Genomic DNA, 127,872 nt, shown 5'->3' on the forward strand with positions numbered 1-127,872 from the left:
GGAACAAAAATCAGGAAAAAGCATTCTAATTGGAACAATCAGCATAAACTCAAGGCAGCCGCCATTGATTTCATCATCAAAATCACAAAAATCCAAAACCATCTTACAGTTCTCCCAGTTTACAACCATATACTTTCATAAAAGTACGTTATTCACACACCCAGTCCACATAGGCATCTCAAATGTTCAGATTTTCTAGTAAAGTAGTCTTGTGCATATTGTTGACAGTGTTACCTTCAGAAGTTTCAAAATAAACTCAACAGCTTCTCTGGGGCTCTTCTTGTCTGAAGATCTGACCATAGCTATTGCATGTGGTATTGCCTGAAAAATAAGTAGGAGTTTTATTGGATATTGAAATGTAGTCAGCATTATTTGTATTGGAATATAAGGCGATCTTGGTTTTCTTCATTTATTGATTAGTTGGAGATTTTCTTCAATTCAATAGAAATATGAGTTCAATAGTTCTTCGGCAAGATAAAATCAGACTCGGATATATAACCCTGAGAAGAAACAATATTGCTCCACTGAGGAGTCAGCATCAAGTTAATATGCAAGCAGAAAACACATGAAAGATTTACAGAAGTGAGAAAAAAAAAAGAAGGGCTTAAATATATTTTCCAAAAAGAAGAGGTGGATAGATTGGCCTCAACAGGCACCCCTAGGTATTATAGATAATTCTTCATCTGATAGAGACATTTACAGAACCGTGATTGAAATATAGACATAATTAAGGGGCAACAACAAAACCCTCAATTACTGATACTTATAAATTGTCCCATACAATGGAACCATATAAGTAACAGAGGGTGGGTAAATAGGTAAGCCCTAAATTTATTTTTGTAACCATGCCTAATGTATTTGAAACTTGATCAGGATGCAAAAAAATATACGAAGATCAAGTGATCAACAATGATATGGAGGACTGGAATAGACCGATCTTGAAAGTTTAACATAAGCAGGCTAGATGTTAGATTGTAAGAGTACTCTGTGCAAGTTAACTTGCAAGAATCATACAGAGAAGCAAAGAACATGGATATAAAGGTAGTGTAAAATGGACTATAAGAGTTCATCATAGAGGCAAAATATATATTTAAAATGGAGACTTAAATAAATTCTCACTTTAGTTGCACAAAAGACTAATCTACTATAAAATTCAGTGCTACAGTCTTCATCTGAATAACATCACAGCCTACCTCAGTGCATTACCTCAAGTACAAAGTACTCCTGAAAATCATGAAAGTCATTTGGCCTATTAAAAAAGAAGAGCATGCAATTAACAATTTGATCAGGTAATTGAATAATTTACTTGAATTCCTGATATAACCTAAAGAATATACCTGGGAAGATTGATCTTAGGATCAAATCTACGACTTTTATAGAAGTTTATCAGATGAAGCAAGCCAGTCCAGTCAGTGTCCTGATTAGACAATAAAGCAAAAAATAATAAAAGAAAACCAATTATCAGAATGGCAATGTGACAAGTTACATTACTTGACAGAGAATAACAGTGACAAGAATGATCAATGTTATTTTAATTCAATGTCACAAAATAATTACTTAGAGCAAGAGCACCGCATTTATCATGTTCTCCATTACAAATGGAACAATAGAAGTTGACACGGAGCATATGAGAAAATAGCTTATTCCAACAAGCACAGATTGAAAATAAGGACACTGGAAAAAAATTTGATAGGAGTCCACTAATGTTATATGCACAACCATAAGACATGCAAAAGCAAATTGACAGTCATTGATCTCAAAAGTTTAGACATATACATGTTCAATACATAGAAATGGTCCATAAATTCAATGTTTTCACAGAGTAGAAATGGCATTAATAATACCTCACTTGTAGTAGCAGCCAATGCAAATGCAGCCTGTATGCGAACTCTCCAGAAAGCCTAAATGAGAAATAAAACGACCGTTGAGCAGACATAGATAAGGATTAGACTAAAATAGAGATGGAAGTGGGGTACAAGGATAAAGACCTTGGAGTCACAGAGAAAATTATATAGAGCATTAACAACAGAAAAGGAAAGTTGTGGTAATGCTTCTAATACTTCTATAGCTTGTGCCTGAGCGACAACATCCTTATCCCTCTCCAATTGATTTATCTGCAGCAAATAAAACAGCATTAAGGTCCTGCAACAGAGAAATATCACAGAATGATTACAGGCTTATTCCAATTTTCTTTCAACTGATTTACATTTCTTATAATTGATACCTTGTCATTTCTCAATATTAAATGATGATCTAGTCTCCATCGTGTTCATACAAAGTGACACAAGTACTAATTATGGCAAGGGATGTCAACCGAACCGACCCACTAGAGTTTAGGGTCAACCCTACTCGGATTGCGGGCTATTCGGGTTGAAATTTTATCAGGTTACAACTTACAACTTTCCAACCCTGGCCCTAAACAGTCCGGTTTCAGGTTAACTCACCCTATAGGGCAAAAAGTTACAGATGAAAATTATCACCATAAGTTGTATTTTTAAGGATGATATATTTATAATGTATATACATGCACAATAATTAAATATATACTAAATCATATGACATCATAAAATTCAACGTCTATACATTTTAAAAAGAAGTTCAAACGGGATGCATGATGAGAAAAATCACCCATAATTATAAAATGTTTAATTGGGAGAATTTTGGAATATACAAACTCAAACACGATTAAATACTACTAGTAGTATAAAAATTGCTAAAAATAACTATGACACTGGATAAGAATGACATTTGGTAAACTTGTAAAATTTTAACATAAACCATTTTTTATTTATGTTTTAGAATTCATAATATTTCTTATACTACCTCCGTCCCCCAAAATTTGTCCCACTTTGACCCGGCACGGGTTTTAAGAAATGTAATGGAAAGTGAGATGAAAAAGTTAGTAGATCGTGGGTCCTACTTTTATATATTAGTTTTTTAATAAAATGTGAGTAGGAATGAGTTAGTGGAATATGGGGTCACTGCCAAAAATGGTAAAAGTGAAATGGGACAAATTTTGGGGGACGGACGGAAATGGAAAAATGGGACAAATTTTCAGGGGCGGAGGTAGTAGTAAACTTGAATTTCCAATTCGTTTAACTAATATTGTCTTCGTTCCAACTAAGTTGAGTCGTATTCCTTTCCGCTATGTCCCAACTAAGTTAAGACGTATTCCATTCTGCGATGACCCAACTAAGTTGAGTCATTTCCTTTTTTTGCAAAAAACAAAACTTATAATAACTCTTACTTTATTCATTCTCCTACTTCACTCTATGTTCTCTCCTACTTTCCCTCTCCTATTTTATTTTATCCTCATTTAACCTTAAAACAATTTCTTAATCACCGTACCCAAAAGAAATGTCTCAACTTAGTTGGGCCAGAAGGAGAGTACTAAACTGCCTCTGTCCCATTCAAAGCGAAGCATTTCCTTTTCGGTACGTGCTCCGGTTATTTGGGTGATTCTAGTCGAGCCACGTGCGCCGAGCGCCCTGGCGTGCTTTTGATGACATTGCGAACAAGTCATTAGAGTAAGCAATAGTTGCCCTTTGCTCGTAGGGCCAACCCATTGGGTGCCAGGTCGGCCCTACTCGGGTTGCAGGCTAATCAAGTTGGAATTTCATATGGTTAAAAATTTGCAGCACTAGAAATTTAGTGGTATATATAGATATATACGAATGGAATGTATATTGATTTTATCATACATTGATTCAGGTCTACTTTAAGTATTTAATCTCCCTTTACACTCTTATGTATAGAGCATATGAATATAGAAGTAAACCATTTTCATTGAAAGACCTTTAATGTTATCAATGTTTTTCCATTAATAAAAACTCTATTAATATTGATTTCCATAAAAGAAGAATGCCTTTAGAAGTATTAGACTTGGAATCAATTGCTTTACAAAGAACTTTTGTATAAATTTATTGACTTTTCTTTGTTTTACTACGAAGTAAGAGTTTTGATCTGAGTTTTACACTCACCCACATTTGCACAGGTTGATTGAAATGTACTTCAGCAAGATATTCCATTTCTGGATCAGCGCGTAGCCATAATAGGGGAGACTCGGAACTGTTGAATCCATAAAAAGACAATCTTAGAAAGAGGCTATATCACACAGTAGGATTGGGTTAAAAAAGGATTGCATAAAGGCATAAGATACCAATACACGTACTTTGGTCGCACGTCAGTTATGGGCATAGCATCACCATTGTCATCAGAACCATCAGCCTTAGTGCCCTTCTTGGTTTTTTGGAAGCGCTTTGAAGCAAGTTTAGAGTGACACTGAATCTCCAGCAACTGCCACGGTTCACCAGCCATGGGCAGGAAAGGATGGTCATACATGCCATCCAGCTCATGCACCCGTATACTCATCATCCCTGGCCACCCAACTACGCCATCTCGATTTTCAGAATCATGGTTGATATTATCAACGCCTACCCAAGAATCAGGTCTAGAAGTACATCCCCGCAGAACAGCTAATTCAATCATATTCTTTCTTTTGTTATAGGAAAATCCCATCCTAAGTGGAATGAAGGGAAGTTAAGAGAAAAGCTATTAGTAACACACAAAATACAATCAACACAGAATATATACAGCAAGAATCATACTTCAGCACTGGACAACCACAAGATCCAACCCAGCGAGGAAAGAACTCTTTAAGAAATGGCCGCTCAAGATTTCCAATTTTATTAGCAAAGTGACGGAACTGCCATCAAACAATGTAAAAAAATAAAACGTTATCAACAATAGCACAATAAGATCCCAAGAAGTTAATCATATATACAAGTGACGTTAAGAAACATGAAAGAGAGATGCGTGACATTGATGAAAGCTAGCCACAGACTTCCACCATAATATAATATGCATTAGTAACAATGAGTTGTAGTCGGCAAATCACAAGTATTCTGCTACAAGTGCTATTATGCAGTACAAACAGTAACTAAAAACACACTCCCTCTGTCTAGCAATAAATGTCCCATTTTTTACCGTCTCAGGTTTTTAAGAAATTATTTGACTTTGTAAAGAAAGTGGGCAAAAAAGTTAGTGGATGGGGATCCTACTTCACATATTGGTTTTATGATAAAATGTGAGTGGAATGTGGGATCCATTTGCAAAAAATAGTAAAAGTGAAATGGGATATTTATTGGCGGGGGGACGAAAAAGGAAAACTGAGACATTTGATCGCAGACGGAGGGAGTTCATGCAAAGAAAAAGACAGATGTTCAAGATGAAGGAGAGGAAATAAGTCTTGCAAAAGCAAATATTGTTTTGCCTCCATTCTTAAATCAAAAGAATAAATATTTGGTTCTAAATTTTTTACTGCAGATGCCATGAAAGGATATCTGGAGCTTTCATATACTAACTAATATGATAGATGTTTGCTAGGAAAGAAAAACAGAAGCTGAGTATTCAAATAAGAGTAGACATCCTGAAAAGTACACTGGATGGGAAACCTTTTAAGCTAGAGAACAAACAGCTTGCTAGAAATTATTCTCCAGCTTCATAACATCTATCCACTGGAAGATGCACAAACATTTTGTTACTCTAAGACTGGGTATTTAGGTCAGCATTGAGGATAGGAGGAAAACTAAACCTTGAAGTCATGTGCTCCAGGGTAAGAATTATATTACGCTAGATAAATTACTTACACCATCCGATGACTGAATGCAATGATCATGAAAATAAATAAAGCGATAACATAAGAATTAAAAACCTACAAAGTTACCTCTTTAGTGCTCAGTGTTCTCAAAGAACGGTTACCATCTCGAGCCCTCAAAACAATATTCTGCAGAATCTGTGGATGGAGAAGACTATCATAAACTCACGAACATAAAGAAAGGCTATATGCTCAAGAAGAAGACCAGATCTTGGGGTTTATAGAACTGGTTAAGATGTAGTTATCTGAGAGTAACCAATGACCCTAGCATCTAAATTCACAAGCAAAACTTGTGGCTTTGAGAAGATAGATAGTATCAATGCCCTATCATAAGAGATGGTACTATGCTACAATGAAGGAATGTTTGTCTCTGTAAGTGTGTCAGTGTGCGTATTGAAAGCATTGCTGAACAGAACTAAATCTAAAGAGCACAAACATGAAATTACTGGGACAGAGCTTCATATATCTAATTTCAAGATTCCAGGTTCTTACTTTACGGAAGGACTCTGGACCCATCTGCTTCTCCAACATTTGAAGGATAGCTATCTACAATAAAGAAAGAGAGTTAAGCCAAAAGCATGACATGTTAAATGGAAAATCTCTCTTAACTGATCAAATAGGACTTACAGATTTCCATGATCTTATTTTTCCATAAAAACCAATGCTCTGGGTGCCATACAAATCCTTGGAAGCAGCACTGGAACTTAAGGAAGTAGCGCCACTATCATCTGCTTGGCAAACAGCACAATTGGCCTGCAATATTATATTGTTAATTGGCCAATTTAATACACAGTGTATACATTCTGTGGTAGTTTGACAGTGGAATTTATATTTATATAAAGAGAAATATATTATCTCCAAAGTTAATGAAGCTGTCAATCACTCCCTTCATCGTATAAATTGTTGGGTAATGATTGGATAATGAGTAATGATTAACACAAGACAGAGCAAATCTAGTCTTTACTTTTTTCGCAAGCAATATGCTAAAAGAACAATCACCGGCCTTGTCTTACGCATGCATCACAATATCTTAGAAGTATGACCACAGCCAGGAGTAAAGAAAGATTTGGCAAAAGTTATCTGTGAAATAAGTCATGTGGGTTCAATGAAGTAATTTTCAGGAATCAAATATTTTGAAATGAATTAATCTCAGAATGATGCTAATTTCAAGTCCAAATAAATTACCAGCATGGGTAACATATGGCTCAAATATTCAAAATCACCATCAGATATTTAGGAATATAAAACATATGGAAATTGCGTGTTCATTAGATAGTTACCATGTAATCACTTGTATTTCAACAATTAGTTATGGGTACAGATACCCTTTCATGTAAACGTCATTAGCCTGTCGGGGGAGTTCAGGTGTCAATAGGCATTCTCTTGGTCAATTTATAAAATCAGCACTTTTAAAACAAAAGAAGCATTCCGAGTTCCAGTGCTTCATTACTTCTAAAGTAAGTGGTTCCCCATCATAGCAACACATAATCAGCCATTTTGAAATCATATTAAGAATAAGGGGTATTGAAGAATCATTGAACCTTGTATCTTCTAAAGCGCGCTTCATTGTTTCCCAAAAACCTCTTAATAAAAGAATCAGTGAGAAACCCAGCAAGACCATCCACCAACCACTCTGACAGAAATATTACAGCAACCATATCAGATTGAGATTTTTCCATAGTTGTTGGTACAAATATCTGAATTAGTATATCACCGTCATTTGGAGCTTCAGGGGTGATATATACTCCAAACCACTGTCTGGCAAGAGCATAAGCAAGTTTAATCCTTGTCTCTATAGTCTGCGGAGAAGACCCATCACCGGAAACAGAAATAATAAGGGAAAAATTGATCAGAGTGGCTTTGCTTTGATTTCATTAGCTAGAAAAGGTCTAATAACAAAATGACGGGATGGTCAAAATTATATAAATTACTTGCAGCTTACAAGGAAACCATTTCATAAGCATACCTGATCAATGAGTTTCTCATCAAACAGAAGATGAGAACTGAAGATGCTCGTGGAAGCTCCTGAACTCCATAAGGATACTGTCATCTCAGGAGCAATGAAAACTTGTGTGTATGATCCTAATGGAAATGATGCAGATAGGTAATCCTCATAGTGGCTGGTGAAAAGTACCAAGAAAATTAATATTGGATGAGATAACATTGACTGAAAATACAAGTGCCTAATACACTAACATTATTTTAAATTGGCCAATCAAACTCTGGCGAGATAAATGAATTTCAAATACTGGTTATATGATTGAGGGGCCGCAATCAATACAACGAAGACCAGTATAGGACAATACCTGAAAGCATTGTGGAAAAACACCATTGTATTCCGCAGCTTTGACAAGTTAGAAGGTAAACAAAAGTATGAGAGCAACCCACGATGTCGGTCAGGAAGAACTTCAAATGGTGCAACTGTCAGAGAAATCCACTGAGCAGCTACAGGAACATCTAGTTTATAAATATATGTCTTCTGTGGTGGATCATCCTTGGTCAACACCTACAAGAGAAGATTCATCAGTGACTAATCAAACAAAAGCAAATATTGTGTCTCTGTGAAAGCATAAAGCATTTCAAGGATTATAAGCGAGTGGCGAAAGAAGTTTTTTCACTCAAACAAGGAGGAAGAACTACTAGATCATCGAGATTATATCTCTATTCTCTATAATCTACATCTCAATATGAAATGCACTTCCATAAACTAAGCAATGCCATATAAATAAAAACAGAGTTCAAACACAATCTCAGAGTTTACAAGTTAAATGTAGGGTCAAATGCTAAAGGCAGACACTTTTTCTATGTCATAATTCCCAAAGATCCCAAGACAACCATTCCTGTTCCGGCAGTCTTCATCAAGCAAGATCTTAAAATTTTCATGTTGAACAACTAAATTAAACATCTAATATGCCAGTCCATATAGCAGAACAGCTATGATCACCAGTAATAAGAAGCTCAATGGTAGGATTGTCACATCTCGCATATAAAGAGATAGACAGAAATCTTAGCAGGTACGTATAAAGATCCTTCATTTGGGACGTAGAGATGTCTCCGGCTTACCCATTTTGCCATATGTTAACACACGACAGCTGAAGCTCAACAGCAAGATAAATGAAAAGAACAATTCAATTTAAAATTATCCAGCAACAAATTAGTAGCAGTAATTAACATCCTTTTATATATCTAGCTTCAAATGGAAGTAGGAAATATGAGTAGTTCTTTGAATTTTTTGCCTCAATATTTATAGTTTTATCCTTTACCTGATGAAGTAACGTTCCGGAGCTAACTGCAACAAGATCACTGGCCACCGTAAATTCAAGGTCATAACTGAACAAAATACAGAATAATTTATTGTTAGCATTAGAATGCATTTTATTGAAATTATTTAAGCTGGCAAGTATTTCTAGCCTTGGCTGCCTTGCACATACCAGCAACACTGCAAACTCTCATCCAAACAAGGAAACCAGCACCGTGCACGTCTCAACTGGTTATTTGTATGTAAAACATTGCCATTAAAATGTACTCCTGTCTCTGCTTTTTCAACCCAATATTCTATGCGCACAAGTTTCACATTCTGATCCAGTCTAGATGATAAGTAAGAAGCAGCAAAATCACATAAGACTATTAGAACAAGAACATAACAATGTACTTGAACACAAAACTAGAACTGTTTGCATGAAGTGGAGACAGAGAGAAATATTTATAAGAAACCGGCTCATTCACACATGAAAATTGTTAACCTAAAAGGCTAAAAACAGATTGAATGTCTTATAAAGTCAGTGCCCAAATTAGACTCTGGACAGCACAAGTTGAATTCAGTTGCACCAATTTCCCACATAAGTTGATATTTCTATCTACCTGATGCAATATGGTGATACTATTAAGCATCTATATGGAACCAAGTATCTTGAACGTATAATGTAAAGAGTAATATATATGCCTTTTAGAACTTTATGAGTAAACATTTATCATGAATCTTATCTATTATTTTGCCTCGTTACAAGTATATATCAGAAAGCACTAGGGATGGGACTGTGATAACACTAGGATCACATCACATGGCATGCATAGAACTTTGATCATATGCACATATCAAAGAGTTAGAAGTTATGGAACAGAGCATCTATATAAAAAGCAAGAGCAGCAGATGAATTAAAATTCTGAAACCTGTTAGCATCAGCCAAATTTGGTTCACCATTGTCCACCTGGATATATTCTTCTTGATTGTTGTCCATTTTAGTGGTCTTGCTACACATTATCAGTAAATTTGGAAGTAATTCGATCTCGAGGGCTGACCGGTAAACAGACCCGGAGGCTTTAGCAGCTGAAGTGGCTGAGGAAACAACAGACCATCTATCCTTTGGGTCCAGACGCTGATAGTGAGGGAAGACTTCAAACATCGCTGGCTCTCCATCAACTGTAACCTTTTCAATTGCCAAATTATCAGCATGCAAACCCACTATTCCATTGTCCGGTATGGCTATTTGAAGTTCTGTGTACCTGAATTTGCAGATTTCATAACACAAAGAAAAAGGTTACAATCTTTTTCGTTTTAAAATTTTGACTCAGTTCACATTTTTTTCTCTTTCATAAGAAAAAAAATAACTTCAAGGAGAAAGTACAGTGCGACTTCCGGACTAAATCTGAATCAGATGCCAATCAAGCTACCTAAGGACCCAACGAAATTCAACAACAAAAGAGTTCAAAATCAAGAAAAAGACCCATAGATTCGGCGGCGGTCCATGTCAATGGACAGACAGAGCTTCTGATGCTTGACAACTGCCTCCGAATTACTATTATCTCCATCTCTCTGCTCTTCGTTCTTTGCCTTTTTAGCCTTCGCCATTTTAACAACTGCAGGTAGAGCATGCATGCATTGTCAAACACTGAAACAAATTGCGGAAGAAATGAAAGGAATAAATTGGAAATTAGATTGATACGTACTCCCTCTGTCCCAGCCTAAGCCCTAAGTGAGACTTTCTATTTTGGCATAGGAATTTTGATAGTAGTGTTTAGTGAATTAGATTATGGAGAAGTAAATAATAAAGTAGGAAAAGAATAAAGTACAAAGAGAATGAGAAAACAAAGTACTGGCTGAGATAAGAGTATAAACCCAACAACAGAGGGAAACCAAATCCAAACGCTTAACATCCCAGTTGAAAAAATTTGAAACGTAATCTCCAAATACAAGGAAAATAAATACACCAAACCAGATAATTCTTACCGGTTGAAGATGGCATAGAGAATGTTGCTGGAATCCATGGAGGGAACCAATTTTGGAGAAGAGAAGGCTGCCGAGATTGCCAATTTCCGAGAAGAGAATGCCACTGACGACTTCACAGAAGATAATATTGTTGAGTTCGGAGGAAATTCCACCGGTGACGGAGAGGGAGAGACCGCTGGAAAGGCGTCGGCCAGTCCGTCAGGCGGCGACGGTATCTTGCCCCCAGCAGGCGGCGACTGTGGCTAGTTCCCGTCACACGGCGACGGTGGCTGGTCCACGCAGGTGGAGACGGTGGCTGGGCCACGGCAGGCGGCTGGTTTCCGACGGAGGGAGAGAAGAGGAGAGGAAAGGGGCTGTGGAGAATTCTGAATCAGAATCGCGCGAGGAAAGAATAAAGAAAGAGGGTTTTCCAGAATTGCAGCCCAGCCCCTCAATATTTTAAATATTACAATTTAGTCCACAATATTTCTGGAAACTACAGAATGGTCCCTAATCTATAACGAAATTCCTCATGTCAAGTTATGTACTCCCTTTCAGTCCCTCATTCTCGCTTCAAGATTTTCATAATGCCTTCGTCTAATAAAAGTATATATTCTATTTCTTTTTTAGTCTCTCTCATAAGAGTATGCACTTTCTAATTTTAGAATTTATTTTCTTAAGGTGGGACTCATTCTACACTAACATTATTTTAATTATTTTTTTTCTTTCTATCTCTTTCTTATTTTAACAATTGTGCATTAAAATGCGTATCTAATCAAAAATACATATCTTTGTGGGACAAATAGAGTTAATTCTACTTGCAATATAAAACAAGTAAAGAAACATTATGCATGTATCCAGTCAATTGATTATAGAGATGTCATTTAGTGAAAAAAACTGTAGTATTATGAACTCTTCATAAATTGAGTAACTGCAAAATGTTGAGATTAACTAAAACATGAATGAATTTCAGACCATTTTGCATTTACTTAGATGGGTTATTGGAGACCAAATGATAGTCATGTGAATATTGATCTTCTTGCTGATATCGAGAAGTGACTTTATTACATTGTGTTTGTTTATGCATTTATAAGAGCATTTAAATGTATTATAAGCAAACAAGTTTAATTCTTCTGCTTAGTAGATTGGTCACTGTAGGTAAAACAGTCCTTTTTTGCTAAGCTTTGCAGAAGATAAATTGTACTTCCTCTGTCAGCCATTAAAAATCTCATTTAAGTTTGACACGATTTTTAAGAAATGTAAAAGAAAATGGTTGAGAAACTATAGTGAAATATGAGTGGACGATTTTTATATACTGTATCAGTTTTATAATAGAATGCGAGTAGAATGAGTAAGTAGAAAGTGAGATCTACCTACCATTATAGTAAAAGTGAATCGAGACTCATAATGGCGGACCAACTAAAATGGTAAACTATGACTCCTAATGGTGTACGGAGAGGGTATTTCACAACCTATATAAGTTTTGCCTACCTGTCGCGAAATGTTGCAATGTTAGTCTATATGTGGCGTGGTATGCTACTTAATGGGTCTAACAGTGAAATGAGTATTTCTTGTTATTTAATGAAAAATGAGGTCTCAAAGATTATTGTTTCTCGGTGATTATGTTTTCTTAATCTTTCGTATGCTTGTATATGTAATAACTCTTTTATCCCGTTTTTCATATTTATGAAAAATTAATATTTTGTTACAATGTGTTTTGTTTATGCATTTATAAAATGTTTTGATTTACATTTTGTGAGAGTATGTAACTAAGTCAGTTCTTGCAGAAGAAAAACAAAATCTTAACACAAATAAGCCTTGGCTACCTATCGTGAAATGTTGCGACGTTATTCCGAAAATTTCATTGCTTTAGGAAATGAACGAAGTCGGTATGGTATTACATTGGGCAGATCTAAGTGAAAAGTCTTCCGTGCTATTTAATGAAATATGAGGTTTCGGTGATTATACTTTGTTAATCTATGACCTGAATCCAATCCTTCATAGAACCCTGATCTGACCCATAATACCACTCAATATGAAATGGGACAAGCATAGAAGACACATAACGAAATTCACGGTCATTCCAGACTCTATTAAAATGATTTCTCCATGTAAAGTTTGAGATTTTGGAAAATTAGAGTTTTCAGTCCTAGGGTTCGTCTGTCATCAATTCGTGTCCAGTCTTTAAGGTGTTGATGAGCTTTGCCCACAAAACGATACACAACGAGTTAAAGGGATAGATCAAGTCATAAATTGAAGTTAGATGGTGATTAAATTCAATTCCTTGAATTCATGTTGTACATTTAATGTATAAATAACATATATTGAATTGATATAAGATTGAGTGAATTAATTGAATATATATTGAATTGAATATGTGATTATATATTTATGAATTTATTGTTCAAGCATGAAATCATGATGTACACGTTTAAATGTGAATCATATAATCTATCTGGATAGTTCTTTCCGCTGCAAACCCAAACACCCTGATCTGAAACCAACAAAATTATATAAATTGGTGAATAGATGAGAGACGGAGACACAAGTCTCTCATTATTTTCGTCGTAGTTGGCCGAATTTTGTTTCCTACTTTATGTAGAAATTATGTATCTTCTCTATTTAAAACCTATACAATTTGATAAGTTTAGTTCATCCTAAGATTAAAACTGAAGTGCGGGAAACATTCAAAAGATTCATGGTTGAGTTCTAAAGATATCCATGTAGAGAAGGAACACGCAATCGTTGATTCTTTTTTTAAAAAATCAGTTTGGTAGTTTTGTTTAGCATGCGAGATTTCATAATCGGTTAAATAGATTTTTATATGATTTAGTTTTGTATGCAAGCCTTCCTTTGTGCATGGTTCACCATAACTCCAACATGTTGTGGTGTCAAGAGTGACGAGCTGTGAGGTTCAGAATATTTTACTCCCACCGTCCCATAAAAATATGGGCAATGGATATGACACGAGAATTAAGACAAAATTGGTAAAGTAAGAGAGATGAGGAGGATGGTATATTTAAAGTAAGAGAGGAGAAGAAATGGTAAAATAGTATTAGAAGATAGTGACACCTATATTATTAAATTGATATAATTTTCTAAAAATGGAATGCACATATTTTTGTGGGACGGACGAAAATGAAAAGTGCACATAATTTTATGGGACGAAAGGAGTTGTTTGTAACAATGAGGTTGATAGTACTGCTCCTAGATCCTGTTTGGTTGGTTAGATTAAATAATCATGAGATATATAATATGAGATACCTCAAGATGGGCTTTATCTAGGATAAAATAAAATTAGTACTGGATTAGATGATATGTTTGGTTACCTAGCCTGTATCAAAGATAATTTTAAATAAGTGTTTGTAGGATACGATTAATTGTAATGATTATTTTTAATTAAAACTATAAAAATAATTAATTTTATTTTAACTTTCATTTTTTAATGTATGGAACAAAATTAAGCTAAAAACAATCAGAGAAAATATAATTAAAATTCTCATGATGTTAATTTCAATAAAATTAAATATAAAAAAAATTAAATGAAATAAATTATAAGTAATTTAATTGAACTGACAAAAACAAATAAGTAAACCAAGCAAATAATCTTAATAGTGTTAATTTTGATGAAATTTAAAATTAAATTAATTTATAATAAATTATAAATAATTAAAATTATTAATATAGACTAAAAAAACTTCCCTACAAATTAGAATTAATGATTTTTTTATATATAAAATATCGACATACTATCATTCACAGCATAAAGATATTTAAATTACTTAACTTTTTGGAATTTGAACTTACTTATTTAATTGGTATTCTTAACCACCCCATCCAAAATAACCCTTTAATTTCTTGTCCTTCTTTAAAGAACTCTGCCCAAATCTACTGATTTCCACTAATGGTTTATTAATTAATCAAATTCCAAAAAATATATGAATGGCATCTTGAAAATCTAATTCTCTCCAAAAACCAGCATCAACAATCTCACCAAAAAAATTATAATCAATTATTCTTTCAATAAAAAATTATAGATTGTAGAGAAGGATAGAAAGGAGGGGGGGGGTAAAGAGAGAAGAGAGAGTAGTACGATTAAAATAGACACAAGGGGGTGGTCTGATTCATAGTCTCACTTAAACAATGCAAATACAGCGGCTAAGATGGGCTGATGCAGGCCTTACGGGCCGAGATTTTCTTGAATCTCAACAACCGAACATGTTATTAGAGAGTCTATGAGATACAATCTTGGCTAATTCGGCATACCAAACGGCTCCCTGTTATTTACAAAGTATGAACTATCATTTTACTGTTAACATGTTAACTTTTAGTAATTAAATAAATAATAACTATTCATAATTATGTATTTATTTATTGGATGCATGATTTGTTACTTTATTTTTTATACTGTGGAATAAGTATTTTGATATATATGTTGTGCGTCTATTCAATCATATAAGTATGTGTTAGTAATAAGGCTTTTGTTTTTGCCAAAGATTTTTAAGTATCAACCACATTATTTTTTACTTTAAATCACATAATGAATACTGGTACTAGGAAAGGATCCCCTAATTTGGAGAAATCCCAACACTCATCGCTGTGGTTAAACCGCTGCGTTTCGGTCGGCAAAACGACGTCGTTTTTCAGATTCACAATTCAATTGACAAAGTTGATTTCACGTTTTCATTTAACGATATTCATCTATGTGAAAACTCTCTTTCCCTCTTTTTCTCTTTCTTGAATATGGAAACTAAATCAATGTAATAAAAACAAGAAATATGAGGTTATGAATACAAATCTAATTATAAACTAAACAAATGAATCAGATTTGTTAGTGAATAGAATTGTATTTGGTTAATTCGTATAAGGCAGTGGGTATGTATGCTTGCGGTTAAGACCAAATATTCCAGGTAATGCATACCAACTGCTTTAAAAAGTGTGCCCAATTCCTACAATATTTGTTTGATAAGTTTTCTCTCATTTCTCCAAATAACAAAATAATATAATATCATCTATTCAGAAAAAACACAACAACTTGCACAACACTATTTTTATGAAAAAGTGTGATACCGATTTATATAAAAACAAAATAATAGTAAAATATCGTGATTCCATGTTCGATTATAATATTTATTTCCAAATTAATTTTTAAAATATGCAATATATGGTTTGGGAAATGAGATACATACATCCATAGAACAATAAGTCATTCTCTGATTTTTCATTTCTAAAATACAGTATTATAATTCTACTCCCTTGTACTTTATGATTTGGTTTCTTTCGTTTTGGTTGAAGTTCTACCTAGCTCTTCGATCATTTCGAACCTTTTGAACCAACCTTTTTCTTGAATCCTTTTGATACTATCATAGGAGAGATAGCTGAGGAAACTTTCGCATTGTTCCTATTTTCTTGGTCATCTTTTGTTGAACGCATTTCCATTACCTTTTTATAGAGAACATACATTGTTTCATGCACTAAGGAGAAGGTTGATTGGTGAACAAAAGCTTCATTATCCAACCTTATAAGCATTTGACATAGTCTTCTATACCGCTCAACACTTTGCAATTTATAATTTTCTTCAACTTCATTGCCTACATAGTCGTGCACTACACCATTTCTATTTCCCCTTGTCCATCTTTTAAGTATATAATTATCCAGAAGCAACTTTACGTCTAACACATCAAACACTTTCATAGAATGACAACATATTAATCCTACCATCTCAAACCTTCGGCAACTACAATGAATCATCTTTGTATTAGGATCATAGGTCACCCTCCATTCTCTATCATGATCGATTAGCTTTCCATCATGATTGATTAGCTTGATGACATATTCAAACAATGATCTTGACTCATCTTTATGCTCTATGTATGCAGCCGCAAACAAGATGAACTCATTTTGGAATAGATAAAAAACGAACGGAGTACAAATCTTAGAAAGTTGTTGTAGCATGGTGGAACTCTCCAACCTCAACCTGGGCAATTTTTGGCGTGCCTCAAAATCATACTTTAGTTCGCTATACCGTTTATCCTCTACGACACGCTCAAAATTCTTAAAAAATTGTGTGATGTTTAAGTTGGGTATCGTACAATTTTTGATACTAGAATTGACATTTTCACTAAGTTGTGTGCTTCTCACACCAAACGTAAAGGCTTTTATATAGCAACGTGCCCATTTCGCCTTCACATTGTACATATGTTTCAACCATGTGTTGTCATGAAGATTAAACTGTGTCAATAAATTACTCCAAGCCTCCTCAAACTTGGCCTCATCCTCAAAGCCATACATACACCTTTTAAAATCAGTCAAGAAACACTATCCATGTTTCATTAAGTGCCATGTGCATAACCCATGGAATGTCTCAGGCATTACCTCATGCAAAGCTTTTGCCATAGCTTGATCTTGGTCGGTGAAGACAGTGAAAGGCCTTTTGTGATTGTGTGTCTCCAAAAAAGTTTCAAACAACCATTTAAAGGATGTTGTTGTTTCATCATAAAAAAGTGATGCACCAAAAATCACAACTCTTCTATGATGATTGAAACCTGAGAGCACGACAAGGGGCCTATTACCATGATTTGTACAATAAGTAGTATCGAGTGACACAATATCGCCAAAGACACATAGTCAATCAACATTCTTGAATCTACCCAAAAAACATTAGTTATCTGTTCTTCCATATCCATTTGGTTTGCATGATAAAATGATGGATTTTTGGATAGCTGATCTTGAACATATTTCATTAGACAACCGACTTCACCATATACCATGCTTCTTTATCTCTTAGTACGGAGATAATTCTTAGCATCCAATATAGTAAAACCAATGCCATCTCTTCCTCGGGCTTGTCTACTCATCAAATTAAAAGACGATTTTTTATTGAGCCCAACATCATCCGCCTAATCAATCTCATGTGCTTGAACTTCTGTAATGCGACGTTGAGAAGATAACATATGTATTTGTTGGGAGGAATGACCTAATTCTGAGGTGCAGCAGATAAACAAACCTCCCCAATTGCAAGAATATGATAGGAGTACAATATAATAACACCTATTGTGGACGAATCAATAATACGATAATGAGAAATGATAATAGAAAATATCAACACCAAGATTTTACGTGGAAAACTCTCTTCAATGTGAAGAGATAAAAACCACAAGACCCACCGATCTACCAAATCCACTATCACCAAGGAGAGAATACAACCAAGAAGTTTACAATGATATCTAATCCTTAACAACACAACGAAGGCACTTATTAATCAATACACCTTCAAAATAGATGAAATAAATATCTCAAGAAACTGCAATCACGTTCAGAAATTTATAACTGAAGATCTAATTGTTAAAATTCAATTTCCTTCGGTCATAATGAAGAACCACGAGTCTTCTACCACCAGTTAAAATATTTCAAGTCGATCGGACAATGTTTAGACCTCCGATCAAGACAAAACCCGAGACTGTGCAGTGCAGAAACTTGGAGAACACTCTTTTTTCCCCTTCTTTCATTCTACACGTTTCTCTCTCTCTCTCTCCTCTCAATATTGCGGCTCCTACACTCTTTGTAGGTATTTATAAGTTCTCCATTGACCTATTTAAGTAAATAAATGGGCCAATAATATATGAGTCTTTTTTCCACAAGTTAGGAGCCCTAACCCAACAAATCTCCCCCCTCACAACTGTGTGGATGATCTTGCCATTCCGGCAAGAGAACAACAAGCTTCAAACTTACGTCTTGGCAAAATCTTGGTCATCATTTGACCAAACCCACAATGGTTACAACTAGTCTTTGTGTAGCCTTGTTGCCTCATCACAGACTCACATTTTTTGTACCATTGTTTCGAAACTTGCTTCAAATGGTACATGCTCTTTTTCAACTCGCACACATAATCCTATTTAACTTTCACCCTCAACCCTTTTGGTTGCTCCATGTAAATTTCTTCAATCAAATCACCATGAAGAAATACAGTCTTCACATCCATTTTCTCAATCTCGAAATCAGGGCTTGCAACTAGCCTCAACACAAATCGGATTGAAGACATCTTTACCACGGGTGAAAAAATCTCATCAAAATCAACTCTCTTTATCCGACTGAAACCCTTTACAACCAATCTTGCCTTGTATCTTGGTTTCGAAGAGTGCTCTTCTTATTTCAGTCTGTAGATCCACCTAATCTTCAAAGCTCTCTTAACCTTTGGTAACGACATCAAATCAAAAGTATCATTATCATGAAAAGACTTCATCTCATCTTCCATTGCAAGAAATCAGTTTTGCTTGTCTACACCTTCCATAGCTTCTTCAAAGTACTCGGGCTCTCCCCCGTCAGTCAAGAGGATTAGGGGCGAACATAAAATCCGAAAACTGAATATCCAAAATGATCCAAACCGAAAATTCAAAATTCGATTCGGTTTGTTCGGTTTTTCGGTTCGGCTTTAAAATTTGAAAAATTTTGGTTTATTAGTTCGGTTCAGTTCAGTAGGGAAAAAAATCGAATAACCAAAAAACCGAATTATATTTAATTATTTATATTATATATATGTTATTTAATTATAACTAAAATAAAATCTCTAATTGAAAGTCGCAAGTTCACGTTTGTGAATCAGAATCGTCCGCCGCTCTCCTTTCCCTCCAACCCTAAATCCCTCCACCAATCCACCACCAACTCCATCGCCCATCCGTCGACTGTCGCCCATCCGTCGCTTGTCGCCCCTCCGTCGGCCAACTATGGCCCAACTCAGGGGGTGGGACTCTCACGCACCATGCCGTCGCACCACGCAGACGCCCCTCCATAGCTTCACGCCGTCTTCTCCACAGCTCCGACTCCAGGTAAAACTCTACTTACACCTTCAATTGCACCCCTAAACCCACAACTACAACTCCCTCCATCCCTCTAATAATTCAACATTTATTTATTAAGTTATCTAGTTCTTAATATGGAAGTATGTTTAATTGATTATTAGTTTTTGCCTTTTGTTTCATATTTTGTCAATGAAATTTTTTTCCAGATTTTCTTAATTAAATTTTTTTCCAGATTATGTCAATTAAATTTCAGATTATTAGATTTTTGTTTTCCTCAAGAGTATGAGCAGTTAATACATTGAGGAGGATTTGAGTTCATTTAGATGTTTAAGTTTTATCATGTTTAGCAGTTAAATGATAGCCGTTGCTGATGTGTATATGAAGAAAAGGGAACTAATGTGATATATATAATATTATAAAGCAACCATTTAATAAGTACTCCCCCCGTCCCGCTTAAGATGACACGTTTTCCTTTTTAGTTTTGTCCCAACTAAGATGATACGTTTCCTTTTTTGGAAACTTTCTCTCTCCAATTAATACACTCAACCACTTTTTCTCACTCCTATTAAAATATCCATCTTTCTTTATCTCTCTACTTTAATACTTACACCCACCTTCTCTCTCTCCAATTAAACACTTTAACCAATAACTCCTAAAATCTCATGCCGGCTAAGGAATGTGTCATCTTAGCCGGGACGGAGGGAGTAGTGTTTTAGAGTTGTGCATAAAACATTGAGTACAAATTAACACGTTTAAATTATTCCAATTTTGATAAAAGTGTTGTGCTAATTTTGACATGTTTCTTTCGTACTTACAGATTTCAGATTTAGTAAGTAAAAGGCAGACTGTTTTTCTCCAATCTACAACATAGATTATTCGGCATCAAGTTGTAATGTATGTTATTCATTAATTTTGATGTAATTTATGTATTGTTAAGTTGCAAATTGATTGTTAAGTAACTCTAAATCTTTCTTATTATAGATGTTGTGTAATGAAAGTGAAGCGGTTGGAGATACCATCGAAAATAATGCAACTGAAGATACTCCATCTGAGGATCCTCAAGACAAAGGAGAGACAAAAAAGAGAAAAACTATGGAGAAAAGATCAGAGGTTTGGGATCATTTTACTCCGCTCTTAGATAACAATAAGAAACAGAGAGTTAAGTGTGTGCATTGTGGGGAAAATATTTTGTGGAGAATCTAAGAATGACACTTCTTCACTTAAAGCACATTTGAGTAAATGCAATAAAGTTTCAACTATAGGTCCTAGGCAAACACAGTTGGTGTTACAATCTGGTCAAAGCTCATCCCTTAGCAATTGGAATTTTAAGCAAGAAGAGGTTAGGAAAGCTTTAGCTTATATGATCATTGTGGATTAGTTTCCTTTTAAGTTTGTTGAAGGGGAGGGTTTTAAATACTTTTGTTTGAAGTCATGTCCTCAGTTTAAGATTCCATCTAGATGGTCAGTTTCACGTGATTGTTTTAAGTTCTATGAAGATGAAAAGAAATTGTTCATGCCATTGCTTAAATTGGCCAACCAAAGAGTGTGTCATACCACAGATACGTGGACTTCTTGTCAAAAAGTGAATTACATGTGTTTGACTGCTCACTATATTGATAATGATTGGAAATTGAACAAAAAAATAATTTTTGTCCAATTTCTAGTCATAAAGGTATAGATATTGGTTTGGAAATTGAGAAATGCTTGCATGATTGGGGAATCAATAGGGTGTTCACCGTTACTGTTGATAATGCTTCTTTTAATAATACTCCATTGGTTTATTTGAAAAGAACTATTAGGCAATGGGGGAAAGTGTTGGAAATTGAGACTATATGCATATGAGGTGCGTTGCTCATATATTCAATTTAGTGGTGCAAAAAGTCTTGAAAGAGATTGGGTCTTCGGTGAAGAAAATCAGAAATGTTGTTCGGTTTATTAGGCACTCACCTACTAGGCTGGGCAAATTTAAGGAGTGTTGTGAACTAGAAAAAATATCTAGTAAAAGCATGTTGTGCTTAGATGTTGCTACTCGATGGAACTCAACATTCTTCATGTTGGAAGCTGCAACAACATTTGAGAAAGTTGTTTATAGGTATGAGTTGATAGACTCAACATATAAAAAGGATCTTGAAGTAAAGCAAAATGATCTTGAAATTGATGATGAGGATGAGGATGTGGATGAAGATAGAGTTCAGGGGGTGCCAAAAGAGGAAGATTGGATGAAAGCAAAATTAATGTTGAATTTCTTGAGGCAACTAGTAGGATTTCTGGATCTTTATATGTTACCTCTAATTTATTTCTTCATGAGATTTACAAAGTGCATGCATTGTTGAAGGCTTTCATAGATGGTGATGATTTTGAAATGAGTATCATGGCAAAGAAAATGAAAGAAAAAATTGACAATTATTAGGGGAATCTTAGAAAGATGTATAAGCTCATTTTCATGGTTGTTGTTGTTGATCCTCGATACAAGTTGAAGTTCGTGAAACTTGTGTTGGCACATATGTACGATGATGAGTTGGATAACTCATTTGGAAATGAAGTTGAGGCTGAATTAGTTAACATGTGTGGTGATTACAAACAACCAATTTTCCAACAAAATGTAGGACATGCAAAATTGAATTTGTCAAATGCTACACGTGATGATAATGATGTATTGAAGAATGCTATGAAAATGGTGGGTTCCTTGTATGAGACTTTTCACTAAAGGCATGATGATGTTAATGATGTACAAAAATATCTTAAGGAGGACATTGAGAGTGGTGGGCCAAAATTTGACCTTTTGGATTGGTGGAAAAATAATGAATATAATATCATGTACTCTCACAAGCTGCCCGTGATATTCTAGAAGTTCCTATATCCACTGTAGCATATGAGGTAGCTTTTAGCACCGAAGGCCGAGTTCTTGATCCATATAGGAGCTCTTTAAGTCCTGAAGTTGTCGAGTATCTAGTTTGTGGTCAAAATTGGCTTCGCAAGTCTTCCAAATTTAGTGTTGAAGAAATTCTTGAAGATTTCCAAAAGATAGAAGAAGGTAGTTTTATGCATTTAAGTTTTTTGTTATTGATTATTTCATTTATAGTACTTATGTAACTTTTTTGTGTAGTTATTGCATTGATGTCTACTCAAGATTCAACAAATTAATCAATCTCCATTATTTGTTGAAACTTGGACGATATTGAAGACTTGTCATGAAACTTCATTTTGGATATATTTTGATATAATATGCTATTGAAGACATTTTGGTTGATGTTTTTTATTGCGGAATGTGGATTGTGGATTGCATTTTGTATTTGTTGGTTGATATCTTGATGGATTATGGATATTTTCAAGTTGTTATGGTTTGTAATATGGCTGAAATTTTTTGTGCTGTGTTGTTTTTTTTAAGTTGTTATGATTTGTAATGGTTTGTATCAAGTTGTTATGGTTCGCCCCAAATTATAATCATTTGTTCAAACCATCGCTTAGGAAATCGATTAAAAAGTTGTCAACGTACAACTATCGTTCAAGTTCAAGTTTTCGGACTAGATTATATCTCAAGCCTTATATGTTTGCATGCATAGACACATATTCGAGTCCATAGTCCACACTTAACAATTCATCACGTCGAACATTCATAAACACTTTACACTTCAATATCACACATCAACACATCATAATCACATTTCTCATTCATATTTGATCCTCAATTTCTCGAAAGAAAGAGTTAAACGCTTTCTCTTTGAAATTCAGACTCTTCAAAAATTTCCAAACGTGATAGTTTTCCTCCCTTTTATCTCCCAAACGTTCGAAAATTTTGACCAGAGTCAACATCATTTGAAAACTTTTCAATCTCAAAGTAGTTCAAAGAACACATCAATCATTTTCCTTTTTGAAAACTCACATTTTCCACAGTTTCCAAATCCCATGAACATTTCCCACCTTGTATCTCCCAAATGTTCGAATTTTTTTTGACACATAGTGTAACATCCACGACCCAACTATATATAGTGCATATGTTTTGGTGTGGAAATCTTTAAAAATGCATGGAAATATAATTATATATATGAATAGTATAAATGTGTGAACGTGTGTGCATGGGATAGTTAATAAAAAGATAAGAAACACATGTCTTTGCACCTATATATATATATATATAGGTGTGTGGGTGTGTGATCAAATACTAACTAAGTTATGGTAATAACTAATAACTAATATCAATTTTGTATGTTAAAAACTCAAAATATTGTATAACCAATAGCTAATATATATATATATATATATAGAGAGAGAGAGAGAGGTGTATTCATATACTTTTCCTATATTATATGCTTTTTCTCCTCACAGAATATTGCGTCGGTTTTTTTCTTCTTCTCCCAGAATTTTTTCTTCTCTTTCATCGTGAAATTAACCTTTCTTCTCTTTCATCTTTCAACGTTAGTTCTTCGTTAAAAATCAAATCGTGCGTTTGTGCGAAACTTGCCTTGGTTGTAATTATCGTATGCAGTTTGTGCGTTTGTGCGTTATTTTTTGGAGTGTTCCTGGAATATTATCGTTAATACAATGGAAGAAGGTGGTTCTTCAACAATGGACGAAGCTTATGATTCAAACATGGACGAAGGTAATTTTTTTTGAGAAGTCATAGTTTTTTGTATCCACGTTTCATTAATTTCCTAATCACACATATTAACGCAAACTTCTTCGACATTCTGTATCTGTTAATTAAATCTAGTTCCATAATTGACGCTAACAAGGAGCATGAGTTTGCTTAAGGGGGTGGCCTAGGGTTTAGAATTGAGTTTGCATGGGCTAGGGTTTAGGGACGGGCGGCTTGGATGTTGTATTATTTGTTAATCTTAATGTTCATTCATTACTGGATAATGTAAAGTTGTGAATAAATAATCCAAGTATTAGTTTGTCTTGTTTATGGTTTAGAAATGTTGATTAATCTAGGGTGTTGTGTTACTAGCTACAAATAATGTAGATTTAGTACTATATAATGTACATTATTAGATAGATAATGCACGTTTTATGTTGCCTTTGTTATGGTTTAGACACGTTAATTAAACTAGGGTGTTGTGTTATTAGATACATATAATGTAGATTTAGTTCTGGATAATGTAAATTATTAGATAGATAATGCAAGTTTTATGGTTCATAATGTTTATGTTAGCTGAGTTTTGTTTTTTGTGATTGTGTGCAGTGGTTGTTGTACCTGAGTGTTCGAAAGAGTTGAAGCTTGTGGTTGGCCAGAAGTTCAAATCACTGGATTTTTGTTTCGCGTTCTACGATGTGTATGCCCGGGCTGTTGGTTTTGTTACTCGCAAATCACAAATGAGGAAAACTGATGGTATAATTACTTGGTATAACGTGGTATGCAACAGGGAAGGCAGCAAGAAGTCGAGCGAGGATGACCAAGCAAATGTACGGTCTGGTTTTTCGTTAAAACGTCGACGTTTATCCAAGCGTTGTAGTTGTAAAGCCAGTAGCTCATTCAAGTTCTTCTCCGACGGAGGAGTTTCAGGTTATACTGTCGAGGAGTTTAACGAAGTTCATAACCATTACATGGTTGGGACAGAGCATCAGCAGTTTATGTCAATCAATCAAAAGTTGGACGACGTACATCACCAATTTATCCTTGATTGTTCAAAGGCTAACATAGGTCTCACGCTCACGTTTAATGTGCTGAAGGAAATTCTGGGTGGTTTTCAGCTCGTTGGCTGCAATGTTGGGGATATAAGGAATGCTTCACGAGACATCAAAGCATACGCTCATGGTTTTGAAGTACAAATAGTTTTGGATGATATGGCTAGGAAGAAGGAGATGTCCGAAGCATTCACATATGAGTACGAGGTTAATGCTAGCAACCAGCTTGTTGCTTTGTTCTGGTGTGATGGTTTGATGAAGAGAAATTACCATATGTTCGGTGATATTGTGGCTTTTGAAACCACCTACAACACCAATAGGTATACCTGTCGTGCATTATAACATTTGAATATGTACATTATTGTATGCATTACAATGTATTTTGCATGCATTACAATGTACTTTTATTGAATTATGTTGGCTTATGTTACGCAGGTATTGTATGATCTTCGCGCCATTCACGGGAAAGGACAATCATGGACGACTAGTGACTTTCGCTGCTGGTTTGGTAAGCAACGAGAAGACAAGCGATTTTGCATGGCTGTTTAGACATTTTGTCCAATGTAGGGGGTTGCTCCGAAGATGATTGTTACAGATCAAGATTTGGGGATGAGATCGGCTATTGAAGAGATTCTTGTCGGGACTCGCCACAGATGGTGTATGTGGCATATCATGCATAAGTTGGCCAATAAAGTTCCTGGTCGGTTGTTGCGGGACGAAGATTTCAAGAAAGAGTTCAATGCATGCGTCTGGTCGGATCTGCTTGAACCCGACGAGTTCGAAGAAGAGTGGAATGGAGTACTTGAACGTTACGACCTGGAAGACCATGGTTGGTTGAAGACATTGTACGACTACAGGCAATTATGGATACCTGCATACTTCAGAGATTTCTGATGCACTTTTTATTTGCACTATAAATACCTGCAAGTATACAGAGTAGGTATAGTATAGCAAAAGGTTAGTACCGGGTATCGAACACGGGGAAGATGTACATAAAGTGTCTATCTTCTACTAGAACTCAATTACTATCTGGAGAAGCAAGAATTATTGGAAACTTTTTGAAAACAGTAAATATTAAAAACAGTAAACAACTAAAAACAAGCAAATTACGGAGAGAAAAGTATAGAGATAAGGGGAATTCCAGGGATGTGCTTTCGCTTTAATGGTTATACAAATTCCAAACTACAATACCCTAGCACAGTTAATACTTTTGAAAGGACGAGTCACCTAGCTTATGCTCATGCGAAACAAACGTTGATTACTAACATTAGGGTTGTCAATCCTAACACGTAACTCCAAAAAGCTCCTAAGACCCTTGAAAAGTCCTCACTCTCAATTAACAGTGCCGTATTAAAGGAAGCTAACTGTAGTGTCTACTAAGTGGATCTAACTCGCTAGAACTCTGTCACAGTTATGAAGCAAGTTGTATTGAATCATACATAATTGTGTCACTCAATTATGAAGCATCATGATTAACTTAGGGAAGAAACAAAGTAAAAACAAAACGGATATTAAATAGAAAACGGAATTGTATAACCAAAGTTGCTACTAACACATCCCTAGAATCCTATGAGTTTAGTTACACATGACTGAATAAACTAAAAACATAGATTGAAGGGAAAGCAATCTGAACATAAAACTAAAGCAAATAAAACCCGTAGGTTGAATCCTTGTCGTTCTTGATGTTCTTGAAATCCTTCTTCGACTCCTTGCACAATTGAAGTACTCTAGCTTTTGATCTCTATGAATGTGTTCTTGTTGTGTGTCGGAAAACAAACTCTCTTTTGATGAAGCTTGAGGTCCTATTTATAGGGGAAGATTATTCCTCATCATAGAAGGAAAAGATCTTCAAAATTTGGTAAATCTTGGAGCAAATCTAGGGCTGGTCGGATTCGCCGCCTTTCTCCGGCGGGCCGCCGCACCTTGGACGCCGCGTTGGAGTCCAGAGACTCTGACCCTTCGGTGGCGGACCGCCACATGTCCTCCGGCGGTCGCCGGGCGAGACTCTTCTCCTAGCGTAAATTTCCGATGCGGGCCGCCACATAGCTCTGACCGCCGGGCGCCGGCGGTCGCCGTACAACTTCGCGGCGGTCGCCGGTCGCCGTCTGACTCCAGATTTTCAGACTATGCGTTTTTACTCCCCTTTTCGGCTCAAATATGCACATTTCTCACAAAACACGTCAAAATACCAAAATGTATAGAATATGCAAATAATGGACATGTAGAGTGATTTTGATGACAAAAACGGACCAAATAATGGCCTTAAAACAGTGCAAAATCCAGGCGTATCAATTTCCCGATTGGCTCGATGATTAGGACCACCTCTATTTCTGAGTCAGAGAATAGCTTCTATAAAAAATTTCTCAAACCACGGAACAACATTGCCGAATTCTACTTGAATTTCAACCAAGCTGTGGATTTTCAGCGGAATAGTAGAACAAAACTGGACTACCAAGACGCGACTGCCCTGCCTATATTGGCCACTACTCTGCCTTTCGAGAAACATGCTTCTACTCTGTACACAGATAGTATGTTCAAGAAAATAAAAGAGGAGATTGTTGATGGAAATGACAGATGTCGCGTTTTGGGGTTCTCATCTGCAAACAGTGTTGACACCTACAAACTTGGAGACAGCCTTCGCGATTCCTACTTTGTGAGACATGATAAGACTGGCGACTCATATTCTTGTGATTGCAAACTATTCAGTAGGCAGGGCTATCTGTGCAGCCATGTCTTCTTTTTGTTCCAGAACAATGAAGTAAAAAAGATTCCGGATAAATACTGTGCAAGTAGATGGATGAAGACTCCGCTGGTTAAGGCTGTCCATGGACATGTTGATGAGACTTTACCTACACAGTCCATTGTTGATGAAACCCAAAAGGTTTCAAAGCAAGGGATCTCACTGTTCTATGGTTTTCTTCGTCGATTTGAGACGGACATTGATGTGCTTCGTGCATTCGTAGGTGGATTGGAGGAACTTGGTAATTCACTTCAAGCTGGAACTCCTTTGCCATCCGCTTCTGAGAAGAGGCGAATGATTGAACAGTTTTATGGAATGGAAAGGCCGGAAGTCGTCGAGGTCCACCCTCCGGATGTGGTAAAGACGAAGGGGCACGCGAGCAGCTCCGCTAGTCGTCTGATTTCGAAGAGAGAAAAGGCTATCAAGGATGCTACTAGGCCCCTTAGACGGTGTAAGGCGTGCGATGAGTTGTGCCATCACGACTCTAGAAATTGTCCTATGCTTAAAGAGCTTGAAACAGAGAATGAGCTGCGTAAGGTAAAGAGGAAATCTTGATTAATTTCCATTATAATAGCATTATTGTTCTTTGTGTTGCGTTTTATGCTCAGTGTTTAAGTCTATTTCTTCCCACTTTAAACTAGATTGTTTAAATGATTATTCATTATAAAAGTTATTTTGTGCATTATTGTTATCTATTTGTTACATTAATTGAATTGAGTACTTGTTTCATTTTCAGAATTATTACAGGAGCCGGTCGTTTGGAGAAACAGTATTTTCTATAATTTGAATAACCTTGCATTACAGGCATATTTACATACATAATGCATGTATAAGTGTTACATTATTTGTTATATGCATTGGTATGTCACTTCATTAACATCACAGAATATTGCATTATAAATCAATTTATTTACATTATTTGTATAGTTATATGCATTGTAGTTTGCACAATGTATAACATTAATATGTTCGATAGTTTTGTTATACATTATTCCCTGTATATTGTACATTATTAGGCAATATTTTGTAATTATTAAGTTATCTGAAGCAATTATCAGTTTTGTGGAGCAAACATTTAGTACCTACATATCCAAAACATTCTAAATCACCTAGTTCAGGAGTATTCAAAACATTTAGTACCAAGAAATCGAAAACATTTCAAGATATCCAAAGCATTCGAACCCACGAATTCGATGTTCACCCTTCCCATCCTAAAAAAACATCTAGTTCATATCCAAATCAAAAAACATCTAGTTCATATCCAAATCAAAAACCATCTAGTTGAATCGAGCCCATAATTCTCGACCCACTTTTCAAAGCTGAATTTAGGCGGCCTATCCATCCAATGCTTCGTGGCTTGTGTTTGGTTGGTCCCAGTCTTCGAGTTGTGTGGAGAAGTTAGCAGCACGTCGCAAACTTCATGCGCAACAATTCCAGGCTCTTCGTTACTTTTGCAGTTAGACCGTAGTCCCAATCCTTCTCTTTCTCTCCGAAGTACGTCTCCATATGCCTCATCACATACACCCCCGTGTCCACGGTGCCACTGTTGTTCCTCCACGGCATTGTCACGACATGCGCAATACATTTTTTTCTACACGCCAAAACCAAAAAAATTTGAACAATTGAACATAATGTACAATTTGTGATGTATAATGCACAAAATATGTAGTGTAATGTATATTACCAGAATAGAGGGTGTGTCCCCATATTTCTCTTCAAATGTCCCGTGTGTCTCAGCCAATGTGTGATCAATGATGTTCATCTTGGAATCACCAAGATCAAAACAGACCACATACTGATGGGACGCCCCCCAAATTGGGAAGAAAAACTGCACAACGGAAGCAGCATTACCACACACTATTCTCTCCAGTACATCTAAGAAACGACTACATTATTTAACTACAACTCACCATTTCATACTTGTCCCACTGATAGCTGCCCGTTCCAATTGTTTCCTCCAACACCCTGGTCCAGAATGTATCGAACTGGAATTCTTCCGTCCATTCAGGTTGTGCGTCCACCATTGACTGAATCTGTAGTTTGTTTGTGTTAGCCGTTACAAACTTTAGATAATTATAGTAACGAGACAGAAACATGGAGAGAATGGTGTTCACTCACCCATGGTCTTGTTGAGAAGAAAAGTTTGGAAACTGTCTCCGGCGCCTTGTTCTTTTCCATTGTATTCAGGTAAGAGCTCCATGTGTCGATAACATCGGGGCTCACAGGCTTGTATGACGCTAATGACTGCATCTCGATCTGCACAGTACTCTTCCAGTTGTCGTGGTAGACGACTTGATCCCTGTACATGTTTAACCAGTTAAAACAATTTCATATGTCCCAAAAGCAAGAATATCTAAAGTATAAATTTTACATGTTCTTTTCCGCCGTGCTAAGAACCCAGTAGTAGAGCTGCTTGTCCACTGTGTGTGGCTTTGCGGTCAGTCTAACTACTCTCTCGTGGAATGGAGACCGGGTAGCCAGACTTGGCTTCTTCATTCGTCCGGTTGCTTTCTGCAAAAAATTAAAGACACATAACAATCATTTAGTAGATCTATTACTTTAGTCCTTGTATTAACTGCACTATTCAATACCTCATCCGCATCCGACTCCTGTGTGATCTGTTTCCCTCTTGCTTTTTTTTTTTATCACCAACCTTTCCACCTCCATGTTTTGGATCTACAAGTTGCGGTGGCTCACTTGTTCGCACAACACCAATCACTACGCCCTTACGGGGTGCAGCAGCCTGTATCTTTAAACAAGAAATAATATAACAATTCAATAATGCATGCCATCAAACTAATAATGCAGAAAATGAAGGCTTCCTTTATATACTCAACCTCCTGCCGAATGTCCATTGCTGCCTTTGAAGATCCATCCCTAGCTGGCTGTTTTCTCTTCGCTGCCGGAACCTTAGCGCGTTTTCCTTTAGTTGTCTGGGTTTTTTTCAAAAAATAATTAATCAAAATGCACTGAATAATGCATACATATATACATATAATGTACAGAAGTACTGTAAATAATGCAAGTTATGCTTGAGATTATATTATTACACAATGCAAGTTATGATTGAGATATTTTTACCTTGATGGCATTATGATTGAGATATTTTTACCTTGATGGTGTCCCCTACGGCTGCACTCTTTGTTTTGTCTTTATTTTTCTCGGCTTTACTCTTTGCCGCTGAATCCACCCTATCCTTCACATCATCGTCACCACTGCTTCTAGGCACCTACAAACAAACAAACACAAATGAAAAGCTGTAATATTGTTACTAATTAATAACACTTAATCATTTAGTTTCATAGAACATACCTCAGTCGCTGCTACACTGGAAGTTTTCTCATGTTGGCCACCACCATCTTTTCATGCCGTGTCCCCACCCTGGTCAGCAGCGCCACCCGGCTCATCTTGTGTTGTATCATCAGTGGTTTTTGTCCCTGAACCACCAGCCCCGTCTGTCGTCTGGGTTTGTTGTGTAGCAAACGGGTCAGGACATTCAAATCCGTCCAGCACAAAAGATGGCCTATCGAAGCCTCTTGCAATCGTCTTCTTCTTGTCGTATGCCGCCATCATTTTTTCCATCTCATCAATCCACTCTTGACTGTACTCCTCTTCATCCTCCCTCGCTTGAGTCAAACGTGTAACGATCTCTTCTTGCTCAACCACATGTTCATCCTCCAACCCCAACAACTTCTTCCCAATTTGACTGCCGACTCTTACGCAGTCATCCTCCATCATTTCAATAGGAATCATTTTGAAATCATCTACCCACGTCGAAATCGCGTAGCCCAAGAGAGTGCTTGACTTGATAAACTTATCTCTTATACGCTTAGCTCTATTCCTGCTGGGTCCTGCACCACCTCCTCTGTTCACATCTTCCAATCTCCTTGCTTCCTCTTCCACCAAATACTTATCTTTGTCTATCTGGTCCTCCAATCTCCCAATACCGAACTGGTCGCGCTCAGCCTCCTCTCTTTGTTTTAAGTTTTCCATCGTCCAGCCTTTTACTGTTGGCCAGGCCCGGCTGACTCGCCTCCAGATGTGAACCACGCGGTCCACATACGCCAACTGATAAACACAGAGTTACTGAAGGTCAATAATCCATTTTTTTGTATGCTTAATGCATGAATACATTATTTTTAATGCAAGAAATGAGGGACAGTAATGCATAAGTAAAACAATATATGAAATATGCTTCAATATGACCAAAATTCACTTTTAATGCAGAAAGGGTTTCACATACCAATAAAAAGTGCATAGGCCCGGTGAAATATACAGTTTCACTTCTCTTCCATGTAGGATAGGTGGCCTCCAATACTGATAAGACGTAGCCGCATCAGTTGAGATTCCTAATCTCATCAACGTCGTCGATGAAATGTAGAATCTTCGGCTTCAAATTACCGTCTGCCGGCGTCTCAATTACTGCATTTTCTAGCATGAACATGAACATCCGTTTGAAATCAGGACCACCGTTCACCTCCTGCTTAATCACTTTCGCAACATCACCCGCTGTCATTTTGTAACGACTCTTTCCACAACGTTCTGCAACGTAGTCGTTGAACTGGAATTCGGTTTGCTTATCAACTGGCCTTGAGATTGGTGTTGGCCCTTTTGGAAAACCTAGCGTCAGATGGACATCGTCCTCATCGATCGTCAAGCCTCCACCCCCACACAAAGGTATCTGGCAGCGTGCAAGATTCAATGAGTTGAGAACCCAGTAGGCAATGTACCCGGGGATCTCGCTGATGTTGTAGTGTAGCATGGCCCCGAATCCAAGTTCTTCCACTGCTTCCTTAAACTTTTGTGCTATTGATAAAGGCAGTACATCATCCACAGCCTAATCTATATCCAACCTTGGATGTTTGGAAGCTGCAAAACAGAATAAGTACACAATTACCATTAATGCATAATAATAACTGACTAATGTTAATGAACAATGCAGAAAATGTACTTAAAAATTTAACCAAAACGTATACAACTTCTGCAAACATTAATTTAGCTATGGAATACAGTTGTAATGCAAAAAAACATGACCAAAATGCACCAAAAAATATTACACTATTCATGAAACTTTTCTCTGGTCGAAACAATAATGATGAAATCCAAACAAATAATTCATGAAATTTTAATGAATAATGTTTAATAATTTGTGTCCAACAACAATAATGTTGATATCTAACCGAATAATGCAGATAAAATAACTGAATAATGCACAAAATACACAAATAACTGAATAATTTAATGAACATAACAGATGCAATAGAAATTAAATGCACAAATAAAGGCTAAAAATGTACAAATACTGTTAAATAATGCATCAAACTGCACTAAACACATATATCTGTAATGGTGCAGACCAACCAAATAATGCAGCCAATGAAATGACTAATGTAACAAAAATGGACACCACTTTAAGCAATAATATAATCAGAGTTGAACTAGACTTGTAATGCACAAATAAAGGCTAACAGTGTACAAATACTGATAAATAATGCATCAAAATGGACTATAAGAAGCCCAGTGGTTCTTAAAACTCACGACTTATCAGTGGACACCTCCAACCACATGACCCCTTCTAATAAACAAATACATTAATAATGGTCAATTCCAACCAAATGATGCAGAAAACTAACTGAATAATGTAACAAAAACGGACACCGCTTAGTCAAGCATAATACGGAGAGACAATGGACTTGTAATGCGAAAAATCAAGCCAACAAATGTATAGAAAACGTTCAATAATGTACCAAAATAAGGAAAAGCACACAATCAGTTTCATAAAAATGGCGCAGCGGTCTCACCTTCGGTCTGCGTCGGCTGACTTTTGAATGGGCGGCCTCTCTTCGACATCGCAAATCTAACTGATACAACAACAACAGATACCGCACCAAATTAGTCTACAGAACCAACAAAATCAACATCTTAGTTCCGGAGTCACGTACTAAAAACAAAATGACCAATTTCAGGTCGAATTCATCGCCAATACTTAACGTCAGAACACATACCACTAAGAAACCAACAATAACATTCCAAAATTGGATAGCCCAACATCTAATACTCACAATTTCGCATTTTATCTAAGAAATCGCACTAAAAATTGGAACTTTAGAAGCGTACCTTAGATGAAACAAGGATATGAACACTGGACCGACGGCGCTCGCGAACTGAAACCGGAACTTCGGGACTCGGAATCGTGGACAGACGCAGCTTTTCGCGGTGAGAATCGAAGTCGCGGTAGGGCTAGGGTTTTCAGGGGCGGCGGCTAGGGTTTGACAGATTTTGAAGATAAGGAGAAGTTATTTGGTCGTGGTTTGATGGGATTGAATGAGAGAGAGTGAGAAGTTGGAAGGTCTATCAAATTCCCGCTTAATTATCGGACCTTCCATTTTCGAACGTGTTCCAGACATTATATGTTTACTATTATACCCTGGTAATGCACGAAATTAAACCAATAATGCAAGACGGGATTAAATTCGATTTTTTAATCTTGACCGTCCACTGCCAATATCCAATGGATGATATTAAAAAGGAGATAGTATCTTAAGGGGTGAAAGTAGCTTAATGCTCCCCTATATATATATATATAGTTCTATTAACCACAAATCCACTCTTAAAGACCGAACTAGAGACCGAATCTTGACCACATGATCTTGAATTTGATGGATTAGATTAGATAATCAAAGGTTAATTTTCGCACTTCATTATATACTCAATTTACTTCAATGCGGGGGTATTTTTGTAATTTCATAATTAGGGTAAAAATTTAAAAATTTACTCATGCCCGCTCACGCAATTTCGCTGCATCTTCTTCTCTCCTCTCTCAAAACTTTTCTCCAAACCTAGTTCATCTTCATATCTTCATCTTCCATCAGTTATGGAAAATATAGAAAGTAATCGAAGCATAAAAAATGAAATGGCAATGCCTACAGAGTTTCTTGCAGGACGCCTTGATAAATATAAGCCGACCAAATCCCGGAGATACAAAATGCCAGGAGCAATACGCGGCGGAGTCCGGAGCCATGAGACTCCATTGCCTATTGATATGTCGACCGAAATTTGTACAGAGGCGAAGTGGAGATTAACTGAATTGACACGAGAAGCTCTCCATCAATTTCATAGTAATTGATTTGCTTATACAGTTAGGTTTATTACCAAAATGAAGTAATAAAACATGAGAATGAAGTAATAAATTGATAAGATGAAGTAATATAAATGATCTGTTTTCATATGAACTATAATCTAGTTAGTATGAAGTATTGAATTCATATAATGAAGTAATAAGTTATGATAATGAAGTAATATAAATGAAGATCATATAAATGAAGTAATAAGTAATATAAATGAAGTAATAAGTAATATAAATGAATATCAGTTGAGATGGACAGTCAGGCAAGTATGCCACTGATATAAAACATGCAAACTATTGTTAGTGGAAAATTAAAACAAACAATTTATGCCTACAAATTTAGTTCATTATAACAACAATTTAGTTCATTCAGCTGTGTTATTACTTCATTATAACAACAATTTAGTTCAATAAGAGTCGAATTGATGGCATACTTTAATGTGCAAACAACACATCAGTTAAAGATGCTACTCATTATAATATTTTATTACTTCATTTTTACTGTGATTTACTTCATTATTATGTATTATTACTTCATTTTAGTAATAAAACCTACTGTATAAATAGATCATTTATATTACTTCATTATCATAACTTATTACTTCATTATATGAATTCAATGCTTCATACTAACTAGATTATAGTTAATAGGAAAACAGATCATTTATACTACTCTCTCCGTCCCGCTTAAGATGACACGTTTTCCTTTTTAGTTTGTCCCAACTAAGATGACACATTTCCTTTTTTGATAAATTTCTCTCTCCAATTAATACACTCAACCACTTTCTCTCTCTACTTTAATACTTACACCCACCTTCTCTCTCTCCAATTAAACACTTAAACCAATAACTCCTAAAACCCCGCCGGCTAAGCAATGTGTCATCTTAGCCGGGACAGAGGGAGTATTACTTTATTATCATAATTTATTACTTCATCTTATCAATTTACTATTTTATCAAAAAGAATATGTAGTTCATTTTAATGTGTTATAACAACAATTTAGTTCAATAAGAGTCGAATTGATGACATACTTTAATGTGCAAACAACACATCAGTTAAAGATGTTACTTCATTATAATATTTTATTACTTCATTTTTACTGTGATTTACTTCATTATTATGTATTATTACTTCATTTTAGTAATAAAACCTACTGTATAAATAGATCATTTATATTACTTCATTATCATAACTTATTACTTCATTATATAAATTCAATACTTCATACTAACTAGATTATAGTTAATAGGAAAACAGATCATTTATACTATTACTTTATTATCATAATTTATTACTTCATCTTATCAATTTACTATTTTATCAAAAAGAATATGTAGTTCATTTTAATGTGTTATAACAACAATTTAGTTCAATAAGAGTTGAATTGATGACATACTTTAATGTGCAAACAACACATCAGTTAAAGATGTTACTTCATTATAATATTTTATTACTTCATTATTATGTATTATTACTTCATTTTAGTAATAAAACCTACTGTATAAATAGATCATTTATATTACTTCATTATCATAACTTATTACTTCATTATATGAATTCAATACTTCATACTAACTAGATTATAGTTAATAGGAAAACAGATTATTTATATTACTTTATTATCATAATTTATTACTTCATCTTATCAATTTACTATTTTATCAAAAAGAATATGTAGTTCATTTTAATGTGTTATAACAACAATTTAGTTCAATAAGAGTCGAATTGATGGCATACTTTAATGTGCAAACAACACATCAGTTAAAGATGTTACTTCATTATAATATTTTATTACTTCATTTTTACTGTGATTTACTTCATTATTATGTATTATTACTTTAAAGCGAGTTGACTGTATGGAGTGTTTTAAAAATAAAGTATTTTTTTTCTTTATTATGATTTATTCATATGTCAATGTTGATAAAGTTATAACCCCACTGATAAAGTTATAACCTCACATAATAAGAGAGTGAACTAAAGTACTAACGCACTTGAAGTTCAATGAAATAAAAATCTTTTGATGAAGTGATATACTTGTTGAATGATGCAAATGCACGTATGAATGAAGTAGTGATCACTCTTCCTCGTCTGCTCCAGAATCATTTAGACTAATAACCTAATTGAATGAAGTGATGAAACTATTTGAATGAAGTGATGACCTAGTCAAATGAAGTAATATAGAAAATTAAATCATGAAGTAATAACCTAGTTGAATGAACTAATAATCTAACTGAATAAAGTTATAGCCTAGCTGAATGAAGTAAAATCGAAATCGAAATAATGACGATTTCCACACCGCTCAGCAGTTTCTTCATCTTCTTTACCACAGACAACAACTACACCATCTGTTGCAGACTTAATTTAGCCGATCGCGTACAAGCAAAAACGATTTGGTTGCCGATTTGTGGCTACAGATGAAGGAGGAGGCCAGATTAGATATTGATCAGGAACCGATTTTATCTGGCTACTATTATACTTCGATTTTGTGCCTTGATTCGATAGAATCAGCTCTCGCGAATCACGTCTCAATCAAATTGAGCAACCACAGCCTCCCCAGCGACATCCTTTACGATTTAATTTTAGGGATTTTAGTTGATGATTTGAGGGCGGTGAAGGAGAGGGACCCTGCCTGCATCAGTTTCGCACACTGTTTCCTAAACTTCAAAGGCTTCTCCGCAATTCAATCTCATAGAATAGCGTACAATCTATGGTGCAAAGGCAGGAAAGTGATGGCTCCGCTGATACAGAACAAGGTTTTGGAGGCCTTCGCGGTGGATATCCATCCTGGGGCGAGGATCGGGAGCGGTATCCTTCTCCGAGACAGTAGTGGCGTAGCAAAGGGAAGGCAGCAGTGAGATGAAGGAAGGATGGAGAAAGAGAGATTTGATCTTCCAAAATTACCCTTTTATCAATAAAAAAAAAAAGATAATATGTAATTATTAATAACCATTAGATGTGATTAATGGATGGATGAGATTTGGTCTCTAGTTCGGTCTTTAAGAAGTGTTCGACATTGATCATAACTCTATATATATATATATATATATATATATATATATATATATATTATGAATGTGATCAAATGAAAACTCTAAATATTGTACAAACTCAAAACTATGATCTGGACCATTGAAAAATGTCAACAGATCACGAAAAAGCATCAACAGAAAAATGTTAACAGAATTTCAACGGTAGTTAATGGTTGATGTTGTGTTGATATTGTGTTGATACTGTGTTGACATTAAAATCTTGAAATTTTACACTGTGTTGATACTGTATTGAAAATGTGTTGAAGCTGTGTTGAAGAGTTTTGAGTTTGTACAATATATAAGTTTGCATTTTATCACTACCCTATATATAAATAGTGGAGAAGCTAAAATTAAATAACATATAATAAAAAAAATGGACACTAAGCAAAGTTACTCTTGCAACACGTAGCTTTCAATTTTATTATCTCGATGGTTAATGTAGTCGGCTAACCGACTAAGGGAAGTACTTATATGTATATTACTAATTGCTCTCGGGGGAGGAGAGGGAGGAGAAGAAGAGAAAAGAATAATAAAGTTTAGTTTCATTATGGAGAAATAAAAAGGTTTAGAAAACAAGAACAAAAGAAAAAGAGAAGAGTCATGAATCATAGATTGTAAAGTGTTTACAGAATCAAGAACTTAGTTAAATTAATTTCGTAATCAGGTATGTATAAATCGCACTTTTAATTTTTCATGGATAATATGGTTCATTGTTATATATTGAGCCAAAATATTTTAGATTATGTGATATGACCCTGATATGATTATGAGTTATTTGATATTGATAGGGGATATGATAGGGTATATGATTGGTGCAATTGATATATTGTATGTTATATTGGAGTGAATATTTGAATTATATAGTGGAACGTGATGTGAATATATGATTTGTGAAAGGGATATATTTATATAGTGTATTGGAGTTATTTGATGGAATATAATATGGATATGTAGTTGATGGAATTAATATGTTTTACATATGGCATTAAAAGTACATAAATCATGTGACTAAAGAGGATCTGTGATGGTCTTGCTCTGGATCTGAAAATATTACAGAGGGACCTATAAGTCCAATTACAGAGGGACCTTGGGGTCAAATACAGAGGGACCTATGAGTCCAAATATAGAGGGGCCTATGAGTCCAATTACAGAGGAACCTTCGGGTCAAATACAGAGGAACCTATGAGTCCAAATAAAGAGGGACCTATGAGTCTAATTACAGAGGGACCTTCGGATCATAGAGGAATCCCGGGCAGATACCAGGCTTGATTTGTCACATAATAATAAATTGATCAGAGAGGCATATGCATATCGAAATGAAATTATTTATGATATATGCTTTGTATTGTGTATGATTATATGCGTTGTTTTGTGGATTAATGAAGAGAGAAAGTAAAGTAAGAGAAAGGAAAAAGTAGAGATGGTGTTGTTTTTATTTTTATGAATTTTGTTTATGGAACAGAAAGAAGTTTTGTTTATACAAATGTGTACGTCAGAGGAGTTGATGTGTGACACATAGTCATCACAAGAATTGGGACTTCACCCATTTTCACAAAAAAAATCCAAAGTCTCGCTTTTCGCAACATCATCAAACAATTTCATTTTTCTCATTTGAAAATAGATTGTACCTCTTTTCCGTGGTTGAGCATGATGTGTCGGGTGCTGAACCATCGATAAATGAATTAGTTTGGTCAAGGGATACAAACTAGATCAATATTGAAAAGACTCTTGGGTCCAGAGCTTGAAAGAACGTAAGCTCTGATACCACTCTGTCACGCCCGCCCTTTCTAAGGATAGAAAGAACGTTTTATCGCGACTGGAGGTGAGATATAAGAAGCAGGGAAGAAAGGAGGAATGAGGCAATATCACACTTGGACAGAAATAAACCGAGTAGTAATTTATTTAATCATCAAAATGAGGTATCAGAGTGATCGAGTTTCAGTGTATCTCGGTGCGCAGCGCATTATGTAAAAGATAAATAGTTCAGCGGAAGCAATCAAGAGTAAAAGAATGACGTCATGTATGAAGACACGACCCATTCTGTACTGATAACAAGTAAACTTCAGAGGCTCCACTCAACACCCACCACGACTCGTCATTGCTCAACCTGTACATAGGGAAAACATATGCAGGGCTGGGTACTTGAAAAAATACTCAGTGGACAGTTGCCGAAAACATTTGCATAAAAATATACTTGTGAAGCCAATTTCAAGTGAGCTTTGGGTTTAGCTTTCAAAATAACCCAAGTACACAAAAATTATTTCTTTTCCATAAAATCGGCCGACCAACCATTTTCCATCATCCATACCCTATCTGAAATGTATCCCCCGCGTACCGAGAATGTGGCCACATTCCACGATGGTCGCTGGACCGGCCAAATGCGCGACAAATGGCTCACGGTCCCCACATGGTGTACACTAGCCTAAGCGGGGTTTGCGTCCCACGCGTAAACACGAATTCGATTAAACCTCTGGCAAAGCCAGGCATCCGACACAAAGTAAGGGCAGATAGGTATTCCACAAAAATCCAAAACATGGCATGACAATCATTCATTTCACGTCAAAGTATTTATCATCATCGTGAACAAAGCCCAAAATATACTTTAGTTCGAAAGCCCACCTCGTTTGCTTAACAGATATCGCACTTGAGTATTCCTCGTTCTGAATTTAGTCTCACGGAACAATTCCCTTTAAACAACAAGGTAGTAACACAGCAATCAGCGCGAGAAAACTACTAATTAGAATGCATGCACCATAATTAAAGTCTTTTATCTTGTTTCTCAGTTTTTCTCATATTTTTTATTATTCGGTGGATGCCCAAGAAGTCGCGTGCGACGCCGGTCGGCCGCTCACGCCCAAAACCTCCGTTGGCTCCTCATATTTTCCACCACGATGTCGAAATAAATTCCCCAAAATTATATAAGCGCATAATTAAATTATCGCAACAATGTCCCCTCGAAAATTATATGCATTTCGGACTTAGGATAAATTATTCATCCTTTGCATTATTCGGAAATTAGTTAAATAATTCCCCACGATTAAATTTATTCACTGGCCCAACACGATTAATTAAAGATATGGCCCAAATTAATTATCACCACCCACCTTATATCTCCCATTTTATTTGATGAGCCCAACCCCAAATAAATTAGGTGGCCCAACTTAAAACAATTCTCAGCCCAAAAGAGTGACCCATATACACTCCTTCTAACACTATCGGTTTCCCCTCTCTCCCTTCACCATTTCACCAAAACCAAAATCCCCAATTTCATAAAAGTCCGTCGACTCCTCCGCCACCACCACTCCGACACCGCGCCGACGGCATCGTTGTCGCTGCTACTCGAGCGTCCGATTTCTTTTCCCAAATCGTCACTTCCCCCTTCTCAATTTGAAGAAATCCCCAAATTGGTGAGCCCTAGTTCCACCGTCTCCGACTCACCGCGGTTGCATCCCCGCTGTCCCGGTGTTACGATCACAAAACTTATGTGCCAGCTGGAGTGCCACGTCAGCTGCTAAAACAGAAATGAGAGAAGGCAAAAATGAGGAGTATAAATACAGAGGCCATCTTCTTCAATTTCAGTCATGAAAATAGTGTGTTAGCTTGCGAGCTAGGGTCATCGTGAGAATCCGGTGATCCGGTGATTCTCCGTTGAGCTCGGGCTGAGGATCGTGGATCTGAAGCACTTCTATCTTAGTTTAGTTCGCATTTCATTATCGTTCAATTCCTTTGTTCTTATTTGATCATCTGAATCTATCAAATCATCTGTATTACAATCTGCAATTGGTGTTATTAGTTGATTACTTGAGTTCTCTGTTTTTGTATAAATTGTGGTGTTGATCTTGTTGATTTGGCATTGATTGGTGGTGTTGTGGTGTGGATTGTGGAGTTGTTGTGTCGATTACGCTGTGGATTGTGCGTAGGTGTGATTGAGCTTGCGATTTCAGTTCTTCCATAACTAAAATCGCAACAAATGGTATCAGAGCCAACGTTCCTCGGAAAATGATATCGGCGACGCGATTGACGGAGGCGGAGAAGATAGAGTTGGAGTGGGAGAATGTATGGGAGAGGATTGGGGCATCTTTCTGCAAAATCCAGCGAGAACAAGAGGCGAAATTAGATAAGATACTAAGGTCACTTCAAGATCTGCGCTCGACGATGGAGACGAAGGATGCGAGTTCTTGCAGCTGTAAATCACAATTGGAGCTTCCTAAATTCTCCGACGATCTGGATTTTCATAAATCAATTGATGTTGATCTAGAAATTGCTGATGAAGATCTAATGGAGCAACATAGCGGTGGGAGATATGGAGGAATGGATATAGATTTGAAGATTGGAGTGGAGGTAGCGCTGACTCCGTGGCAGAAAACAGAGGAGCCGCACAACTCAAAGTCGACGGAGGTGAACTCTATTGACTCTAAATCACACGTTTTGAGCTTCTCTCATAACTCAACATATTATTCAGTGAGAAATTCAGTGAGAGATTTAGATCTTTCTAAAATTGTGGACGATGGTTCAACTGAGCAACTTAGTGGTGTTGTTGAGGAAGAATCGATGATGTTAGGGAAGGATGTTATTGGTAATTCTGAAGAATTTGGAAATTATAGCAGTTTTTCATTGCAATTTTGTCTTGATGCAAGGGTTGGTGGTGGAAAAATCGACCATGGCAAGGTGATAAAGGGCATGGAATTAGAGCAGAATCAACTCAAGGGAACTGAATGTCTATCTCATGCTCGACAAAATGCCTCACTGAGAGAGATGATTGTTATTTTACCTATCTTAGCCTATTGTTGTGTGCCTGTGTGGCTGTTCATTTGGTATCCTAAGCCAAGGGTAAAGATGAAGCTAGAAGAAGGAGCTCTAGAAGTTCGTCCTCATGATTTCTTGAGGATAAGGAATATCAAATTGTATAGTGAACATGGTTGCTTAGTATCAAATTGGTTGACAATGGAGGTGAAGCAAGAGTTGCATAAGGAGAAGATGTCCTATACGATCACAAAACTTATGTGCCAGCTGGAGTGCCACGTCAGCTGCTAAAACAGAAATGAGAGAAGGCAAAAATGAGGAGTATAAATACAGAGGCCATCTTCTTCAATTGCAGTCATGAAAATAGTGTGTTAGCTTGCGAGCTAGGGTCATCGTGAGAATCCGGTGATCCGGTGATTCTCCGTTGAGCTCGGGCTGAGGATCGTGGATCCGAAGCACTTCTATCTTAGTTTAGTTCGCATTTCATTATCTTTCAATTCCTTTGTTCTTATTTGATCATCTGAATCTATCAAATCATCTGTATTACAATCTACAATTGGTGTTATTAGTTGATTACTTGAGTTCTCTATTTTTGTATAAATTGTGGTGTTGATCTTGTTGATTTGGCATTGATTGGTGGTGTTGTGGTGTGGATTGTGGAGTTGTTGTGTCGATTACGCTGTGGATCGTGCGTAGGTGTGATTGAGCTTGCGATTTCTTCCATAACTAAAATCGCAACACCCGGTTTCAGACCAGCGTTGCCGCCGTCTCACCCAAACGCCGCTGCTGTCCTACGAAGGAAATAGTCGCTACTATGCAGTCTCCTCGCCGGAATCGCCGCTGCTCGCTGCCCCTCACTGTTCGGCAGCCCCCGAACAGCCCCGAATAAACTTCGATTCGCCCCGAAACAACACCGAACAGCCCCGAAACCGCCCCGCAACGCCCCGAAAGATAAGTTCTTTACTTCCAACTTATGTTCTTTTGGCGTTCTGATTTAGTTACAGCGGGGTTCAATTCGGGAAGTTCGTTTGATGGTGATTGTGTTGTTTGATCGGTGATGTTTCAATAGATGTTATTGATTTAGTTACTGATGTGGGAGTGATGTATGATATGCTATGTATAACAATGATCAAGAGGGGAAAGGTTTTATACCTCCAAACACGATATTGAATTGTGAAATTGTGGAACTGAAAGGAGTAGTTTTCTTGGACCTGGCAGACTCGTCTCTGTCACCAAATTGTATATGCTTGATTTCTAAAAGAATTTGGGAGGATTGATATATGAACTTTGAATGAAATTACCTATGACTTGGGATGATTATTGAATGAAGACTAGGCAACCCTTCACTTTTTTTATTTCTGCCGTGAATTTCATAGGAAGAGATAAGCTCTCATTGTGATCAATACTTGGAAAACAAAAGGGAAATATGGAATGGGTATTACCGTGAAGCTGCTATGGCAGAAGTTAGAAACAGAAAGGTGATGAATCTTGTGATGCTCACTCTCTCTGTTTTCTCTCAATTGTTTTTGCTAGGAAATCAAATTGTGATTGTGACGAGGATGGAAATCAACCGAGAACTTGAGGGAGTAAGACAAGGAATTGATTGGGATTAAATCCCATTTAATCGTGTGATTAAATGGTAATTATTTGCTACATTAAGCTGTGAATTAATCACAATGATTAGGAGTTAATTGGTGATTTATTTTTGTAGGTACCGGCTGCAGAGTGGGGTGGAAACCGATCGACTTATTGGAGCAGACATGAAGAATATAATCACGCGGGGGAATCTGCCGTGAAGGAAGGAATAATGATTGGGCTCAAAGATTATACATCTCCCACATTTTATTTATTTGAGTTTGGACCTCCATTATTTTCCATAACCTAAAGCCTTTTGTAGAAAATAAACATTGGACTATATTTTAGTTCATAGGCCCAAATATTTACTTTACTTTTCGCATCTCTTTTTATTAATTAAAGTTCACTGAAAACACTAATTAATTTCGTTGTCCCGTTCCCAACAACGTATCACCCAATGCAACAATTAATATTTGGTGTTGTTCCAAATATTAATTTCCTCGATCGATCCTTGATTTCAACCACGCCGCGTAGTACGTATAGTACTTAAATTTATTTCCTACAAGATCGAAAATATTCTGCTCCACCAAATTAATTCACACCACACGCACTCCCCTTCGCGCAATCCATAGATAAATAGTCCCTTGGTGTTGTACCAAGTACTATAATAATTCACCGATATCCACTTGATTAATAAATCAAGATTTCATATGTCACAAAGTTAATAAAGAACTAAAAGAATTCACCGCTCCAAATAATATTATTCGTGCCAACCTAAAAGATTTAATTCTCCGTTCCGCGAGAAATCAAAATATTATTATTAGAAATTCCATTTCTATCACCATACCGCATTCAATAGGAAAAATTTTATTATCCAAAAATCGCGGGTGTTACACATCATGAGAGTGAGAATCTAAACTCTTTGCCTTATCAATGTCATCAATATTCTGGTCTTTACAAAACACCACATCACGGCTTCGTATTACCTTTTTCTCAACAGGATCATACACTCTGTAACCAAACTCATCTTGATCATATCCAATTAAGATGCACTGCCTTGCTTTAGCATCTAACTTTGACATCTCATCTCTAGAAACATGAACATAAGCATTGCAACCAAACACTCTCAAACGATCATAAGAGGTGTTCTTCCATGTCCAAACATTTTCTAGAACATCACCATGCAAAGCAATCGTATGAGTCAGATTAATAACATAAGAAGCAACACATAAAGCTTCTCCCCAAAATGATTGTGGAAGTTTCGACTCCAGTAGCATGCATCTGACCCTATCCATCAATGTTTTGCTCATCCTTTCAGCCAACCCATTCAATTGATGCGTCTTTGGTGGCGTCTTCTGGTGTCTGATCCATTGTTGCCTACAATACACCTCAAACGGTCCACGGTACTCACCACCATTGTTTGTCCTGATGGACTTCAATTTCGTTCCAATCTGTTTTTCTGCTAAGACCTGAAACTCCTTGAACTTGCCAAACACTTTATCTTTAGTCTTCAAGACATATACCCATAGCTTCCTAGAATGATCATCAATAAATGTCGCAAAATAAGATATACCACCATTAGTATTTACCTTTAAAAGACCACAAGCATCTAAGTGAAACCAAATCCAATATATTTGGTTGCCAATGAGGAGGATTATTTTTTAAAGATACTCGATTTTGTTTCCCCTCTAGGCAATGAGAGCACTTTTCAAAACTAGAACTTTGAGCACCTGGAAGAACATTCTTCTTCACCAAAGTTTCAAGTCCATTGACACTAATATGACTCAACCTCTTATGCCACACTTCTAGTGAACACTGTTTTCCAACAACATTCACTGAGTCATTTGAAACTGAAGCTTCCAACATATACAAATTTTTCTTCAACTTCGAACCTTAAGCCAATATTAGGGACCCTTTGCTAATCTTCCATTTTCCATCAACAAAGTTATTTCCATAACCATCACTATCAAGTCTCCCAATGGAAATCAAGTTCAGCCGAACATCTGGAGCATGTCTAACATCTCGAAGTAGCACTGTAGAACCATTCTTCATTTTCAGATGAATATTTTCAATGCCTATAACTTTAGTAAGACCATTGTTGCCCATCCTCAATGGACTAAAATCACCTATGGTGTACGTGCTGAAAAACTCTCTTCTGGGAGTGACATGGACTGCGGCACCGGAGTCACCAATCCAACATATATCAGAAGATACCAAATTAATATCATGGTCATCAGAAACAATGACAATATCATCACTTATAGCAGCAACAACACGGTCAATGCTATCTTCTTCAGACATCTCTGTATTCTTATTATTCTCATTCTCTTTATTCTTCAAAGACCAATAATTTTTCTTGATGTGACTGGCTTGTGGCAATAATAACACTTAACATCCTTGTATTTGGATGATCTAGACTTGCTTTTACTCTTTCCACTATTACCTTGACCTCTATTTGGATTTCTCTCCCTCTGCTTTGTAAACAAGACATCATTCTGCGACGATATGCCTTGAGTTTTCCTTCGAATCTCTTCATTGAGAATTCCATTCTTTGCATAATCAAATGACATTTTTTCTCCAGGAGCAGAGTTAGTGTGCGAGACTCGAAATATCTCCCAAGAGTCAGGTAAAGTATTGATTTAACACGCCTTGAAACTCGTTCACATGATTCGATATAGACGAGCCTTCAGAGTATCTCAAATTAATCAACTGTTTTCGTAGATAAAATTTGTTGTTACATGTATTTGAAGCGTACAACTTCTCAATAGTATTCCATAGTGTCTTCGCATTTTGTTCATTTTCAAGAAGATTGCAAACATTGTCGTCCACCCACATTCGGATATAACCACGCACCTGTTCATGCTCTAAAGCCCAATCTTCATCATTCTTTGACTGCGGTTTCTCAGAGGTGAATAAAGGTTGATGCAAACTTTTCACAAATAAAAGATCTTTCATCTTGCCCTACCAAATGTGATAATTCATTCCATTCAAGGAAACTATTTTGTTAGTATTAATTGCTTCCATAATTCAAGCAAATCAAACAACCACAATCGTGGCTCTGGTACCACTCTGTTGGGAGGAATGATCTAATGCTGAGGCGCAACAGATAAACAAATCTCCCCAATTGCAAGAATATGATAGGAGCACAACATAATAACACCTATTGTGGACGAATCAATAATATGATAATGATAAACGATAATAGAAAATATCAACACCAATATTTCACGTGGAAAACTCTCTTCATGTGAAGAGATAAAAACCACGATACCCACCGGTCTACCAAATCCACTATCACCAAAGAGAGAATACAACCAAGAAGTTTACAATGATATCTGATCCTTAACAATACAACGAAGACATTAGATAATCAATACACCTTCAAAATAGATTAAATAAACATCTCAAGAAACTGCAGTCACGTTCAGAAATTTATAACTGAAGATCTAATCGTTCAAATTCAATTTTCTTCAGTCGGAATGAAGAACCACGAGTCTTCTACCACCAGTTAAAGTTTCAAGTCAATCGTACAACGTTTGGATCTCCGATCAAGACAAAACTCGAGACTGCGCAGTGCATAAACTTGAAGAACACTCTTTTCCCCCTTCTCTCAGTCTACACGCTTTTCTCTCTCTCTCTCTCTCTCCTCTCAATATTGCGGCTCCTACACTCTTGGTAGGTATTTACAAGTTCTCCATTGACTTATTTAAGTAAATAAATGAGCAAATACTATATGGGTCTTTTTTTCCACATGTTGGGAGCCATAACCCAACAGTATTGTCTCATGAAGATGAAGGGGATGATTATTCTCTTCGATAAAATCATTTACTTTATGCATACCATTCACATATGTCACCCCCAAATCTTACTTTACAATTTGTTCGAGTCTTAAGTCGAGGATTGAGCGTCAAAGAATCTCTTTTGTCTTTCCTGATGCACTCGTTCATTACAACAAACATATTTATATGATGTTATTCGACCCGTTTTTTTTTTGCATTTGTTAAAATAGTGTTTCCTAACTCCAAATCCAATTTTTCCTCCATATTAACCCTAGAACATCCAAGCATCATCTAAGCTATCAAATTTCATACCTAGGCTTAAAATCAGCATTTGAACTCAAATTCATAAGTGACTGCAAAATTCTGTTATCCACAAAATGAAAACATATAAGGTAAACGGCTGCAAACAGTATGTATACTCCAATATTAAGTTCCTCTGAGTATTTGGGTACAAGATAACAAGTTCTATAACAATCAAAACAGAAAATGTATTCATGAGAAGACAATTTTGAAAATATATAATTTCACTACAGAAAGTCTTCATAAAGCACTAGTAATGACAAATTTAATACCTGAGATCATTGGCAATTCAAGCTATTTGAGAAATAATAATGAAATTGGTATTGAGCACAAAGGAGAGCGGAGGTTGCGTTGTAATGGTGTGGAAGAATAAAAACTAGAATGAATTAGTTTCCATATTCAAGAAAGAGAAAAGGAGGGAAAGAAAGTTTTCGAAGAGAGGAATAACGTTAAATGAAAACGTGAAAGACGTTGTCAATTGAATTGTGAATCTGAAAAACAACACCATTTTGCCGACTCCGAAACGCAGCATTTTAACCACAACAGCCCCTGCTTTGATTTCTCCATAGCAGGAAATCACAGTGGATCCGTTCCCTACTAATACTACTAGTTAAAATAGATTTGAACATGAAAACATAATCTCCTTGAGAGTTTTTCTATTCTTACATTTTTATGGCTTAATAAATGAAATGAAGATTCAGTTCTCTTTGCTGCTGCCAAACCATATATTTTGTCCTGTATTTCTAATATCATATTACAAGCATGAATACGAAAATCACAAGATTAGTAAATTCTATTAATTATATATTGTTATGATAAGAGTTTAATTATGTTAGAAAAAATTAGTAGCATTTTCAGACACAAAAAATTCTTTAAAGTTATTAGATAGTATGTTGTGAATTTTACCAGTCAGTGTGATGAAAGTGTGTAAACTAAACTCATAATCACATTAAATATTTCTAACTGGAAATAGAACTAGTATATGTGCTCATTAGTTGATATATTCAGTAACTATTCATATTAAGCGAATTTTAAATACTGAATGTGAAAACTTTTGTGCACAAATGAAGGGAATAAATATTGAATAATAAATTATCTACAATTAAATCAATTAAATAAACTAAAAACATAATTTTGTTTTCTAACTTTGATTTGCTCTAATCAATTATGCCCGACGCATGTATCAAAAATTTATGTACTTTCATATCAATAAAATAAATGACATGTGTTTATGATTTTGCACTTTTTATATTAGAGATCGAAAAGTGTTCTAACTTTTAATTAATGTGTGTTTTTGGTGTATTTTATTTGTTTCGAAACTTAATTGATTATATATGTTTTTATTTGTATAATCAACTCTAATTATTTACATTTATGAGTTTAGAACATTCATATCACATGTGTTATTTTATAAATTTACAATTTAGAATTTTATAATAATGGTAATAGAAAAACAATTAGGTCTTGGATATATAATTTGTTTTAATAGTCATAGGCCTGGGCCCGTTATTGATTCAAACTAATCAAACAAATTGTAGCCCAACCCACATCATGAAAACCTAGCTATATATTTGAGACTTTATCTCTCCCCCATTTCCTCATTAGGGTTTTTGAGAAGCAGCTTCACCCAGACCTCTCTTATTCCTCCACCATCCGAGAGCCATGGTACATCTCTTAATTCACATTCTCTTCAGTTGCGTTAATCAATTTATGATTCCAAAAACTTGTTTTACAACCAACGCGTGATCTACAGACGGTTTTTGTATTTTTAATCGATTATAGTTATAATTTTTTGTTTGTTTCCCCCTCCCCTTGAACTATGATTTTATATTTTTGAATGCTTATTATTGAAGTTGTTTGTTCCTCCATGTCGCTCATTTTTTTTCATAGTTTTGAGTTTAAATATCAGTTTAAGAAGCATCAGGGTTCATACGAATGGCTTATAGGCTATTTTGTCAATTTTGCGTTAGTGATGCATTGGGTAGCAGACTAGCAGTGATAGGAATTAAGATGAATTGATGTTTAAATAGTTATTCATCTAATTTGATTTATATGTTCATTCTACTCAGTCATTTAAATGACTGAGTAGTATTTCTGGTATTACGTGATTATTATTCCTATGAATACATTGTTTTAATAAAGCGTAAATAGTCCATGTTATCTTTATATTGATCTTCCATCTCTAATTTATATTGATCTTCCGTGCTAGTAAGATTCTACTTTATATTGATCTTCCGTCTCTAATTTTTACATAATGTTGCTTTTGCTATAATAGTCGAAGAGAAAGACCAGAGAGCCAAAGGAAGATAATGTCACCCTTGGACCTGCTACCAGGGATGGTGAACTAGTTTTTGGAGTTGCTCACATTTTTGCTTCATTCAACGACACCTTCATTGTAAGTGCATATCAAAAATTGGTAAAATACTTCTCTAATAACTAGTTAAATTAAGTAATTCTAACCAAATCTTTCTTGCAGCATGTCACAGATTTGTCTGGGCGTGAAACCATGGTCCGCATTACTGGTATGGTTTGGCTTTTTATAACTTTATCTCATTTTGCTCCTTATTTATTGGAATTAAGATATTTTCTGGAATATTGTCATGGTTGTTAATTTGAGTATATCACTCTTGCTACTTGCAAGAAAGTACGCACTATATATTTGCTTCATATATGTCAAGTAGTACGAGTACATAATTAGCTATACAGGGCAAGTGATGAATCTCATTTTAATGGGTAATGTGCATCTGAAACCTTTATGATGCTTTATCACCTTGGAGAACTGATGTCCTGCGGTAATACTAGAGTTCATGTTTTTCTGTTATGTATTTTTCTATTTATATGATCTATGTTTTTCCAATTGAAAATTTTCTCTGTATATAGGTGGAATGAAGGTAAAAGCTGATAGGGATGAATCGTCTCCATATGCAGCTATGCTTGCAGCACAGGATATTTCTCAGAGATGCAAGGTTTATACATCATATTGTTTTGCAATTACAGGACTAACATTTCCTTGGAAGTGATATGTATCTGCCATCTTTTTGTTTGAGGTGATTAGTTGTTTACTGATGGTTGCCTTTTCAGGAATTGGGAATCAATGCTCTTCACATTAAGCTTCGTGCTACTGGTGGCAACAAGACCAAGACGCCTGGTCCTGGTGCCCAGTCCGCACTGAGAGCCCTTGCACGTTCAGGCATGAAGATTGGTCGTATTGGTATGTTGCAGTTTTATTTGACAATGATGATCATGGATTCATCTACTTTTGCCTTTCATTTCATTGGTTAATATATTTTAACCTGTTTTATCTCCAGAGGATGTTACTCCCATCCCAACTGACAGCACCAGGAGAAAGGGAGGCAGAAGGGGAAGGAGGCTGTGATCTGTCCTCTGTTATCAGGAATCTTGCAAATGTGGTTGGGATCCTTTTTTTTCAAGTTGAAAATTTTGTTATTCAGATTTTGAACAATTTTAGTTTAAACATGGAAATCTTATGTTTGATCTTTATGGATTATCAACAATGAAGATGGTTGTTTTCTAGAGATTATCCATACTTTCTTTGACTTAATTTATTCTCTAGTTGGGTTATATTTTCCTTGGGTTCTATCCTTATTATCTTCTCTGTTTGTTTGTCTTAATTTTTTTGCATGTATTGATGGCTTCTGATGCCTGTTATTTTAGACTAAGGATTGAACGTTTTATTATGTGTTAGAATTTCTTATGTTTGGACCCCATTAATGGGTATGTAACTATTTCTCTGTAGCCATTTAATGCCAGAGTGTATGTTATGAATCCCTATATTGAAAATCCATTAAACTTTGTCAGCTGAATTTATTCTGTGGTAGTTGATTTTCAGTAATGGTATATGACTCCGTTGTGAGTTTAATATTTTTTAAACAAACTTTTGCTTTACATTTTGATCACAGAATCCTAGAAAAAACTATATTCGTGAATTAACTGAAGTTGATGTTTATAGTTAAAGATAAAGATATGATTGAGTAAAATATGATTTAGCATATTTTAATTACAGTTATTCTAATTTAAACATTATTGATTAGTTTTCGTAAATTTTTCATTAGATAAAAATGTTCTTTCCTACGTTAAACGTGTAGTTCCATCCCTTGAAGTTGGAGGGATTAATAAAGTATCCTGAATTAGTTCCAAGGTAAATTGACATTATTTTGGCAAACTTACAATTCTATTTTTCTTTTAATAGGTTCGTATTAACTCTAAGGTGTATATAATTAGAATATTAATGCAAATAATTCTTCGTGCACCCAAATAACTTGTTTTTGTAGCGACATTTATTATTGGATTATTTTAATTTAAATCCTAATGCACCTAATTTGCGGTTATTATGGCATACTCCGTGTTAAAGAAGTTTGCCGTTGAATAATAAAGTTTTCATTATATGTTTCATTAAATTCACCATTGAATTCACCCGAAGTATATTTGTTCTTTCTTAGTACTCCCTACGTTCCATGTTATTATAGTCAAAATTCTATTTTTGAAAGTTTTGTTTCATGTTAATATAATTATTTTTCTATCATGGAAAGTTTTAAGTTAATTGAGTCATTTCTATTTTTTTATAAAAGTATGTCTATTTTTACTTTATTCTCTATTCATTTCTCTTATTTTACTCTTTCTTACTTTTTTCACCATTAATCTAATAAACTATGTTAAACTCCATGTCGAAAAGAAATGCATCTATTAACAAGAAATGAGGAAGTACTGTTTTATTTCTCTTGTATTTTACTTTTTCTTTAGTTTTTTTTTATCTAATTATTTCTTCTACTTTTTTTTTTTCATTTAATTTTAATTCCCGTGCCTTATATTAGGGGTGGGTAAACGGTTTTCAGTTAATCGGTTAACCAAGAACCGAACTGAAACCGGTCGGTTATCGGTTAACCGATAACCGACATTTACGGTTATCGGTTCGGTTCCGGTTTTAAGTTTTGCTAAAAGTCGGTTATCGGTTATAACCGACCGGTTATCGGTTATAACCGATAACCGTCGGTTATAACCGGTAACCGAATTAAATTCAATTTTAATTTCAATTATATGTTTATTTAATACTAGAATAAATTATAATTTACTTCAAACTTTGTCACAATGGAAGAAATTGTAATTTATATCTAAATTTTGTCTAAATCAATGTCAAAAAAAGTCCATTTTAATTTGTGTCACTATCAATTAGAGTATTATACTTATAAATTTATATCTCAAAGTCAATAAAGTTCTTAAGAATTACTATTTTAATTTTAAATATAGAATAACCCTTCACTTATTATTGGAGATAAGTTTTTAAAGTATAGAATATAAATCATGTAAAGTTCAAGTCTTTTAAAGTGCCTAAACAATTTATATATTACTTTTAAATAGGAGTATAATAATAATAATAATAATAATAATAATAATAATAACAATAATAATAATAATAATAATAAAGTAGATGAAAAGTTAAAAGTTAAAACTATAAATAATTTTAAATTCAATTATAATTTTAATTAATAATAACAGAAATTGTAATTTACTTTTAAACTTTGTCACAATAGAAGAATCTGTAATTTACTTCCAAATTTTGTCAAAGTCTCATATTGCATATTTGCAATGTCAAAAAAATCTATTTTAATTTGTTACCTATTAGTTATTTATACTTATAAAGTTATAATATATCAAATTCAATAAAGTTTCTAAATATATTTTTAAATACAAGATCTCTCAAAGTTAACAAGTGCTTAAGCAATACTACTATTTTAAAAATAAGATAACCTTTCATTTATTATTAGAGAAAAGTTTTTAAATTTTAGATCATTTAAAGTTTAAGTCTATTAAAGAGCCTAAAAAATATATCATATATGTATTGCTTGTAAATAGGAGTATAATAATAATAATAATGATAATAATAATAATAATAGTAATAGTAATAATAATAATAATAATAATAATAATAATAATAATAATAATAATCTATAATTTACTTTTAAATTTTGTCAAAGTCTCATATTGCAAATTTGCAATGTCAAAAAAGTCTATTTTAATTTGAATTAATTTATTATGTAGGATAAAATTGAATGATTATGACTAAAATGCAAAAAAATATGATAAAAAATTTGACGTTTTTGGTTTTACAATCATGCAGAAATGCGTAGAATTGAGAATCACAAAATCAATTAACAATCTTTGTGAGAAAATTTCAGAATTTTATATATTATAGATTGAATCATTGAATTGAATGATTGATCATTGAAGGATGGCCGTGAAATAGTTAATTCAACTTTCGGTGATAAACTAATAGTGTGATTAGGTGTAGGTTGAGTTATCTATCACAACCTTAATCATGCAAAATAAACATTTGAATAAGTTAAATCAATTCGGTTAGTTCGGTTATAACCGAGAACCAACCGGTTCTAACCGAGTCGGTTAATTAAGTAACCGAACCGAAGACCGGGTCGGTTCCGGTTAGTTTTTTGAAGGCATTTTGGGGTCGATTAACCGACCGAATAACCAGCCCTAACTTATATAGGTCGAAAGGAATATTTTGTTAACCAGTGCCGTAAATGTGATCGAACGCTACTACTCTAACTATTATCCAGAATCTAGAGGATTTAAAGTACTAACTAGTACGTGGGAAAGAAAATAGTCAAATACAAATTGAGATTACGTATCAAGATGAGATTTTGGTGGCAACCAACTGCAAATGCACTGGATCATGGATCAGTTTGGATTCTTGACTTAAATTTAATGCTAGTCGATATGATTTCGTCAATACTTATTTGACTATTCTAATGTGTAGTGGAGTATTTCACTTCCAAGAACTCGGCCAGATTTGAAAACTGATGACTTTTCTAATTTGCTCAAAATTTACCTTGATGACGATTGAGTAACATCAACTAAATTAATTCCTCAAAAGTAAAACATTCGGTTAATGTAATTAAGATAAAATTGTAAGAAAAAGATGGACTGCGGCGACTTAAACAGAAATATAAGAGTGGAGAAATGAAAAAAGCGTGGGCATTCAAATCCCACTAAGTTCCTAGTGAGATCCAACTACTTCTCACTCATCCAAATCAAATAGTAACTCATATATTCTCCATACACACTCATTGACACATCTGTGAATTCGGTATAGGTACTTTTGTTTGCATTAATCACTAGTATAAGTAAATTTAATCACGTTTAGCTAAACAGAAAAAAAGGGAAATGGAATCATGAGTACATTTTCCTCTATCATTATTATCTCGAATTGTCGAATTTGGCTAACAAGGGAATCTACTATAAAATCCAACAACATCAACTTTTTCACAACACTAACGCATGCCATACGAATATTGTTATGTATACTTTTTTGTTTAGAACATCTACAACCATTTATCGAGAATTGAAGAGAGAGAAGTGTGGAGAGAGGTTATCGAGAATTTTGTTTAAGAAGTGAGATGAGATCAGAGAGAGGAGAAAAAAAAGTCAATGAATTTAACATTTGTTCCCTTTTGATGCCTAGGGGGAAAAAAAGGAAAAAGAATGGACGCCAAATGATATATTGAATTTTTCATGTCCTATAGTGATATTTTTTCGAATTCAGAAACTTAAAAGGTGCAAAGTGTTTTTCCCTAAACAAATTTAAAGTTCACTCTATAATCAATAGATGAAAACTCCCTGGATCGATAGAAGGATCTAATTTTTTCTTAAGATCGGTAGAAAAGGCTTCGATGTCACCCCGATTTGCAGAATTTTTTGAAAAGAAGAAGATTTTTTTAATATTTATTTCATAAAATTAAAATTTATCTCTTATTAAAGTAAATTTTGTTATTCTTAGTCATTTGTTCATTTCATTTCATTCCATTCCACTTCCTTCAAAATTGAAACCTTGATCCGTCACTTGGCGCACATATTTTAAGAAAATAATTGATGAATGTTGGCAGATGTATATTTAGTAGAAAAATAATACTGTATGCACTATTTTTTTTCCTTTGCACAAGAGTATGTACTTTTTAATTTTGGAAACTCTTTTATCTCTAATGAGGTAGAACTCATTCTCCATTAACAATGCTATAATGAGGTAGAACTCATGCTTTAATTACTTTTGTGTCAACACCAAAAGGCAATCAATGGGCACTCAAAAGCTAACAAAACCATTACACTAATGGAATTACTTTTTCTTTGTATCTCCTTTTACTTTACCAATTGTGAATTAAAATTTATATCCAATTAAAAGTGTATAATCTTGTAGAACGGAAGGAGTGCTATTACTAACGGTCTCACTGTATGGTTCATTTTGTAAAAAGAGTTGTTTGTAAAACTGAAATATCATATCCAAGTGATATACTACTTTTTTTTGGATGCCAAATAAAACGGATGTACCAAGTATTATACACATACCCTTTAGAACAATAATAATTTAAGAATAATAACGATAAAAATATATAATACTACTAGAATAGAGCTTATTAAACGTGCAATTTTTAACCTTTTCTAAATGTGCAATTTTTAATTACTTTTAAACGTGCCACGACTTCAATACGTACATAAGCTTAACCCATGCCAAAAAAGCACATGAGAAAGAAAATAAATTAGAGTGGACATTCTACTTTTGGTATAAAAAGTTTCAACTAGGATGTTAGAATATTTACATCTTTTTGCTTTTTGGCATCATGATTTGGTGTTAAATACTTATACATATGAAACTGAAGGGAAGGTAAATTCTAAAAAGTGATGGGGGAACTTCCACACCAAAATTATGAAACAAAACACATAAATAGAAACCATATAATAGTTGTAGATTTCACTTTTTCAAAAAAAAAAGAGAGATTGATTTATTTCCTCCTTATGCGGTTGTTTTGTTAAAAGGACGTTTTTCTCGCCACAATCTTAATGCATAGTGCTCAATAAAGTGTGATATTGAGAGTTCAAATTGATGTTATTCCAGTTCAAAAAAAATGGGTTATATTTTCTTAAATAGTCTATTAGTAGTATTGTACATATACGCTACATATAATAAATATAGCTCATTTAGATGCAATAAATAAAATTTGAATAGGACATATCATATCATATATGATCTTGAAGAGTGGTAAAGGAATTTTACTTGTGGTCATCTCAGTCTAGAACCTATATATAGATGAGTGGGTAAAACTTGGACCCCCACTTAAATCTATTTGTCTTATACTAGGATCAAATAAATAGTACTCCACTAAATACTTATAACTTAGCTGCGTAATATTGACGTCACATTGATATAAAAATATGTTATATATGTGTGTAAAGAATATTGTTAATTCTATGGTATTAGTGTTGTTAATGATACTAAATATCATAAATTCAAAGTTCACTCCCTAACTTTTCTACATCTCAATTTATAAATGTATGAGTTCCACGAATTAAAAAAAGATATAGTAAGGGCAAATTACGAAACGATCATTTTTTATCATTATTATACTTTCTTCTATTCAATTTTTTATTTGGATATATAAGAAGCATGCATGTGAGCTTTCTCAAACCGTAGAGATCATCAATCACATAAAGAAATTTTAATTTTTTGTGCATCCTATTACTCCATTTGACTTGTATTATTTTTTATACTAATCCTACATAGGAAATGTCACCTCAAGGAATTATATACATCACTAAATCATTTCATCATATATAACCAATTTACATTTGACATATTACCTCTATTCTTTAAAAATATCTACTATTTTCATTTTAATACATCCCATAAAATTATACACTTTTTTATTTTTAAAAATACAAACACAACTAAGAGCATCCAAAGCGGCGAGCAAAACCGTCTCTATCTCGTCTCGGAGAGACGAGACGGATAAGAGACGCCGTTGTGGGATGCATCCCGTCCCCATCCCGTCTCTATCTCGTCGCACGTCTCGCGCGGAAGAGGCGAGCCGCGAGTCGTCTCGCCACGCGCCTGGGCGACGTGGCGAGCTCTGATTCGTGTGTGACGCCCACTCGCCGTCCCGCGAGTGGGCGTCGTTTATATCCGTTAAAATTGATTTTTATTTTAAAAATTCAGAAAAAATTCAAAAAAATAAAAAATATATAAAAAAAAATTTCAAAAATTATACTAGCCGTTTATAGCCGTTTTTTTACAATTTTTTAATATTTTTTAAAATTTTTTAAGCCCCAAATTACTTCTATAAATACCAAATCATTCCCACAAATTATCTACCATAAAAAAACTCTCTATTCTCACTCAAATACTCTACATTCTTCATCTCAAAACATTTTTCTTCTCCCAAATTTAATCAATTCATAGATCCATTTGAGCAAATGCGTCTAGTAATGGAACAATCGCTAGAAGAAGATCGACGTAGGGAGGAGGAGGAAGCCGCGACGCGTCAAAAGCGAACCCGGAAATACATCCCTCGTGACCGGGAGCAAGCCGCCGCAAGGTTGGTACGCGATTACTTCTCTAACAACCCGAGATGGGATGATACCTACTTCCGTCGCCGTTTCCGCATGCGGCGGGTGTTATTTCTGCATATCGCAAATACATTGGCGGCCCGAGAAGAGTACTTCAAAGAAGGTTTCGACGCTACTGGCCGTCCCAGTCACACGACGCTCCAGAAATGTACTGCAGCAATCCGTCAGCTTGCTACTGGACAAACAACGGATTTGTTCGACGAATACCTGCGCGTCGGAGAAACCACTGGGAGACTTTGTTTGATGAATTTCTGCAAAGGCGTCAGGGCAGCCTTCACCGACGAATTTCTGAAGAAGCCAAACACCGTGGATTGTCAGTTTCTGCTCCAACTACACGAACAAGTACACGGATTCCCCGAGATGCTCGGGAGCGTCGATTGCATGCATTGGCAATGGAAGAATTGCCCAACGGCGTTGAGGGGGTCATACACGAGCGGCCACAAAGGCACCCACCCCACCGTTATACTCGAGGCTGTCGCCGACTACCGGCTATGGATTTGGCATGCGTATTTCGGGGTCTCCGGCTCAAACAACGACATCAACGTGCTCAACCACTCCGACCTCTTCACCAAAGTTCTGAATGGTAAAGCGCCGGCCATCAACTTCATCGCTAACAACCGCCAGTATAAAATGGGGTACTATCTTGCCGACGACATCTATCCGAAGTGGCCAACCTTTGTGAAGACGTTCAACAGGCCTGCGAACGAAAAACAGGCTCTTTTTGCGCAGAAGCAAGAGGCTGCTCGCAAGGATGTGGAGAGAGCGTTCGGGGTTCTCCAAGCTCGATGGAACATTATCAAAGCCTCGGCTCGTACGTGGTTTATAGATAATATGGTCGACATCATGTATACGTGCATAATCTTGCACAACATGATTGTCGCCGACGAAGGACCTCAGGCGGGAAATTGGTTCGACCCTGAGACCGCGAGAAGCTCTACCGCAAGTAGTCCGCCTCGCAGTGGATTGCATCCGTCTTTGGAAGAGCGGATGTGTATTCGAGGTAGGACACGTGATTCTACCGCCCACGCCCAACTCCAGGAGGATCTAATGGAGCACATTTGGGTAAAATTTGGCAACGAGTGGATGCAAATGATCTTCATTAGACAACTCTTTCTTCTGCTTCTTTGCCTCCATTTTTTTAATGGTGTGTTTTTTTTTTGTTTTTTTAGGATTTTAATTATGTGTGTTTTTATTTTTTTAGGATTTTAATTGTGTATTTTTTTTTGTTTTTAGGATTTTAAATTGTAATTTTATTTTATTTAATGAAGTGTGTTTTTTATTAATTGGATTTGTTGAAAATAAAAATGAAAAATGAAATTGAATGAATAGTTAAGAGATGAGATGGTTAAGAGATGGATGGATGTGGGTGATATCTCTTAGTTAAGAGATGGAGTGAAAAGTACAGTGGGGCCCATTAATAGTGAAGAGATGAAAGGGTTAAGAGACGGATAAGAGACACCGCTGTGGATGCTCTAAATACTACTCTCTCCATCTCTTAAGAATACTAATAATTATTTATTTTTCAGTCTGTTACTTAAAATTATGAATTTTATATTTTAAAAACTTTTCTTATCTCAAATAAGGTGAGATTGATTCTCCACTAATAATAGTACTTAATCACTTTTTTCTTTATATCTCTCCTTTACTTTACTAATTGTGCATTAAAACTTGCGCTCATATAAAAGTTAATACATTTTTAAAGGACGTAGGTAGTATTACAAACGCGGACTCCACAATCTATTCACACTGTTTCCACTATCTATCCTCGTTCTTTTTCCTTTTTTTTTTAATTTTTACTTTTACCAATTGCATATCAGTAAAAAATTGTTATTTTTAAAAGATGAATGTAATTCTCCTAATATATATCTATACGGAGTATATTGTACTCCATCATTTGCAGTATAAAGTTCCAATTCAACAGTTATGAAAATTATGGTTTCTTGATACGTCAAAATTAGGTAATTATGGTTTTTTTACCACTGAAACGTCCCAAATTACACATGACCACGAGCTAAATTAAATATACGTCAGCATTTAACATAGAATAGTTATACTCACTCCCAGTATTCCATTTTGTACCGTCCCACATAATTTGTCTCATTTCACTTTTATTATTTTTTATAGTAGATCTCATATTCCACTAACTCATTCCTACTCACATTTTATTATAAAACTAATACTTTAAAAGTATGACTCACATCCACCAACTTTTTCAACTCACTTTCCATTAGATTTCTTAAAACTCGTGTCGGATCAAAGTGTGCTAAATTATGTGGAACGGATGGAATATATGTTATGATTTTTTTTGTCTAATAATTTGAAGTTTGAGCTGGTATAAGTCGTAGTCAACACCTAGAATAATTTCTCCATATCTCTATATGACAACAAAAAGACGTCTAAATAATTGGATCTGAGCTGTACATTATATGCATACATTTGTCAACAAAGACAACATGGATGCTAAGAGCATTCCTATTGGACTTCCCAAAAACACCTTCTGCCACGTCATAAGAACCTGCCACTGCACTGTCACGTTAAGGACCTGTCACTGCACTGCCACGTCATAAGGACATCCCACTGCACAATGGCATACATTCCCAAGGACATCCCGACGAACATCCATAATAATAAAAATTCACAAATATACAATTTATTACGGAATTAAAATTTCGACACTTGCTGTATATATATAGTTTTTTTAAAAAATAAAAATAAATAAAGAATCGGAACATCCGCCGGGACGTCCATCGTGGCACCGATATGGCCGACGTCGCGACGGACATTCCGCCGGATGTCGCCGGAAAGCCGCGGATCAGAGGTGTCCGCAGCCGACATCCACATCCGCCCCTCCCACGCCTAATGGCGGATGTCCCGCGCGGACTTCCTGCAAGGCGGTCCGATGTCTACCGGGACATCCTCCCTCGCGGATGCTCTAAAATAATAAAAGACGTGACAAACCGCTTTCAAATTTAAGTGGATTCTGGAAATCTTTTAATGATTTTTACTATAAATGAAAGAGAACAAGAACAATCAAGTTAACATGCTTAATTGGTAATGATTTGATTTTAGTACATTAAAAATACTTTTTGGATCGCAAGGAGATATCTAGGAATTTATGGGAAAAAAAGAAACACAGCTTATAGGTGACCAAACTTTTTCTTAGTGTGATAATTGAGAAATTTAACTAAATTCCATTTTTTTCGGACTCATTTTTAAAACGGTGGTGCGAACCTAAATTTTATGAATTTTACTAATTTGTCCAAAAGTTTATACACTTTCAATGAAAAATGGACAATAGTACACTTTGAGTTAACAAAAAAAAGAATAATGGACAACCTTATAAGGTAAATGGTAATTACTTGAAAGATAATCGGTGTTGTACTATTTATTTATGCATTGACCCTTTGCTCAAATTGGAGTAACTGTAATTTTAAGAGTACTATAAATCTAATATGTATTGATGATATGATCGGCAACTTGACAACAATGACGGAAAGATGCTCTACGTGATCTATAAAATATGCAAAAATCGATGTTCTCTGGAATTGACCCTCAAAAATTATTATAGACAAGAACGAATGCACGAGCCCTTACAGTCCCAACAAGTATTCAATGTTGAAAGGGAATAGCTTAAATGACGCTACAAATAGTAAAAAAAACATGTTTTTTACTGAAAAACGAGAAGATTGAGATGATAAATCTAATCTAATAAGTAAATATTGAGTTATACTCGAATTCACGTTCAACAATTCATTTAATTATAAATTAACTTAATTCTTGCTCAAAAAAATTTCTCAATAATATTTTCTAAGCTTATCGAGATTGGATTAACTATTTAACTTATGTACTGTGGGCCTGTGGCTACATATCACATTTAGCTAATGATAAGTTTTTCCGTCTCTTATTGTCGATAAGAAATTAATTGGAGTGATTTCGATTTGTCAAAGTCTAGAATATCTTTATTAAGAGTAAAAGGAAGATTTTTTTTTTTCCAAAATTCAAATGTAGACTATTATATTTATGATTATTACTCATTTATTGAAGAGTCATTGGTCCAATCCAACCTGTCAACATATAGTTTTCATACTCCGACAGAATTAATTACACAAGGGCCAGCTCATATAATTATCTACTGTGATTTTATTGTATATTAATAATAATACAACTAATATTAGTAGTATATCATTTTCATTTTTTGACCATTGTCGTGATCATGAATGGGTTAAATAACTTAAATTGATCATCTAGAATCTAGATCTACTGTCATCATATATATTGATACACCTGTATAATTGTTATCTCCCCAACGTATAATAAGTTTATAATTAACAAAAATATAATTTGTTCACGTTACGAAATATACCAAAAATCTCAACATGTGCTTTTTTAACTAGTTTGACATCCGAAAACCCATAACTAAAATTGATAGATTCAAATTAATAGCACCTATCCTTTTAATTTTGAAAGGTCTTTGGCTTCAAGTTCAACCATCTAACTTCTCTAGTTTTGACCTCATACTTTGCTAGTTTTGAAAAGTGAATATTTTTATCCACATTCAGTTACGTACGTCGATTGTAATTATGTTTCTTATCTTAAAATATTTAGATATTTCTCATCGATAATAAGCATGTATTATTTTCAACAAAAAAAAAATCGAGTTTGTTTCTAGAATTTGAATCGTATATTGAAGTCATTTTAATGGGAAAATTTATAAATTAATGAAAATATTAATTTGGTCCGTCGACAAAAAAAGCATTATCCAAAGAGAAAACCAAGGAACGGTTGACCATTTCGGAAAACCTAAAGAGCATTAACACGAAATTACGGATCATTATCTTTTTTATTCAATTTCTGATCAAGTTTTTCCTTTTTCTCTAAGTTTTCTTTTTCTCTTCTTCTCTCTCCAGAAAAAAAAAACTCCATTTCTCCACTTGATAGATTATAAAGGATCCACCATCTTGTTTTTCCTATAAATACGCTCACTTGGATCCTTTCAATTAACATATAGTAAACACATTTTTCGTTGAATATTCATGGATATATTCAACACCCTTGTTTGTGCACTTTCATTGCTATCACTTTTCAACCTTAATCTCGTCGAATCATCTCACCATGTTTTTCTGCACTTACAATCCAAATCCAAGCATGTGGTTGATGTCAAGCAACAAGGCAGGACTGGTTATCATTTCCAACCACCCAAACATTGGATAAACGGTCTCTCTCTTTCTCTCTCTTTGTGAATGCATGTAGTAACTATATATGTTTGGGTTTAATTTGGGGTGAACAGAAATTATGATAATGATGTAGTTTAAATGCATGAGGTTATTAGTATAATGTATGTATCTCAACTTCTTCAATTGGTTTGCCAATCAGGAAGAGTCAAAACTTTAATTCTCTAAAAAAATTATCTTTTTGGCCTTTGTTGATTTTTTGGTAATACTTTTTGTGTTTGGATAGAGACAATTTGCCCCTTTTCTTATTGTTGACCTATTGCAATTTATGTTTGCATCAGCAAACTGTAGTAGATGAGAACTTTTAATAAAATATAAACATTGCTAATTGTGTGTTTTTGAATGAACCACGTATATGTATCCAATATTAATTTGGCTACGATTCAAAGATGTCAAATTATTGTCTAACTGGAATCCAAAAGAGGTGTAAATTCTTGTGCATGCATTAATTGAATGGAGTAAGAAGTCATCATGGTCCCCATGAAACAACTTGCATCCTAATTACTTCAATTTTGACTCAACTTAATTATATAGTACTAATAGAGTCCATACAACTCAACCCCAAATCACTTAGGGTCAGATCCGAATCAAGGCTTTGATTGAGTATGAGTTGCACTGTATATTGTTTGCATATTTGTTAATTCTCCGATATGAAATGATCTGAACATCACTATATATCAACTCACTCAAATTGATATCATATCATTTTGTTTCATGTGGCGCGGCGGGTGATACGAAATCTCAGATCCAAATGGTAAGTTACATATTTTTCAGTGTGTCTAATTAATAGGAGTACTATTGAAATGATGGGAGGAATAAAATATGATTGATGGATATATATGATTAGGACCAATGTACTTCAACGGAATATACCACCTGTTCTACCAATACAACCCAAAGGGAGCAGTGTGGGGCAACATCGTGTGGGCCCACTCGGTATCTAAAGACCTGATAAACTGGCACGCCTTAGAGCCCGCCATCTTCCCTTCCAAGCCCTTCGACCAGTTCGGTTGCTGGTCTGGCTCCGCCACCGTCCTCCCTGGCAACAAGCCCGTCATCCTCTACACTGGCATCGTCGACTCCAACAACACCCAGGTTGTTATAGACTCAATATCCTGTAAACAATTGGTGTGGGGTGTATAGACTAAATGAGCTCTGTCTCCTAACAGACTAGTCTTTTGGACTGAGTTCTTCTGTCTGTATCACAGGTCCAGAACTTTGCAGTCCCGGCCAACCTCTCTGACCCCTTCCTCCGCCACTGGATCAAGCCCGACAGCAACCCTCTCATCGTGGCAGATGACTTCGTCAACAAGACCTCCTTCCGCGACCCCACCACCGCATGGATGGCCCCCGACGGCCAATGGCGGATCACCATCGGGGGGCGGAGGAAGCACAGGGGGATGTCCTTCTTGTACCGCAGCAGGGACTTCTTCCGCTGGACTAAGGCCAAGCACCCCCTTCATTCCATGGCCGCCACCGGCAACTGGGAGTGCCCTGACTTTTTCCCCGTCTCCACCAACGGCTTCGCTGGCTTGGACGCTTCTGTCATTGGTCCTAAGGTCAAGCATGTGTTCAAAGTCAGCCTTGACCTCACTAGATATGAGTATTACACTATTGGGACGTATGATCTTGAGAGTGATAGGTATGTTCCCGATAAGGATATGATCGATGGATGGAACGGGCTGAGGTTCGATTATGGCAACTTTTACGCGTCCAAGTCCTTCTTTGATCCGAGTAAGAACCGGAGGATCTTGTGGGGTTGGGCGAATGAGTCAGATTCTACTGATAAGGATGTGGAGAAAGGCTGGGCTGGTATTCAGGTGATTTTCTTGATTGTAACAATTCCTCGTTGTCGAAAATTTAGATAATGATTTGTAGTAATATTTGCTGTGTTGTTTCAGCTTATTCCTCGGACTATTGTGCTTGATCCGAGCGGGAAGCAGCTGCTGCAGTGGCCGATTGAAGAACTGGAGTCGCTGAGGGCGGAGAACATGGAGTTGGGCAATTTCGAGCTCGAGCAGGGAGAGAAGGTCGAGATCGAACAGATAACAGCTGCACAGGTAGAGTAGTGTAGTGTGTGTGACTTGTGGCTGTAGTTAGTTTATTGTGGTGGTAAAAACTAAAGGTGGGCTAATGTGGAAAAAAATTGGTGTAGGCTGATGTGGAGGTGACGTTTATGTTTGATAGCTTGGACAAGGCTGAGCCGTTTAACGAGAGCTGGGATAGATATGACGCGGAGGAGATCTGCCGTGAGAAGAAATCGACTGTTGGAGGAGGATTGGGACCGTTTGGGCTGGCGACGTTGGCTTCTAAGAAGTTGGAGGAGTTCACTCCTGTCTTCTTCAGAATCTTCAAGGATAAGGACAAGCATCTAGTTCTTATGTGCTCTGATGCATCCATGTAAGTATTTTTGAATTTTGATTGATTAATTAAATTGTTGATGTTGAAGAAGTCTGATCCAAGTCTTTATGCAGGTCATCCATAGAGGAAGACAAAACCAAAATGGTGGATGGGAAGGATGCATATAGGCCCTCTTTTGGAGGATTTGTTAATGTAGACTTGAAAGACATGAAGATTTCTCTTAGGAGTTTGGTATGCATATTCTTAATTTTCTTTCCAACCAAGGAAGATTTTGATGATAAATGTATCATTTGCAGATTGATAACTCTGTGGTGGAGAGCTTTGCTGCGGGAGGAAAGACTGTCATTACTTCTAGAGTGTATCCCACCATGGCATTGTATGGAGATGCTCATTTGTACGCATTCAACAATGGAACCGAAACTATCCAAATCGAGAGCTTGAGTGCGTGGAGCATGGACAAACCCGACCATATGAATCAGGAACTCAAGGATTAACATAGTTTCTTATAAACATGTAATATCATCTTGGACTTATCTACTAGGAGCATACCTACTCATTTTGTATCTAATAATGTGAACTACAACTAATTATTGGTATCTCATTTGATGAGAAAGTGGCCATATATTCGGTACAACTCTGGGCAAAAGACCATTTATATATACTAAAGAGCTTTAAATTGTCAGAAACCTACAACATTTCTGAATTTACAGTTACAGTTTTGTTCTTCATCTCCCTTGGTAAATATTACTAGTATGCTATATATGACAACTACAAACGCAAATTAGGCGCCATAGTTGCCTAGTTGATCTGTGAAAGTGGAGAACGAGGAGCTTGGATCTTTACTTCCTTGCCTACTATAAATGAATGGTTTTCTCGTAATTCTTCTCGAAGGGTCTCCATAGGCATTGTGCGGAGTGACTCGATAGTGCTCTTGCTGGGAATGACTGGCTCACACATTACAGGTGTCAACCCAATTGGCTCGTAATCCTAAAATGAAAGATGAAAATGCTGTAATAATCCAATTCACACTACTGTAAAAGACAGTTCATAAGATGCAAAATAAGGCATTCCATATATTTTTGTTTGAAAGTATCAGTGGTATGTTGTTCAATACAAGCTGCCTGCTCAGAATGATCTCTCTTAAGATCATCTACTGTTTTTGAATGAGCACTGGCAGTTGCAGAAATTTTAGAAACGGATGCTCTTTCTTGTTCCGGCAAACCTGAAAATATAACAATGATCTAAAATTTTCTTCCACATAAATCTCTACAGCGTGACCTTAACAAATCATAAACAGCAATGTATGTGTGTTGGTCTAGCGGTGGAGTGGCTAATGTCCAACGTCATAGCTGTGTATATTTAACATTATAATTAGCAAAAAAAACAATAAGTAAGTGTAGAGTAACTGACCGTCAAAGCAATGAATAATATCTTTGCAACTCTCTTCAGCATCCTTCTCGACTGTAACTCTCGCAGATTCAATCTCAGCATCGCGTAGTGACTCTCACTGATACTCCTGAAGAGAATGTTCCAGAAAAAGTGTCATGCTATATTAAGTTTTCACTAAAAGCATGGCTTCCAATGCTAGTATAGGCACATGTGCATCTAAGAATCTTAGATTTTGAGCTGCCCAACATAACTAATATCTAACCAAATCCATACAACTGCATCTCAACATATGCACGCAAATAATTTAACATAAATTGCAGATAATCAGATAATATAGTCTTAGTTTATGACTAACCTAGCATGCAAAGCAATTGTTGTGGCATGCTGACTGCCCATGTCAAGCAATACTTGTTTGCTACTTTGCCACCTTTTCAAAGCTGCATCACCAGTGTTTGCACTGGAGCAATAGTAAAAAATGATTAAAAGCAAAGAGAGGAAGGTCGAACAGATGGATTATAGGCAAAGAATGTTTCAGTAACAACAGGTTCCGTACCCATTCTGTAAAAGTAACTCCATACGACAATGCTTAGCTGCAGAAAAGTCCGCATTATCCTTAAGGTTAGTTTCTGCTTGTGTAAAGGAATCCTGCCATTTTCTTTTCAAATCCGAAGTAATGCCATCCATTGTTGAAACATATCCAAGCAAAAACATCATATTCCCTATTACACTATCATTAAGATCACCAAGCCTTGCATCCACCTGCCAGCATAACCATTGGATATCTCAATAAAACTGAAAGTGCACATAAAACAAAAGACGAAGAACAAAAGAAGCCAACCATCTCTTTATGTCTATGCATGCCGTCAGAAACTAAGGTGGTCACATCAGCAATAAGCTTCTGCGCATCTGTCCTGGACTGTACCTGCTTATACAAATCTTAATAAGCTCGAGGAAATACAGTCAATTTCATAATGACAGTTAACCATATATTCATCAAACCTCATAAGCTCTGGAAAAGTCAGTAATGTATTTGTCTGAACTTTATCAACTTTAGTTGCATGACTCCCAAGACTTTTTTGATTCTTCAGAAAGCTTTTGGATAAATCCATGAAGAGATTCTGAGGTATTCATCATGTGCTCCCTGCTAGCATTAATCTCTGAAAAAATGTCAATTCAATAAATCAAGTCATCAACTATTATGAAGAACTGGAGCAGAAGATTCTTAGTGGTACAGGCTGTACAGAAACTTCCTTTTAAGAGGTACTAATATGGATAAGTAGATTGCATATGTATACCTGCCTAAGCTCTCTTGCTAAGTCAACCATTTCCCCTTGATGATTTGATAAGGATTGTTGAAGATCATAAAAAACGGAATTCATCTCAACATCTTCTGCTGCTAAAAGCTACAGTATAGATTTAATGAGATTATATCTAACATAAGCCGAATACCTACGAAAAACATCAGGAATGTGAGAGACGTTTCTTACTTCTCCTATAGAATGTGAGTTAGAAGAAGCTAGGGCTGACAGCTCATCCAAAGCTGCATTACTGCCTGCTTTGTGCAGCCTGGCAACATTTTGAACAGCCTCAAAATGAGAGACACACAAAGTCCTTGAAGCACTTACTTTCTTCTTAAGTTCTAAAGCAGCCTACAAACAAATTTTTTCCATACAACTTTAAGTGCAAGTAAATGGAAATTTTAAAATACAAAGAAAAATTTCACTGCAGGCATTCTTGAAAGAAGGAATGAAAGATTGTTCTACATCCATCAGATGGTAGAAAGTTTTACCGTATTGTGAGCTTCAAGAAAAGAATTACACAGATTCTCAACAGACTGGAGGTATTACAGATGTAGAACCAGCCAACAAATTGTAAAGGGTGTCAAGCTGCTTGGAAAGATCAGCTCGAAAATTATCCAGAATTGATCTGTTATCAGAATTCAGTTTGTCCTCTCTGGCTGAGAACCAATAGAAATGAAGAACAGTGAAATCTGCCCCTCCCCAGATGAATAAATGTTTTCAACTTAAAGGCAACAAAATGATGTACCAATTTTAAGAAATAGAGAAGCATTATCCTTTGAGATTTCTCCAAATAAGCCCGTAAGACACAAGCTTGATGCACCAGAGCATTTTCTAGTTACATTATTTAGAAACAAGATTAGACACCTCAAAAAGAAAAATACACATGGAAGCAGGGCCAAAAAAATATACCAGAATTTTTTTGCTCAGATATTATAAAATCCTGCTCCCTGATGCAATATTGGGATTCTTTTAATTCTTCTTTAGCATTTGCCAGCAACTTGCTGGCTTGGTTCAGGTCTTTCTGCAAACAACTCAAATTAAGATTCACAGACAGCTTAAAAACATTACTATTCTCAATGGGTATTGCTTACTTGAGTGGCATCGAGTTTTTTGCTCAGATCAGTACATTGTTCAATCTGAAGATCATATTTACTTTGCAGTTCCTCTATTTGCTGCGTATCATACATCAGGCAATTTTATGCTGTGTAAAAATAAACATCAAGTAAGTTGACCTTCTGATGGTTTTCTATTCTCACTCCCATTCGTTCAGTCTGATTGGCCATTGCCTACAATAATAAGGAAACATATAATAAGGAAACATATATTATGATTAGACAAATGAATCTATACTCATATAAAGGGACAGTTTATTGAAAAGACATTTTTGCCCTTTTTAGAGGAATGTGAAGTTATTTTGTTTACCCTTTTAGTTATTTTAAGAAATTGCAACTACTGGACAAAAAAGAGGAAGATATTAGTGGACAAAAAATCTATACAATCAAAATGGACAGTTAACTTCTTACAGTAAGTACTAATTTGAATGGCAAAAATTATTGGGGAAAAAATAGTCCACTATATGATGGACGAGAGAGAAAGGTGAAAAGAAAACAAAAAGAAGAGGAAGGAGAATGAGAGAAATGCAACCGCCGCCGGTGGCGCCGGTTAGGTGGCTGTGCAGAACCACCAAAATACTCCGGAGCACACTACAGCGAGGGCAGCGGGCCAGGTTCCTGCGAGCGGCGAAGCAGGGCGGAGGAATTGGCGAGGCAAAGCGGTGGGGCGGCATGTGCAGGCGGGCAGCGAAGCAAAGCGATTGAGCGGCGAGACTATTCAAAGAAGACGGAGAGATGAGAGATATGCAGAAACGGAAAAATGGGGAAGAAGAATAAGATGAAGAAGGCGACTGTCGACGGTCGACAGCTCATTTTTTTATTAGGTTTTAAATGGACTTAAATGTTGGGCTTTTGGCTATCCAATTAAATATATTTAGTTAAATTTTAATGATTAATTATCTTAAAGCAAATTTTAATTTAAATGGTATATTTAACTTTAAATTAAAGATGTTTTTTAATCTTAATTGTCCAAAAATAATGTTATCTTGGAGTGAAAGAACTTAATTCAATGATCACACACGATTTAAATTCAAGATTTGTCACAATTTAAATTATGACATAAATCATTTTAAATTTGGTGAAAAAAGTGATTTGAAAAAAGTTTTGTGAAATGTGGGACCTATTAATATTTATGAAATATTTTAATTGGAGGAGGAAGTAATATCTATTGATATATTCTTGGAAATATCACAACCCTTGGATTATTAGATTGGATGGTTGTGATAAGCTACATTATTATACTAAATGTCTACATTATTAGTCGGTGTACATTATTAGAATGAAAATCTACATTATTAAACTATAATGCTACATTATTAGTCGATGTACATTATTAGAATAAAAATCTACATTATTTAATAACAAATTCATATTTTGGTTAGAACAGTTTTTGATCTTATTTTATAAAGTGTTACCATTATGGAGCAGTACATCTTTTATCTTTAAAGTCCATATAATAAGGTACAATTATTTTTTTATTTTGAAATTATTGAAACATATTTTTATATATTTATATGTAATAAGGTTTTATTATATTTTTTCTCTTCAATCCTTAGTAGCACATTTTCTTTTATTTGTATATTTCATTCTAATAAATAAATTTTTAATTTTGTGCATCATTATCTCCTCTTTTTTCTCAGTTTTATTTTATTTTACACAACTCATTGTAAATTAAAATTTAAAATTGTATAAAATTATTTGCCGAATATGAAATACTTTATTTAAAGTGGGATGAGAGAAGTATATTTTATGTACTTTTGTTATTGTTTATAATGTTTTGAATTGTTTACATGTTTTTAACTATAAATATCATTGTACTCCATTTGTCCTCTGATTTTTTTAGTTTTAATCCGCTCATTTTAAAATTTATCTTTATTATTTGAAAAATCTTATGACTCGTGCATAGCTCGGGAGGTAATACTAGTTCACTAAAAAAAACTAAGTATTGAGCACTACATAGCACTCATAATCTTTCAACCAAATTATGTGTTTTAGGCTTGCCAAGAAGGCAGACATCTAATATGCAGTACCTTTCTCTCACTCTCCTCCTGATAGTATCGTCCCTTAGGGACGAACACCCCATTCTTCTCCCTTGAAGCATAAACCTCTAGGGGGGGGGGGGGGGGAGGGAGTTAAGTAGCAAGCATCGGTATGATACAAAAACATCATATCAAAACCAAGAGACAGTTACCTACTCACCTGCTTTCAGTCGTTCTATTTCCCCATAGAGATCCTTAATCAGAGTTGATTTCATCATTTTCTGATTCACCTACAAGTTAACGAAAACAATATATCAGACTATCTGTAGGTATTGAACATTATAGGTGAGCTTTATGACGGAACACTATGCAAAAGAGTAGCTAGTAGTACTAGGATAGGATTTGCTAAAAAACAGAGATAAAATAATCTAACTTGCTCACAGGATACAGGACACAGAATAAGCAAAAAAAAGAAAAAAGATGATAGAGTCAGTAAGAAATGCAAAATATGAAACAGACAAACCTCAGGTTTATTCTTACATGTCTTAGTTCTTCCACCCAATGAATCACGAAGTAAGCGAGTCAGCTTACTATCCCTGTTTAACGAATTAGCAGGTGACCTTTAGCTTAAAAGGTATTCTCTGAACCAGCCAAATGAACTAAATTCAACTTGCCACATTTTATTAGTTCTTCGCCTTCATGTTGCTTCCTTTATAGTATGTATCATTATGGAAAATAGAGAATGTGACCGACTGATGCCCCAGAGCAAATCATGTCAGCTTTATTTCAGAGAACCAAAAGAATCATGCAAGGGATTTCTATGAACGCGACAATGACCTTGATTGTTTGTTAAGCAGGGTCTCCGCGGTTCTGACGTTTAGCTGATCCCCTTTCAAGTAAAGAGAATATCTCACTGGCATTTGCCACAATTTCCTCTTCTAATCCTTTGACAAAAACACCTCATTTCCCATCCTCCATTAATGGCAAGTGCTTCTTCTGCTTATCCTCCAACACAAGTTTGGACAAATCATCGGGGGCGAGCAAGTCAGTAATCTCTTCATTATACAGTTCCAAGAATGTGACTTTTACAATATATTCTGCATTTTGACTCTCTAATGTATCAAAAATTTGTTTTACTGCTCCGGGTATCACTCCTGCTCCCCGTGGCAATTCTCCACCCCCTTTAAAGTTAATGAAGCAAAATCAGCAGCAGCCTTAAAGTAAAAGAAGGTTAATAGAAACATATGATGGTGAATTACCTTAGACCACTTACATTCACCCTCCATCGGAGTATATGTTTTTCCTGTACCAGTTTGTCCATATGCAAATATCGTAGAGTTAAAACCTTCCAAAACTTCATTCACAATTGGTACAACAGCTTGCTCATAAAGATCCTTTTGCTAGGCATTAGGTTCAAACACCTTGCATAACGGTCAATTTGTTCTTATTAAAAATATGGACAAGCCTAAATTTGAAGTTGTTCTAATTGATCCTATTTCAAACCCTAACGAGCAATTGGCTGTGTTTATGAATTTCCTAACCCACATCACTGGCTTTAGATCAAGGCGGAAAAGATAAGAAGGTAGGAAAGAAAAAAAAGCAGTGCCTTATCGAATGTATGTTCTGTGAAACCGACACCTCTCTCTGGTAATCGTTGCACGACACGACCTGCGGCGCATTGTTTCGCAAATCGTCGTTACTGAACGGCCTGTAAAAACACCAATGTGGACATCAAACTCAAAAAAATCATTACGAAATGTAATGACAGAGAGGGAATTGAGAAATGATAGCCAATCGAATTACCTGCAACGCAAGAGGACCTGCACATTCACCCCCTTCTCTTTAATCGACATGTTAGAAGAGTATGTCTCTGTGACTCAGTGACTGTGCGTGTGGAGAGAAAAAATTAAGAAATTGAGTGCTCGGAAAAGTGCGGGAATCGGGATGAAGAATTTGAAATATTAGAGGAGCCAGTTGAGAATTCAAGATACAGCAACTGGCGGATCAAGCTCTTAATGTTGTTTTGGGCTGAGGGTCGCCACCCCCGTGGCATGCTGCTATTGGCATTTGATTATCACCATTTTAATTTTAATTTTAATTTTTTAAAAATCAAAATTAATCAAATATGCCAACTTTTCTGCTTTTTACCATTTTCTAATCCTTCAATTACTCTTAAAATCATTTGTAAATACTTGAATTGCAACGCCACAACAATGCCTTCACAGTCGCCGACAGAGTAATTTTTAAATTTCTAGAGCTTAAAGTAGGTATTTTTTTAATTTCTACAATTTTTATTATGTAAATTTTAATTTTTAGGATTTTAATTTGTAATTTTCAGAGTAACTTTTTAGAAAATTAAATAGTGAGTCCTATGAATACTTAATAGAAGAGATGGTCAAAGATAAAGGGTTGCAGGTGCTATTTATTTATTAACATATGGAGTAAAAATTAGTGTGGAATCCATAAATAGTGTAATTAAGGGATGGATAAGATACATGGTTGATGATGGCCTAAATATCCACTTAACGCTATCATTTATAATTTATTCAAATTTATCGGTGTTACTCTTTTGTAATATCTCCACACCTCAGCCAACACATAAAAATAAAACACTCTAACTTAATCTACAATCACAAAATAATCTCCATTAAACAGATTTCTCATGTATAGTTAAACGTATATTTCATATGTTCATATTTCTATCATTTTATTACACCTTCATTGTTATTATGAAAAGATTAACAAAAATTAGACATTCTGAAAATGAGTAAGAGTGTGCACAATGATGCGTTTAAAAGTTGGATGATGCTTGGAGTTCTAGGCTTCTAGCCATGCGAGTGGGAGATTTGAGCCTCATCACGGCCCATTGGCCACATCCTCTACACGCAAGATCGTGGGGGCACTCACATAATCACATGCTAGATGCGCGGTTGGGCAAACTCAAGACAATTTTTAAAAAAATATGCAAATCGGAATTTTGAATGCACCACCATCGAAAATATTTTTTCAAAAAATGGAATTCATTTTCATTTTATACATAAACCAAAAATCATTTATTGATAGTTATAAACTAGGGTCAAATTTATATTAGTAACCCATCAAAATTCTTCAATATCTTAGTATGTATTTTCTATGTGGTCTAAGAACATCCACAACCTCACTTTTCAAATATGTCCTTCAGTACAGTATTTAAAAGTTGGATAGTGATTTAGAGACATAATGTCTCCAAGCCATAAGGGTATTATGTCACTTTGCCATAATCCAAATTATTATATGGACTAATATACCCTTATCTCTGTAATTTCACCTCTGCAATTTTTTGATTCCAAAGTTCAGCCCCTTCTACCATAATTCTGATGATTTACTCTTCAATAATATCAACTTGGGAAGGGCTAAAGAGTGTTTGCGAATTTTTTTCAAAAAATTGAAGTAGAAAAAAACACAAAAAAAAGTTCTTGGGAGGGGGCTTAAGCCCTTCCTTCCTCCTTACTGTGTCCGCCACTGAGTTCAGGCTGCTACTCCATGTCTCCATTGAAATCCGAATTTAAAAGATGCAAAATATGGTAGAGATGGAAAAAAGAAAAGAATGAGATCTGGAGCATCAATTTTGTAAAGAGAAATGGTAGAGATGAGAGAGAAATAATGAAGTTAGAGTATGAAAAAAAAGGTAGGCGACGGAATGTGGAGGAGGGAGAAATCACAATCCCAATATTTGCTTAAATCAAGCCTTCCATAAATATACATACAATTTTCCTAAATAATTAATTCTTAAATACAAGTAAATATTTTATATGCATAAGGGTATTATGGTATATGTATAAAACACAAATTTAAATAAAAATATAAAATGACTATTTTAACCTCATTATGACATTATGGCTTGGAGACATTATGTCTCTAAAACATTTTCCTTAAAAGTTTTCTATCTCTTTTTACCTAATTCCTTATCCAAGAAAAAGCACTCACAACTTATCATTCCTTCCTTTAATTAACTTATCATTCCTTCCTTTAATTATTCATGGATTACACTTTATAAATTTCGCTAAATAAAAATGCAACTAATAAAAACAATGCATTTGAATATATAATTAACTACAGATTACTTAATTAAAAATATAAAAAATTTACATAATTAAAGTTATAGAATTTAAAATTTACATAGTCATAACTCCTAAAAAATTTACTGCTTGTCCAAGTCGAAATTACAAGTATTATGAGACAACTTCTTTAAATTTAAATAATTTCTCGTGTTAGAAATATGAATATCTATTAATTAATTCAAGTTTGCTATCCGACTCTTATTAAGTAATCTATTTTTTCAATATTGTTCAAAATCAGAAACTCTATTTATATTTATTATGAAATAAATTTCAATTGATCAGTTTTTTGAATAATAAAGTCCCTTCCAGAACACTTCTTGATGATATTATCAAACTGGACTCTCCTAGCACACGTTTCATTTTAATAACAATACTAGCATCACTTAGACATTAATCATCCCTACCCAATATATCAGGATTCTTTGGTACGAAAGACACATTTTGATAAGTCAAAATTATCAATGTTATATTTACACTAATTAAGAAATGTAACCACTGAAACCTCGTCTTTCAGTGAATAGTCAATAAAGACTTATCTCAGTTGCTAGATCCCTTCAGTGTTATACCACACCAATGTCGTTTATTTTCTTAGGTAAGAGAATTTTTGGACTGACGCTGCAATTTCGTGATAGACAGTCAAAGTCTATCTAGATTGTGAAATTCAAATTTTCTTTTGCAAAGATTCGATTGTGTTACATACCGTGAACATCGTTCACAATCGGTCTATTACCCTAGAGACTTAAATTTTGTTTGCTATATGCTCCCTCTGTCCCTAAAAAGTACTACTATAAACTTTTAGTTGGACACATGTTTAAATGCACAATTTTTAAAGTAAGAGAGATGAAAATAAATGATAGTGGAAGTAGTGTTAGTAGCGAGTGAGGTACGTACTATTAGTAGTGTAGTTGGATTAGATAGTTCATACATTTAAGGACGAACTAAAAAAGAAATAATTCATAGTTTTTCAAGAACAAAGTGAGTATTTAAATGTAAATCAAACATCTTATAAATGCATAAACAAAACACATTTCAACCAAATATTTCTTCTCATTAATCCATATAATATGAATAAAGAATTTTTATTTATACAAACATTTGAAAGATGCTTTGTAGAGTCTAAACTCTAACACTATGCTGCAATACTTATAAGCCGACGTAATTCATATGTATACGATATCCGTAATTTACCTTTATGTTGAAGTGGTGTACATTGATTTAAGCCTCATATTTCCATGCTCTTTGTCTCTCATAATTTTCTGGGTTTATTCTTGTGTTTGGGAGTCGATTTTGCCTCGTCTCTTTGCAAATTTTATGGGTTCATCCTCGTTCGTTCATTTGAAGATCTGAGTGTTTGAATAAAAAATTTGTGGTGATTATTGGGTTTAGTGACTCTGGATTTTATACTTCAAATGATTTAGACTGCGCACATTTGGTGATTCTGGATTTTAAAACTTTTGATTCTGAATTTTAGAACTTCGGTTTGGTGATCATGATTTTTGGATATTGGACCTAGAGCAAATGAATTAAGAATCCATAACTTAGTGATTTGAGATTTTAGAACTTGAATTTGAATACTAAGGTTTAAGTTGCTCCAAACGAGTACTATAACTTTTTATGTTATTCTCCATTATAGCCAAATTAAAAATTCGTGTCGATTTAGTGTCCATTTCTTTATGAAACTCATTTTGGTGTTTGTGTGGAACAATTTCTCTTGTTTCCGAATAAATTTTTTTATTTAAATCTCATATTCTTCATGATATTTTCTATGAAAGGACTAAAAAATAGTTCATACTTTTTCAGAGACGGAGGAAGTATGAAATAATAAATTAAATTGAATCTTTAATAATAAGAGGAATGATGTGATGTGCGCTTTTATACGAGTGCTACTTGAGCGACTGCCGACATGGCACTGACATAATCATGTTTTTTAACTCCGTATTAATTTCTTTCGTTTTCTTTCTCCCACAAGGCCACAAACATGAATTCTGTTCTTCCGCCATGGACATACTGTAAGAATATTTATATTCTTATGTGACCTATGTATCTATTGGTTTAATATTACAGATTAAGTTCATGTTAAATGTTAAGTATTCTAATATTAAAGACGATTCCGTGATGGGTCGGTTTCGATTAAAGAATTAGAATCGGGTGTATTGATAACCCTCCTCTCTTACCTCTAATTACGATGATATATATAAATATATGTTATATATATACAAGAAGGATTAATGTATATATATATATATATGATTATATATATGTTACTATTTACGTGTGTGCGTATGTGTATAATAAGGAAATGCAATGATTAATTAAACATTAAAATAATGTTTATAAGCATTGCATATATTGGACGTACAATGTCAACTATGGAATTGTTACACGTATATATAGTTATTAATGTGCATATATGTTACAGTGGAATTGGACGGTTATAATTAGTTTACTAATAAACTAATTTCAATTCCCAACCGACACATTTATTTGTGGGAATCGGTTGAAGTACATAATTGAAGTACATGCAAACAAACACAATTCTTCATGAAAGGGTGTCGACTACCTATATATATGTGTGCCTCCATGCATAAAATATACAAGAAAGATACATACTTGAATTACATGTCTTTACGACATTTGTACACACATACGCTCGACACATAGGAGTATATATATGAATAGGTACATTAAAGATCTCGATTCTTTATCCATTAAAAGAATCATAAAAGGCTTGAGGTCAAAGAGGGGATAACATCAATTATGGAGAATCCAGTCAACGAAAGGACAAACATCAAATGGTGGATTTCAACCTCTACATCAAATGAAGAAAGCATGGATGGAGGTTGGTGATTTTATCTCCACTTTATAGTATAAATGTTGTGGTTGAATTAATTCAAATCTAGAATAAGATTTCATTATCGAAATCATTAAAGTTGAGATATGGCTAACAGTTGGTATCAGAGCCAATCTAGATTTGATTAATTTACCATTTATGTGATTTCAAAATCGAAATTTGAATGGTCTTGGATTTTGCGATTTTGGTTAATGTGCTTCCGCTTATGTGTTGGGTAATTGTTTTATGAAATGTTAAAACAATATAAGGATATTTTACCCATTAAAGATTTTAATATTTAAATAATATATAACATGTTTATCACCAAAGTGGTCTTGTTATATTGTATTTATTTATTGAAAATGATGAATGTTAATTAATTGATCATGATTATAGAGATGCTATAAATGACATAAGAGTTTGATTGATCAATTATTTTTATTATCTATATACTAGGAGATCACCCAAAGGTGGATCATTGTATATAGTTAATAAATACGAAGTGGATTAATCATTTATTCATATGTCATTTAGTATGTACACCCAAAGGCAACATGCTTATTTGATATATGTTTAGTTTGATTAATTATTAAAGTATATATATTTAGCATCGTTGAAAGTACATGTGCTTAAGTATTACCAAAAGGTTACTTGAATGCATGTTATTTAAAGTTTTATTACTGTTTATGAATCTGTGTTAAAGAACTCAAGCACGTATAGATAAGCATGTATAAATGTTGCAGCTTTATAAAATTTGTGTGCACATGCTAACTCTGTCATTAAATTAATGGGCAAAATTATCAAGATTGGTCTGAACAGATCCGACTTACGTTGGGTGTAAAGATAATGGACCATGCCATATTAACGGAAGAGGAATTTCAACCATTATGGAAGAGAACTCCGTAACTGAAAGTCTAAATTAAGACTTGGGAGCGATCAAATAGGTTGAGCCTTATGAGAATGACGATGGCAGAAAATTTGAGATCATTTTTGCCCATGACAGAAAAAGCAACGGAATTTATTAAGAAAATTAAAGAGCGTTCACGATCGAGTTTGGCTGATAAGTCCAATGTAGAAGCATAATGAATGAGCTTACTACAAAGAAGTTTGACTGGTCTCAGCCGATTCACGATCATGTGACAAACATGTCTAACTTGACAGACAGTAAAGTTAACGACCTTGAGAATGGAAATTCATTAGCAATTGTTGGCCAAAATTTATCATAAACTCCCTACATGTTGAATTTAGCCTGTTCCAGGTGAATTATAACACCACTAAAGATAAATGGGACATTTAAAGAATTAAAGGCTATATTAGTTTAAAAGGAAGGGAGATTAAAGAAGATAAATTATCAAGTTGTGAATCTCATAGTTCTTGAAGGTGTGGACACCAGTAAAGGAAAACTAAGTAAGTAAGACAAAAGGAAGGATAAATCGTTTCTGAAAGGTCCAGAAAAGCATATCCATAAGGAAAAGAAGTGTTTCATTTGCAAGGAAATAGAACATTTCAGGAAAGATTGTCCTAAAAGGAAGGCTTCGTTCGATAAGAAAGTTGAACATAACGTTTTTGTTTACTTTAAATTAAATCTTATCGAAGAGCCTAATAATACTTAGTGGTCAGTTTTGGTGCTACAATTCATATGTCTCATGTTAAACATGGATTTTGTTTGATCCAATCTACAAAAGGATTTAAACAATAATTGTTCATAAAAAACATGGTAAATGCATGGAACGAAGGCATTGAGACTTATAGATTGATCTTAGACATCGGATGCCATGTAGATCTTAACGGTTATCTCTATGTGTCTGAGTGTGCTATAAATATTGTTTTTGTAAGTGGATTGGATAACTTATGTTTTAATATCAAGATTGGATATGGTATGTCCACATCGTACCGAAATGATTACTATTATGGTAATGGTACATTATTTGATTCACTTAATAGATACAATCTTGATGCAAAGTTTTCTGAATCCTTGTTTAATATTGAAAGTCAAGGCGTTAAGCGTTGTTCGTCAAGTAAATGTTTGGCGTTCTTGTGGCATTAAAGATTAGGTCCTATTTCCAAAGAAAGGATTATGAGGTTGGTAAAGTACGCAAGTCTTCCTCAAAGTCGGAATTTAGTGTCCTAAATATGTGTGTTGATTGCATTATAAAGAAATTAGCCACGAGAAGCACTCAGCTTATTAAGTTAATACATACTGATATATGAAGTCATTTTGATACTCCTTCTTGGGTTGATAAAAATTACTTTATCATCTTTATTGACGATTACTCACATTATGGAATAAATATCTATAGCATAAAAGATCCAAGCCAGTGAATGTCCTAAAGGTATTCATTGACGAGGTGGATTGCAGTTAGATAGAAAAGTTAAAATTGTGAGATCGGATAGAGTTGTTGAGTTTTTATAATAGATATTGTCCATGCTCATTTGTAAAGTTTCTCGAAGTATAGGCATTTTGTGCACGTTATAGAATGCTTAATACTCCACTATAGGATGGTGTAATGGAAAGGTGGAATCGTACAATAATGGAAATGGTTAGAAGTATGTTAAGTTGTTACACTTTACCCTTTGGATTAATCCTTTAAAGACTACGATGTATATGCTTAATTAGGTTCCCGGTAAGACAGTTCCTAAAACTCATTTTGAACTGTGGACGGAAAGGAAACCTAGCTTAAGGCATATTTGTATTTGGGATTGTCGAGCATAAATAATGTTATATATGATCCACATGAAAAGATTTTGATTTAAGGATTGTCAGTGAATTTTTTATTGGCTATCCGGAAAAATCAAAGGGATATACACTTTATTGTTCTAACCATAGTACGAGAATATTTTAAACGGGAAACGTGAGGTTCATTGAAAATGTGAAAATTAGTGTGAGTGGTGAAAGATGGATGTTCATGAAGTCCACGATAAGGTCCATCCACATATTGTTGCACCTAAGGTTATTGTTCTATTGTGTCACAATCAAAAGACACAATAGAACAACATGATGATGTGTAAAACCCACTAATCGAAAATAAAGTAGATGAACCTGTCACAATTCTAGAAGAGAATAGTGAACCACAATAAATATTGAAACGATCAGTAAGGAAAAGAAAATAGGTTGTTTCAAATTACTGTGGTTTACACTATTAAAACTGAATGTGACATAAGCCGTGATAAATATATACTCATTCCAACGAGCCATGAAAAGTGACTATTCTTCAAGAATTGTTTTGGCTTTGGTGGCTCATTATGATCTTGAGTTTTACCCGAATGGATGTAAAACCATCTTTCTGAATGGAGAAATGGTAGAGAAAGTGTATATGGACCAACCTAAAGGATTCTTGACCACATGACAAGAAAAATTAGTATGTAAGCTGAGTAAATTAATATATGAGCTAAAATAAACTTCCTGTGAATGGTATTTTAAAGTTTAATGATACTATTATGTCATATGATTTTGTAGAGATCATTATTGATTGATTATCTATGTAAAAATCAGTGGGAGCAAGTTTATGAATTGAGTCTTATATGTTGATGATATTTTTCTTGCTGCAAATGACATGGGTATGTTACATGATCTTAACAAGTAGTATCTCTCTATAAGGATTGCTCCAATTCAGAAGGGAGACAAGTTCGGTAAAATGAATGTCCTAAAAGTGAACTGGAGCATAATGATTTTGAAATGAAGATATAAGTGAGACATCTTTGTGATCGAAATAGAAATATTTTGAGCTTATCACAAGGATTATTGAATTTTTTTCACAAAGGGTATATCAATAAAATTTTGGAGAGATAGAATGGAAAATTGCTCTTTAAAGATAGCTCCAATTTAGAAGGGGGACAATATTTCCTAAAGTGAATTGGAGCGTAAGGAGATGGAAAGAATTCCATATGCATCAGTGGTTGGGAGGTTGAACTATGTCCAAACATGTAGGTGACCGAATATTACATTATTGTTGGTATGTTGGGTCAATATCAAAGTAATCCCGCAAGGATCACTGGAAAGCTGCAATGAAAGTCCTCAGGTTCTTGCAAGGCACCAAAGAGAACATGTTTATATAAAGGGGATCTGATGACTTAAAAGTCATTGGATATTCAGATTCAGACTATGCTGGATGCGTCAATGGTAGAAAATTGACGTTTGGCTATTTGTTCCTTTAAGTCGTGGGAGCAATATTATGGAAAAGTGGAAAATAGTTTGTCATTGCTATTTCCACTATGAAAGTTGAATATTGACATGCTTTGAGGTCAAGGTTCGTGAAAAGTTATTGCGAAACTTAATCTTGGGACTTGGGATTGTTAACATTATAGCCAAGCCGCTGAGAATTTACGGTATAATTTCGCAGAAATCTTCTTCTAAAAGAAAGATAAGTACTTGAAAGGTGATACATATGACGTTGAAGTACTTTTCGGTGAATGAAGAAGTACAGAAACATGAAGTGTCCATTGAGCATATTAGGACAATATAATTGTAGTGGATCCATTAAATAAAGGATTATCACCCAAATGTTTATTGGCCATGAAAAGCATTTGGGTGTTATGGAGGAAGCCTTGCTATACGAATTATATTGTGTTTATAAGGTGTAAGACACTTGGAATTCAATTAAAGTTGTGTTTCTGTTTATTGAATATGTTATCATTATAGTTTGTATACAGTTATGGTTCGTGGATAACATATATTAAATTGAGAATAAAAGTTCTATCTCAATGAAAGGTCAGTATAAAGTTAGAATTGGTTTGTGATACATGGAAGAGATCATGTCGCTTAATGATGTGTGACCGCCATGATTCGATTAGTTCTAATTTTATATGGTATTTAAAGGATTTATGAACTTGATATAAAAGTGCGCATTATGGTTATTAAACCATCAAGACGACACAAAGGTCAAGTGGGAGAATGTAAGAATATTTATATTCTTATGTGACCTATGTATCTATTGGTTTAATATTACAGATTAAGTTCATGTTAAATGTTAAGTATTCTAATATTAAAGATGATTCCGTGATGGATCGGTTTCGATTAAAGAATTAGAATCGGGTGTATTGATAACCCTCCTCTCTTACCTCTAATTATGATGATATATATAAATATATGTTATATATATACAAGAAGGATTAATGTATATATATATATATATATATATATGATTATATATATGTTACTATTTACGTATGTGCGTACGTGTATAATAAGGAAATGCAATGATTAATTAAACATTAAAATAATGTTTATAAGCATTGCATATATTGGACGTACAATGTCAACTATGGAATTGTTACACGTATATATAGTTATTAATGTGCATATATGTTACAGTGGAATTGGACGGTTATAATTAGTTTACTAATAAACTAATTTCAATTCCCAACCGACACATTTATTTGTGGGAATCGGTTGAAGTACATAATTGAAGTACATGCAAACAAACACAATTCTTCATGAAAGGGTGTCGACTACCTATATATATGTGTGCCTCCATGCATAAAATATATAAGAAAGATACATACTTGAATTACATGTCTTTACGACATTTGTACACCCATACGCTCGACACATAGGAGTATATATATGAATAGGTACATTAAAGATCTCGATTCTTTATCCATTAAAAGAATCATAAAAGGCTTGAGGTCAAAGAGGGGATAACATCAATTATGGAGAATCCAGTCAATGAAAGGACAAACATCAAATGGTGGATTTCAACCTCTACATCAAATGAAGAAAGCATGGATGGAGGTTGGTGATTTTATCTCCACTTTATAGTATAAATGTTGTGGTTGAATTAATTCAAATATAGAATAAGATTTCATTATCGAAATCATTAAAGTTGAGATATGGCTTACACATACCGAAAATTTCTTTCTAATTGTGACGTTCATTCTTCTATGCAAAACAATTAAATTCATAAATCATTTCGTTCCGATGAGTTTTTGCCAAAACGATATCTGCAAATTTTGCATCCTGTACTAGTACTCTTCTTTTCCTTTCTCTGCAAATTCTCCATTTTCTATGCAATAAAAAAACAATATCTCTTTCATTCTTTATTCAAAAGAATGAGAAACCAATTATTGTGATAAAGGGGTGATTGAAAATTTTCATTTTGGTAGTGAAAAATAATTGCAGAAATCTTAGGAATGATTCAATAACACCGTACTCATTCCTTTTATTTTTCTTCAATGAATTTCTCTCCTCAAGTAAAAGATATCCCCGTAATATTCCTGCGCCAACTCTCTCTCTTCTTTAATTTTCTTCTTCTCAATTCTTTATCACAATAAAGAATATACCAAAAATGATAAAACATTCTGCAATTTTCAATTTTCTGACCACAATTTCACTCCTAATTTTTCTCAACCTTTCTCTTTCTAGGTGAATTGGTGATAATTATCGTCAGGCCCTATCATCCTTTGACAGAAATTAGAAAGTTGCTAAATGTAACCATGGCTTCTGATTGTGATTTAAAAAATACTAAGAATTAGGCGGAGAAAATTGTGGAAGAGAGATAGGAAGAAGATTAGAAAATTGCTGAATGTATCTATAGCTAATAAGTGATAAAAAGACAAGAATTAGGCGGTGAGAATTGTGGAAGATAGTAGAGATCAGAATTTTTTTTCAATTTTGCAGAGAGGTAGGTATTCGAAGTAGAGAGGAGAGAGAAATTCAGAAGAAAAAATTATGTGTGAGTGGGGGAGTGGATCCCCTACTGTGGAGGAAACACAGCAGGGGGTGCTGTGCTGTTAAATGGCACCGTATTGATACAATTGCTACTTCCCCTTATTTTATCATTTAGGCCAGCGTTTTATTTTAATTGCTGCACTCCTTTATTCATTTTGCTTCAATTGCTTTACTCCCTTATTTTATTATTTAATGATATATTTGTACAATGATTTTGGTAAACAGCACAGCACCGTCTCAACTCTCAACATTTTAAAACTTAATCTTTTGTATAATAGGTTAGTACAAGCTGCGTTATGCAGTAAACTAATCCATATTTTAAGTGATTTATGTTAGAACCAATTTTTTATTTAATTAATGATTCATTACCATTTTAAGTATTCATTAAATTTATGGATTATTTATTTTAGTAATTATCATTTCATACTTTTATATTCACTTGCATGCTTATTTCGATTTTACTTATTTAAGTATTAATATTAGGTCTGACAATTCTTGACACGATAATCCGACATAAATTCATATAAAATTATTATCAGATTAAGTTCGGGTTATCCTATAAGAAACAAAATTACTACTTTAATTATTTTTATTAATATAAAAATTAAAAATATTACTACATCCGTCCCATAACTTTTGTCACACTTTGACCGGTTACGGATTATAATAAATGTAATGGAAAGTGAATTAAAAAACTTAGTGGAATATGAGTTTTTATTTATTACTAGTTTATAATAAAATGTAAGTGGAAATGAGTTAGTGTCAAAAAGTGAAATGTGACAAATTTTATAGGATGGACGAAGATGAGAAAATGTGACAAAATTTCTTGGTTGGAGGGAGTATACTTTAATTTTATTATTTTGATTTAAATCGTGATAAGTTTTTAATCATACCCTCGTCTAACTCAAGATGTCTACCTTTCTATTTTAGTTTGTCACACTGATATTCACTTTCTATTTTAAAAATAAATTCCCCTTTCCTCTCTCGTTAAAATATTCAATCATCTTTTTTACTTTACTTTATTAAACTATTCCATCTAAAATTATGTATCATTCAAGAATGTGAACATCATGACAATGAAGTATTATAAACAAGCTTCAACTGTGGAGTATCATTTTAAATAATTTTATATAATAAATTTTAGTTACCAAAGTTAATATTCAACAAACACTATTACTTATATAAGTAAATTCCCTTATTCAACAAATTAGTAATAAATAATTCCGATTTCATAATTCTGTAGTCCGTATTAACCAAAACCATTGTATCAATATATCATTAAATAATAAAATAAGGGAGTATATAGCAATTGAAGCAAAACAAATAAGTGAGTGGATCAATTAAAACAAAACGCTGGCTTAAATAATAAAATAAGGGGAAGCAGCAATTGTATCAATACGGTGCCGTTTAACAGCACAGCACCCCCTGCTGTGTTTTCACCACAGCAGGGGATCCACTCCCGTGTGAGTGGTGATCTGACATTGTCGCTCAAGAGTCGCTCGTGATGAGCCGCTCAGCAGATCAAAACTCTCTTTAATAATATTAGTATACATACACTTTATTTTTTATTGTAATAAAATAATAGATAGAAGAATTGACAAAGTCGCTACAGAAATAATTTTAATTCTAAAATATAGTTTAAAATTAGCAAAATGTATTTATATTTTATTTTAATTTTACATATTTTAAATTATACTATTATCTTTTAACAAATCAAAATAATATTCACATAAGAGTAAATTTTCTCATTATCTTAAATTATATAAATTCTAGTTGCCGTATTTCTTATGTTTTTCAAATTCCATAGACCATAGTTGATACGATCATGGAGGTCGTGCGTCAAGGATTTCAGCTACAGCTGAATTCAACAGTAACCGTCCTATCGAGATGATATCCGAAAGCTATGAAACTGTCATCATTGTTTTCGTCTTGAAAACAGCTTCGAGTGGGTATCTTGCACATCCCAATCGGAGTTGTGTAGAAAAGGTGGGGAGCTCCAGAAGGAACACTAGGGCGGGTGTTTTTCAACCTGAAAAACACCCGACCGGGCGAAATGATTTGGAGGTCCAGAAAGAACACCCGGGCGGGTGTTTTGCACCCCGCAATTCACCCAACCGGGTGAATCACCCGAGACTAAGATTTTGCGGGCCTTTTTCCACATTTTGGACCCTTAAGTATAAATATCTTTTGATGACATTTTTCATCCTAGATTAAGATTGTGATTAAGATATCTCTTTTTTGAGTCATCTTTGAGGAATGTATCCAATTCCTTCCTTGAAGGTTGCTTGTCTCAATTTCATAGATTGATTGTATGCATTAATGGGGTGTATCCATTGAGTAGTGGAGCCAAGGGGTGATAGAGCTATTGAAAGTTGCCTAGGGTTGTTTCCATTCTTTTGGTCAAAGTTCTATGGTCATAACTCTTTTATCTCATCATTGTACACATGCTTTTCATCTCTAATCTACCATCTAAGTTGGTTCTCTTTATATCTTTGTTGAATAGAAAATCAATCTGCTTTCCATCTCTAATCTACCATCTAAGTTGATTCTCTTTATATCTTTGTTGAATAGAAAATCAATCTCACGAAAATACCTAGATCAAGTATCAACAATAGATAAATCCTTGAGAAATGGATCATAAAATACATGGATCCTTATCAATAGAATATTATATATTTTGAAATTCTCTCAGTTAAATGTTATGTAGTAAATAAATATGAGTAATTTATCTCATTCTTTGTTGAATAAGCGATGCATTCGCTTTTGTTTTATTAAAAATATTTTAAATTTTTAGAATTTTTTATTTTATTTTATTGTCTACCCTACCAAATTGTCCTAAATATATAAACAGATGTATTGAAGTGTTAATATACTTTTCTTTTTAATTTTTATTTAAAGGTTTCAAAAATAATGATGTACTCCACTAGTATATAAAATGCCTACGTTTTGTTTTTTGTACTCGCATGAAATGCGACACACTTCATTTCATATATGTACAATTTTGGATCTGCGAAAATACTCCAATATCGCTAAATAGAGTACAATAAACAAATATGGAAATTATAATAAACAATTTAAAAGTACACTACGCTTTCATTTATATATATATATATATATACAGCGGCATCCCTAAAACCCTCAAGCCGAATTTCAGTTGAGCCAGTAAAACCCTAGAGAGGTTGCGGCGGAGCAGTCTCCATTGAAACCCTAAAAGCGCGGCGGTAGAGTTTGTCTGGTCCAGTACGACGGAGTTTGGGTGTAAGCAAACCAAATATGTTGCTTCTATTTGAAACACCGGCCGGCTTTGCCCTTTTCAAGGTCCTCGATGAGGGTAAACTTTCCAAAGTCGAGGTACTTTCATCCGACTCTCTGTTTTCGCTTCGTTTCATCTTTTGGCTTTCTCAAGTTTTTTTCTCATTTCTATTTTTAATTTTTTGCTGTTGCAGGATTTGGGGAAAGAATTCGCCTCCCCTGACTCCGCCAGACAGGTATTTACCCTGGAATACTTACTGTTTTCTTATATTTTTGCTGATTTTTATTGATAATGAATTAGTAGGGTAGATATTTTTATTGAAGCTCAAGTCTTGACTATAGACTTAATTAACAATTCACTTCATGTCAACTTTAGATTGTCAAGCTGAAAGCATTCTCTAAATTTGAGAATACGGCAGAGGCATTGTCTGCTACTACCCAACTGATAGATAGCAAACCCAGCAAAGACCTACGCAAATTCCTGCGTAGCCATTGTGATGGTGACATTTTAGCTGTAGCAGATTCTAAACTTGGGAACTCAATCAAGGAGAAGCTTGTAAGTGGTCAGATCTTTGTTAGTATTTGGTTAAGTTATATCAAATAGTTTGTATATATGATTATTTTTAACCTTGCAGCAAATTGAATGTGTCCACAACAATTCGGTCATGGAACTGATGAGAGGGGTCAGAAGTCAATTGAATGAGCTGATATCAGGTCTGGCAGCACAAGATATGGCTCCAATGAGCCTCGGTTTATCTCACAGCCTATCCAGATATAAGTTGAAATTTAGTCCTGATAAGGTGAGTTATAAGACTATAAGGTGCCACAGTTGTTCAACTTATGTGCCTGGAATAGACTATGCTTACTAGTAATTTTGTTACTTTTGTTGTTTTATTATACATTATAATATTGTATGGTATTTGTTAAAGTTTAACTATCATATTAATGCATCATTCTTATCAGTGCTTCTGCACAAGTGTGCAATTCTTTTATATTCTTTGAAGGTGAAAGAAGCTGGAAAATCTTGTATGCTTTGTATACTTAAAAATTTAGGAGACATGTGGAAGGAAAATATTTAAATGAGTTTTGACATGTGTTTTTTCATTAACTGTTTTATTTGTTGCCTGTCTCCATCTTTACAATGCATCTATGCCCCTGAATTTCTTTCATTGATGATTGCTCATGGTTACTATTCTAGGTTGATACAATGATAATTCAAGCCATTAGCTTGTTGGATGACCTTGACAAAGAGTTGAATACATATGCTATGAGGGTCAGGGAATGGTATGGATGGCATTTTCCCGAACTTGCGAAGATTGTGCAAGATAACATCCTCTATGCAAAGTCTGTGAAATTGATGGGTTACCGCTCCAATGCTGCCAAGCTTGATTTCTCTGAGGTAGACATTTAGTTGTGTTGTCATTTGCCCCCCCTTTTGGCTATAAGTAATGCGAATTGATAAATAGAGACATGTAAATAGAGATTTAACTGTTGCTTCCATTTGACCTTATGTGAGCTTGAAAGAGATAAACAATTTGCATCAATCGACTAATTGCTTGTAGGTTCATTCATGAAATTTCTACATTCATATCATTAATTAGAAATTGGGCCTTTGGCTGTTTGCCAGTACTGACTGCAATATATATTACTTTATAAAAAATAATTTCCTGTAAATTATTTATTTTTTGTTTGTTGGTAGGATTTGATTTTCGTCTAGTACTCACATTATAAATATTATAGATACTTCCAGAGGAGGTTGAGGCTGAACTAAAGGAGGCAGCAGTGATCTCCATGGGAACTGAAGTTAGTGATCTGGATTTGGAGAACATAAAAGACCTATGCAACCAAGTTCTTTCTCTTTCTGAGTACAGAGCTCAACTGTATGACTATCTAAAGAGCAGGATGAGCACTATTGCTCCCAATCTAACAGCACTTGTTGGCGAACTTGTTGGTGCTCGCTTGATTGCTCATGGCGGAAGCTTGTTGAATCTGGCTAAGCAACCGGGGAGTACTGTGCAGATTCTTGGTGCAGAGAAGGCACTTTTCAGAGCATTGAAGACTAAGCATGCAACTCCCAAGTATGGGCTTATCTATCATGCTTCTCTTATTGGTCAAGCTGCCCCTAAGCACAAGGGTAAGATTTCGCGTTCTCTCGCTGCCAAAGCTGCTTTGGCTATCCGCTGTGATGCTCTTGGAGATAGCGAAGATGCCACAATGGGTTTGGAGAATAGAATCAAGGTAATTTTTGCTTTTCTTTGTATGTAAAGAATGTTCTTGATGTCACCAGTTCTTCTCTCGTAACCCATTTGTTACTCTTTTATAGCTTGAAGCACGATTGAGGAGCTTGGAAGGAAAAGAACTAAGTCGTTCTGCTGGTTCAGTAAAAGGAAAACCAAAGATTGAGTTTTATGACAAGGACAAGAAGAAGGGATCAGGAGGGATGATCACTCCTGCAAAGGTCTAAAACATTTTAATCATACATTGGTGTTGTAATGCTTGTTTTTAAGTACAACTATCTGAAAGTCTCTCATTTTGCAGACTTACAATCCGGCTGCTGATTCAGTTCTTGCACTTACGGAATCACTCTCCAAGGATGATAAAGAAGAAACAGAACCCGAGGTTGCCGAAGAGCAGAAGAAAAAGAAAAAGAAGAAGAGGAGTGAACCCGAAGATGCTACACCAGAAGTAGTTGACGATGCAGAAGTTGAAACTGAACCAGCTAAGAAGGAGAAGAAAAAGAGAAAGCATGCTGAAGAAGCAGATGAAGACGGTGATGCTGATGCTAGTGAGAAGAAGAAGAAAAAGAAAAGGAAACATGCTGAAACTGAGGATGGCGGTGCCAACGAAGCTTCTGCTAAGAAAGATAAAAAGAAGAAGAAGAAAAGTGCAGACTGATGCATGCACACCAGCAACAGGTCTAAAATTTTTGTTCCTTGGTCTAGATTTGGTGTTGTGCATGTAAAGTAGAGGGCCTCTTTCTTCGTAAGATGTTTGTTCGTCTACTATCATGACTGTATTTCTTAGTATGCGTTGGATAATTAAGCTTTTCAAATGTGACTTTTATATATTTAACTTATGTTAGTGAATCTCAAATTTACATATTTGTGTCGCTAGGTACTGAGGTAGTAGGTATCTTATTGGTGCCCTACTTAATTTTTGTATTCTGCATTTTATAGTTAAGCTTCAAAATAGAAATTTTCATTTAAATCATGTACTCCTTGGATGGTTTCGATTTATTAAGTTTATTAGTATCAAATTATTTTATTTCATCGACATTATTCTTTGTTACCCTATTTTCGCGATTGTTTCCCCTCAATCATAATCTGAAGTATCAGTTTATTGTTTTGTAATAAAGGGAATGCCAATTTATGGTCTTCTAGATTCATTTTTTCTTATCGAACTTTATGTTGGTTTGAAGGTGTGTTGTTTTATTTTTGTTTGTTGGATGCTTGCAGCAATTGGTAGAAAGTTTTGTTCTCGTTTTTTTTCGTGTTTATCCATGACGCTCACATTCCCTGTTTTTAATTGTTACTTGTAGAAGAACTAGGAAACCAATTAGAGAATCAGATCTGAAAATACTTTATGCTATATGTATCATGCATATGATTTTCACCTTTTTAGTCCTTTAAGCTATTAAGTTAAATATGGTCCAAAGTTACTCTTCCAGCTTGTTGGTCTATTTGCAACAATTTTTGCTTGATTGGTTTAGAGTAGGTGCTCTCGTCTGATTTTACTTGATTTGAGTCCCTTGGCGCGTCTGGCAAATTGCTTTTGTGTCTCCCGCCAAGCATTATGTATTATCCAATCTAAATGACCACTTCATTGGCTACACTATTTTTTGTGTTGTGCCCTTATGGCAAACTGATCAATTTAGTCCTCTGTTTTCAGGGAAATACAAGTAGTGTAATTCTTAACCCACTCTTGATGCGTTGCAACAGCTAAACCTCTTAAAAAATGTCCTTGCACATGTTTTGCAATCCATTCATCTCGGTGGGATCTCCTTACTTCAACTCAGTTGATAAGAAGACACTTACCTTCCAAGCAGTGGTGGACCTACCAAGGCCCAAGGGGGCATGGGGGCCCTTGGAACCCCCACCCATTTTATAATTCATGTATGTCTATCCATAGCCCAGTTGGTTGAGCAGTTGGCTTGCATTTCAGACGTCCCAAGTTTGATTCCAACAGGTAGCCAATTATTTGCTGGGTTTTGGATTTATACCAATTATCCATTAATTTATTTAGGGGGATTTTGGATTTAGACCATTTATCCATTAATTTATTTAGGTTTTTTATTTTATTTTCTATAGCTATATTAATTTATTTCTCGAGTAATTAATTTATTTGTACGATTCTTATAGTTAATTCATTAGCTAATAATTAATTCATTCATGTTTTTTCACACTAGTAATTTTATATAATTTTGTTTATGTAAATATTGTTATTATAACATCACAAAGTAATACTAATTTTTATAATTTAAGAATAAAAATAGTTATTTAGTAACATTATAATGCAATATATATCATATTAGTAAATTTGATTATAATGTTATGCTTTTTTTTACAATACACTGTATTCTTCATTTATTTCGACGTTGATAGTGTCATCGTATGTACTTTAGTTTATATTTCTCATTTTTAAATTATTTATCTTACATTATGTGTATTGTTCATGTCGTGATTGTTTCTAGAGATATTGATATTAAAAATACGCAACAATTGTTAACGTTAATTTGGACCCCCCGTATCAAAATCCTGCGTCCGCCATTGCCTGCGCTACTGCTAGTAATAGATTGGGGGTTTGAGTCATCATGGAGGTAGATGGAAAAGCATTGTTGACCTTTTTTTTAGAGTTACTTCCCTATGGTAGTCAATACTAGCTAGTAGCAGGGACGGATGTATATGCCTCCTACAAGGGGCAAATGCCCCACCTCAAAAAAAATTATTAGTGCTATTTTGATCATTATTTTTAAAATTTTTTTGAAATACCATTATAAATGCCCCTTCTAAAATCCTTAAAATGTCTTTGTATGAAATTTTGCCCCACCTATACAGAATTTCTGGATCCGTCCCTGGCTAGTAGGTTAATGTAATAATACATGAGTAGATCTAGTGTGCCTGCTGGGCTAGTTTGCGTATTCTTTTATGCGCACCACAAATCCAATCGCATTTCACTCAGCAAAATAGTAGTAGTAACATTTTTATAATATGGAGGCTAGGAGCATGTAAACATATACACTAAAGCATGTTTGGTAGGGGTGATGACTGACCTAGGGATAGAATTTTTGTTCTCTATCCCTAGGTGAGTTATCACCCCTACCAAACATGGGTGAACATCAACGATTTCAACAATTTCTAAAAAGAAAATTGCGAAAATCAAGATATCAATTGGCTTAAACATCAGTCGAGCCATCTACATAGTAGTATGACTTAGAGCATTCCCACTGGTCCGACGATACTCGGCGATTTTTCGCCGACCGTTGGGAGTGTTTCGGCGTTAATTCTACCGAATTAACGCCAACTCCCGTTTCATCGCCGAATCATCGGCGCCCACTGTAGGCGCGATTCGGCGATTTTTCGGCATTTTTTTTTTCCAACGGCTATAATTCCAAACCTATATATAATTCCTCCTCCTCCTCCATTCATCACACACAATCTTCATTCTCTCAATTTTTCAATCTCATTATCTCAATCCTCAATCTTCAATCTTCAAAATTATGAGTTCAAGTAGGAAACATTCCCGAAAAGGTAAGGGCAAAGAGCCGAGTCCGCAAATTCCCAACCCCACTGATGAAACAAATCAGCAGTGGATGAACTCGTTGTTGTCGATGGGTTCTCCTCCTGGCCAATATCCATATGCGGGTCCGTCCCCATTGCAGACTCCTCCGGTGCGCAGACTTTCTCCGTACTTCCAGTCTGCGCTCAGCATGCCCTCTCCAGCCGACGATGTGTATCGCCCCCAGATAGTCACATCGTTGTTCGACACCCCTGGATCAACCCCAGGCGACGAAGGATCTCAGGACGCGACGTACACAACGGATCCGACACTCAGCACGGACGACTACGAGGTGGAAGAAACGCCCGCCGAGCTGCCTTCCAGGAGCAGGAAGGGGAAGGCGCCGGCGTCGACGGCTGCGACTGATACGGCTTCCGATGAGAAGCCGAAGCGGGTAAGGACTACTTACACTCTGGAAGAGTCCGAGCTGATAGCCAACTGCTGGGCGGACACGACGCAGAACGCGGAGCGCAGCAACTACCAGACTGAGATCATGTTCTGGGAGCGGGTTGCGGAGAAGTACACGAGCAACAAGACTGCCTCGATGAAGGACCATGGTAGCGAGGCGATCCGCCGGCATTGGGAGCGCCTCATGAGGGACTGCGGCCACTTCAACGGTATATACTCTAACTTGATGACGAACATGACGAGTGGCCAGAACGAGCACATGGTCCGAGATGAGGCCATGCAGAGGTATAATGGCCAGTTCTTGTCGAAGGGCTTCAAGTATTGGAACATCTATGATAGGCTGAAGGATCTCCCCAAATTCCGGACGGGGATGCACAGCGCGCTGCACGGGAAATCGGTGCGCTCGCGACTTAGCGGTGCGGAGAGTGAGGGGAGCGCGACCCCCATCGACTTGACTGGGGATGGTCCGCACGAGCGCCCTGTGGGAGCGAAGAAGGCGAAGGGGAGGCGGAAGGGGAAGGGCGCATCGTCGGATGCCCAGTCGGAACCCCAGTTCATACAACAAGCCATGCTCTCTGCCAATGTCGCCAATCTGACGCAGCTGTACACGCTGTACTTCACCGGCGGCGGAACCCCAGAAGAGAAGCAGTCCCTCTGGTCGACCATCCAAAATACGAAGATCCTGATGGGCCTCCCGCCGGACGCCCCTCCCTCTTAGTTTTTTAAATCTTTGTTTTTTATGGTTTTTTATTTGTAGTTTTTTTTTTTCTCGTTGTATTATATTTTCCAATGATTAATACAACGATGAATTGTTCATTATAAATCTATTTATTAAACACATTTGTAGGGAAAATTAAACAATATTAGTGATGATGTAAAAATGAAATGTTGAGTTAGGGAAAAACAAGGGAGAAATAAGGGAGAAACCATTGGAGTAGTTGGCTAAAAGTTGGCTAAAAACTGGAGATAAATTTTGGTGCTGATATGGCGCTGATGTGACAAGAATTAAAGAGAAATAAGAGAGTTTTTAGGGAGATCATTGGGAATGCTCTTAAGTATCTGTTGGGCCACACCTAAACTAAAATATTTTCATATACACGTGATTTGGTTTAATATGCCGTGTTCTAATGTATGTATGTTAAATCAGTACCGTATAATAGTGCATCATCACCAATAAAATGAACACATGACACATCCACTACTAATTTGTTATTACCATGTAGAGAGGAGAATTATTTATCTCCCCAATCACCATCTTAACATTATTTTAATCTGAAATATCAGGCCGATCGATCTGAACTATATATTGTTTTTTGTTATGAATGCAAAATTTATGTTTTAATAGTTGGTGATTGCATAGTAGATTTGTTATGATATGCAAAATTTATGTTTTAAGAGTTGGTGATTGCATGGTAGATTTGTTATGATATGCAAAATTTTTGTTTTAAGAGTTGGTGGTTGCATAGTAGATTTGTTTTCTCGACTTTCACAGCATGTGACTATAATGGTTATTCACGCAGATATTAAATACTAGCTACTAGATTCTTTTAATAAATAATCGCAGAAAAGAAAAAACGGAAACAGATATAGAAAAGGAGCAATAATGTGCACATGTCTCCCTTGAAAAATAAATATGTGCTAAAAACATAAATGCATCCCTACCTACATAATATTTCGCACAACAGGAAAAGCCAACGAACCCAAAATTTTGTAGATAATAATAATACTATACTCATGAATTAATAATGGAATAATATTATTATCCATGCAATTGATGATGATTATCATTTGTTAGTTGAGTTTTAAATAATTTTTATGTTACTCCTTAATTAGAGGCAATAAATATTTTTCTAGTTCTACATAGTTTTTCATTGTTTTCCCCTCCAAAAATTTAGGGGCAATATAACACCATGTCGAAAAATAATAGTAGTACTAGTATATATAATGATATTATTATTACCACTAGTGATATTTTTTGAAGAGGGAGAATCGTTACAAGCACATTTATTGTGACAATAGCCTGGCATGTTTGTGATGGAAAAGAGTTTCAGTCTCTAAATAATGAAGAACATGCTAGTAAAGAAAATGAAAAACGTGGAATAGAAGTGTAAATTTATCGAAAACGACCCTTTTCAATGAATTGGTCATAGAGTGGTTGGCAAATTGAACATGGCCACGGAGAATATGACATATTGATAAGAACTCGGTTCTTATCGGAGAGGAGGAGCCCCGATCGGAACGAAGCCGGACTGGCTATGTGGCAGATCACAAATGGTGATCGAGGGAGACAAAGGCGCTAAGGTAGAATTAGGGTTTTAAAAGGAAACCACAGATGAAGAACGAGAGAAAAATAACAACTAAATTATTGTAATTTACTTATAACTTGGTTTCGTCGATTTTGTTAACTTTTTTTTTTTTTTTTAATGTTTATAGTTTGAACTATTCATATACTGCTAGATTGCCATTTTTTAGTTTGAACATTTAATACAGCATCAACAAAATTGAAGGAAATCAATCATTAAAAGTTGTAATTAGAGATCATCATAATCTGTTGCGAGGCCAACTTTTATATGCATTTGAAATTCATTTTAGTATTTTACCAGACGTGAACTGACATATGGAGTATATTGGTAGAACACTTTAATTAATTTGTACATGTGCGGAAGTCGCTGCAACAAATATTATTAAAATAAATTTAATGAAGGTAGCATATAGGGCCTTTCAAACAGCTATAGTATCCTAAGTTATAGCATAGCACTTTTTAGAATGAAAATGCACTGGAAAATTGCTAATACATAGATAGAACTAGTAAAATGTAATTTTGCTGGAAGAGTTTTGTCTTTTTGGTAGTGTTATTTTAGTTGAGGGGTATTTTTGTAATTTGCAATTGAGAGAATTACAAATTTTGTCCCTAAACTATGTAATAATATCAAACACGATTCTTATTCTTTAAAAATATCTCCACACGACTTTAACCTTTAATTTGATGTAATATCACTAGAATGACTTTTTCAGTACTATATGACTTTTTTGCCCTTTTGGTATTTTTAATTTTTGAATGAATGTATTATATGTTTATACTTTTGCAAGTATTATTCTCTCTTCTCATCTCATCTTGAATTACTACTCCCTTTGTCCCATAAAAGATGTCACACTTGTGGGACGACACAAGATTTTAGGAGGTTTTATTTTGTGTGTTAGGTGTAAAGAGAAAATAATAATATTAATATGAGAGAGAACTTTTTCCAAAAAAGTAAATGTGATATTTTTTGTGGGACAAACTAAAAAGAAAAGTGTGACATCTTTTGTGGAACGGAGGGAGTACTGTTTATCTGATAAAGTATTGCATAATTAACAATGTATGCTCACTGTCATACACAGGTTAGAAATGAATGAAATCTCATTTTTTCCGTTATTAGCAATAAAGAGTTATTTCAGTGTGAATCCATTCAGTGCTATGCAATGTGTCTATATTGATAGACCGTCCAACTCTTTCGTGATTGTGAAACTTAATTTACTTGTGCAAGACACCAACTAAGAGGCCTTTGATTATGAATAGGCCACCACTTTGTCTACCATGTAGTATAATATTACCTAGAGGTGTATGCTTAAATATAAAATAATTGAATACACAATATAATATTCATATCATCCTTTAAAAATAGTGACATTTTAAACTATACGAATTTTAATGCATAATTGGTAAAAAATGAGAGATAAAAAAAGTTATGGGAGTATGTTATTAGCAAATAAGGTTCACCTCGTTAGAGAGAAACATACAAAATGAAATAGACTATTTTTATGGAACAAATCATAATAAAAAAGAGTATTATTATGAGAAGGTATATAAGACAAACTAATATTATAAAATAAAATTCTTCACACAAACAGAAATATATTGTTTACGATGTACAAACATCTCGAAGCAAGTCTTTGGTACTAGTATATCACTAAAAAAAATTTACTCCCTACGTTCCACTCTAAGTGGAATATTTCTAATTTGACACGAGATTTTATATATATAGTGTTGTTTAGTAAGTGAATTGGAGAGAATAAAGTAAGAGAGAAAAAAAAGGTAGAGAGAGTAATGTTTCTATAGTTAGAAATGTACTTATCATTTAAAGTGAGACATCCTAAAAAGAAAAAATGTGTCACTTAGAGTGAGACAAATAGAATATATTTTAAGGACACAAAATTTGAGATAATTACTTGCATTGGAAATTTTTTAAAAATAACAACAATTTATGGTGCAAAAGAAAGCTTCATTCAATTAATAATTAATTAATTTAATCATTTATTTTTTAGGCCGCTTTTATTTGCATCCTCTAATTTTAGTTGAAACACAAATAATAAGAACGTTTTTTAAAATATCGGTCATATAGAGTATCTAAAAACCCAAATTAAAATCATTAAATGCATTAAAAAAACGTTCTTAGCCATTTTTTTTATATTGTATATAATCTCTATTTGAATTCTTCCGCATTACAAGTAGGCCTCTTTCAAATTCGTCTATATGAAAAGTTAGGATTTTGTCGTGTATATATTTGAATTCATGCAAGGACTTTTGGTCTGTATTTTAAACGAATTATAGTACTCCAAGAAGTTTAGATTCTTTGGACTAACAACTAATTAAGTTATGCTTACGGAAAATATAATAGCTTTCTCAAGTAGGGTTGGGAAAAAATACCGAAATTCTGAAATACCGGTCTTATTGTACCGAAAAAATACCGAAAATACCGAATTTTCGGTATACCGTGACTTTCGGTACGGTATGATATCTTACCGAAAGATTCCGGTAAGGTAAAGGTATGAATTTTCAAATACTGCAATATACCGCTGCATACCGAAATTCGGTATATACCGTAAATTAAGGTATATACCGTAAACTAAGGTATATACCGCAAAAATATAAACACAATTATATATAAAATATATTTTATATATTTTTAAATTATAAAATCTATTGTGAAATATAAATATAATTATGAATAAATTATATTTAATTTATTTTCATAATTATACAATATAAATAATATTCTAAAAACTCTAATTTTCTATTTTAATTGATGTTGAAAGTCAGGTATATCGTAAAAGTAAGGTATATCGAACTTCGGTACGGTATACCGAAAATGAGGTACGACATTGGTATGGAAAGTCATCATACCGAAAATAAGGTATACCGAAAACTTTGGTAAGGTAAAGGTATGACTTTTTCGCATACCGTATTTACGGTAAGGTATACGGTATAGTGGTTTCGGTAAGGTATACCGTACCTACCCACCCCTATTCTCAAGACTAGGAAAATCTTTCCAACATTTTCAGAACATATATAGTTTGAAATTACTTTTGCTAAAACAATCTAATTTAAGACGTGATTCAATGACACCTTCCAATTTAAGAACATGTATATCACTTATTCGATTAATTTGATAATCTTAAATGTGACATCTTTTGAGTGGGCTTTGTACGTGCTGGATATAAAACACGAGCCATCTAGATTTGTAACATAACTACCACACACACATCTAATGAAATCTAGATAACTAGCCACTAAACGGACCTTTACTATTAAAAAATACTAAGAGTGGCTAGTATTATTACTTCCTCCGTCCCTGAAATTTGTGACTTATTTCCATTTTAGTTCGTCTCCAAAAATTTGTCAACTTTCCCTTTTACTGTTTTTGGTAGTAGATCTCACAATTCACTAATTCATTCCCGCTTACATTTTATTATAAAACTAATACTAGTATATAAAAGTGGGACTCACATTCAATCAACTTTTTCACACTTTCTATTACATTTCCTAAAATCCGTGCCGGATCAAACGGTGACAAATTATTGGGGGGGACGGAGCGAGTATATCATTAGTAGCACCAAGCTTTATGGAGCACTCCATTTATTTGCATCAATAACTCATGCCTTGGAGCTAGCTCTATATATTTATTCGCCATAAACATGCAAGTTTTCCATCCAACAACATATAACACTTCCCCTCCTCCGGCCACCGCCGACCAAAACCCGATGAGCTCCGCCCGAAGCCTCGGGGACGTCGAACAAACCTGGTGCCGCGCAGTGTCGTGCGGCACCGGGTCCACCGTCCTGACCCTCCAAATGGGCAAACCCGAGTCCAAACTCCCACTCCTCCACCAAGTCCTCAAAAAGCTCCTCCACTCCCACCCCCTCCTCCGCTCCAACCTCCACTACAACCCCTCCACAAAGTCCTTCTCCTTCCTCCCCCCCTCCCCCTCCTCCCCTCCCCTCCCCATCATCACCCACGACATCCCCACCACCGCCGCCCTCCTCCGCAACTCCGACCTCCCCCCCTGCCACCTCATCACCGAGCACGAGCTCAACCACACCCAATGGCGCGACCCAAACTCCTTCCCATGCCACGTCATCCACGCCGCATTCTACTCCCTCTCCGAATCCCGGTCCATCGTGGCGGTGCGCCTCCACGCCTCCGTCTGCGACCGGACCACCGCGGAGTCGATCCTTCGAGAAATGATGGAGCTCGTGACGGAGGCGGAGGGGGGGCGGAAGTTCGCCGGAGCGGACAACGGCGGGGAAGGGAGAGCGGGGATCGAGGCGATGGTGCCACGTGGGGCGGGGAAGAAGACGTTGTGGGCCCACGGAGTGGACATGCTTGGGTATTCAGTGGGCTCATTAAGGCTGAGTAATTTGAAGTTCAAGAACACAAAGGCGGCCAGGTATTCCGAGGTTGTACGGCTCAAAATGGACACTCATCAAACTGCTTTGGTTCTTGCTGTAAGTTCATGTCTCTTACTACCTTTTGTTTGCATTTATTGATTTCTCAACAACTTTGACCTAAAAACCAGTCGACCTGTCTCACTTTCGAATTAATACTCCTATTTCTGAGTGATGGATCATAGATGTGGAATCTGCTCTACATAATATATTGTTGAGATACTATATATAGGCCACTATTTAATAGATGCGATAACATGACAACCGTCCTTGTATGCCGTATATAATGATGTAAATTTCTGCAAGTATTTAGTACAACAGCTTCGTTAAATCATTCATCACATCTTTTGGAAAATGGAATAAAAAGTAGTCCTCCCTCCGTCCGTGAAATGATGTCCACGTTTGACTCGGCACAGGTTTTCAGAAATATGAGGAAAAATGAGTAGAAAAAGTTAATGGAACGTGAGTTCCACATTTATAGTTTATAATAAAATATGAGTATAATGAGTTAGTGGAAAGTGAGCTCCATTTACTGAAAATAGAAAAAAATAAAGTGGACAATATTTCACGGACGGAGATAGTATAGCAATATTATTCAATAGTGTAAATTGTATGACATGCCTATTATCAATTGGTTAGAGGATGTAACCCATGAATTTCTATCATGGTATCAAACTGAGTCGTCAATTGCACGTGGGCTAAGTTACACTAATCTCTAGTAATATCTAGATTGAAATTAAAAATGACTGATCAAACGGTATATCTGGTCCAACATAATAAAAAAGTTTTAATGGTCACTTTCTATCACCAATCAATTTTAGGATGAAATGAGACTAATTTTTTTTATCAACATTGAATTATTAATATGTGATATTGTTAATAAGGGCTGCAAATCAAGAGGAATAAAACTTTGCGGAGCCCTAGCGGCTGCCGGGCTAATCGCAGCACATTCAACGTCCGGCAAGCTAACTAAGAAATACGGCGTCGTTACCCTCATTGACACCCGCTCTCTTCTCCATCCATCTCTTTCCTCTAATCATTTCGGTAAGAAAATCTAGTAATGCATCTCTAACTCTCTCCCAATTAAAATGCTTTTTTTCTCTACTTTGAAGGATACTACCAACTGGCAATCCTGAACACACACACCATAAACGGCGGGGAAGAGCTATGGGACTTAGCCGAGAGGAGCTACTCACAATTCGCGCGTGACAAAAAGAACAAGACGCATTTTTCGGACATGGCGGATTTGAGCTTCCTGATGAGGAGGGCGATGGAGAATCCGAGCCTGACTGCGTCGTCGTCTCTGCGGACGTCGTTGATATCGGTGTTCGAGGATCCAGTGATCGACAACACGAGAGAGATGAAGCGGGAGATAGGCGTGGAGGACTACATGGGGTGCTCCTCCACGCACGGGGTGGGGCCCTCGGTGGCCATATTCGACACCATCCGCAACGGTGAGCTGGACTGCGCCTGCGTGTATCCGGCGCCGCTGCACTCCAGGGACCAGATGGTGCAGCTCGTTGCTCACATGAAGAAGATTCTTGTTGATGGGAGTTACTGAGTTTTATTTATTTTACTATCTATCTATCTATCTACGTATGTTTTGTAGTAGTATTTGAATCTGGAATTAATACTTTGTACGATTCATTCCCCTTGGAGAAATCCAAGTCTTTTCTTTTCTTTCATGAATAGTAATGAAGCATTAAATCAAGAAAAATTTGTAATTGTTGGGGTTAATATTTGTAGTCCAATCAAATCAACTATGGACTCCTATTCTGGGACAAAAGGGAGTATAAGTTTTGAGTGTATAATATATATAGATCTGTATAAGTCAAGGAAGAGTGTATTAAGTTATGAGGCTGACATTGTCGATTCATTTTAAATTGACATTACAACTCCCACTCCCATTGTCACATATGCTTTCCAATACGCTGATACCCAAGAATCTCATATAATTAAATATCGTTTGGACCACCAATGTTAAATATACCGATGTTAAATTTATGAATTTTCACTAGATTTTTTTTGTTTGTGATTTTATTTCACTTTCTCTTGAGTGTAAAATTCTTAATTAATGTTGATCTAAATCAAGGAAACTTGTTTGGAATGATAACTGCTTTTCTCCATAGTTCGATTTTGTAAACAAACTAGTAATTAATTTATTCAGTTTACAATCGGACTTTCTATCTAATTAGTTCTAATTACGAAAATTAATTAATTACTTATTTTTCAATTTTATTAAATTCAGTAAAGCCTCAACCAACAATGTCTTTTGATTTATTGAATTAACTATTTTAATCAACTCTCTAAAACTTAAATTTTTAATTTCAATAACCCATAAACATGTGAGAGCATGCAATAATTGCATCGCAGTTGAAACCAGTTTAGACAATAAATACACCTATTGTGAATTTGTGACACCGATCGAATTTCTCTATGCCCAATGACAATGAGAAAGTATCCCATTGTGGCGTACGGAGTATAATTTATTGCAAAACAACTCGAGCATTATTTTTAAAAATCTTTCAATACTACTACCACTACTTTATTTAATCCTCTATTGCTATAGTATTTCATTGACTGGATATTAATGCTTTTTTAATTGACGATGGCATTGTTACACACGGTACACAAATATACCACAGTCAAAGTATATTTTTGCCAAAAAATAATTTTACTACTGTGCATAGAAAGAAAACCCAAAACCTCCACACGTAATGATTCAATTCTAGAAATGTATTTTCTATCTCTCTTTTGGCCCCAAAATTCTTTGATTATTGGAAAGTTCTCTAGTGGAAATAATGGGTATTATTACATGGTAGACAAAAATGCTTTTACTATAATCATAATATTGATTATTGAGAGGGAAATAAGTTCCAAATGGGTTATAAAAACCGTACTAGCAATTATAATAAAATACGACCCCAGAAGTTTTGGAGTTAATTTTGCCAAAGGATTGGTATTTTTCCAACAATAAAACTAAGGAAAAACTAATAATGTTTCAATTGATTCATATGCAGCCGCGAGAGGAGTAAATGACAAAAAAAGTTTCTATCATTGTTTCGGATAGAACAAAAGTTTTAAGTTAACATAATTGATACTTGAAACTTTTTATCCAGTTTCATTGTAATCATGATACATTCTATCACCGAATGTATGGGGTGTTTCAAACTTTTCTTACATGAGATTTGAGTTACCAGTTTTAAACTAATTATTTCAAAAACGGGATAATTGTACAATTTATACCAAAAGTTTCACAATTACAAAATGTTTCATAACAATGTCAGTTTTTGCCTACATAACATCCGAGTTATTGACACAAATAGTAAAAACAATTACCTTCGTGAATTTTTTTTACCAATTATATACTTTTATTTTATTTTATTTAGGTAAGTTAATTTAGATTTAATTTTTTTATGTTTTATGTTGAGTAAGTTTATTTATCAAATTAAATTTTGTTTTAATTACATATTTTTAATAACATATAATTTTAATTAAATGTAATAGTATTATTTTAATGACAAAAATAACTACTATTAAATTAGATTAGGTATATAGAATTTAGGAAATCGAAAAGTTAATCGCAATTGCGAAGTGGAGATCTTAAAAACCGTTTCAATTAACTTAGGTTAAATCTCCAACCTTAATTTTTTTAATCAAAACATTGGGAATGTTACTATACGCAAACTTAATAATTTAAAAATCTTTTTTGTTGTTGACTCTTAAAGTAACCTAAGAAATATTACTATATTAATCTATTATTATTATTATTATTATTATTATTATTATTATTATTATTATTATTATTATTATTATTAAATAGTAAATCTACGTAGGACTGCTTATTCGGCCGGTTCCGGTTCTAACCGGACCGGTTGTAAATTTTCATGAATTGCAGAACCGGAACCAGAACCGGAACCGGAACCGAATCGGTCGATTCCGGTTCGGAACCGGAACCGATTTGTAATATTTAATCCGAATTTATTTGAATAAAGATTTAAATGATTCAATATTTATCATCCAATAACTAAAATTTCAAGAAATTAAATACCTAAAAATTCAAAAAAACTCGCAACAATACAAACCAACAAGACGACAATATTTATCATTTAATATCTAAAAAAGCAACTCTAGATCGAGCATCTAGAAATATACTAATATTTACTATATAAAATTCAAATAAACATATACCTATAAACATCTAATACCAAAAATATTCATTAAATCAATATTCAAACAAAACAAACCAACAATACCAATTCCAAAACAAACTAAGTAAACAACAATGTCAAAAAAATTCAAATCAAACCGACGACAATATCCAAATTAAACTAACAAGATCAAACAATATCTCAAAATGAAAAAAACAAAATAATCAAGTGATTAAGTCACTTGAACTTGATTCGGAGAACTTGAATCAGTTGTAACTGGTACCACCATAATGCCAACCTTCTGAAGAGCTTCCACCACTGTCAAAGACAACAAATAAATAAATAAATAAAATTAATATTTTATATGTTACATAACTAAATAAGTAAATTACTAACCATCTCCATATTCTTTGTCCATCACTGTCTCGCATACATCTTCTACATCCATCACTATGCTACTCCCACTAGATCTCAACCAATCTTTAGAGCATATGAGGGCTTCCACTATTTTCGGAGTTAAAGAGCTTCTAAACGGAGATAGAACACACCCCCCCATACTAAATGCAAACTCTGAAGCTACGCTAGATGCCGGAATGACCAATATATCTTTCGCCATCTCAGATAGAATAGGATGACGAGGAGTTTTTAACTTCCACCACTGAAAAATGTCAAAATTACTAACCTCCACTATGTTCATCTTGTATTGCTTCTCTGTGAAATACAAAGTCAACTTTGACCGATCTGGCACATCCTCTTCCTCTTCTTCATCAACAGTCACCAAACTAGATAAGTGAACCTCTTCATAACCATCTTCTGTTAGAGTTTGTATACTAGAAATCACGTTTCGAGTGATTGAATACTGTAAAACTCTTATTTTATTTTCCAATAAATAAAACAGATTATTTTTGTCATAATGTTGTTATGTTTTACATTTAATGGATGTTAATGCATGTTTAAATGTATAAGTTAACTTAACAAAGTCTAAGTCTTTGTTTTAGTAGACCGGTTGTGGGCGTCGTCCACTTTAAGGTAACACGGTCAGTTCTAAACAAAGAAAAAGATGAATTTCACAACCTAGATGGAATTTGACTACCCATCGAGAAAGGTTGCAATGTCAGTCCGCATATTTCTAAGCCTTACTGAAATAAGATGACATTGGTGTGGTATAGCACTGAACGGATCTAACAGCAAGACTTGCCTTAGGCTATCTACTGAAAGGCGAGGTCTTGATAAATATTTATTTCTTAATCAATGTAGGTTAGCATTGAGCATACGGTATTGATTATGCACTACTTTGACTTATCAAATGGTGCGGGTTTTTCGTAACCCAATTATCCTGATATATTGGGCAGTGGTGATCGATATCTAGCGGTGCTAGGATTGCTATTATATTGAATCGTGCGCGAGCTGAGTCTCGCTTGATAATGTCCTCAAGAGGAGCGCGAAACGAGGTTTTATTATTCGGAACCTAGCTAGTTGGAGTGTGATTACTCTATGAATAATAAATAAGCGTTTCATGCTAAGTCCACTCTTGGAATTAATAAGAAGTTAATTAATTAAGTCAATAGCAGACATTAATTAATTAATGGACATTTTAATCTTAAGCACGAGAAATGAAAGTTAAACGGAAACCCGGATTACTTGTAATTTCGGATTTGGATGGGGAGAGTTCAATATTACTTCTGTAGTGGCAGCTCGTAATATTCCAATTATAACTTATATTAAATTGTGGGTTCAATTTAATTAGTAAAAGTAAATTGGATGAGCCCATATCCAAAACCTTCCATAGATCTCTGTCTGGGCCCAAAAGGAACTTAATATAAATAGGAGAATAAAGGAGACAGAAAACAACAATTTCTCATCATTGTAATTTTCGAAAATCCCTTCTCCAGCTGAGGAGATTTTCGAATTCCTCTCCTATTCCGAAAAGGATTTCTTCTGTCTTCTTTATTTAAGTCCTAGTATTCTAGTAAGATCAGCCCACACTGATATTGGGATACAGTTCGGGAACCAGAGAGAAGATTTGTGGTTTAGTACTCAAAGCATCACGTGGAGAAGAAGCTAGCCATCTTCAATTCTTTGGAGAATTAATTAGGTATTTTTCTGCTCCGTAGAAAAGCATGTTTTAGGTTTCAATATTCTTAAAGCATGATTGATTCAAGTTATAAGCATGATACATGTGATAATTACGCGAATAGCTTTTGTCTAAATAATCTGCTAAATAGATTTGATTATTATGTGATTGATTTATTCTCGCACGCTTCCGCTGCCAGCACCTTCAATTGGTATCAGAGCCAGTCTTTGGCTCTGATTATTTGGATTTAAATTTCGCGAAATTCATGTATGCATGTCTTATTTGATTACGAAGCATGTTCTTGTGTTTTTGTTATTTTTGTTTATGCATGTTGAACTCAAGAACATTCGAATCATAGAACTTGAATTATTCGAACGCACGAGATGTGCGATTCGTCGGCGTTTACGCCGGGACGAATCGCACTACATGCGATCGGAGTAGGGTTGTCGAATTGAGTGGGAGCCGAGGGTCACGGGCAAGGGGCGACGCGCTGGCGAGATTGGACTCGCGCGCGCCACCGGCCGAACCCGCCAAACCCTAGCCGGCCCCGATCAAAGCTCGACTATCGCCGACGTAAAAGTGGGAGCCGAGGGGCGATGATCTCGCGGCGACGCGCCGACGAGCATGGGATCATGCGCGCCGCCGGTCGAGACCGCGACCCCGAGCCGGAGTCTGCTGCAAGTCGCGCTGAGGAGACCAGGTGCGGCGACTCGTCCGAGAGCTGCCGAGGCGCCGAGAGGTCACCGGAAATAGCAAACCCTAACCCTAACCTTAGCAAAACCTAACCCTAGTCGCCTAGCCCTGACATTGCCGGACCGAGAGCAGCCATGCCTCTCGAGGCAGCTGCTGGTTCTCGCGTGAGTCGCCGGGGCAGTGGGAGATCGCCGGAAAAGGCGCGGCTTCGGCCGCGTTTCTGGCTGACGTGCGACGGAGGGATATCGCGGCGGTCATACGCCGGGAAGGAGGGAGGAGGAAGCGCGCGCCTTCGGGCGCGGCCTACCGGCGGCGGTCGGGCGGCGAATTCGTCGCCCCGGCGAGCGTCTCCGGAGGATGTCTTCAAATCTTCGTCGTGTAGATTCGTGCCAACCTCGAATCGCAAGATATTGACGAAAGATTATTTTGATGATTATTTAATTCCTTAATTAATAGAAATCATTAAAAATAATATTATTTAATGAAATAAAATATTTTGGGAAGATTTCCCTAGATTTTAGGAATATTTGGATTATTTTCTATATCTATGAATATTTTATATCCTAGATGATATAGATGAGAATAATTTAATAGTTTCCTAAATATAATATATCTAGAATCTATAATAAGATAGATATATAAGATTACATTAAATAATATAATTTAATATTCTTCCTAAATCTTGAACTTGGATATTATATGAATTTAATTTTTCATGTCTAATTAAGATTATAAATAATATATTTTATTTTAGGTATATCTTATAGTATGACATGAATAAGAATTAATTTCTAGATCAATAATTCCTAAAACTAAGACTTTAAAGATTATAAAAGATTTAATTATCCAGTCAATTAAATACCAACAGAATTTAATTAGTCTTAATCTGCCTTAAGGCTAAAGGATAATTAATGAAAAATCATAACTAAAATGTCTAAGCGATAATTATGAACTTAAGGTTTATATATGGTCTCCATCGGTTGGACTGCCAAACTTTGTGAAGCTGATTTTCTAATATTATCGCAACCTACAAAGTAGGGACAATAATCCTACGAAAACGGTAAGTTCATAAGGGCGGACTTCTCACATAATAAATAGAATGAACTAGAAAGTGGTTCCCAATATTATTGCCACCTGCAAAGTGGGGACAATAATCCTAAGGAACTGCAAGTTTCAGGGTTCAATCAGAATTTATGAGATAGCTTGATTTTGTTATCAGCACATGAACATTGTTATGGGAGTGTGTTATAGAAATAAAATTCTGTAATGCTAAATCTGATGGTCGTGCTTAGGCAACATTAGGCGTGTTGACCTCCAAAGGAGGAAGATATTGATGCGTCGGTGTTGTGACCAGTAAAATTGTAAAGTTTTTGATGCGTATTAACCTCCAAAGGAGGATACAATTTATTAATTTTGCTGTTGTAAGATTTTGAAAAGTTCTATGGTTAATCTACTCAATTTCCTTACATAAGTTTATGACAAATAGTAAAATCTTCTGTTTGCAGTGCAATAAAATCCGTCAAGATGTCTTTTAATCCTCTTTCTGCCATTCTCAAAGAAAACAAACTCGAAGGCCAAAATTACATCGAATGGAAACAAAACTTGGATATCGTTCTCACAGCCGAAGAGTACAAGTTCGTGATCACTACTCCACGCCCAGCTGTGCCGGCAGCTAATGCCGCGCAAGCATTGCGAGATGCGCATAGACGGTGGCATAAGGCGAATGAGATGGCTAAGTGCTATATGTTGGCTTCTATGTCATCAGTACTCAAGCATCAGCATTCAGCCATGGAAACTGCCGCCGAGATCATGACAAATCTCGCAAATCTTTTTGTTACTCAGAATCGAACGGCTAAGTCTCAAGCCTTTCGGAGTATCATGACGAAGTCTATGAAGGAAGGCTCGTCTGTGAGGCAACACGTCCTCGAGATGATGAGTCACCTCAACCAGATTGAGGTGTTGGGAGGGACAATAGATCCCGAGTCCCAGGTTACTATAATCCTTCAGAGTCTTCCCCCTAGCTTCCAGCAGTTCAAGCTCAACTTCGAGATGAACAAGCGGAATTACACTTTGGCAGAGCTGCTGACTGAACTTCAGTCGGCGGAGGACCTTATGGTTCAAGCTAAGGTGGCCATGTTGAGTTTGGCGCCTAATTCCTCTGGCTCTAAGCCTAGAAAAGGAAAGAAAAAGGCACCGAACCCAGTGGCAGCTAAGAATGCTAAGGGAAAGAAGAAACAGCGGGGTGACAAGAAGCAAACTGGAAAGTGCTTCAAATGTGGAGAGAAAGGTCATTGGAAGCCAGACTGTCCTAAAAAGGGCAAGGCTACAGGTATGCACCATGCTCTAGTAGTCGAGTCATGTTTGGCTTCGACATCTACTCATACTTGGGTTCTTGATACTGGAGCAACTGATCATATATGTTTTGATCCTGACTTAATGCAGGTGACAAGACGGCTACATGATCGTGAGATCGAAGTCCAGCTGGGCGACGCTACGAAAGTGGCGGCCGTTGCAGTGGGAGACGTTTATTTACGTTTTTCTAGTGATAGATTTTTGATTTTGAAGAATGTTTTGTTGATACCTTCTTTTAGAAGAAATTTAATTTCAGTTTCTAAATTGTCTTTTGATGGATATTCGATTTCTTTTAATGACAATTGCGTTATTAAGAAAGATGGTTCTTATATCTGTCGTGGTATCATGGAAAGCAATCTGTACACAATCACTTCTACACAATTTAATCAACGTAAATCAGAACTCAATAATACATCGAAAATTTCTAAGAAAAGAAAAGAACCTTCAAGTTCAATGAATGACACGTACTTATGACACCTTAGACTTGATCATGCCAACGAAAGAAGGATTCATGCGATGGTTGATCAAGATCTCATCAAAGGTCTTGAGAAGGAACCATTTTCGAAGTGTGAATCCTGTCTCGAAGGCAAGATGACTAAGAGACCTTTTAGGTCAAAGGGAAATAGGGCCAAGGAAGTACTTGAGCTCATTCATACTGATGTGTGTGGATCAATGTCAACCGAGGCAAGGGGTGGCTATCGATACTTCGTCACCTTTATAGATGACTTCTCGAAAGTTGGATATGTCTATTTGATGCGCTACAAGTCTGAAACTTTTGACAAGTTCAAAGAGTTTAAGGCTAAAGTAGAGACGCGTCATGGTAAGACTATCAAATGCCTGCGATCTGATCGCGGAGGCGAATACCTAAGTGCCGAGTTTTTGGACTACTTATCAGTGGCGGGAATACAATCCCAAACGACTGCGCCGGGCACACCCCAGCAGAATGGCGTAGCTGAAAGAAGGAATAGGACCTTATTAAACATGGTCTGATCGATGATGAGTTATGCACGGTTACCTACTTCATTTTGGGGGCATGCGTTGCTTTCCGCAACCTATCTCTTAGACCACTTACCTTCTAAATCAGTTCCTACTACCCCATATGAGTTGTGGAATGGGCGAAAGCCCAATCTAGAGCATCTCAGAGTATGGGGGTGTCCGGCTCATGTATTGGAAAAGGATCCAACTAAGCTGGAATCTAGGACGGAGGTTTGTGTGTTTATAGGATACCCTAGAGGAACGAAAGCTTATGAATTCTATAGTCTCAGAGATCAGAAAGTGATTGTGAGCACTCATGCCACATTCTTAGAGGAAGACTATGTAATGAATCATAAGCCCAGCAGTGAGATAGCTCTTGATGAGCTCACTCAAGTTACAACTTCCATTAACCAAGAACAATTACCTAGTGTAACAACAACTCCAGAAATTTCAACTAATACACCAGATATTGTAATGCCGCGCCGCAGTGGGAGGGTCTCTCATGAGCCCGATAGATACATTGGTTTGGGTGAGTGCATGGATCACTCCTCGGACAGCAATGTACTTAATCCCTGGAACTTTGCAGAAGCGCAGGCAGATGTCGATCATTGCGAATGGGTGAAAGCAATGGATTCGGAACTACAATCAATGGTAGACAAAGACGTCTACGATTTGTCTGTCCTACCCGAAGGCTGTATTGCCATTGGGCGCAAATGGATATACAAACGTAAACGTGGACCCGATGGACGAGTTAAAGTCTTTAAGGCAAGACTAGTGGCTAAGGGGTATACCCAAAAGGAAGGCATCGATTACGATGAGACCTTCTCCCCAGTGGCCATGCTCAAATCGATCCGTATACTTTTGTCTATAGCAGCTTACATGGATTGGGAAGTATGGCAGATGGACGTTAAGACTGCGTTTTTAAACGGGAGTCTTGAGGAGACCATCTACATGGAACAACCCGAAGGCTATGTGGTAAAGGGCAAGGAACACATGGTTTGGAAGCTTAAGAAGGCCATTTATGGCCTCAAGCAAGCATCTAGATCATGGAACCAGTGTTTCGATCAAACTGTTCAAAAGTTTGGATTCGAGAAATGCCCAAATGAAAGCTGTGTGTATAAGAAGGTTGAAAAGGAAAATGTTGTGTTCTTAGTTTTGTATGTAGATGACATTCTTCTAATTGGAAACAATAAAAAGATGTTGTCATCAGTGCGAACTTGGTTGTCCAGCCAGTTCGAGATGAAAGATATGGGTGATGCGGGACACATTCTCGGTATCAAGGTTCTTAGGAACCAAGGTAAGAGAATGTTGTGCTTATCCCAAGAATTTTACATCGAAACAGTACTTAAACGCTTTAGCATGCAAGATGCCAAGAAAGGTTTTCTTCCTTTTAGACATGGCATCCATTTATCTCAAGAGATGTGTCCTAAGACAGCATCTGAGATAGCAGAGATGAGAAGAATACCATATGTCTCGGCAATTGGTAGTCTCATGTATGCTATGCTTTGTACTAGACCCGATATCTGCTTTGCTGTTGGCATGGTGGCAAGATATCAATCAAATCCCGGCCAAGGACATTGGACTGTCGTAAAGAACATACTCAAGTACCTTAATCGGACTAAGGACTATGTTCTAGTTTACAATGCAGCCGAGCTCTGTCCTTTAGGATATACAGATTCAGACTTTCAATCTGATGTAGATTCGAGGAAATCAACTTCCGGATATGTGTTTACCTTAGGAGGTGGAGCTGTAATTTGGAAGAGTGTAAAGCAGAAATGCATTGCAGACTCTACCATGGAAGCCGAATATGTGGCCGCTTCGGAGGCTGCAAAAGAGGCTGTTTGGCTTAAGAACTTCCTTCTGGACTTAGGTGTGGTTACGAACATGCCCAAGAGCATCACCATTTATTGCGATAATTCTGGTGCTGTGGCAAATTCGAGGGAACCACGAGCTCATAAAGCGAGCAAGCACATAGAGAGGAAGTATCATATCATTCGAGATATAGTGCAGAGAGGAGACATACAAGTGGTCAAGATTGAGTCAGAGAACAACCTGGCAGATCCTTTTACGAAGGCACTAGCGGTAAAGCCGTATGAAAGCCATGTTGAAGGAATGAGAGTTCGACTAATTCAAGACCTCAATCCGCTTTCAGTATAAGTGGGAGATTTTAGACGTTAGCACATTTTTTTTGTATACTCGAAAGTGTTTTGAGTATAAGTGGGAGATTGTTAGAGTTTGTATACTAGAAATCACGTTTCGAGTGATTGAATACTGTAAAACTCTTATTTTATTTTCCAATAAATAAAACAGATTATTTTTGTCATAATGTTGTTATGTTTTACATTTAATGGATGTTAATGCATGTTTAAATGTATAAGTTAACTTAACAAAGTCTAAGTCTTTGTTTTAGTAGACCGGTTGTGGGCGTCGTCCACTTTAAGGTAACACGGTCAGTTCTAAACAAAGAAAAAGATGAATTTCACAACCTAGATGGAATTTGACTACCCATCGAGAAAGGTTGCAATGTCAGTCCGCATATTTCTAAGCCTTACTGAAATAAGATGACATTGGTGTAGTATAGCACTGAACGGATCTAACAGCAAGACTTGCCTTAGGCTATCTACTGAAAGGCGAGGTCTTGATAAATATTTATTTCTTAATCAATGTAGGTTAGCATTGAGCATACGGTATTGATTATGCACTGCTTTGACTTATCAAATGGTGCGGGTTTTTTGTAACCCAATTATCCTGATATATTGGGCAGTGGTGATCGATATCTAGCGGTGCTAGGATTGCTATTATATTGAATCGTGCGCGAGCTGAGTCTCGCTTGATAATGTCCTCAAGAGGAGCGCGAAACGAGGTTTTATTATTCGGAACCTAGCTAGTTGGAGTGTGATTACTCTATGAATAATAAATAAGCGTTTCATGCTAAGTCCACTCTTGGAATTAATAAGAAGTTAATTAATTAAGTCAATAGCAGACATTAATTAATTAATGGATAATTTAATCTAAAGCACGGGAAATGAAAGTTAAACGGAAACCCGGATTACTTGTAATTTCGGATTTGGATGGGGAGAGTTCAATATTACTTCTGTAGTGGCTGCTCGTAATATTCCAATTATAACTTATATTAAATTGTGGGTTCAATTTAATTAGTAAAAGTAAATTGGATGAGCCCATATCCAAAACCTTCCATAGATCCCTGTCTGGACCCAAAAGGAACTTAATATAAATAGGAGAATAAAGGAGACAGAAAACAACAATTTCTCATCATTGTAATTTTCGAAAATCCCTTCTCCAGCTGAGGAGATTTTCGAATTCATCTCCTATTCCGAAAAGGATTTCTTCTGTCTTCTTTATTTAAGTCCTAGTATTCTAGTAAGATCAGCCCACACTGATATTGTGATACAGTTCGGGAACCAGAGAGAAGATTTGTGGTTTAGTACTCAAAGCATCACGTGGAGAAGAAGCTAGCCATCTTCAATTCTTTGGAGAATTAATTAGGTATTTTTCTGCTCCGTAGAAAAGCATGTTTTAGGTTTCAATATTCTTAAAGCATGATTGATTCAAGTTATGAGCATGATACATGTGATAATTACGCGAATAGCTTTTGTCTAAATAATCTGCTAAATAGATCTGATTATTATGTGGTTGATTTATTCTCGCACGCTTCCGCTGCCAGCACCTTCATCTTCATCAACCGGTGCATTAGTTTGAGTTGTACATCCCGGTGTTGGTGGTTGATTTGAATTGGCATTCATCTCACTTTGGTACAACTCAAACTAGTCATACATTGACTTTTTTAACATTTCCACCAACTCCGCTGCCCGGCGATCCCCATACACTGTCTTCAAACATAACTGCACATGTTTCATCTTCTGTCGTGGATCTAACATCGCTGCAATATACATTATCTTGTTCATTCTCGGTTTAGCTCTTTGTCCTCTAACCAGTACTTTCCCAACTTCGACTTCATGCTTATGGCCATTCTCTTTATATCTTCATTCTCATGTCCCTCTAAGCGCCTGATAACAGTGAAGATACCACACATTTCCTTGAAAAATGTATGAGATGTAGGATATGTGGTGGCAGAGACCTCTTCTGTCAACTTGTAGAACTTTTTTAGATAACCACACATCCTCCTTACTTCATGCCAATCGAGCTCCTCCGGCACACCAATGGGTATCTTATTGTATGTCTTTTGCTTCAAATCTCGTACAAAGGCTGGGTTCACTCTCTCAAAGATAGCCATAACCGGCGCATACGACAATGCTGACTCTAGCATAAGGTATGTCGAGTTCCACCTAGTGGGCACATCCAAACACAAAAACTTTGAAGTTTCAACCTTATATAACTTCGCAGTTTCCTTGAATTTATCTGATCTAGCTGGCGAAGCCTTTATCCACTTCACGGCTTCCCTAACTCGTCTAACCGACACACCTATCTCCGCTAATCCCTCGTCAACAACAAGATTGAGTATGTGTCCTACACATCGGAGGTGGAAATACTGGCCACCGGCAAGAAGCATGTTCCTCTCTACAAACCTTGTCATTATCCCTTTAATTGCATGATCATTGGTGACAGCATTGTCTAAGGTGCAACGAAATAGTCTATTCAACCCCCAATCGTCAACAATAGTGGTGATTGCAGAGGCAAGATCGTCACCCTTATGACTATAGATCTTTGAGAAGCCAATGATTTTTTTGTGCAGATTCCATGAGCTATCGATGCAATGCGCTGTGACACAAATAAAGTTTGTGTTATTGGAGGCGGTCCAACAATCAGTTGTAAGTGAAACCCTTCCCAAGCCTTTCAACCCAAAGAAATTCCTCAAATATGTCTTTTGTGTCAAGTACATCTTCACAATATCCTCCCTAATTGCATGTCTGCTCGGGATCTTGAACAATGGTTGAGCTTCTTTCATAAATAGAATAAACCCTTCTCGCTCAACACATCTTAAAGGCAGCTCATCAAGTATAAGCATCTTAACCAATGCTTCTCTTACACGGTCTTGGTTGAATTTCCAGCTTACCAAGGATCCCGACTCATCCGGGTTAATCACAGTCTGAGACTTGTTTGCTTCAAACCTCTTCACGCATGATGTATAGTGTTTCCACATTGGTGACGTGCCATTCTTGTTTGGATCAGCAGCAATTAATCTCGAACATCGGTTACATTTAGCTTTTTGTCGTTCTTCTGGAGGGTCTCCCTCTTTAATAATGACTTTTGTAAATTCTAGCCAATATGTCAGATCTCACTCTGGCCTTCCGTTTCTTTAGTACATTTTTTTCTGCTGCCACTGATGTAGGTTGTAGTTCTTCAACTTTAATGTCCTCTAACATGTCCTCGTCTTGATCAAAATCTGGAACATTGGTAGCTTGTGTTTGATTAAGAGTTTCAGACATCTGCAATAATTTACAAAGAATAATTATAAGTTACTAAGTTACACATAAAACATATTGTACACACACAACTGCCAGATTCAAGATTATAAAATTAGGGACACAAATTTTAAAAAATGACGGCAAATTTAAATTTTATATTCATACCAACTTATTAAAGCGATAATTTAAATGAAAATTAAATGCAAACTTCTGAAAACTAAAATAAGAGAAAAATTGATTCATACATTTTTCTAAAAAAATATGGATAAGATAAAATATACTAAAATATTATAAAACAGAAAGAATATAAAAGAAACAAGCTAAATATGCAAAATGTAAAAGTAACACATGCACACACACAACATTATTTAACAACATATCAACACACACACAACAACATTTAACGAAAAAATAAAATGCAACATACACACACACACAACCAGGTATAAACACACACACATCAACTTACACACGCACACAACACATATACGCACACACACAGAAAACATAAATACACACACAGAACACATACACACACGCACAGCATACACACACACGACGCATATACACACACAACACATACACGCACACACAAATCCATATACACACGCAAATATCTAAGAAAAGAACCTTCAATTATCAAGAAAGATGGCGTCACGGCGAGGTAGAAGGTCGGGGCGGCGTCAATGGTGAGGAAGGTCGGCAGCGTCAAGTCGGCAACCGTGAAGATATGGGAGTAGGAGTTGGAGACGCGGCGTGTATAAAAGACGTGGGGTGAAAGAATGAAACTTTATAGGAGGATTAGAATTAGGTTTAAATTTTAATTTAGGTAATTACTTTTATTATATTAAAGTTGAATTTTAACTTAGGTAATTACTTCTTATTAAAGTTAAATTTTAATTTAGGTATTAAATTTGTATCTGCAATTTAAATAATAATAGTATTTTATTAAGATTATTAATATAATAAAATATAAAATAAAATTGAAATTAAAATGCAATCCGGTTCCTGGTTAAGAACCGGTCGGTTCCGGTATTTTTCAAAAAATAGGAACCGGTACCGGAACCGGAATCGGTTTTCCGATTTCCGGTTCCTCAATTAACCGGCCGGTTCCGGTTTCGGTTCCGGTTAACCGAGAACCGGAGAACCGATTAATCACCCCTAAATCTATGGAGCTCCATTGCGGCTGTCCATAAATGATATTTTAATAAAAGGGAGTGATCAATGGGTAACTAATTAGCAATCCCAAATTAAGACTAAATCTTAGCCATTAGATTAGAAGATCTAGTGGTTGAAATAATGTCACATGGATTATATTTTTAATTAAAAAAATTAATAAATAAAATTAGAGGGTATTAATGTCAATTCCCTCTCATTAAAATCATCTTATAACTTTAAATTTACGTAACTCTCTTGATTTAAATTATTTTTTTGCAAAAAATATATCAAATTAAAGATAATTTTATAAGGATTCCAACGAGATGTCAATTGCATATGTTCCGACGACGTTCACATGATGAAATTTGATATTTTTATTTTAGTTTTCGTAAATGTTGATAACCAGATTTTTATAACAGATACATTAAAAAATCTCAATAAAATCATGTAAAAATCTCAATAAATATGTGTTGATATTTTCTTGTACTAGTGTTGATATTCTAATGTCATATTGTTGATATTTGTAATACACAATGTTGATATAAAAAAACATTCACGAAAATTATCATATGATAACATAATGACGATATTACCCTTTTGTTGATATTTTGTCTACTATTTATTGAGATTCGTAAGATTTAATCTCATCCACTCATTTAAAAATCTAAGGGTAGAGATTTGGTCTTGATTTTGAATTAGGACGTTATAAGCATTATAATATGACCCTTTTAATAAATACTGTAGTTATGAATCGGTTCACTTTTAATAAATACTCAGATAGTAGTTATGAATCGATTCACTATATATCGTACTATAATTTTTGTGTTTATTATCTAAATCTTCTAATTTGAGTTCATTATCATGCATTTGTAGGTACTATGACAAAAATTTTGCGCTTTTCATCTTCCAACCAATTAAGATTTATTAGGCTTCAAGTCTTCAACTACTAGCCTTTTGTGATTGGGTGACAAATTACGATACAAATTAATTTGGATGGTTTTTAAGTCCAATTAAATTCATAAAATTTACGCTCTGAATTAAATTCATTACAAAACAACTTTATTGCCACCACCATTTATGCGATGATATCTCTCTGTCTGGACTGATATCTAATTAGTTCGATAAAATGTGGCGTCGTCAATTAAATATGAATATGGTCATTATAATCTAATAGAAAATTTTTTAACTCTAGCCGTTGAAAAAATAAATAATTAATAGGAATATGTAATAAAAAAAATTGAAATCGTCAATTAAATATGGATATGGTCATAGAAAATGACATAGGTGATCCAAGCTCAGTCCCAAACATGCCGCAAGTCAATTACGTGTATCACTAGTGATAGTAATTTGACCATAAACATGTCAATCATTCTCTATTGCAGCAAAAAAAGGCAATTCCGTCGCCTTGGCGGCCTCCACACTCCGTCCCGACATCATGTGAGAGGGTTCAATCAGGGTACGCAGTAGCCCGTCAATCATTCTTTATAAGTGTATACTATGGAGGGAAAAAACGTCATATGTTGTGATTTTTATTTTCTCTCAATTTTTAGAGTTATTGTTTTCTACTTTCTACTACTAATATTTATTTATTGGGGATTATCAATAAGCGCAATTAATTTTTATAGATGTCTTTGGGCTTTTGCAGTGCTGTATCACCTGTATCGTTTTTGGTAATTGCTTCCGTGCGTAGTGGGGCCAGCCCATATCTTAAACGGCTATGGAGAGTTGGGCCGTTGTTGGGCTTGGATATTGTTATGGATTGTAGTTCCTGTCACTAATACATGAGAAATACACACGTGCAAGAAACGCAAACTGGATCCCTAATTTAAGATACTTAGTTATTCAGACTTTTTGGGAAGATTGTATTTTTGTCCTGAATAAGTTAGGTTGATATATAATTTTATTTAAGATCAAGAAAAAATGAGATTAGAATTTAGATTATCTGATTTTTAGATGTTCGCTTCATTGAATATTTTTATGCAATTTCAGAACTTTATATTTAGATTGATTTTTATAGTTTAGAGTTCGAATTTACAGGCGATTCGATTATATGTAAATTAACTTTTTATAAAATTTTGTATTTTACAGATCGGACCGAATAAGGCTAAATTCAAACAGTAATCAAAATGCTCACTCCTAATTAGTCTGAAACATCTCATTATATTTCGCAGTAAGTATTACTCTCTCCGTCCCAGCTAAGATGATACATTGCTTAGTCGGCACGGGATTTTAGGAGTTATTGGTTAAAGTGTTTAATTGAAGAGAGAGAAGGTGAGTGTATGTATTAAAGTATAGAGATGAAGAAAGATGAATATTTTAATACTATGAGTGAGAAAAAGTGATTGAGTGTATTAATTGGAGAGATAAAGTTATCAAAAAAGAAAATGTGTCATCTTAGTTGAGACAAACTAAAAAGGAAAACGTGTCATCTTAAGCGGGACGGAGGGAGTACTATATTCTAGAATAAAAATAAATGCACATAAGTTGAACACATGCATAAAACCTTTAAATTTAAATTTAAACTATATTACAAATTAATTTTGTTATTTTGTTATATTAATTATTATATAGCATTACAAAAGAAGTGGTATGGAAAAATTTATACTACAAATTTGCACCTGATTTCAAGCTTGATTTAAAATAATTATACAATATTTAATGAAAATAATATTTTTCTCTTAAATTTATAGATATTTAATTTTAAATTTTAATATTTTCTTATATTGTTAAGGAATGATTAGTATGTAAATTTATTTCAAGTTAATTCAATTTTATAAATGGATTTTCAATGTAAAATGTATAGAAATTCGATTGTGTATGTATAATTCAAGTATATTTATCACGAGAACTGATCCGCTGCACACCTAATATGAGCGACAGTACGTAGACCTGATTTTAAGTTGTTTCCGTATTTCAATTCTGTAATCTCTTTTCTCTTTCTTCTGCAAGTCTCTATCTAATGTTTTTCTCAACCTTCTACAATTCTCTCCCCATTAGTGAAGCTCTTCATTAAATCTCGCCTCACCGCTGCATATTCTGCAACGCATCATCCTGACCTCCCCTTCCACATCAAATACCTCCTCACCGGGCTCCAAATCGGTGATGTCGAATCGAAAAAAAGGAATACAATTTCGCTCAAATCTTCTTCTTTTTTTCTCCGGATCTGATTCTCCTTCAACATCGTGTAACCCTGCAGTTCCATTTTTCCTGATTTTTCAACTTTTGATTTCTTACTTCTATTACAATTTCAGAAATCGCAACTTCTCCATAATTTCAGGAATCTCAAAATTGCGGAGCGAGAAATATAAAATACTTCAACTCTCTTTCTTTTCTTAAAAAATTCAGAAAAATTGCATATTGTGTGACGCATAACTCACAAACCAAATCTTGAAATCAATCAAATTTTTTTGATGCGGTTGTGATAAAATCTACATGGATGAAGTTTGGGGATTAGCTGGAGGCAAATCAAAAGAGATTTGTGGAGAATTGCATGCCAACAAGGAAGAAATTTGGCAAGGAAGAATGAAATATTGAGGCGAAGAGAGAAAAAGAAGTTTTTCGGTGAATATTGAACAATAATTCGGGCAAGATAAACTTAGTGATGCAGTGAACTGACAACATCTGCTGTTCGAATTTCAGAATATTGGGGATGGTTTGTTACCTGCGTGGTTACTTGGTAGGGATGAAGTTACATACTTCCTCCGTCCCATGTTACTTGCGCTTTTCATTTTAGGCCGTAAATTTGGAATTGATTTTTTAGTGTAATTAAATTAGAATTTTAAGTGTAGTGAGACATCCCTTAATAAAAGAGCTTTTAACTTAATCTAACATATTAATTAAATGCATTAATTCTAACTTAATCTATAAATAGTATAAGAAGTTTGTGACGAGCCGAAAAACAACAGTGCAAATAACATGGGACGGAGGAGTATAATAGTACATAATAATAAATTAAAAAATAATAAGAAGATTTATTATTCCACTGCCACGTAATTTGTCGCCTTTATATCGCTCACCTAATGGCGCTCAAGAGAACATATCTCTATTTATCACTACCTTTATTTTATAGTCCTTAATGCACGATAAAATGATATAATATCATTATATTTTATAAACCTTAATACAAATTTATTTTGCCTTTAGAAAGCTATATCTTCAGAAAATCTTTTCAGAAAGAATGTTTTGTACCCATCCCTACCCTTTAAACACACATTACACAATACATTTGTAAGATCATCTCCAATAGCAATAGGCTAACCACTTCCTCTCCCTGTTACGTCATCAGCACTAAAAATTCACCTGCCACATCATCATTTTAAGCAAATAGGTCATAGGCTAGCCGCAATAAAAATAATTCAAAAAAAACTACATTTACGGAATAAAATTTACGATTAAATTATGGAATTAAATTTACGATACATATACGGAAAAATTCATTCATTTCATTAAAAAAAAGGTACATAGATTAAAAAAAATACATGAATTTTTTTTTTAAAAAAACGGGCTTCCACACACGAGCCCCGCCGATCTCTACTCCTCGTCGTCGCCGCTGCCACCCGGGGTATCTGAGCCCGCGTCTGAGCCCCCCACCAGTGCCCTCGTGGCATCCAAATCCACCTGCATGTTCTCGAGCATCGAGTGGAGAAACCTCTTCTCCGTGGGGTCAGTTGCAGCCTTCCACTCTTGGAAGACCTTGTACATCCGTTCCTCCGTTTTTGCACGCGAGAATAAGGTGTACGCGCGTGGGGGGGGGGGGGTGCCGAGATGACCTCCTGGGGCGATATGGGGGAGGATCCCCTCGCTGCCCGTTGCGTCCGCTTTTGGCCAAACGGGCGAGGGCGACGAGCAAAGGATGGAGGGGACGGAAACACCTCAGCATCCGGGGGGAGGTCGTGGGATCCGCCGCTGCTGCTGCTGTAATCGCCAGAATAGTTCAGCCTTTGCTTTTTCGGCCACCCAGCGTCGCACCCCGCCCGGAACTTCTCGGAGTCCTTCAGCACCAGATAACATTCCCAGAAGGTGAACTCCTTATAAGTCCCCGGCAAGGGGAACTGAACTGACTCTCCGCTATCCTCTGGGCGTCCTCCTCAGTCTGCCCACTAGTCAGCATGCGGAGGGCGTTGGTGTACAACCCCGAAAATCGGCCGACCGCAGCCCTAATACGTTCCCACCCCTTTCGGCACTCCTCCCCGCTGTAGGCCTTTCCGTGCGGGCAGTTCCTCTTGTAGGCTGCTCTAATCTTAGCCCACATGTTGACGATCCGCTGGTTGTTCGCAACCAGCGGATGGTCGCAAATCGACAACCACGCCTTGGCCACGCCGACGTACTCATTCTCTGTCCACTTCCTCCGCGTAGGGGTGTCGTGAACAGCGGGCTGCGACGACTCGCCGACCACCTTGCCCTTCCCCTTGGTCTTCTTCTTCTTCGGCGCACCCCGACCCGCTGGAACGGGAGTGTCCGGCTCCCCGAGGTCGATCCCCATCTCATGCAATGACAAAAGGTCATCGCCAGTGAACTGCGTCTCCACTTGGGTCGACGTGTGAGACGAAGCCGTCAAAAAATCAAGAGAGGGATTATAGACTGTGTCCCCCCCTCCCCCCGGTGACCCCTGCATCCCGGGATGCATACCGGGCTGCATCCCTCTCTGCCATACCGGCATCATCCCCATCATCTGCTGCATCATCTACTGCTGCATCTGGGGCATACCTCCCCACCCCGGCGTTGCCTGCCCGCTGCTGGCCTGCCCCCCGCCCGGCATCCCCCACGGCATCCCCCCCCCCCCCCCGCGCTCCCGCCATCATTCCCATCAACTGTTGCCAAGGGACGTTAAACCCTGGGCCCATCTGCCAGCCCATCTGGCCCCATCCAGATCCCACGGGTACCGTGGGAGTCTGAGATCCGCTCGTCGCCGGACTGGACTCGTTGTTGTTGTCCATCGCTAGATATTGCTCTTGTACAGAAATTCAGAGAGAGAGAAAACTCGTTAAAACAAGTGGTGCAAAATGAAAATGAAACTAAAATCGCGTATATATAGGTTTTCAATTTAAAAAAAAAAAAACGAAAATTGGGCGTTGGCCGATCGGCACGCCACAATGGCGGCCAACGCCCTCAAATCGTCATGGGCTAGTCGATTTCTTCGCCGATTCGCGACTGGCCGTTTCCAATAGTTCGACTAGCCGACCGGCTAGCAACGCGAATTGGCTAGCCGGTGGGCTAGCCACTATTGGAGATGCTCTAAACGAAATTTTGAACATCAGTATATTCACGAAGACATAATTTGAATGGAAAGTTTTTACATAAAAAAAACTTTTATACTCTAAAGTTTGAAACAATAATATATATATAATAATATTTTGATACATTATTATTATTATTATTATTATTATTATTATTATTATTATTATTATTATTATAATGTCCTATCTTGCTTTTCTCAATTTTTCATCTTGATTAAATGACTGCACACCACTAAATTATTATATTAATATTTTATTATAAAATTAATGTAATCCTACCCGTGGGCGAACCTACTAAGGGTTTTGGGGGATCCTTAGAACCCCAAAGATTGAAATACTCCTATATATTTTATATTCATTCAAATCATGCTTTCATTTAATCGCTCAAGTGGTATGTTGCAAGGTAGAAACTTAACAGCTTGTGCTAAAAAAATCCTATCAAGCACAATTGGACTTTATTTACAATTTTGTGTGGTATTCTTACATCTGTTATTCATGAAAATATTTTTTTTTTTTTATCGTAATTCATTAGTTAATTTATTTCAAAATCTATTTAGAGTTGATAATTTCATTTTTTTTTGCTATTTTTAGTGATTTTTTTCTACAACTATTGTACACAAAAAATTTCATAGAGTAATTCATTACTTAACTTAATTCAAAATTTACTCATAATTAGTACTAATATTAAATATATACATATCATGAGTTTTCATATACTATCATTTAATTATTTCAATCTCATTACACATCTCATGAACATCTTTGTCGCAACTTTCGGCTACGCCGACATAAAAAAAAAGAACCCAACAATTGTTATCAATATATTGAAACCCCCAACGACAAAATCCTGGGTCCGCTACAGAATCCTACTACTCTCTTCATCCACCAATAAATTTTATATTTATTTTTTACTATTTTCGGTAATGAACCCTCATTATACTAACTTTATCTCTCCCATATTTTATTATAATGTTATTGTATATAAAAATAAAATCCACCTGATTCCAATTGACATTTTCACCAACTTTCTACTTATATTTCTAAAAAACCCATGCTGAATAAAAACTTCCCTTATATTAATGGACAAAGGAAGACGGGAGCAGTATATAAATATGAGATTTACGTCTCATTAAAATTTTCCACTTAATTTTTTCATATTTTTTAAAAATCCACATCGAATGAAAGCGAGAGAATATATCAAAAAGTTGAGAATACCAAATTACACGTGAAAAGAAGAAGAAAAATGTCAGCAGTTATTGTAATTAATGCAAATTAATTATGATTAACATCTTATTTATTTAGTGGCTGAAAATTGAACAGGTTGGTGACCACACATGAAGACGCGCATTCGATATTAGCATAATTAGGCTTATGTTTTTCATTATAACAATAAGCTGATTAGGTTTACATATTATTCGACGAGTATAATCGGAGTATTATGCAAAACAAAAAAAAAAAAATTCAAATTTAGTGGTTAAGTTATGTCTCATGACAATGACAATTTGATTTGGTATGTCTCACCAATATTATTTTGCTAAATAAAAATATATAAAAATACAAAAAGCTAGTGAAACCAAGTGGAAATATGTGGAATGAAAATTGAAAAAAAATAATGAATTGCGACACATGAAATCCAAAAGTATACGAAAAATTCTAACAGTCCCTAACATATGGAATTATAAAAAATAAAAAAATGAGGGAGATTGAAAGGAACAAAATTTGGTATTATAAAAAATAAAAAATGAGGGAGATTGGCTGATGTGTCAGAGGCGCTCATATTTGTCGCTCAATGATGTCGCGCAGCATAACATTCCTCTATGAGAGGATGATTGTATATGAAGGTAGTATATGCGAATTACAGAAATTTCCAGAAATCATCTTTAAAACTCATTTGGCCATATATGCTCTAGCTGGAAGTGGGCCTAATATATTTGTATTTGGCAAAAAAAGTTATTGGTGGAACACAACAAATCAGATTGCTAACGTGGTATATCTAGATCACTTTAATTTTTTCTCAAATTTTTTATCAAATGTCCACACGCCATTAAATTATAATATTGATATTTCATTATAAAATTAATATAGTACTCCCTCCGTCCACGAATAAGAGTCCCGTTTTTCCATTTTAGTCCGTCCGCGAATAGGAGTCTCGATTCACTTTTACCATAAATGGTAATAGGGTCCCACCTTCCACTAACCCATTTCACTCACATTTCATTTAAAACTAATATATATAAGTGGGACTCTTATTCCACTAACTTTTTTCCAACCACTTTTCTTAACATTTCTTAAAACTCGTGCCGCCCATAAATAGGACTCCTAATGGCGGACGGAGGGAATAATATATAAATATTAAATTAATTTTTTATTAAAATTTTCCACTTACTTTTTTTATATCTCTAAAAATTAGCATCGAATGAAAAAGAGACTATATATCACAAAGTTGAGAATCCCAAATTACACGTGAAAAGAAGTAAAATGTCAGCAGCTATTGTAATTAATGCAAATTAATGAATATGATTAACAAATCAGTGGCTGAAAATTGAACAAGTTGATGGCCACACATGAAGGCGTCCGATATTAGAACAATTAGGCTTATGTTTTTCATTAAAATAATAAGCTAATTAGGCTTACATATTGTTGGACGACTATAATCGGAGTATTATGGGAAAAAAAAGTTCAAATTCAGTGGATAAGCTATACCACGTGCCAATCTGATTTGGAATGTTTC

General features: G+C 35.5%; 6 protein-coding genes, 1 non-coding gene and 2 pseudogenes across 10 annotated transcripts in view; 6 read left to right on the plus strand and 3 right to left on the minus strand.

The window, feature by feature from the left end:
- The window catches only part of TAF2 (TBP-associated factor 2), a 14,929-nt gene extending 3,682 nt beyond the window's left edge, over window positions 1-11,247 (minus strand). The window contains exons 1-20 of one of the 2 annotated variants that reach the window (XM_089062437.1): window positions 10,884-11,247; window positions 10,381-10,513; window positions 9,827-10,159; window positions 9,088-9,243; window positions 8,920-8,986; window positions 7,963-8,162; window positions 7,623-7,776; window positions 7,371-7,455; window positions 7,198-7,289; window positions 6,284-6,409; window positions 6,149-6,202; window positions 5,726-5,794; window positions 4,608-4,705; window positions 4,172-4,519; window positions 3,985-4,068; window positions 1,989-2,142; window positions 1,845-1,901; window positions 1,338-1,417; window positions 1,207-1,249; window positions 235-321 (exon numbers count right to left, since the gene is read on the minus strand). In XM_089062437.1, the coding sequence (XP_088918563.1) occupies window positions 235-321; window positions 1,207-1,249; window positions 1,338-1,417; window positions 1,845-1,901; window positions 1,989-2,142; window positions 3,985-4,068; window positions 4,172-4,519; window positions 4,608-4,705; window positions 5,726-5,794; window positions 6,149-6,202; window positions 6,284-6,409; window positions 7,198-7,289; window positions 7,371-7,455; window positions 7,623-7,776; window positions 7,963-8,162; window positions 8,920-8,986; window positions 9,088-9,243; window positions 9,827-10,159; window positions 10,381-10,513; window positions 10,884-10,899 (2,436 nt within the window). In that variant the 5' untranslated portion in view covers window positions 10,900-11,247. Of the gene's footprint in view, window positions 1-234; window positions 322-1,206; window positions 1,250-1,337; window positions 1,418-1,844; window positions 1,902-1,988; window positions 2,143-3,980; window positions 4,069-4,171; window positions 4,520-4,607; window positions 4,706-5,725; window positions 5,795-6,148; window positions 6,203-6,283; window positions 6,410-7,197; window positions 7,290-7,370; window positions 7,456-7,622; window positions 7,777-7,962; window positions 8,163-8,919; window positions 8,987-9,087; window positions 9,244-9,826; window positions 10,160-10,380; window positions 10,514-10,883 lie in introns of both variants that reach the window. The other variant, XM_048121150.2, reaches the window with a different exon arrangement.
- A 4,928-nt stretch (window positions 11,248-16,175) lies between these two features.
- Window positions 16,176-48,624, minus strand: LOC148933461 (protein FAR1-RELATED SEQUENCE 5-like; annotated as a pseudogene).
- Window positions 48,625-50,115: 1,491 nt separating this feature from the next.
- Window positions 50,116-52,139, plus strand: LOC125217760 (small ribosomal subunit protein uS11x). Its single transcript, XM_048119287.2, has 6 exons — window positions 50,116-50,242; window positions 50,853-50,972; window positions 51,054-51,099; window positions 51,458-51,543; window positions 51,659-51,788; window positions 51,886-52,139. Exons 1-6 carry the CDS (start codon window positions 50,240-50,242, stop codon window positions 51,951-51,953), a joined length of 453 nt encoding a protein of 150 aa, XP_047975244.1. The 5' UTR covers window positions 50,116-50,239; the 3' UTR covers window positions 51,954-52,139.
- Window positions 51,280-51,368, plus strand: LOC125185783 (small nucleolar RNA Z101). The gene has a single exon (XR_007170281.1). It is a non-coding gene; the product is annotated as a small nucleolar RNA Z101 (small nucleolar RNA).
- Window positions 52,140-58,864: 6,725 nt separating the features above from the next.
- LOC125221015 (uncharacterized) lies at window positions 58,865-62,695 on the plus strand. Its single transcript, XM_089060226.1, has 2 exons — window positions 58,865-60,005; window positions 62,574-62,695. The coding sequence occupies exons 1-2, from the start codon at window positions 58,865-58,867 to the stop codon at window positions 62,693-62,695; spliced, it is 1,263 nt and encodes a 420-aa protein (XP_088916352.1).
- A 1,173-nt stretch (window positions 62,696-63,868) lies between these two features.
- LOC125222102 (beta-fructofuranosidase, insoluble isoenzyme 1-like) lies at window positions 63,869-67,325 on the plus strand. 2 transcript variants are annotated; one of them, XM_048124544.2, is made up of 8 exons: window positions 63,869-64,219; window positions 64,982-64,990; window positions 65,084-65,331; window positions 65,445-66,056; window positions 66,138-66,296; window positions 66,392-66,636; window positions 66,711-66,828; window positions 66,894-67,325. In XM_048124544.2, the coding sequence occupies exons 1-8, from the start codon at window positions 64,039-64,041 to the stop codon at window positions 67,089-67,091; spliced, it is 1,770 nt and encodes a 589-aa protein (XP_047980501.1). In that variant the 5' UTR covers window positions 63,869-64,038; the 3' UTR covers window positions 67,092-67,325. The 2 variants fall into 2 exon arrangements, with proteins under 2 accessions (XP_047980501.1, XP_088918570.1); XM_089062444.1 differs by lacking the exon at window positions 63,869-64,219 and having other exon boundaries at window positions 64,642-64,990.
- LOC125222101 (kinesin-like protein KIN-5C) lies at window positions 67,235-71,233 on the minus strand (annotated as a pseudogene). Its single transcript, XR_016134454.1, has 13 exons — window positions 70,932-71,233; window positions 70,379-70,573; window positions 70,197-70,308; window positions 70,033-70,118; window positions 69,776-69,943; window positions 69,474-69,635; window positions 69,282-69,389; window positions 68,986-69,141; window positions 68,825-68,908; window positions 68,540-68,745; window positions 68,342-68,443; window positions 68,008-68,113; window positions 67,235-67,584 (listed from the first exon to the last, which is right to left on the minus strand). The product of XR_016134454.1 is annotated as a kinesin-like protein KIN-5C (transcript).
- Window positions 71,234-89,104: 17,871 nt separating this feature from the next.
- On the plus strand, window positions 89,105-92,326 carry LOC125221874 (putative nucleolar protein 5-1). The gene is made up of 8 exons (XM_048124187.2): window positions 89,105-89,326; window positions 89,422-89,463; window positions 89,604-89,783; window positions 89,863-90,027; window positions 90,426-90,626; window positions 90,968-91,465; window positions 91,551-91,685; window positions 91,766-92,326. The coding sequence occupies exons 1-8, from the start codon at window positions 89,249-89,251 to the stop codon at window positions 92,120-92,122; spliced, it is 1,656 nt and encodes a 551-aa protein (XP_047980144.2). The 5' UTR covers window positions 89,105-89,248; the 3' UTR covers window positions 92,123-92,326.
- A 9,013-nt stretch (window positions 92,327-101,339) lies between these two features.
- LOC125221014 (uncharacterized) lies at window positions 101,340-103,841 on the plus strand. The gene is made up of 3 exons (XM_048123139.2): window positions 101,340-102,175; window positions 103,000-103,159; window positions 103,228-103,841. The coding sequence occupies exons 1-3, from the start codon at window positions 101,366-101,368 to the stop codon at window positions 103,674-103,676; spliced, it is 1,419 nt and encodes a 472-aa protein (XP_047979096.1). The 5' UTR covers window positions 101,340-101,365; the 3' UTR covers window positions 103,677-103,841.
- The last annotated feature ends 24,031 nt before the right edge of the window (window positions 103,842-127,872 follow it).

This window comes from Salvia hispanica, chromosome 1 (assembly GCF_029641045.1).
Source record: "Salvia hispanica isolate PSC_SH4W2 chromosome 1, Shi_PSC_v1, whole genome shotgun sequence".
Taxonomy (NCBI): domain Eukaryota; kingdom Viridiplantae; phylum Streptophyta; class Magnoliopsida; order Lamiales; family Lamiaceae; genus Salvia; species Salvia hispanica.

What these genes read in the sequence shown, in the direction of transcription:
- LOC125217760 (XM_048119287.2), top strand. An exon ending in AACCATGGTCCGCATTACTG is followed by an intron (nt 51,100 to 51,457) that starts GTATGGTTTGGC and finishes CTCTGTATATAG; the next exon opens with GTGGAATGAAGGTAAAAGCT. An exon ending in ATATTTCTCAGAGATGCAAG is followed by an intron (nt 51,544 to 51,658) that starts GTTTATACATCA and finishes TTGCCTTTTCAG; the next exon opens with GAATTGGGAATCAATGCTCT.
- LOC125221015 (XM_089060226.1), top strand. Translation starts at nt 58,865, where the DNA reads ATGGAACAATCGCTAGAAGAAGATCGACGTAGGGAGGAGGAGGAAGCC. An exon ending in AGAGCGGATGTGTATTCGAG is followed by an intron (nt 60,006 to 62,573) that starts GTAGGACACGTG and finishes AAATTATTATAG; the next exon opens with ACAAGAACGAATGCACGAGC.
- LOC125222102 (XM_048124544.2), top strand. Translation starts at nt 64,039, where the DNA reads ATGGATATATTCAACACCCTTGTTTGTGCACTTTCATTGCTATCACTT. An exon ending in AACAGATAACAGCTGCACAG is followed by an intron (nt 66,297 to 66,391) that starts GTAGAGTAGTGT and finishes AAATTGGTGTAG; the next exon opens with GCTGATGTGGAGGTGACGTT. An exon ending in AGATTTCTCTTAGGAGTTTG is followed by an intron (nt 66,829 to 66,893) that starts GTATGCATATTC and finishes TATCATTTGCAG; the next exon opens with ATTGATAACTCTGTGGTGGA.
- LOC125221874 (XM_048124187.2), top strand. Translation starts at nt 89,249, where the DNA reads ATGTTGCTTCTATTTGAAACACCGGCCGGCTTTGCCCTTTTCAAGGTC. An exon ending in GTAAACTTTCCAAAGTCGAG is followed by an intron (nt 89,327 to 89,421) that starts GTACTTTCATCC and finishes TTGCTGTTGCAG; the next exon opens with GATTTGGGGAAAGAATTCGC. An exon ending in TGAAATTTAGTCCTGATAAG is followed by an intron (nt 90,028 to 90,425) that starts GTGAGTTATAAG and finishes TTACTATTCTAG; the next exon opens with GTTGATACAATGATAATTCA.
- LOC125221014 (XM_048123139.2), top strand. Translation starts at nt 101,366, where the DNA reads ATGCAAGTTTTCCATCCAACAACATATAACACTTCCCCTCCTCCGGCC. An exon ending in AAACTGCTTTGGTTCTTGCT is followed by an intron (nt 102,176 to 102,999) that starts GTAAGTTCATGT and finishes ATTGTTAATAAG; the next exon opens with GGCTGCAAATCAAGAGGAAT. An exon ending in TCTTTCCTCTAATCATTTCG is followed by an intron (nt 103,160 to 103,227) that starts GTAAGAAAATCT and finishes TCTACTTTGAAG; the next exon opens with GATACTACCAACTGGCAATC.